The sequence below is a fragment of the Symphalangus syndactylus genome, chromosome 2, assembly GCF_028878055.3.
Source record: "Symphalangus syndactylus isolate Jambi chromosome 2, NHGRI_mSymSyn1-v2.1_pri, whole genome shotgun sequence".
Classification (NCBI taxonomy): Eukaryota; Metazoa; Chordata; class Mammalia; order Primates; family Hylobatidae; genus Symphalangus; species Symphalangus syndactylus.
Window position 1 is genome coordinate 21964810 of NC_072424.2, and position 104628 is coordinate 22069437.

The window sequence follows — 104628 nt, forward strand, 5'->3', positions numbered from 1 at the left end:
CTGCACTCCAGCCCGGGCGACAGAGAAAAAAAAGAGTAGAGATTGCTATCTGATCATCGCATCTGTTTTCTATATAAAGTAGGAGTAGGAGAAGAGTTTGGGGCAGCAGGTGTCAAAAGAAACGCATTTCATGACAGTGCTGATCACAATATACATCATATCATATACATTCTAATTACATCCGTCTTCTCTGTGGTACCACTGTCCCAACAGCACTTCAGGTGCTGGCCCAGAGAAAAGAAATCTGAAAGCATTCAAGGTTAAGGTTTTGCCTAACAGTTAAAACAAACAAACAAACAAAAAAGTCAGCAAGCCAGAAGGGGAGGTGACTGTGGTCAAAGAGGACATTCCACTTGGCGAGTTTGGAGGTGGGCATTTTTGAGTGATATGATGACAAGGCATGAGTGTGGGTCAATAGTCACAGTGAGTGGAGGGAGTAATGCGTAATTGGACTGCATTTTCAGCATTCATCCAGGAAGCAGAACAATTCCCTAATAGTCCTTGCCCAAACAGTAGTAGGGCACAATTGCTTGCTACAATAATGCAGGGCACTCAGAGGGAAAGGGAATCATTTTTTAGTGCTTCCTTAGGGAATAGCACACACAGAAAATAACGGCGTCACCTTGAACTTTTGGAATTCCTTTGCCTAGATAGTTCAAGCACTATTTTTCATCCTCATACATTCTTATAATGCAAAAAAGGGGACAGATATTAAGAACTATAGGACAGTAAGTCTATACTTTATTAAAATAGGGTTCTCGGAAGTTAATTGACTCCCATTAGTCTTTTCAAACCTTGAAGGAGCCAGCCTAGAGAACTCTTGGGCCAGGAGGCAGCTAGTACTCACGTTGCCTAAGGCCACGGCCGGATCCATCACTCTTCCTCCACCTTGGGACCTGCGCAGGCTCGGGACAGCTGCTTTCAGGAAGACTTCTCTCCCCAGGGTCTGTGCTGACTCCACCACCAGCTTGCTAATGAATGCTGGGCTGCGACACAATTACTCAGTACGGCTCAGTCCCTTCTACTGAGCTTACTCATAGCCACTCTGCTCCTGGGTTGGCCTAGGTGTGAATATGTGCAGCCCACCAGTGAGGGCAGTACACACCGCTGGATCATGCCAAATGTCCCTGAACCCGCTTTCCTCCTTCTCCCCAGCAATCTTCCATCCCTTCCTTGCAAAATGGGAGAGTCATCCCACATGCTTCTCTGCTTTCCGCCACAGCACAGATTTATTTATGTACACCCACGAGTCCTTCTGAAGGTTCAGCTGGCAGCGAGGCACCAAGGAGAATCGAGAAACCCTCTGCAGAGTATCTGTCATCATTTCTTTCCAACAGTATTTATAGCACAGACCTATAGGCTAAACACTGAGCCTAGTGATAGAAAACAGAGCAAATGAAAATATGAAATTTCTCCCTTTCGCTGGCTAAGGACAACTGACTTGGAAGAAATTGAAGCAACATAAAGAAAAAAGAAACACAGTGGACACATTTAAATATTACAATATTGTTATTGCAAGAACAAAGGGTTACCCAAGTGCTTTACAAATGAAATGCTGCCTTGAGGCTAAATACAAATTCACCATAGAGCCTTCAAGACCCAGGGAGAGGAGTAATTCTTCTGTGGCAGGGACTTTTGGAGGAAGGGGGCTATACCCTGGGTTGTTGAACTTCAGGTCCCATTGCTAACTGATGAACACATAACAGATAAGCTCCAAAATCTCTCTTATGCACACCCTGAACACCAAGGAACACCTTGGAAATACTAGTGCAATCTCATTAGTTTTTATTATTACTAGATAGACACATCAACCCACAAGGTTATAATCTACTATATATCATGCACTATAGTCATAATTTGTCTCAGCAAGATTTAACAACATAACAAATAGTTTTATATAATTTTAGAACAATGATTATTATACCTGAAAATGTACTTCAAAAACTCAGCAAACCAGAGGCTCACTTTTGTCCAGTGAGTTTATACACACAACATACATTTGCATCACCTCCTCTAGGAAAATTCCAAAACAGCTCTATTTTGTCAATGATATCCAGATTCCTACAGATCATAGGAATTATCTTTTGTCCCAGGGTTCAGTGTGTTTTTAAGGTGCAATTAGATGAACATTCTACACAGAAAAAAAACAAACCTGTACTTGACTCTGAGTAAGACCCTTGTAAATGACTCAGTCATTTACAAGGGTCAAATTTGGTCTGGATGCCAGGTGGAAGGCATTCTTCATTGCTCCTACTAAAGAAATCCATCAAGACTGTATCTGAGATTAGCATGGTTTCAGGTTCTGGAGAATATTAGGTCCCATAATGTCTTGGCTACAGAAGGTAGATCTGAAAGTTTTTAAGGAAAAAAAAGGGATTTTTAACCTGATGCCAGGGAAGAAAAAGACATTGGTAGATCCGCCGATTTAATGAGTAATTCTTATTTTCTAACACTTCTGCACATATAGCTTTGGTTTCTTAAATTTTCCCTTTCTTTAATTGTAAAATTTCAAAGTCTATAATTTTTTTTTTTTTTTTTTTTTTTAATGAGATGGAGTCTTGCTCTGTCACCCAGGCTGGAGTGCAGTGGCGTGATCTTGGCTCACTGCAAGCTCCGCCTCCCGGGTTCACGCCATTCTCCTGCCTCAGCCTCTCCGAGTAGCTGGGACTACAGGCGCCCACCACCACGCCCGGCTAATTTTTTGTATTTTTTTTTAGTAGAGACGGGGTTTCACCGTGGTCTCCATCTCCTGACCTCGTGATCCGCCCGCCTCAGCCTCCCAAAGTGCTGGGATTACAAGTGTGAGCCACCGTGCCCGGCCTATAAATTTTTATACTACTTGCACATTTCAAATTATCTATGGGTTTAAACACCATTTATAAAATGTAAACTATGAAAATGAAAAGGAAAAAGCAATACTAACTTATATCCATATTTCCCAGATGTATTTATCACCATTTCTGCTCCCAACTTATTCTGAGAATCTTCAAACAAATGTTTTTTCCAGATGAACTGAACACTTGTAATGTTTCCAACGTTAACATCTGCATCGATTAATTTTGTGTAAGTCATGCCTGGCTCAAGTTTTCCACTGTAAACAAAAATAAGACTTGTAAGTTTGCACTTGGTATTCACAGCACTGAATGAAAGAAAACACATCTGTGTATGCACTATGGAAGAGAAACGTGAAACGTGTATTTGCTAGCATTTGCTTGTAGGAGATTTATTCTTTCCGTGTGTATTGATCAGCATCTCAGAATAGCATGGTTCTGAAGTTTGAAAGAAGGGTGAAGTAAATGGAGAGCTTGGCTAGGTGATTTTTAGAGAATACCTAGAGAGGCATTATTGTGATTTCTCCATAGTGAAAGATCTGGTCTTGGCTTTGTAGTATCAGAAACCAGATTATACGGACACCAGGAAATCAAGAAACTCTCAATAGTGGACTAAATTTACACAAGACTTATCTATAAACCAGGAGCCTGTTCACCAATTCACAGTGTGGAAATGCCTCCCTCTGATTAACCAGAATGCTCCCATGCCCTTTTTCTGGTACCTTCTTTAACCACATAAAAGGAATTGGGTAACCAAACTAGTGATCAAAAGACATTTTGTTGATCACGGCAATAAAGCAGAGAGAGGTGCCATATCTCGAGGCATAAGGTATGTTCCATCCAAGCCAAAGTGAAACCAGTGACGTGTTTGTTCCCCATCATGCAAAAATTCTCCACTGTGACCTAGATTGGTGGTGGCACCCAAACCAACATCTCTTACCTCCATAAGAGCTTCCTGACTCCCATTTCCTATGGCTATTGCTAATATTCTCCTTCTGATGAAACAGTCCCTTTTTTTTGTTGTGTTGGTAACATAAATTAAACTAGTTAGTAAATGATTAAGCTACAATCCAATCTAAATTTGTCCCCATGTTGCTCCATACTGTATCACCTTTCCTTATTTCTTCATAACTTACAACTATTCTTCTGTTAATGTATCATTTGTCTACTCAAACTGCAAATATAAGGTCTGTAAAAAAAGGACCTGTATCTGCATCCCCAGCAATTAGAACAGTTCCTGGCACAGTGTAGGCACCTACATATTTGCTGAATTAATTAACAAATGAATATTGCTATTCCTAGGGTCTGTCTTATTATATTACTAGTAGGATTAATTGATTTAATTACCAGAGGAAACTGTTCTTCCAAGTTCTTAAGGGTAATCTTTCTGTTATTCCAAGAACTATCTTCACTCAGTGCCCATACATTGCAGCCCTTTATGTCATTAGAAGCCCAATTAGCTAAGATATAACCTATGGTGAAGCTGGACATTTTTTTAAACACTTAAGGTCAGGGGTATATGTGCAGGTACATAGGTAAACATGTTTCATGGGGGTCTGCTGCAGAGATTACTTCATCACCCAGATACTAAGCCTAGTACCCATTAGTTATTTTTCCTGATCCTCTCCCTCCTCCCACCTTCCACCCTCTGATGGGTCCTGGTGTGTGTTGTTTCCTTCTATGTGTCCATGTGTTCTCATCATTTAGCTCCCACTTATAAGTGAGAACATTCAGTATTTGGTTTCCTGTTCCCGCATTAGTTTGCTAAGGATAATGGCCTCCAGCTCCATCCATGTTCCTGCAAAGGACATGATCTCATTCTTTTTTATGGCTGCATAGTATTCCATGGTATATAGGTACCACATTTTCTTTATCCAGTCTGTCATTAATGGGCATATGGGTTGATTCCATGTCTTTGCTATTGTGAATAGTGCTGCATGAACATATGTATGCATGTGTCTTTACAATAGAATAATTTCTATTCCTTTGGGTATATAATCAGTAATGCGATTGCTGGATCAAATGATATTTCTGTCATTAGGTCTTTGAGGCCTTCCACAATGGTTGAACAAATTTACCTTCCAACCAGCAGTGTATAAGTGTTCCTTTTTCTCCAAAACCTCACCAGCATGTTATTTTTTGACTTTTAATTATGGCCATTCTGACTGGTATGAGATGGTATCTTATTGTAGTTTTGATTTGCATTTCTCTAATGATCAGTGATGTTGAGCTTTTTTTCATAGGCTTGATGGCCATGTGTATGTCTTCTTTTGAAAAGTGTCTGTTGATGTCCTTTGCCCACTTGGTAATGTAGTTGTTTGTTTTTGCCTTATAAATTTGTTTAAGTTCCTTATAGATGTGGGATATTAGACATTTATCAGTTGGATAGGTTGCCAAAGTTTTCTCCCATTCTGTAGGTTGTCTGTTCACTCTGTTGATAGTTTCTTTTGCTGTGCAGAAGCTCTTAAGTTTAATTAGATCCCATTTGTTAATTTTTGCTTTCATTGCAATTGCTTTTGGCATCTTCATCATGAAATCTTTGCCTATGCCTATGTCCTGAGTGGTATGACCTAAGTTGTCTTCCAGGGTTTTTATAGTTCTGGGTTTTACATTTAAGTCTTTAATCTATCTTGAGTTAATTCCTGTAATACATGGTGTAAGCAAGAGGTCCAGTTTCAGTCTTCGGCATATGGCTAGCCAGGTATCCCAGCACCATTTATTGAGTAGGAGATTCTTTCCTCATTGCTTGTTTTTGACAGGCTTGTCAAAGATCAGATAGCTATAGGTAGTAAAGCTCTTCTCAGCAAATGTAAAAGAACAGAGATTATAACAAACTGTCTCTCAGACCACAGTGCAATCAAACTAGAACTCAGGATTAAGAAACTCAGTCAAAACCGCTCAACTACATGGAAACTGAACAACCTGCTCCTGAATGACTATTGGGTACATAATGAAATGAAGGCAGAAATAAAGATGTTCTTTGAAACCAACGAGAACAAAGACACAACATACCAGAATCTCTGGGACACGTTCAAAGCAGTGTGTAGAGGGAAATTTATAGCACTAAATGCCCACAAGAGAAAGCAGGAAAGATCCAAAATGGACACCCTAACATCACAATTAAAAGAACTAGAAAAGCAAGAGCAAACACATTCAAAAGCTAGCAGAAGGCTAGAAATAACTAAAATCAGAGCAGAACTGAAGGAAATAGAGACACAAAAAACCCTTCAAAAAATTAATGAATCTAGGAGCTGGTTTTTTGAAAAGATCAACAAAATTGATGGACCGCTAGCAAGACTAATAAAGAAGAAAAGAGAGAAGAATCAAATAGATGCAATAAAAAACGAAAAAGGGGATATCACCACCGATCCCACAGAAATACAATCTACCATCAGAGAATACTACAAACACCTCTATGCAAATAAACTAGAAAATCTGGAAGAAATGGATAAATTCCTCGACAAATACACCCTCCCAAGACTAAACCAGGAAGAAGTTGAATCTCTGAATAGACCAATAACAGGTTCTGAAATTGTGGCAATAATCAATAGCTTACCAACCAAAAAGAGTCCAGGACCTGATGGATTCACAGCTGAATTCTACCAGAGGTACAAGGAGGAACTGGTACCATTCCTTCTGAAACTATTCCAATCGATAGAAAAAGAGGGAATCCTCCCTAACACATTTTACGAAGCCAGCATCGTCCTGATACCAAAACCTGGCAGAGACATAACCAAAAAAGAGAATTTCAGACCAATATCCTTGATGAACATTGATGCAAAAATCCTCAATAAAATACTGGCAAACCGAATCCAGCAGCACATCAAAAAGCTTATCCACCATGATCAAGTGGGCTTCATCCCTGGGATGCAAGGCTGGTTCAACATACGCAAATCAATAAATGTAATCCAGCATATAAACAGAACCAAAGACAAAAACCACATGATTATCTCAATAGATGCAGAAAAGGCCTTTGACAAAATTCAACAACCCTTCATGCTAAAAACTCTCAATAAATTAGGTATTGATGGGACGTATCTCAAAATAATAAGAGCTATCTACAACAAACCCACAGCCAATATCATACTGAATGGGCAAAAACTGGAAGCATTCCCTCTGAAAACTGGCACAAGACAGGGATGCCCTCTCTCACGGCTCCTATTCAACATAGTGCTGGAAGTTCTGGCCAGAGCAATCAGGCAGGAGAAGGAAATAAAGGGTATTCAATTAGGAAAAGAGGAAGTCAAATTGTCCCTGTTTGCAGATGACATGATTGTATATCTAGAAAACCCCATTGTCTCAGCCCAAAATCTCCTTAAGCTGATTAGCAACTTCAGCAAAGTCTCAGGATACAAAATTAATGTACAAAAATCACAAGCATTCTTGTACACCAATAACAGACAAACAGAGAGCCAAATCATGAGTGAACTCCCATTCACAATTGCTTCAAAGAGAATAAAATACCTAGGAATCCAACTTACCAGGGATGTGAAGGACCTCTTCAAGGAGAACTACAAACCACTGCTCAATGAAATAAAAGAGGATACAAACAAATGGAAGAACATTCCATGCTCATGGGTTGGAAGAATCAATATCGTGAAAATGGCCATACTGCCCAAGGTAATTTATAGATTCAATGCCATCCCCATCAAGCTACCAATGACTTTCTTCACAGAATTGGAAAAAACTACTTTAAAGTTCATATGGAACCAAAAAAGAGCCCGCATCGCCAAGTCAATCCTAAGCCAAAAGAACAAAGCTGGAGGCATCATGCTACCTGACTTTAAACTATACTACAAGGCTACAGTAACCAAAACAGCATGGTACTGGTACCACAACAGAGACATAGATCAATGGAACAGAACAGAGCCCTCAGAAATGATGCCGCATAGCTACAACTATCTGATCTTTGACAAACCTGACAAAAACAAGAAATGGGGAAAGGATTCCCTATTTAATAAATGGTGCTGGGAAAACTGGCTAGCCATATGTAGAAAGCTGCAACTGGATCCCTTCCTTACACCTTATACAAAAATTAATTCAAGATGGATTAAAGACTTATATGTTAGACCTAAAACCATTAAAATCCTACAAGAAAACCTAGGCAATACCATTCAGGACATAGGCGTGGGCAAGGACTTCATGTCTAAAACACCAAAAGCAATGGCAACAAAAGCCAAAATCGACAAATGGGATCTCATTAAACTGAAGAGCTTCTGCACAGCAAAAGAAACTATCATCAGAGTGAACAGGCAACCTACACAATGGGAGAAAATTTTTGCAACCTACTCATCTGACAAAGGGCTAATATCCAGAATCTACAATGAACTCAAACAAATTTACAAGAAAAAAACAAACAACCCCATCAAAAAGTGGGCAGAGGACATGAACAGACACTTCTCAAAAGAAGACATTTATGCAGCCAAAAAACACATGAAGAAATGCTCCTCATCACTGGCCATCAGAGAAATGCAAATCAAAACCACAGTGAGATACCATCTCACACCAGTTAGAATGGCCATCATTAAAAAATCAGGAAACAACAGGTGCTGGAGAGGATGTGGAGAAATAGGAACACTTTTACACTGTTGGTGGGACTGTAAACTAGTTCAACCATTGTGGAAGTCAGTGTGGCGATTCCTCAGGGATCTCGAACTAGAAATACCATTTGACCCAGCCATCCCATTACTGGGTATATACCCAAAGGACTATAAATCATGCTGCTATAAAGACACATGCACACGTATGTTTATTGCGGCACTATTCACAATAGCAAAGAGTTGGAACCAACCCAAATGTCCAACAACGATAGACTGGATTAAGAAAATGTGGCACATATACACCATGGAATACTATGCAGCCATAAAAAATGATGAGTTCGTATCCTTTGTAGGGACATGGATGAAACTGGAAAACATCATTCTCAGTAAACTATCGCAAGGACAAAAAACCAAACACCGCATGTTCTCACTCATAGGTGGGAATTGAACAATGAGAACTCATGGACACAGGAAGGGGAACATCACGCTCCGGGGACTGTTGTGGGGTGGGGGGAGGGGGGAGGGACAGCATTAGGAGATACACCTAATGCTAAATGACGAATTAATGGGTGCAGGAAATCAACATGGCACATGGATACATATGTAACAAACCTGCACATTGTGCACATGTACCCTAAAACCCTAAAGTATAATTAAAAAAAAAATAAATAAATAAATAAATAAATAAAAGCATGCCAATTTTGTGGCTGGTATGCTTTGTCCTATCTAAACAAAAAAAAAAAAAAAAAAGATAGCTATAGGTATGCGGCCTTATTTCTGGCTTCTCTATTCTATTCCATTGGTCTATGTGTCTGTTTTTGTAGTAGTACCATGCTGTTTTGGTTACTGTAGCCCTGTAGTGTAGTTTGAAGTTGGGTAGCATGATGCCTCCAGCTTTGTTCTTTTTGCTTAGGATTGCCTTGGCTATTTGGGATCTTTTTTTTTTTTTTTTTGGTTCCATATGAATTTTAAAATAGTTTCATCTAGTTCTGTGAAGAAACTCAATGGTAGTTTAATATAGATAGCACTGAATCTATAAATTGCTTTGGGCAGTAGATAGCCTATTAGAAATTTAGCAATTTGGCCAGGTGCAGTGGCTCAGGTCTGTAATACCAATATTTTGGGAGTCCGAGGTGGGCGGATCACTTGAGGCTAGGAGTTCGAGATCAGCCTGGCAAACATGGTGAACCCTGTCTCTACTAAAAATACAAAACTTAGCCAGGCATGGTGGTGGGCACCTGTAATTCCAGTTACCCAGGAGGCTGAGGCAGGATAATCACTTGAACCCGGGAAGGGGAGGTTGCAGTGAGGTGAGATCACGCCACTACACTCCAGCCTGGGTGACAGAGTGAGACTCCATCTCAAAAAAAAAAAAAAAGAAAGAAAGAAAAAGAAATTTAGCAATTTATATAACGGTCTTATTTATTTGTGAGTTGCACAAATAAAAATATATGCTTATATTTGTATAATATTAAATGGATGGGATTAAAAATATACCCTATATACCATCATTTTTTTCCACTTGCTCAATTATCTAGATCTCTTTTCATGTTATTGATATTGCCATTTTAATGATATTGATTCTTCCTATCCATGAACATGGAGAAGCTGGACTTATAAAACTTGTTTGAAGAATAGAACTAGACCAGCATACAAATTTAGCTAGCTGACTTCGTTTCAAGATGACAAATCTGCTGTGAACCTTCAATGCTTACTTATTCTTAAAAGAGGATTGGGTAACTATGCAACAGCATTACAAACAGCTGCTTCAGCCGTTATCAAAAGAACAGAGATGTGGAAATGCTCTCACAAATCTTAAAAGAGGCAGAAACTGCATATTCATTACCAGCTGCCCCAGGTTAAACGTCTCTGTGCAGGGCACACATCACACAGCTTTACTCAGTGTCCTGTGAGCCTCAAAACCACAGGCACGTGATTATGCTGAACTGCTCTCGGAGGCTTGATGGAGCCATGAAGAACAGGTAGAAACAAAATAGCAGACAGGAAAAAGTATCTGCAACAAAGAAACAGCATGGGTGAAGTCCTGAAGAAAGGTAAGGGTAGGATCTATTTAGTGCTGGGTAGTGCAAACAGTGTAGCCTGTTGAACTGAAGGTGGAACAAAGCCAAATGGTGGGAGACATGGTTAGAAGAAGGGTGGGCTGGAGCCTGTGCACCAACCAGGATCCAGATCATCACTCACTGAGCTTATATTTATAGGCAGTTGGACCAACGCAAGATCACCTGCAGAAACTCTGCCAGTGATAAAACGGATGCATCTCTCAACTGACAAAATAACCACAAAATCTCTGCTTTTCGTGCCTGTGCCCAGTGTTTCAGGATGATGGAAATCACAGAGATAAAACACCTAATCCGTTCATCTGTTTGCAAAAATGTTGCATCTAATTAGTATGTATAATGTTAATTCTGACATACATTACAGAATAAAATAATGGACATGAACATAATACAAAAATGCTAAGACTGAGCAAATAAAAGATTAAGAAAATTTCAAGATAAAAGGAGGCTTTAGCAAAAATACAAAATGAACATCTGAACTGGATTATTTTTAACCTCTGACTATTCTAACACATGTCCTGTGTCTGTGGGTAATGCTTAGATAGCTTATTAGAAATTTAGCAATTTATATAAATGTCTTATTTGTTACTGACACAAATAAAAATATATGCTTATATTTGTATAATATTAAGTGAATGGGATTAAAAATATACCTTGAATACTGTAAGTTTTTTTCCACTTGCTCTATTATCTAGATCTGTATTTTCACGTTATCATTTCCTAACATTTTCTGTTTCTAGTTGGAACTGTAGAGAAAATACATATTATGATTTCTACTTTATATTTGGAAAACATGAAGTAAAAAAAAAAAATCAAAGATAACATGGTAGCCTGTGGAATTATAAGAAAAGAGAAGACGAAACAGCTTACTGAGCCAGTCTCACTGAGTATTACTGAGCCCCCCCAGCACTGTGCAAAGCGTCAGTTTCTCATTCTGCCTACCTGGCAATGGCAAACTCCCCAGTTTTCCCAATTGCCCCGCCTACACGAAGAAAGACAGTCCCTTGGGTGACTTTGCTTCCACTGAGTTTAACAGACAATTTGTGCCTCCAACCTAGACATAAGGAAACAAGAAAGAAAAGGAGAGAAAGGGTTAAAAACACATGGGAAGTATGACTTCCTGGATCCTTTAATGGAAATACAATTTTCAGGGTTGTATTTGAACAGTGCTGCACACATTCATGCAAAAATACAACTTTAGTTTCAGTGAATTTGGTGAAAAACTACATTTAAAAATACACATTATGGGTCACATTTTAATTTTCCAGAATAAATAGTTTAATAATATTTTTAAAAGAAAATTCTTTATTTTTCCAGGCATTTTTATGACTTTTAAAAATGGAAGTCCTGTGTCTTCTTTTGTCTATTGCCTTTGTACTGTGTGGCATATATATATAGTATGTATACTTTCTATAGCCAAGTTTTTATTTGCCATAGTGAGACGATTAATCCAGAAAAATCTAGGAAACCAATTGGGCAAGAAGAGGTATGCTTTTATAATCATTTAGAGGCAAAGTGAGTCATTCTTCTTCTTCTGCAGGGATATGTGCTAAGAATGCCCAGTACACATAGATACAGATCAATATAGTATCTGTCAGTAGATCATTCCCTTGCAAATGGCCAAATGTGACTTTTTACATCTAGAGCTAAACAGATCTTTTATTCTGAATTCTGAAATTACTGTAGCTTAATAACAAACTGAAAAAATGCAATTCTTCATATGATTATTTGAAAATAATCGAAAGGGGAAAGAAACCTACCAGAGAGGAATTTTAATTCATGAGTTAATCATTGCTAAAGAATTTTCTTTCTCTTCTCAGCCCATTCTACTGGAATCTGGCTCCCCCACTATCTCTCCACTGAAACCACCCCAGCCAGGCTCACTAAGGGTTGAATTGTTTCTTCATCCAATGAGCCTCTATGGGGCCCTGTCTCATTTGACCACAATACAAAGGAAATAGACAAAAGAAGACACAGGACTTCCATTTTTAGAAGTCATAAAAATATTTGGTGTGGGCCGGGCACGGGGGCTCACGCCTGTAATCCCAGCACTTTGGGAGGCCGAGGCAGGCAGATTACAAGGTCAGGAGATCGAGACCATCCTGGCTAACACGGTGAAACCCCGTCTCTACTAAAAATACAAAAAATTAGCTGAGCGTGGTGGCGGGCGCCAGTAATCCCAGCTACTCAGGAGGCTGAGGCAGGAGAATGGCGTGAACCTGGGAGGTGGAGCTTGCAGTGAGCCGAGATCGCGCCACTGCACTCCAGCCTGGGCGACAGAGCCAGACTCCGTATCAAATTTGCTGTGGTGTATGCCTCCTCTCTTCCTCCTCAGCTTTCTTTCCTTGGCTCTTTTAACGATAACCTTTGCCAGTCTTCCTTCTCTCTGCCCATTCTTCAGTCTCCTTTGCAGGGGCCTCTTTCTTTGCTCTCTTTCCTTCTTATCTGGCACATTCTTCCTGGTTAATGACATCATCCACTTTCCTCTACACTGACTACAGTCTGAGTGACTCCCAACTCTCCATCTGTAGAACACATCCATTTCCAGAGGCTGAGATCCGTATCTCTACCTGCCTCATGGTGCACACACACTCTCAAACCCTAAAGGCAGCTCCAACGTAACATGTGAGAAACTAGCCCATCATCTTGCTCCAAACTAGCCTTTCTTCCCGTGTCGTCAAGCTCAGAGAATGACAGATCATCCACAACCAGAATTGTCCTTGACTCTTTGCTTTTCTGCATTTTTAAATCCATTCACCTAGGTCCATTTTGCTTCTAACTATCTTTGCAACCTCTCTACTTCTATTTTTTTTTTTTTTTTTTGCCTGAATTGTGGCAATAATTGTCTAACAGGCACCTTGCTTCCATCTTGTGGCCTTCTAATCTATGCAGAAGCAAAAGTGATTTTTCTAAAAATAGAAATAATCTGGTAATTCTTAATACCCTTCAATGGCTTTCCATTCACCCACAGACAAAGCCCAACCTCTCCACTTGGGACACAAGGCTCTTCCCTCATGATCTGACCCAATTTGTCTCCCCCACTTCATCTCCTATCACTGTCCTCCCGGTCTCTACAATCCTCGCAGGGCCTTCTTTCAGTTTCTGCTCTCTCCTACTTCCAGGCATTTACAGATGTGGTCGCTTCTGCCTAGAATACTTCCCTTCTCCCTCTTACTCATCCTTCAGGAGTCAGCTTAGAAATCTCTTTTCCTCGAAAGGCTCCCTGACCTTTATGCTCTGCATATATCTTGAATGTTTCCTGAGAGAAAGTTTATTACTCAGGATTGGAACTGAGATTTTACTTGCTGTCTTTCCCACTAGCCTAAACTCAATTAAAGACCTCACTGTGTTGTTCTTCACCGAATTCCCAGTCTGGCCCAATGCCCAGTTATTTAGTAGACACTCAACAAAAACTGTTGAATTTTTAAAGATAAGTACCTTAAAGCATTACAATAAAACTTAGCTATCATACTTACGGGCAAATGGGGAAAGGGACCCTGTGTTTAAAAAATAACGTGATCCATTAGTCTTCATATTTTTGAGGTGAAATCTGTCAGCAAAATGACCCATTGTTGGGCAACCTCCTTTGGGACAAAAGAAGCAATTTCCCTGATGACAGAAAATGAGAGGTGATTACTTATGTAATTAGAAATGTTGCCCTTCAATAAACTCACTATATATTATTAAATAATAATAAATCTCCAGGATCTAAATAAAGGGTATGCATTTTAAGAGTGCCTAACAGGCCACCATGTCTGTTTTCAAAAATAAAACAAAAGCAACTGAGGGAAAAAGAGAAACTCCCTATTAAAAATGGGTAGATGATATGAATAGACAATGCACGGAAGAGGAAGCTCAAATAGTCAATAACTATGCAAGATGTTCAGTCTTACTAGTTGTCAAGCATATGTTAATTAAAACAAAGTAAAATTTCATATTCAGCAGATTTGCAAACATTAAAGCAATTGGCAACACTGAATACGTGTAATAGGGGAATTCTCATTCGCTTCTGATGGAAAGCTGTATTGTTCTTCACTGCATTCCCAGCCTGGAATATAATTTTTAAAATGTCAAAAATATAATCAGATCAAATTTTTTAATTTTTAAAAATTTGCTGTGCACACAAAAGAACAGTCCTTGAGCTAAGAGACTTCAAACTGAAAATGGTAAGAAGCCCCTGCTTACAGCAATCACAAGATAGTTTATAAAGAAGGGAGTATTTTGACCTTTTTTTTGTGATTGGCTATTATGCATTAACATTCTTCTCTAGGGCAAGTAGAGATATTTATGCTGATTTGTCTACAGCTGATTGGTTTAATTTCCCTGAATCATGCTGACAAGGAGGTAAAGCTCATGTTTTTGTGTTTCATTTATGATTAGAGCTAGTGTTTCTGGGAAATCAGGATGACTTGGTTTTGGCTATGTGGTCGTGGGTGGCCTTGGATTATATCTAAATTGTGGCCTTCATTTTTATTTTTCTTTAGCAATCGATAGACATTTTAAACAGTGATTTGGTAATGTCTAATAAAGAAGGAAATGCATGTATGCTTTGATAATTTCACTTCTGTTGTATGCCATGAAGGAATTCCACTCAAGTACATAAGGAGACATACAAAGGTGGCAGAGTTGGTAGAAATTGCTTTTTTTTTTTTTGAGATGGAGTCTTGCTCTGTTGCCCAGGCTGGAGTGCAGTGGCCTGATCTCAGCTCACTGCAAGCTCCGCCTCCCAGGTTCATGCCATTCTCCTGCCTCAGCCTCCCGAGTAGCTAGGACTACAGGTGCCTGCCACCATGCCCGGCTAATTTTTTGTATTTTTAGTAGAGATGGGGTTTCACTGTGTTAGCCAGGACGGTCTCGATCTCCTGACCTCGTGATCCACCCACCTTGGCCTCCCAAAGTGCTGGGATTACAGGCGTGAGCCACCAGGCCCGGCCGACATTGCTTTTAATAACAAAAACTGGAAAAAATAAAAACTCACATTAGTAGGAGAACGAATCAATAAATTATGGCTGATTCCTATAAAATAAATACATTAGATCTACCTACATCAATGTAAATTTCAAATTTTATATTTATAATATTTAATGAAAACAGCAAATCCAGAAACATAACATGATAGCATTTATTTGATACATATCAAATTCAACTCTGCCTTAGGGGAAGGATTGAAGGGAATATAAGGTCCTTTGCTTCTTTAATTTTATTTGTATGTTTTAAAAATCTAAAGGATTTAGATACAGCATCTAAATATACCCTATTTGGGTACAGTACAATAAAATATGTCAAGGAAATTGATTCATTCTAATAGTTTGTAACCACAAGTAGCATCCATGTGGCATGAGCTAGCTTCTAAGGATTCTCCAATTTGGCAGATTAACCCTTATCTCCAAATATACAATGACTCCAAGAGCCTGCTTCTACTAGAAGTAAATGCCAGGATCCCGTGGGTGCTCAGAGTAGCAGCCGAGGCAGGAAGAAGAGAGAGGTCGGGGAGAAGGAGGATATGTGGGAAATGCTAATGTTTGGCTGTCAAGCTTTCTGAGAATGTCGGGAAACTGAGAGAATGGCCTAAACCCCTCCATCTGTCAATCTCTATAGCAAGAGGGAAATGCTTCTTCATGTCACAACACGGCACTTATTCACAAAGTACTATTACTTACCATAAACTTCAGCTGAATAGCCCACATTTTCTACCGTGATAAAACAGGGGATTAGGTCTCTAAAGCACGAGAATGAAGATCTTTTCCACTTCCCACTACAAAATAGATTTTCTTTCTTTTACTCAAGTAAAATCAGATTTGGTAGTTTGTCACATATTGATCTGGGTAGAACTCCTGTGAGCTATCTATGCCTTAGTTCTGCTCTGTATAAATAATTAAATTTTAATAAAATAGTTTTCATGTTCCAAGTAAATAGTAATATGTTTGGTTGTAGCTATTGATTGGTTCAGCCTTCTTAGGGCATCTTTGAAGATGACATTTAAAATATATATGCAGAAATATTTTTGCCCTAGACTTATGCCTGTTACACAGTAGCATCTAATTACTGCATAACAAATGGCCAAAAAAGCAAAATTGTATATAATTTTCAAAAGAGCTGAAACAACCAGAATATAAATAGTTGGTTGAGTTATTTCAACCCTCCAGCAATCCCAGCTACTGTTCAGTACTCAGCACAGAAACAATCCATTATTTCCCAAAATGGCAGGTGCATTTTTTTTGCTACCTACTCAAAGCCCTAATGTTTAGCTGGATGATTGTGTTTCAAAAAATTACTTTATAATTAAATTCCAAGTAAGATGATTTACTTACTGCTTTAAAAGATGTGTAGGATCTACAAGGATAAGCAATAAATGCATCAGGATTAAGAATGCTTTCAGCATAAAATTGATAACTTCGGGCATGGTTACAGTCAAAGAAGGAAGCCATTTCTGTGAAAACAATTCCCAGTTAACTGATAGCAATTAACTGATAACCGGTAGCATAAACCATTTCTTAGAAACAGTAACTGTAGCCGGGTGCGGTGGCTCACGCTTGTAATCCCAGCACTTTGGGAGGCCGAGGCGGGCGGATCACGAGGTCAGGAGATCGAGACCATGGTGAAACCCCGTCTCTACTAAAAATACAAAAAATTAGCTGGGCGTGGTGGCAGGCGCCTGTAGTCCCAGCTACTCGGAGAGGCTGAGGCAGGAGAATGGCGTGAACCCGGGAGGCAGAGCTTGCAGTGAGCCGAGATCGCGCCACTGCACTCCAGCCTGGGCGACAGAGCAAGACTCCGTCTCAAAAAAAAAAAAAAAAAAAGAAACAGTAACTGTAAGTGGCAGTCTTCTTGAGTTGGGAGGGCCAGACCTTTTGTTTAGGCTTGGATATTGTACAACATTTATCAAAGTTACATATAATTTTATTTGTACCTAAGAATTATGTGACTCAAAAAGGACATTCAAGAAGTGGAAATAAGCAAAAGCAAATGTGGATGACTTTGTGCTTTGACACGAATACACTGAGTCACTTCCTAGTGACAGCGGCAGGAGGCAGACAATTTCCTAGGCAGATAGGGGTGTGTCCTCAGTGAAACCCAACCTTTAAGCCAAAAGCAGTGTGAAGCCTGAAAACGAAGCTGCCAGTTCCAGGTAAAGTCCCTGACCAGAGTGAGAACTTCTATTCCTGTTTGCCTGGTCTTTCCTGAACAACGTTTTTGGTTCTTTCTGAACAAGGTTTTTTGTTTGTTTGGTTGGTTGGTTGGTTGGTTTTTGGTTTTTTTTAGATGGAGTCTGGCTCTGTCACCCAGGCTGGAGTGCAGTGGAACAATCTCAGCTCACTGCAAGCTCCGCCTCTGGGGTTCACGCCATTCTCCCGCGTCAGCCTCCCGAGTAGCTGGGACTACAGGCACCCACCACCACGCTTGGCTAATTTTTTGTATTTTTAGTAGAGATGCGGTTTCACCATGTTAGCCAGGATGGTCCTGATCTTCTGACATTGTGATCCACCCACCTCGGCCTCCCAAAGTGCTGGGATTACAGGCATGAGCCACCACGCCCGGCCTGAACAAGGCTTTTTAACCAATTGAATGTTGCTTTTTCCAAGGCTACCTACAGCCAACACCTCCCTCATTCTGAGCCTATAAAAAGCCCAGACTAAGCCACACTTTGGGGACTACCTGCCTTTGGGCGGGAACTACCTGCCTTCAGGTAGGGGCTACCCACTTTGGGTTCCCCTCTCAGCCAAGAGCTGTTTTGTCACTCGATAAAACTCTTCTCCACCTTGCTCACTCTTCAGTAGTCTGTGTAACCTCATTCTTCCTGGACGTGGAACAAGAACCCACCAAACAGCAGGTGCCAAAGGAGCTGCTGAAACACTGTAGCCATCCCACCCCACGCGTCAGGAAGCTGCGGTGGGGCTGGGACAGCCCAAGAGCTGTTGTCTGGAGTATGGCAATGGGATCAAACAATGTGAGACACACCCCTATTCGCTGAACTGTGCAGAGGGTGGGATCAAATGAGCTGTAATACGAACGAGCCATAATGTTTCCTGGGGGCTTAGGCCTCAAGGCTCCGTAAGTCAGAGCTGTAACATGCTGTATGTACATCACCCCCTTTGGGGCTCCATGGTTCCTGGCATATCCGAGTTTTTTGGGCACCACCACATTTCCCTCATTCAGAAGCTGGTGCCCAAGGTAGAAGCTGCTTGCAGTATGCCTGGTCCAGCCACAGCCTCGTGTGGAACCAGTGCCTGTACTGGCCTGAAGCCACCTGCCCTACCACAGCAGTGGGCGTGCCTGGCTCAGCCTTGGCAGGTGTGAGATCCAGGTCAGCAGAGTGAGCTGAGCACAGGTGCCAGGCCAAGTGGGTGAGATAAGTCCGGTGGTGAGCCCAGCAGGTGCAAGTGAAACTCAGGCAGAGGCACTGCAGGCTGTGGAGGTCTCTGGCTGGTGAAGCAGTATGGAAAAAATCCTGTATCACTAGGACCTCTGACACAATATCCCTGTGCATATAGTATCTCCACTGTAGACCAATTAAGACTCTGCCTCTCTGTTTCTGCAAGAATAACTGTACTTCTTCCTATTCAACCACAAAAGTCAGCACTGTTAACCAGTGCTGGGTTAAAGGTGTAACAGGTGGGGGGTTTTATAAAGAATGCTAAAGATGAATTAGTTTTGTCATTATCAAGCATGACATTATTGCCAAATAGGATTATTGGAATAATAATAATAAGATCTAAATACATCTGCACATTCCAAAATTTCCATAACATTCTAGTCATTTATTATTTCTTTTCCTTCTTCTTCTTTTTTTTTTTTTTTATTTTAGAGATGAGGCCTCACTATCATGTTGTGCCCAGGCTGGTCTTGAACTCCTGGCCTCAAGTCTCAAGTGATCCTCCTGCCTCAGCCTCTCAAAGTGCTGGGATTACAGGTGTGAGCCAGTGTGCCCAGCCATTTATGCTTTATTTTATTTTACATAACAGTATTTTTACTGAATGGCATGGACTATTCATTCAATGACCTACACAGCTTAGCCAATCTTTGAGAAACTAGATTTTGGTTTTAGCATATGCAGTATAATTATTATGTAATAATTGTTTCCAACAAATGACTCCTTCCAGGTCCTCACCCATTTGCAGTATTATGTAACCATTCCTTCTCTCAACATGGAGGCCATGTTAAAAATACCCCTACTCCGTTACAGGCTGATCTTGTAACTTGCTTTGCCCAGTAGCAAAGAACCAAGATCAGTTCTCTGGAGAAACTGACATTGGTTAAGTTCTAAGGCCCTAAAAGACCTTCCAGCATCCACTCTTACTGTCTTGGAACCCAGTTGCAATATTATGCAATCCAGGCTACCTGTCCGGGGAGAGAGGTCCTGAAGGATGTCAGACCACCTGACAGAGGAGAACAAGTCCCAGGGTTCCTGACACGGAGGGTCATCTCAGACCTCCTCATCCAGCTTAGCCCAGCTCAGCCCCCAGCTGGATGCAGTCCCCTGAGTTACTCCAGTCAACACCACAGGAAGCAGAATCTCAGCAGAACTCTGCCTGAATTCTGACCCTCAGAAGGCTGGGCAATAACATAATTTTTCCTCTAATTGTTCACTGTGGTTTGTTACACAATAGAGAACTGAGACAGCATAGTTGCAGAAATAATGTAATATCATCGGCACAGATTAATAATTGGCATCGTCCATTTTTATTAAACAAAGACTTCTCTTATATTAGGTCTCTGTATATCTATAGATTTATATTCACAATTAATTGTGATTTAGGCAAGACGGTTCGTTAGAATATAGCAAACTGTTAATTTTAAAAGTAATGGTTTCTTAGTAATAAATTTAAGTAAAATAGAACATCTTGAAGTCTTAAAACTCATCCAAAGGTTTAACATGAATGATAAATGTTCTTTTAATCCAATAAAGTTATAGGAAATCTTAAAATGTCTCAAAATGATAGCTTATGATAAATGTATATTTTAGTTGAATTAATCTTTTATAAAATTTCATATGATCTGTGTATAACAATTAATTACGTAATGAAGTCTTCTGATCTATATTTTGTCCTAATAGAAAGGATTCATAGTCATAATATAGAAAATAATGAGGAAAATCAATTTTATAATATGCCTTTTTTGTATGAATTTTGCTTATCTGAACTAGGTGAAATTGGCTTTAATTCTTATTTGTTGCACCTGTAGATTAGACAGTTGTGTGGGCTTTTAAAATATAGTCATTACAAATATATACTTCTGATCACATTTGCTCTTTCAGAGCAAATATTAAACCTTTGTAATTTATTTCTAGTGAAGTATATACCTGAGTTACACTCAATACTATGATCTGTGTATCTTTCCTTTACAACAGCCAAATGAAAGAGCAAGTAATTTCAACCCCTTGATATCTTGACTACAGGGGATTGGGCTGTGAGATATTCAGAATCATCCAGGTATCCATTATCGTATCATCATACATATATTATTATTATTATGTATTATGGGTAATATATTTCATTATTTATATGATGAAATGTAGAGATAGGGAAGAACAAATTTCCCAAATAATAACCATTTGGTGCCTTTTAACTTGATGCCATAAAGATATTGTAATTATTATTATTGGAAACTACTATAAAAAGTTAAATACTACTTGTTTAATTTGTAATTACAGCATCCAGAGTGATTCTTGTTACAAGTAATTCAAACCACGTCTCTTCTCTGCTCAAAACCCACTCATGGCTCCTATCTCATTTGAGTGAAAGCTTAAGTCTTTTCTACCATCCACAGAGCCCTGTGCCTGGTTCCCTCTCCAACCTTATGCCCTACTTCTCTCCTTTTACCTAGTTTCAGCCACAACAGACTCCTCACTGTCATGAACCTGCCAGGCTGACTCCTGTTTTCAGCCCTTACACTTGCTTCCCCCTGTTGGCCTGGAATGCCTCTCCCCTTGGTGTCCATAAAGCTAACTCCTTTAGGTCATCTTTTCAGTAAGGACTCCCTTACCATCCTGTCAACAATTTTCTTCTTCTACTTTACCTTCACTGTCACCAACACATCATATTCCCCTTCCACGCTTTATTTTGTCCCCTTAGCTCTTATACTATTTATTGGTTTCCTAACAAGTTAGAAAATTAACTCCATCAGGGAGGGACCTTTGTCTTTTGTATTCATTTCCATATTTGCTCTTCCTAGAATAATGCCTAGCACATGGTAAACACTCAATACATATTTGCTGAGTGAATAACACACCTTCCTTGTTTATATTGAATGACTGCAATATGCTAGACATTGATAAGGCACCAGGGATACAAAGTTAACTAAGACACGGTACCCAATCTTGTGGATCTTAGAACTGGTGGGAGAGCTTCTTATATGCAACTGTGTTTTGAGAGAAAATACATTTTATATGTATATTATACACAAAAGTATATGCATCCCATCTAAGGAGAGAGCTCAGTGAATATGCATCAGCAGCATTCATAGTTTAGAAAGTATTTACCTTTTTTATAAGCATTGAAGTTAAATTTCAGTAAAGGTGTAATTAAGTCTTCACATCCTGGCATGTGCTTCCCTCCATTTGGGTAAAAGTCAAGATGACCACAAGCATCAATGGTTCCAACACCTGAAATAAATAAAAACAGGGTAAATGCCTCTAAAAATCTCCTCTATGCTTCAATGAAGTTTCTGATTCTGTTAAAACTTACCAAGCTCAAAGAGGATGCGAGCTGCATTTGTATGAATAACATCAACAAAATTGGCATCTGAGGGGTCTAGCCTGACTTCCTTTGGAGTGTTGTGGAAAAATGGCCCAGCTGGGTCCAACCCTAGAGAAAGCACAATCAAGACATGTTCTATGGAAGTGCACATTAATATTGTTGTTACTTTGGAAGCATGTATCCTTTCCTACATTATTTCTATCAATCAAAGATCACTCAGGAAAAAGTACAGATACATAACCTAAATCTATAAATGTAGGGTCTCTATATATTGCAATGTCAAGTATCTACATATAAGTAATGCTATGTTGAGACAATGCCAAAACAGCTAACAAACTAAAAAAATCACAGTGGCTATCCTAGGGTCTGTATATGGAATACCATATATACAATATGGTTATGAATTACAAAAGTTCTTGAAAAGCAACATCTGTAGGCAAAGAATTAGAAACACAACCACTCTTCAATGTGTAAAGATGAATCTACAAAGCAACACAATTAAAATAACAGAATCTTTGTCTTGAACTATGGCTCACTTAGTTCTACTTTTCATTAATAGTAATACAAATGAAAAGCCCGAAGCCCAGGGAAGTGAAGTGACTGGACAAGGTTATCATATGTTAGAAGCAAACTGGACTAAGAGGCCAGGTGTCCAGACTGTCATCCCATTTGCGTCATGTTCAAATGTTTCGTAACATTTGAACATTCATAATAAGGGCAAGATAGCTGGAAGTCTTTAAAACGTTATGATCTTTCACATATTCAATAATTTCTGTATTTGACAATTATTTGTCAAGCACCTAGTATGTGCCAGGAACTAGGTTTAGCATTCAGATATGAGGAATAAGACCTTGCTTTGTCCTCAAGGGATTTTCCATTTGGTGGGAAAGGCACCCCAATAGTGTCCTCCGTGCAGAGGCAGTGGTGATTATAAGTGTTATCCAAGCACAGAGAAGCCACATATAACCCAGTCTTGCAGAACTAGGACATGCTTCTGCAAGAGATAAGAAACACCGCCGGGTGCGGTGGCTCACACCTGTAATCCCAGCACCTTCGGAGGCCGAGGCGGGTCGATCACAAGGTCAGGAGTTCGACACCAGCCTGGCCAAGATGGTGAAACCTGGGGTCTCTACTAAAAGTACAAAATTTAGCCAGGCATGGTGGTGGGCACGTGTAACCCCAGCTACTTGGGAGGCTGAGGCAGGAGAATCACTTGAATCCGGGAGGTGGAAGTTGCAGTGAGCCAAGATTGTGCCACTGCACTCTAGCCTGGGTGACAGAGCAAGACTCCGTCTCAAAATATAAAAAGAAAAAGAAAAAGAAAAGAAACACTAGTAGAGATCTGAAGGACCAGAAGAATTGGCCAGGGCAAAGGTAAGGTGGCCAGCAACCCAGGGGAGGACAGAGAAGTACATGGCCTCCAGATGAAAGAGCATCGTGTTTGGGAAACTGTAACTAGTTTGCTAAGGCTGGTGTGTAGAGTTCTAGGATTTGGTGGAAGATAAGGGTAGTATTGCTAGCAGGAGCCAGATGTCAGCTGAGCCATGTCAAGGAGTTTGGACATGACGTGGTCATCAATGGGAAGCTGTTGCAAGCTTGCAAACAAGGGAGATTTATGATCAGATTTATATTTTAGCAAAATCCCTTTGCTGTGATATAGAGGCTGGATCCTGGAGTGGGGAGGATGCAGTGTAGCATTGCCATTGACCCCTGTGGGAATGTGGCATCAGCAAGGAAGGAATGTCTGTGTCACAGCTCTGGGTGTGTGCTCAGCACACTTAGCTTGTCATAGGATTTGTGTTTTTTTTTTTTTTCTGACTAATATAATCACTAAAAGAATGATTATAGAAAAACAAGAGGAGAGAAGAAGGGGCCTAGAATGGAAACTTGAAGAACATGAACATATAGGCAAAGGCAAAAGAAAGGAAACTCATGAGGTAGCCTGGAGAGAGGGAGTCAAAAAAACAAAGACAACCAAGAATATGCGGAATCATAGAAGCTAAGATGAGGGAGCACTTCAGCAAGGCGGGAGGGGTCCACTGGGACAAATTCTGCAGAGGGGTCAAGTAAAACACAGAGTCAAAAGGTCTCGTAGAGTTCCACAAAAAGCCACTAGTGATCTGGTAATAGTGGTTTTGAGGAAAGAAGCTAGGTAGCAGTGGGTCAAGGAGAGAATGAACCCTAAGGAAATGCAATCGCTCCACTTTCAACTTTGTGGAGCTTGGATCTAGAGGAATGCAACAGGCTAGGGCATCATTTAGAAGGAAATGGGAGGCCAGGAAGGAAGGGGTGCGTTTCAGCACAGCACTTCTGTTGACAAGACCTGAGAAAAAGTGAACAAATGACTTAAGTCCACAAAGGGGGTGGAACTCAGAGCACAGGTGGAAAGACAATTAGACAAAGAGATCAATGAAGTAATGCAACATGCATGTGAATGAACCATTCACGCTTAACAAAGAAAGAGGAAAAAGTATTTATCTCACAATTAATCTTCAACTCTTGGAAGAATTTTTATTTTACTGGTGTGATTACACACAACTTTCTAATAAAGTCAGGATTCCTGGAGAGAAACATCCCAAGATAGGTATACCTTGGATCTTATTGATTGGAGGACAAGGCAATCAGATTAAAAAAAAAGACAGTCTTTCCAAGATGTAGGGAAGAGGGAACATTGAATTTGTTGTTCTAGGATATCTCAGGAGAAAAGTCTACAGAAGGGAAGAGAACTATTAGGTTCAACCTATTAATTAACCTTAGGGAGAGAGACATGACCTCTTACTACATGAGTGAGAACTAATTGTTTAGGATCTGAGTGTGTAGTATGTATGTGTATTTTGGTACGTGTGTGTGTCAGCATAATGAGAGTGATTTTTCCTCAAATAAGAAAAGCATTGATACTGTTTATAAATAAAAATAAATAAAAGCAGAATCAGCTGAGTAACCCCCTAACTATAGTTATTATGACAACTGCTTACCACTTATACATAAATACCAAAGACATAAAAACTTATGTATGTCCTTAATATGTTTATCATATTAATTTTGTTTTTAACTGGTTTATTACATAGCTAAAATCTGTTTGTGAGGTCTCAGTTCTTCTATTACTTAAGGAACATGATTGCCCAAAGACTAATTTCTCAGAGGAATATAGATTACAACATCCACATTATATTAATTCTTTGGACATTCAGAAAGCCTTTAAAAACCTGTTTTCTATTTACCCAGAAGGACAATTCACCTGATGGGAAAAACTAGAGTTAAACGGTATCTGATTTTTGAAAAAACTTAATAAAAACAAAATCTCTTTGAATTGATTATAACCCAGTATGAACTGTAAATGCAGTTATGTGTTCTGCTTCACTCAGGCCAGGTCATCTCACAGCCTGCGTGAGGCTGTGAGGCCCCATGTGGTTCCACCTTCAAAAGAGGAACTCATTTCTTCTTTTCTTCTGGGCTTGAAAATTGACCGCAAAGGGTCACATAATGACTTCAGCGAAAAAGTTCAGTTTTTATTATTCTAAATAAGAATGGTGGTGAAAGTTCAGTTTTTATTATTCTAAATAAGAATGGTGGTGGTGGTGGTGGAGGTGATTGAGGAGGAGTTAGGAGCAGAGAGCTAGGAGAAGAAAGATGACTTATAGCAGGAATAAGCCTGTTATATCAACAGATTGCAGAGACAGAATACTTTAATCCCAATTTGGACTTCCTAGATTTTTTTAAAAAACTGTGTTCTAAATTGAGATTTGAATTTAAAGTGTTCATGTATGTGTGTGTATGTGTGTGTGAGAGAGAGAGAGAGAGCATGCACACACACATGCACACAGAGCACAGTAGTTTAACAAAGACAAAATATGCTACTGTGGCCAAGCCTGGAGTCAGTGCAGTAAGGGAGGCTTTCTGTTAAAAATAACAGGCTCATCCATAATTATAAGACCAAGTGATATAATAGTTGTGTTTTCAAATACAAAAGAGGCACATGTCAAAGGGTATGAGAAGCACAGAGAATTAATTCCTGCCCGAGGAGGAAACATCTGAGATGAATCTTGACAAAGGGACAGTGAATGCTCAGCAAGAGGGACAACAGCACGTGCAAAGGCACAGAGCATGAAAAACTGTGATGAAACATGACAAGTTTACGTGACAAGCTAAGAGGCTTTAGGCAAGGAGACACCCTGAGAGATTTGGAGCAGTGGAGTGGCATGGCCTGCGCCTGGAAAGATAAGCCTGGCAGTACTTGTAGAAGACTAGGCTGGGGCACCAGCGGGGACCAAGGCCAAACTGCAGACAAGAGATGAGGGACTGAGCCAGGACAATGACCAGGGGATGGACGGGAAAAGGCAGATAAAGGAGACGTGGGGCCGGCTTACTGGCTGTTGGTGGGGGATGCAGAGGGAGAGGCCAGCCCCGCCTGTCGGTAAAGGAGCTGATGCTTTGACCTTCATCCATCTCACACAGAATGTGGGGAGGAGACATGATTGTTTATTACACCCCCAAACCCAATTCATGCTATATGCTTTACTCTGCAACTTATTTTTAGACTTAGCAGTATATCCAGGGATAATATTAAAAATGGTAACAACTGAGTAGGCTGCAGTCCAGGTGTGTCGGGAACGTCCAGGACAATCAGTGGGACTCAAACTCATTCTTTTTTAAAAATAACTTTTAAAAATTGATATATAATAGTTGTCCATATTTTGGGGTCACATGTGGTATTCTGAGACATGTATATAATGTGTAGTGATCAAATCAGGGTAATTGGGACATCCATCGCCACAATCATTCATCTTTTCTTTGTGTTGGGAACATTACAGTCCTTCTCTTCTAGCTATTTTGAAACACGTAATAAATTATTGTTAACTGTAATTTCTGTATCATATATTAGAACGTACTCCTTCTAGCTATGGATTTTTGTACCCATTAACCAGCTTCTCTTTAGCCTCCCCTCTCTTCTTCCCTTCCCAGCCTCTCATAACCACCATTCTACTCTCTACCTCTACGTAAACTTCATTCTTTGCATTACTGGTATGAAATCCCAAAGGATGGAATGTGTCATAATTCCTTCAACCATTCAATTGCAGGTGAGGGATCACATAGTTTCTCTTACTTTGTCACCACAGACAATGCTGCAAAGAACCCCCTTGAAGCGAATCTGCACATTTCTGCTTTGAAAACACGTTCATGTTTTATTTCATTGGAATCACATTTCGTAGTATCTTACATTTTCTTCTGCAGTATTACTTGGTGTTCAGATACTTGATACTGTGTGTAAACAATATTTAAACACACTCAAGGCCCGACTGCAGGGCATGCTTACCAGTTATTCTTCCAAGGCCTGGTATCCTTGACCCAGCTTCCCCAGCCAGGTGTGCTCCCAAGCTGTGGCCAATCAGGTGCACTTTAGAAGGGGAATATCCAAATTTTTTCTGAAAGGATTGTTTAACAGAATAAGTATTTTTAAAACAGCGGTGGAATAGCTTAAATATGCTTTAAAAATAGAAAAAAAAAGATCAACATGGTTCTCCCTTTTGCACGTAAGATGGGGACTGGTAAAGTCACAAAGTGACACCTCTGCCTACATCCTTATCCAACTGAAGGAGAACAGATGGGCTTGGAAGAATGCCTTCTATAGGAGCTCTTCTGCTTGTGCTAAGGGGCTGGCCTGTGGTCCTTGGAAACAGGAGAACAACCCTAGCAACTATATTTGTGGCTTGTAGCTCCATGCTGATCCTTCCTGAGGCCCAATCCTTTCAGCATGCTCACAACACGCATCAAAGGCAGCTCATTCCTACACTGTTATCCACCTTGCCTGTGTCTGTATCCTTCAGGTTAAGGCAACACTAGAAAATGTATGGAATAACTTTGGTTTTAAAATAGGAGCTTTTAAGAATATTCACAAACTCAAAATAACTCAATATCAAGAAAGCAAATGATCCAACCAAAAATGGGCAAAGGATTTGAATAGTTATCAAAAGAAGACATACAAATGGCCAACAGATTTACGAAAAAATGTTGAACATCCTTAATCATTAGGGAAATACAAATCAACATCACAATGAGATATCACTTCACATCTGTTAGAATGGCTATTATAAATTAAAGATAACAAGAGCTGTCAAAGATTTGGAGAAAAGGGAAAGCTTGTACACTGTTGGAGGGGACATAAATCGGTATAGCCATTATGGAGAATAATATGGAGGTGCCTTGAAAAACTAAAAATAGGATTACTATATGATCTATCAATCTCACTTCTGGGAATATATGCAAAGGTATCAAAATCATTACGCTGAAGAAGAGATATTTGCACTTCCATTTCATTGCAGCATTATTCTCAATAGCCGAAATATGGAATCAACCTGTGTCCGTCAATGAATTAATGGATAAAGAAAATGTGTTGTACCTGCACAATGAAAAAGGAAATTCTGTCATTTGTGACAACATGGAAGACATGCTAAGTGAAAGAAGCCAGGCATAGAAAGACAAACACTGCATGACCTCACTTAATATGTGGAATTTTAAAAAGTCAAACTACGTAAGTAGAGGATAATAGTAGTTATCAGGGGCTGAGATTGGGGTGTGGGGAATAGGGAGATATTGATTAGTGGGTACAAAGCTTCAGTTACACAGGAGGAATAAGTTTCTGAGATTTATTGCTTAGCAATAATAGTAATGCATTGTATATTTCAAAATTGCTAAGAGTAGATTTAAAACATTTTCTTTATTAAAAAATGCTATGTTGGCCGGGCTCAGTGGCTCACGCCTGTACTCCCAGCACTTTGGGACTCCGAGGCAGGCAGATCACAAGGTCAGGAGTTCGAGACCAGCCTGACCAACATAGTGAAACCCCATCTCTACTAAAAAAAAAAAAAATAGAAAAATTAGCCAGGTGTGGTGGTGTGTGCCTGTAATCCCAGTTACTCAGTAAGCTGAGGCAGGAGGATCGCTTGAACCCAGGAGGCAGAGGTTGCAGTGAGCTGAGATCACGCCACTGCACTCCAGCCTGGGCGACAGAGCGAGACTCCATCTCAAATCTCAAAAAAAAAAAAAAAAAAAAAAAAGATCATGTCCTTTGCAGGGACACAGATGAAGCTGGAAGCCATCATTCTCAGCAAACTAACACCAGAACAGAAAACCAAACACTGCATGTTCTCACTCATAAGTGGGAGTTGAACAATGAGAACACGTGGACACAGGGAGGGGAACAACACACCCTGGGGCCTGTTGGGGATGGGGGCCAAGGGGAGGGAGAGCATTAAGACAAATACCTAATGCATGCAGGGCTTAAAACCTAGATGATGGGTTGATAGGTGCAGCAAACCATCACGGCACATCCATACCTATGTAAAAAACCTGCACATTCTGTACATGTATCCTGGAACTTCAAGTAAAATGAAATAAAATAAGAAAGAAGAATGGTCCAGTTGAAAAAAAAATGATATGTGAAGATGTGAAGTGACAGATATGTTAATTAGATTGATGTAATCATTCCACTATGTATACTTGTATACATATATCAAAACATCACAATGTACCCCATGAATATGTACAATTATTATTTGTCAATTAAAAACAAAAACAAATAAAAAAGAATATTCACAAATAGATTATACATCTAGAGTTTAAACAAAAACAAAAGTGTGATAGGAAACAAAGGAGCAAGCATTTAAAAATGTTTTAAAATATCAGACTAAATTTAACACGAAATCTACCATCTTAACAAAATCTTAATTGCATAACCCAGTTTTGCTAATTACAGGCATGATGTTGTCCAGAAGATCTCTAGAATTTACTCAGCTTGCATAATTGAAACTTTATACCCATTGAATAGCAACTGTATTTCTCTTCTCTTTTCCCCACCTCCTGGAAAGAAGCATTCCATTCTTTGCTTCTGTGAGTTCAGCTATTTTAGATGCCTCATGTGAGTGGAATCACACAATATTTGTCCTTCTGTGATGGGCTTATTTCACTTAGCATAATGTCCTACAGGTTCATCTGTTTTGTTGCATATGTCAGGATTTTCTTCTTTCTTAAAGTTGAATAATATTCCATTGTGTATATATACATTTTCTTCATCCATTCATTTGTTCATGGACATTTAGGTTGTTTCCATGTCTTGATTATTGCAAATAATGCTGCAATGGACATGGAAGTGGAGCTGTCTATTCTAGATCCTGATCTCAATCGTTTGGATAAGTACCTAGAAGTGTGATTGCTGGATCATATGGTAGTTTTATTTTTAATTTTTTGAGGAATCTTCATAGTGTTTTACATAATGGCTGCACCATTTTACATTCCCACCAACGGTGTACAAGGGTTTCAATTTCTCCCAATTCTCAATACTTATAATCTTTTTTTTTATTATAGCCATTCTAAAAGATGTGAGGTAGTATCTCACCATGAATTTGATTTGCATTTCCCTGATGATTATTAATGCTCAATATTTTTTGATAAACCAGTTGGTTATTTGTATGTCTTCTTTTAAAAAATGACTAGGCCAGGCATTGTGGCTCACGCCTGTAATCCCAGCACTTTGGGAGGCCGAGGCGGGTGGATCACGAGGTCAGGAGATCGAGACCATCCTGGCTAACATGGTGAAACCCCGTCTCTACTAAAAATACAAAAAAAAAAAAAATTAACCGGGCGTGGTGGTGGGCGCCTGTAGTCCCAGCTACTCGGGAGGCTCAGGCAGGAGAATGGCGTGAACCCAGGAGGCAGAGCTTGCAGTGAGCAGAGATCACACCACTGCACTGCAGCCTGGGCGACTGAGCAAGACTCCATCTCAAAAAAAAAAAATACTATTTAAGTCTTTTGCCCATTTTAAAATCAGGTTATCTGTCTTTTTGTTATTATGTTGTTGGAGATCCTTATATATTTTGGATGTTAAACCCTTATCGGATATATGATAACATATATGGTTTGCAAATATCTTCTCCCATTCCACAGGTTGCCTTTTCACTGTGTTAATTGTTTCCTTTCCTGGGAAGAAGTTTTTTAGATGTAGTCCCCTGTGTTAGTTCATTCTTGCATTAATATAAAGAAATATCTAAGGCTGGGTAATTTATAGAAAGGAGGTTTAATTGTCTCATGGTTCCACAGGCTATATACAGAGCATAGTGCTGGCATCTGCTTCTGGTGAGGCCTCAGGGAGCTTAGAATCATCGGGGAAGGCAAAGGAGGAGCTGGTGTATCACAGACTGAGAGCAGAAGTAAGAGGCAAGTGGGGAGGGGCCGTGCTCTTTACAATCAGATCTTGTGTGAACTAACCGAGCAAGTACTCACTCATCACCAAGGGGGTGGCACTAAACCATTCATGAGAGATTCATCCCCATGATCTAATACCTCCCACTGAGCCCCATTTCCAAATTGGGGATATTTCAATATGAGATTTGGAGGGGACACACATCCAAACCATATCATTCCACTCCTGGCCCCCTACACCTCATGTCCGTTTCACATTGCAAAATACAATCGTCCCTTCTTACTATTCCCCCAACATGTTAATCATTCTAGCATCAACTCAAAGTTCAAAGTCAAAAGTCTCATCTGAGACTCAAGGCCAAGTTGCTTTTACCTATGAGCCTGTAAAATAAAAAACGAGTTATTTACTTCTAAGACATAATGGTGGTACAGGAATTGGGTAAACAATTCAATTCCAAAAAAGAGAAATTGGCCAAAAGAAAGAGGTAATAGGCCCCATGCAAATCTGAAACCCAGCAGGGCAGGCATTAAATCTTAAAGCTCCAACATAATCCTTGACTCTGTGTTCCACATCCTGGTGTGAGGAGTGGGATCCCAAGGCCTCGGGCAGCCCTGCCCCTGTGGCTTCTCTGGGTGCAACCCACATGCTGCTCTCTGGGGTTGGAGATGAGTGCATGCCAGTTTTTATAATCATGGATCTTCCAGTGGATCTAACATTCTGAGGTCTGGAGGGCAGGATCCCCTTCCCACAGATCCACTAGGCAGTTCCCCTGTGGGGACTCTGTGTGGGGGTTCCAACCCCACATTTCTTCTTGGCATTGCCTTAGTAGAGTTTTTCTGTGGGGGCTCTGTCTCTGCAGCAGGCTTCTGCCTGGGCACACAGACTTATCTATACATCCTCTGAAATCTAGGTGGAAGCTGCCAAGCTTCCTTCACACTTGCACTCTGAGCATCTGCAGATTTAACACCACTTGAAAACTGCCAAGGCTCATGGCTTGCACCCTCCAGAGCTGTGTTCTAAGCTGTATCTGGGGCCCTAAGAGCTGAGGGTGGAGCCTGAGCAGCTGGGATGCAGGGAACAGTGTCCTGAAGGCTGAGCAGGGCAGTGGGACCCTAGTCCTGGGTTCTGAAACCATTCTTTCCTTTTAGGCCTCTGGGCCTGTGATGGGAGGGGCTGCCTCAAAGATGTCTGAAATGCGTTTCAGGCCTTTTCCTCATTGTCTTGGATAGTAGCACCCGGCTCCCTTTTAGTCATGCTAATCTCTCTAACAAGTGGTTGCTCCACAGCCCACTTACATTCTGCTCCTGAACAAGCTTTTTCTTTGTCTGCCACATGGCTAGGCTAGGCTGCAAATTTTCCAAACTTCAATGTTTTGCTTCCCTTTGAAATATAAGTTCTAACTTTAAGTCATTTATTTGCTCCCATATCTGATTGTACATTGTTAGAAGCAGACAGGTCATATCTTGAATGCTTTGCTGCTTAGAAACTTCTTCTGCTAGATACCTGAAGTCATTACTCTTAAGTTCAACATACTGCAGATCCCCAGGGTGTGGATCTACAGCTAAGCACTTTGGTAGGGTGTAACATGGGTGACCCTTGTTACCCATGCAGCTAAGCACTTTGGTAGGGTGTAACATGGATGACCCTTACTCCAGTTCCCAATAACTTTGTCATTTCTATCTGAGACCACATCAGCCTGGATTTCACTGTCCATATCTCTATCATCATTTTGGTCACAATCATGTAACAAGTCTCTAAGAAGTTTCAAACTTTCCATCATCTTCCTGTATTCTTCTGAGCTCCACAACTCTCCCAACATTGTTCATTTCCCAGCTCCGAAGTCACTTCCACATTTTGAAGTATCTTTATAGCAATGCCCTGCTCCTTTTTACTAATTTTTTTTTGTGTTAGTTCATTCTTGTGTTGCTATAAAGAAATATCTAAGGCTGGGTAATTCATAAAGAAAATAGGTTTAATTGGCTCCTGGTTCTGTAGGCTATACATAAACCATAGTGCCAGCATCTGCTTATGTCCAGAAGCTTACAATCATGGCGGAAGGCAAAGGTGGGACTGGGGTATCACATGGCAAGAGTAGGAGCAAGAGAGTAAGTGGGGAGGTACCATCCTCTTTTAAACAAACAGATATTGTGTGAACTAACTGAGCAAGAACTCACTCATCATCAAGAGGATGGCACTAAGCCATTCATGGGGGATCCACCCCCATGATTCGATACCTCCCACTATTCCCACCTCCAAATTGATGACCACATTTCAACATAAGATTTGGAGGGGACACGCATCCAAAGCACGTCCTCCTCTTTGTCTATTTTTGCTTTTGCTGCCTGTGATTTTGGTGAAATATCCAGGAAATCATTGTCAGGTCCAATGTCATAAAGCTTTTCTTCTATGTTTTCTTCTAGGAGTTTTATAGTTTTAGGTGTTATGTTTGTCTTTAATCTGTTTCAAATTGATTTGTGTGTGTGTGTGTGTATAGCGTAAGACAAGGGTCCAATTTAATTCCTTTTTATGTGGATATCCATCTTTCCAAATGCCAGTTGTAGGAAGAGCCTATCCTTTCTTCATTGTGTATTCTTGGCATCCTTGTGGAAGATCAGTTGACCATACATGCATGAGTTTCCTTCTGAGATCTCTATTCTGTCTTTATGCCAGTGCCACACTGCTTTAATTGCTGTACTTTTAAAATAAATTTTGAAATCAGGAACTGTGATGATTCCAGCTTAGTTCTTCTTTCTCGAGATTGTTTTGGCTATTCAGGGTCCTTTGTGCTTCCATGTACATTTCACAATTGTTTTTACTATTTCTGTTAAAAAAAGGCCATTGGAATTTTGATAGGTATTACGCTGAATCTGTAGATAGCTTTGGGTAGTATGAACATTTTGATAATATTGACTCTTTTGATTCATGAACACAGGATGTTTTTCCATTTATTTGTATCTTCTTTAATACAGGTCTGTTCAGATTTTCTGTTTCTTCATGATTCAGCCTTGGTATGTTGTGTATTTCTAGGAATTTATCTATTTCTTCTAGGTTATCTTAAATTTTGTTGTGTAATGATTTATACTAGTCTCATGTTCCTTTTATTTCCGTGGTCTCAATTGTCATGTCTCCTTTTTATTTCTTCTTTTTTTAAATGTTGGTCTTCTCAAGTTTTTTTTAGTCTAGCTAAAGGTTTGTAAATGTTGTTCATCTTTTCAACAAACAATTTCTTAATATTGTTTTTGTATTCACTATTTTGTTCATTTCTACTGTAATTTTTATTATTTCCATTCTTCTGCCAACTTTAGAATAAGTTTATTCTCCTTTATCTAGTTCAGGGGTATCCAAGTTTTTGGTTTCCCCATGCCACAGTGGAAGAATTATTGTCTTGGGCCACACATAAAATAAGTTAACACTAATGATATCTGATGAGCTTAAAAATAAGGTCCATGCATAAATCTCATAATGTTTTAAGAAAGTTTACAAATTTGTGTCGGGCCACATTCAAAGCTGTTCTGGGCTGTGGGTTGGGCAAGCTTGATCTAGTTCTTTTAGGTGTAAAGTTAGGTGGTTGAATGGAGAGCTTTTTTCTTTTTAAATTCAGGTGTTTATCACTATAAACTTCCTTCTTAGTCTGCTTTTGCTGAATCCCATAGGTTTTGGCATGTTGCATTTTTGTTTTCATTTGTCTCATGGTATTTTATAATTTCTCTTTTGATTTATTCTTTAACCCATTGGTTGTTTAAAAGTTTTCTGTTTAATTTGCACATATTTGTGTATTTTCCAGTTTTCCTTTTGTTATTGATTTCTAGTTTCATTCTACTGTGGTTAAGAAAGATACTTGGTATGACTGAAATCTTCTTGAGTTGGCTAAGATTTTGTTCTGACCTCACTTGTGATCTATCCTGGAGAAAGTTCTGTGTGTACCTGAGACGAAAGTGTATTCTGCTGTTGTTGGGTGAAATATTCTATGCACATGTGTTAGGTCCATTTGGTCTATAGTGTTGTTGAAGTTGTTGTTCAAATAAGTTTTCTTCTTATTTGTTTTCCATCTAGGTGATTGATCCATTATTGAAAATCAGATAATGAAGGCTCCTACTATTATTTCACTGGTGTGTATTTCTCCCTTCCATTCTGTCAATGTTTGCTTTATATATTTAGGTATTCTGGTGTTGGGTGCATATATATTTATAATTATTATATATTCCTGGTGAATTGATTCCTTTACCATTATATAATGACCTTTGTCACTTGTGATACTTTCTGACATAAAGTCTATTTTGTCAGATACAAGTACAGTCATTTGTTTTCTTATGGTTACCATTCACATTGATTATTCTTTTCCATGTCTTCACTTTAAACCTATGTGTCTCCAAAATATAAAATGAATCTCTTGTAGACAGCATGTAGTTAAATCTTTTCAAAACTATCTATTCAATCACTCTATATCTTTTGATTAGAGAGTTTAATACATTTACATTTAAAGTATTATTGATGGAGAAGAACTTACTATTGTTTTTTGTTTGTTTTGTCTTGTTTTGAGACAGGGTCTTGCTCTGCCAGCCAGGCTGGAGTGCAGTGGCAAGATCATTATCACAGCTCAGTGTACCCTCAAACCTTTAGACTCAAAGAATCCTCCTGCCTCAGCCTCCTGAATATCTAGGACTACAGGTACATGCTACCATGTCCAGCTAATTAGAATTTTTTTTTTTTTTTTAGATGGAATCTTGCTCTATTGCCAAGGCTGGAGTGTAATGGCACAATCTTGGCTCACTGCAACCTCTGCCTCCCAGGTTCAAGCAACTGTCCTGCCTTAGCCTCCTGAGTAGGTGGGATTACAGGCACCCACCACCATGGCCAGCTAATTTTTGTATTTTCAGTAGAGATGGGATTTCACCCTGTTGGCCAGGCTGGTCTTGAACTCCTGACCTCAAGTGATCTGCCTGCCTCAGTCTCACAAATTGCTGGGATTACAGGTGTGGGCCACTGCACCCAGTCCTAAAACAAAACAAAACAAAACAAAACACCTTTTTATAGAGATAGGGTCTCACTACGTTGCCCAGGCTTGTGTTGAACTCCAGGCCTCAAGTGATCCTCCCACATCAGCTTCCCAAAGTGCTGGGATTACAGGCATGAGCCACCACATCTGAGCACTATTACCATTTTAAACAATTGTTTCCTACCTTTCTGTCTTATAGTTCCTTTGTTCCTCTTTTCCTCTCTTGTTGTCTTCCTTTGTGTTTTGTTGATTTTTTATATTAATATACTTTGATAGCTTTTTTAAATCTTTCATGTATTTTCTATAGGTACTTTCTTTGTGACTACCATAGGGTTTACATAAAATATCTTACAGTTATAATAGTATAATAGTGTATTTTAAGGAGATAACAACTTAATTTCAATCACATACCCCAAAGTCTACACTTTTACTCCTTCACATCACATCCTTCATGTTATTGATGTCATAATTACATCTTTTTTATTGTGTATCCATTAACATATTTTTGTAAGTATTAAGTATTCTTAATACTTTTGTCTTTTAACTTTTATACTAGAATTAAAAGTAGTTTACACACACATGTTACAGTATTCTGTATTTGTCTATATGTTTACCTTTACCAGAGAGTTTTATATTTCCACATACTTTCTCTCTTTCTTTCTATTTCTTTTCTTTCTTCTTTCTTTCTATTTCTTTTCTTTCTTCTTTCTTTCTTTTTCTTTCTTTCTCTCATTCCCTCCCTCCCTCCCTCCCTCCTCCCCCCTTCCTCCTTCCTTCCTTCCTTCCTTCTCTCTCTCTCTCTCCTTCCTTCCTCTTTCATTTTATTTGTTTTTTTGATGGAGTCTCATTCTGCTGCCCAGGCTGGAGTGCAGTCTGTTACCCAGGCTGGAGTGCAGTGGCACCATCTCAGCTCACTGCAACCTCCGCCTCCCAGGTTCAAGCGATTCTTATGCCTTAGCCTCCCATGTAGCTGGGATTACAGGTGCACGCCTTCATGACCAGCTAATGTTTTGTATTTTTAGTACAGACAGGGTTTCACCATGTTGGCCAGGTTTATCTCGACTTCCTGACGTCAAGTGATCTGCCTGCCTTGGCCTCCCAAAGTGCTGTGATTACAGGCATGGGCCACCATGCCCAGCCTTCAATTATTATATTCTTTTGCTCCAAGATTTGTTTGGTACTTTTTATATTTTTTTAATCTTCTTGTTGAAATTGTCACTTTGTTCATGCAATGTTCTCCTGACCTCATTTAACATTTTTATAATGGTTAGTTTGAATTCTCTGTCAGTTAAATCATATGTCTCTGTTTCATTAGGGTTAGTTTCTGGAGATGAATCTGTTTCTTTGGTATATATTGTTTCTTCATTTTCCTTGACTCTTTATGTTGGTATTTGCACATTAGAAAAAATAGCCACCTCTGCGAGGGTGTTCATGGATTGTTCTTTGTGGGAGAAGACTCTCACCAATCAGCCTAGCCAACAATTCTGGGCACCTGTCAAAACTTTGTGCTGGTCAAAACCACTATCTTCATTCTTAGCAGCCCTCAAGCATCTAGGGTAAGCTGAGTGCCATCAGCACTTCCAAGAGAGTCAAGACAGAAATCAGTCTCTCAGGCAGCCCCTGGAAAAGTTGGAACTTTTGATTTGCAGTCTAGCGCTTTTCCGCCCAAAGAGAACATGGAATCTAAGGTATTCTACCCAATCACTTTGTCTGCACTGAGCTAGGGGAAGGGGCTATAGTGACTGCTTGAATGCCATCTTTCTTCCCATCTTTGTTCTCATTGGCCCCTAGATACTAAAATATTCTGGGTTCTATCAATGCTCCAAGACGTGTGAGATTGAAGTGATTACCCTAAGCAGCCCGCAGAAAAGCTGAAACATTGGGTATGAAGTCCCACTTTTTCCGTTCACAGGGTGAAGCGGGAAGCTAGGAGTTTCCTTCAGATCATATGGTGCTGGGTCAGGGGTAGAAGTTAAGACAAGAAGGTATGTCAGATTTTCCTCTGGCCTTCATTGTAGCTGGTTTTATATTTACCCAGGGTGTAAGAGCCTCTGAACTAGTTTCTTAATTTCTCAAGAAGAAAATTTGTCTGTTATTGTTGACTCAGTGTGCTTGTTGGAGAAAGAAGGATCTAGGTCTCCCTATTCTATTATCTTAATAATGTCACTCCTGAGCAAGCATTTTTAGTTTCACCTAAGTTTCAGGCTCTCATAATTATCACAAAAATCAAGCAACTGATTTTACTTGCGTACATTTTTCATTTGATCAAATGTTCCATTTTTTCCACCAGTTATGACAGTTTTATAAGTCACGGAACAAAGAATATTTTCTCTCTCATTTACATATGTGAATAACTGCCAATGAATGCTACATGGTCATTAGGACATCCCTTCCTCTACTGTTGCCACTATTTTTTTTTTTTTTTTTTTTGAGACGGAGTCTCGCATTCTCGCCCAGGCTGGAGTGCAGCGGCACCATCTCTGCTCACTGCAAGCTCCGCCTCCTGGGTTCACACCATTCTCCTGCCTCAGCCTCCTGTGTAGCTGGGACTACAGGCACCCGCCACCGTGCCCGGCTAATTTTTTGTATTTTTAGTAGAGACGGGGTTTCACTGTGTTAGCCAGGATGGTCTTGATCTCCTGACCTTGTGATCTGCTCGCCTCGGCCTCCCAAAGTGCTGGGATTACAGGCATGAGCCACCATGCCTGGCCGACTGTTGCCACTATTTTAAATGTCTATTTTCTTTCCTATCTCCTTATATAGGTTGGTATTTGAGATCATTCTCAGCCCTTATCCCCTTCATTCCTCTCCTTCCCCATCTTCCTACCACATTCCCAAGCACCTGCTTGCCCCGGAACCAGTCCAGGTGGTGAATTGTGGTGGCCTAGTAACTTGTGATGAGATGACAGAAAGAGAGGTGGAGAAGAGACTCAGCTGTTCCTTTAGCTGCTCCTTCTTTAAGCTTGAATCCTGAATTATCCCCAGAGGCCCTGGAGCCCACTCACCCTAAACCCTTTTCCCACTTCAAGGTGGCCTATTCAATTCAATGAACATTGAATTCATCAAACATTTTTCCCTTCAGTTCTGCAAACATCTCCTGTCAGCTTCCTATGAACCACTATTATTTATTTACTGGACATAGGAAAGCCCACAGCTCAGGCCCTAAGGTCAATAAAGAAACTCACAAAAGCTTACAGCTGGCTTTTTTTTTTCTGAAGAGAAGATGAAGATGAATCTGATTTCATCCTTTGTACACAAAGACTTTCTCTAAAGATCTTGTAGCTTGGTCTTCCCTGACAGAGTGGAAAGAGAAGATAGAGAAGTGTCGGGGCATAAATGAGTCTTTGGATCCCTAATTCCTTCTTCAGGATGTTTACTGACAGTGGTCAATGTTCAAATATTACCTAACCTGGTTGCTCATACAATTTGTTTCTGCTCCTGCCATTCTCCATTCTACTGCCTTGCATTTTCTTCACCCATTACTTGTCACCAACTGACATTTTCTCGTTCATTTGTTTCTGTGTGTGCCTCCATTGCCTACTAGAGTGTACATTTTGTCACAGCAGAAACACTGTCTTACTTACAAGTCATATCTTCCATGCCCAGCCCACAGTAAGTGCAGAGTGAAATATATATTTGTTGTATGAATGAATGAACCCTCCTTAAATATCTGAAAGGATTATGCATCTTTAGATTTTACTACACTGCATTTTGAGGTGGGAAATTACTTTTTGGAAAGCATTTGGAGATTCGTGAATGTCGCAGAGGATAGGCCTAATAAATGACAAGGTCTATTTTATTCTTTTAGAGAATATGTGGGTTAAATAGTTGTGTCTGGACTGGCCTACAGACCTAACTAATTCACAGGCACAGAACCCTCTTTTTGTGTGAAAATACATGTCATATTCTAAACAAATAATATTTGAAAGATGATAACCATTTATAGTTCTAAGGATAGATTTACAGTATGATGAAACTGATTGAGATGGTCCAACGTGCTGACCAGGGCAGTGACCTTGCGGGGGCAGTTTTTAGTGATGAGCCTGTGTAGACACACTGCCACCTAGTGGTGCTTCAAATAACCACAGACTCTTTACTACGAAGAAACTTCCTTTTTTGTCTGCCATATACAAATGCTTATTATTTCACACATTCAGTACTTGTCTAAGCCAATAAAAAAAGACATTAAATTGTCCCAACTTCTGAGTGTTAATATCCAAAACCAATTCAGTGTAATTTAAAAAAATCAACTGTTCTTACCACGAGAACATCAATAAAATAAGCCACCTCAGCACCAACAACACGGAGATTGTTTACAGCATGGATGTATTCCCGTGAACCGTTGATCCAATCTAAATTAATGCAGTTTATATCTTCCAGCTGTAGCAACACCTGGCACAAAGATTCATATAAATATTAAATAAATAAGTGTTCAAGGAAAGCGACGTGTCTCAACACTTGATTCCATAATAAGAAATTATACTAGTAGGTTGATATGGTTAGACATTGTGTTCCCACCCAAATCTCATCTTAAATTGTAATCCCCATTATCCCCATAATCTGCACGTGTCAAAGGAGAGACCAGGTGGAGGTAATTGAATCATGGGGGCGGTTCCCCCGTGCTGTTTTCGTGATAGTGAGTTCTCCTGAGATCTGATGGTTTTATAAGGGACTCTTCCCCCTTCACTTGGCACTTCTCCTTCCTGCTGCCTAGTGAAGCGGTGCCTTCCGCCATGATTGTAAGTTTCCTGAGGCCTCCCCAACTATGCTGAACTGTGAGTCAATTAAACCTCCTTCCTTTTTAAGTTACCCAGTCTAGGGCAGCTCTTTATAGCAGTATGAAAATGGAGTAATACGTAGGTGTTAATAGAGAACCTACTACAGGCTGAGCTCTGTCCTAACCCATATATATATATATGTCCTAACCCACACACACACACTAGTAATTAGCACCTATGCATTAGTACCTATCTCACTGAGAATTAAATTTATATATATGTATTTTATATATACTGAATATATATATTTATATATATAAATTTAATTCTCACTCAGTGAGCTAGGTACTAATGTTATCTTCATTATATGGCCTTATAAATATTTAATTGCTTATGATGTTAGAAGTCTATTAATCTTAAGTATAGGAGAGAAAGATTAATTTCATGGAGTTAACTTGGAAATTGTTTTTCTTAAATTAAATGAGAAATTGATCATACCATTTAATCTTATGTCAAGAGAAGAATTTGTTCAAGAGTGATTATACAAATTTGCTTCCCTTGTAATCTGTGCAATTTATAATAAAAATAAACGGGAAATGGATAACTCATTTGAGACCCTGGAACACGGATAATTGTGGATAACTGAATGGAAGATTTCCATGAATATACATCAATACCTTGCAAATTACATTCATGTTAAACGTAAAGCTCCCATGCTAGTGTAAAAAGGAGCTTATTCATGTCATACATTGCACATGTCTCTCTGCCATTTGCCATCTGTTTTCCATCCAGCTATGTTGATACGGGTGATCTTGTCTGTTCCAAAATATGAGGCTTGGATAGTCGAAGAATTAACCGCACTGATCTCCTGTTTCAAGCAGAAAGAGATTAAGGAAAAATAATAATTAAAAATTATTTAATAGTTAGTAGACCTATTCTAAATCTGCTCGAAAGTCTTTCACTAAATTTGATTTTTAGCAACCTTCTTTAATATATTTTTACTAAATAGTTACTGCTACATATCATAAAAGTACCAAAAATTATTATTATTATTATTTAGAGACAGGGTCTCACTGTGTTGCCCAGGCTGAAGTGCAATGACTCCATCATAACGCACTGCAGTTGCAAACTCCTGGGCTCAAGCCATCTGGCCGCCTCAGCCTCCTGAGTAGTTGGATTACAGACCCATGACACCACACGTGGCTAATTTTAAACAATTTTTTTACAGACAGGGTCTCACTATGTTGCCTAGGGTGATCTTGAACTCCTGGCCTCAAGTGATCTTCCTACCTCAGCCTCCCAAGTTGCTGGGATGATAGGCATGAGCCACTACATCTAGCTCAAAAAGCTAACGCATTATAAAATGCAGTATACAAATTCAACACAAGGAAAGAAAAAATCTTTGATTTTTAAAGTAATGTTTGCAAGACAATGTTGGGAAGTTTAAATAATAATTTCAGTAAATCTTATTTTTGTATAACATTTCTCAGTGATCAGTGTAATTCATGAGAATTAAAACATGCCTAGAAGCATGCCAAAAACATGGCAAAAATGGAGGTTGTCCACCCCACTTTATAAGTAAGGAATTGAGGTTAGAGTCTCGTCACATGAAATACACCAGCATATTGGAGATAATTTTATATGATTATGTCAAATATTCTTTTGTATTTCTTGTATTTTGTTGGATTGCCTTAATAACAAAACTCTCAAAAACTTTAGGAGACTATAAATTTAAGTGATTTTGTTATTTAAAATAATAAAAGGCATAAGTATAAACGATTCTATTGGAAAAAATGAATACTTAAATCAGCAAATAGCCAAGTCTGACAGTGGTGAATCCTATAACCTGGAAGCAACACATTTAGATATTTATGAAATTCAAACAAACAGCCTATTTCTGGCTACCTGTGTTTAATAGTAATGCAATTAATCATACAATTTGCTGGCTAGGTAAAGTGTCTCCAAGATTGTAAGCTAATGGTTATGAGTCATAAGTTGGCTTGCTCAGTAATTATAATAGCTAACACTCCTATCTGTCTATTTGCCAGACACTGTTCTAAGCACTTTATAGAGTAGCTCATTTAACTCTCACAACACTGTGAGGTAGGTACTAATTTTAAAAATTAGAAAAGGGGACTCTGAGGGGCCAAGTAACTTGCCAAAAAGTACTGCAGCTAATGAATCCTGGAGCCAGGGTTCAAACCCACATGGCCTTTGAAGTTAGGTGCTTAGCCACTGGGCTCTCAAGTGATGTTCTGATTACAGTGTTCTCTGCTGACAGGGCCCAAACCAGATGTGGGATTTGCTGAAATGGGCAATAAAATCAATTGTCTTCAGGCCTTCTAGGAAGCATTTTTCTGCTAAATAATCCAATCCAAGTACAAAAATATGATTCCATCTATGTCTCTAAGATAATCCAGATGCTCACTCATTTCAACTCTCTTAGGCCCAGCCGGAGTGCCTCAAACACCTACTATAGTCCCGTTTCTACATCTGAAAAACCTTTTGGAGGGAATTTAGTCCGAAAAAATTTGTTTATTCTTTTCTGAACCTGAGAATAGTTTGAGAAAACTCCAAGTGGCATTCTGACAGGCATTGTGGGGTCTGAGCATCTGTTGTCATGCTAGTGTAAAAAGGAGTTTATTCACATCATACATTGCACATGTCTCCCTGCCATGCGCCATCTGTTTTCCATCGAGGTATGCTGATATGGGTGATCTTGTCTGAGATCACTGAGGAGTTTAATCAAGTAGAACAGGTAGAGAAAACACCTTCGTTCACTTCACATTCACTCTGGCACAACCCTCTAAAGTAGCTTTTCAACATAAACGTGGGCAACTCCATACAGTATCATGGGATCAAAAGAAGACAGCTTAGATTCTGCTGCCACAAGGATAGAAACCAGGAAATGATGTCAATATTGTACAGAACAGGTTATTGAGAGGAAGGATGAATTAAAGTATCAAGGTTTATCTAGGCCTTTTAGCAGTCTTTGACTGAGTAGACATGAAGCATAACAGGTACGCGATCAATACATTCTGATGACTACATTTTCAGTGATGTCATCTCTGGCAAGTAAAAAATAGTTACCAGTTAGGTGTGTTCTATCCTTGACTAAAGCTGCAGACACAGAAACTACCGGAAGTGTGCAACATGTCCATCACCACCAGTGACTGTATAAGTCACTCTAGGTTAAGGTGTCATGGATTCATGGGGGAAGTAGGTTGGTTTTATTCTTACAGAAAGGTAACTGTAAAGACCTGTGATTTCCAGAAGGCCAAGTTTATTATACCACACCACATTTACCTTTGACAATTCCTCACTTGGAGAAGAGAGTATGTTAACTGTGTAGAGTTAATTTCTGATTTGTTTATAAATGAGTCCAATTCATATAGCATATGAGTCAGGCCTGTGGAAATCCTTATTTTAATTACACACCTTGACTCATCCTATATCACAGTTGTTAGAAAAACACTTTAACAGCAAACAATAGGCTTCCATCCATTACAAAATTCAGATACATATCTGGTTTAATTACACATGATTCTTTCCAGATGGAGGGAAGTGGGGAAGGTGTGAAGAACATTATTTAGGGAAGTACTTCATTTTCCAATTTTCTCTTCATTGGCAATAGGACCCAGCTTCACCTAAACACTGTCTGTATCACCTTCTGTTTTACTGACCGTGCCCCACAGAATTCAAGTGCATGGCCACTTATATAAAAGGATAAAAGGATCAATGAGCCTGATGAGTCCTAAGAGTGAAGATCAGGGAATAGAGTTAGTTCTAAGTGGATAAATATGCCCTGAACATCCTAAAAGGCAGAGAAGGTGCCCCCAAATACTTGTATTCAACATAGATTCTCTTCACTTTAAAAAAAGTTAATCTACTAGCAAACAATACAGTCAGGATGGCTAAAGGTGACCCCCAGAAACCAAAGGGCAAGATGTCTGCTTATGCCTTCTTTGTGCAGACGTGCAGAGAAGAACATAAGAAGAAAAACCCAGAGGTCCCTGTCAATTTTGCAGAATTTTCCAAGAAGTGCTCAGAGAGGTGGAAGATAATGTCCGGAAAAGAGAAATCTAAATTTGATGAAATGGCAAAGGCGATTAAAGTGCGCTATGATCGGGAAATGAAGGATTACGGACCAGCTAAGGGAGGCAGGAAGAAGGATCCTAACGCCCCCAAAAGGCCACCGTCTGGATTCTTCCTGTTGTGTTCAGAATTCTGCACCTAGATCGAATTCACAAACCCTGGCATCTCTGTTGGAGATGTGGCAAAAAAGCTGGGTGAGATGTGGAATAACTTAAATGACAGCGAAAAAGCAGCCTTACATCACTAAGGTGGCAAAGCTGAAGAAGTATGAGAAGGATGTTGCTGACTATAAGTTGAAAGTAAAGTTTGATGGCGCAAAGGGTCCTGCTAAAGTTATCCGGAAAAAGGTGGAAGAGGAAGATGAAGAAGACGGGAAGAATAGGAGGAGGAGGAGGAAGAGGAGGAGGAGGAAGAGGAATAAAGAAACTGTTTATCTGTCTCCTTGTGAATACTTAGAGTAGGGGAGTTCTGTAATTGACACATTTCTTATTTGAGAAGTGTCTGTTGCCCTCATTAGGTTTAATTACAAAATTTGATCATGATCATATTGTAGTCTCTCAAAGTGCTCTAGAAATAGTCAGTGGTTTACATGAAGTGGCCACGGGTGTCTGGAGCACCCTGAAACTGTATGAAAGTTGTACATATTTCCAAACATTTTTAAAATGAAAAAGCAAACAAAGTTAAAATATACAAAACATTAAAATCAACATTTTAACCATTTTAAAGTGCAAACTCAGTGGCATTAAGTCATTCACATTGTCATGCAGCTATCACTACATCTTTCTCCAGAACTGTTTCATCACCCCAAACTAAAATTCTGTCCCCATTAAACAGGAACTCTCCATTACCTGCTCCAGGTATCTCCTATAAATGAAACCATAGATGATTTGTCCTTTTGTGTCTGGCTTATTAGCAAAATGTTTTGAAGGGTCATCCATGTTATATTATGTATTGGCATTTCACTTCTTTTTAAAGCTAAGTAATATTCCTCTCTTTACTTCTTGATAATTATAACACTCAAACTTTTGAGGAATGTTTCTTTATAAGTGTCTCTATACCCATAGTAAGAACTTTTTTTCCTTGTTCTAGAGAGAGCCACATCTACAGAATTGGTCAAACTCATATAGCATATGGGTCAGGCCTGTGGAAATCCTTGTTTTAAGTACATACCTTGATTTATCCTATATCTTAGTTGTTGAAAAACACTTTAACAGCAAACAATCAGGCTTCTATCCATTGCAAAATTCAGGTACAGATCTGGTTTAATTACACATGATTCTTTCCAAATGGTGGGAAGTGGAGGTGTGAAGAACATTATTTAGGGAAATACTTATCTACACATGGCTGGCAGATTTCAGTAAAGAGTAATGTGTACATATGTATGTGTGTCTGGTGAGTAGACAGCTACAAATCGGACCATATTTGTATGGTAGGAAGGCACAGGAGAACGCTGTCTTGGCTGGCAAGGCCCAGCGGTATGTGATGGGCCTGATGGAAAGTAAGCCCCGAGGTTACAGATTCAGGTAAAGACTGGAAATGATCTTCTCTGGCCCCCCTTTTTTCCTGCTCCCTAAATATAGACCCTCCAACCACTCCTAGTCCTGCTCTCGTTTCTCTGCTTCTGAGATTTCATGTACTCTTTGGGTTTCAATTTTCAACTCCAGCCAGAAGACTTTTGAATCTTTTTATCCAGCTCCGGGCTGGAGCAGGCAGCTTCGCTGTTAGACTAACATCTCCAACAGCCTCCTCAAGCCTCACCTGTCCAGAATCTAACTCCTTTTCTTTTATCTTCAATTTTTCTGATAAGGGGGTTATCATTTTCCCAATCATTTACGTGTGAAATCTCAGACTGGTTTATGATGTTTATCATGTTGATTTTCTATTATCATACTCACTTTCATTACTGCAGTTCAGGCTGTTTCCCATGTGTGATCCAAACTGCACTATAGCTTTCTATTTAACATTGTCAAATGGACCTTTCTGTGATGATGGAAATATTCTATATCTGTACTGTCCAGTACGGTAGCCACTAGCCACACGTGGCTATTGAGCACTTGAACTGTGGCTGGTGTGGCTAATGAATTGAGTTTTTGATTTTATTTAATTATAATGTTAATAGTCACATGTGGCTAGTGGCTACTATGTTGGACAGCACAGTTCTAAACGGTCTCATAGTCACCTCTAGTCTCTTCCAGCTTCAGACAAGAGAGCAACAGCAGCCAGAGTAAATGCCCTAAAGCATCACTGAAAAGCTCTCAATGGGGCCTCATGGCTTACAGGATGAAGTACAAACTCCACAGGAAGGAACTATACAATTTGTTCCTCAACTACTTTTCTAACTAACCTTGCTTTTGAAGACTCCTTCTCTGCCCACAGACTAACCCAACACGTCATTCATCAGACGGGCCTGTGGTTTCTCTCCTTTATGTTCATGCCACTTCCTTTGCCATTACCCTGCTTATCTCTGCTTGTGAGCACCTTGCCCATCCTGCAGGATACACCTCAAATACATGTCCTCCTCAAAATGTTACCTGGTTCCATCCCTGACCTCAAGGTGGGCTCTTTTTCACTTTGTTCCCAGTCTTTCAATTGCATCTTACATCACAGATCATAACTTGTGTTGCAAGAAAGGTATTTGTTTGTATATGTCATTTCTCCCACTGTAATAAAGTCAAGACTGTTCTGTTTATTCAATTCAATAGATAATAGGCATTGTTGCTTATTCACAGTCTTACAGATGGAAGGTTCTCAGTTAGTACATTGACTGAACATAATATCAAGTTTACCTGTTATGAAATAATGTAAGAGCAATCTTCATATTTAAATCTGATATATCAGAACAGATAATATAGAACAGATAACATTGAAAAAAATCTGACTCATAATACTGAAAAGAAATGTTTGCCTTTAAGTCAATAGCACATGTCAGAATAGGTTACCATATCTATGTCTTCTGTATCTATAGGCAAATCTTATATTTTAGAATAATCCATGTGTGAAGGCTAAAAGTTAGCTTACCTGATAGGCAGTGGGATTGTGTATAGTGTAGAGCAGGAAACGAGTGTTTATCTTCTCTGGAGACCAGGGTAAACCTACCAACTCTGTTGAGAAAGTCCTGGTCCATGGTAAACCATCTTTGAAACATCCTAACCTTTCATAGCAAACTTCTTTTCCTGCAGCAGAAAGGTGGAGTGTCAGTAATAGAGAAACCAGGCTTAGGGAGAGGCTGTGTTTCTCACTATGAGTTAAAGTAGATTTTAATTTTGGAAATTAACCTCTTATTGGATTTATGGCTTGAAAATATTTTCTCCTATTCTATAGGGTTGCCTTTTCATTTTGTTGACTAGTTCCTTTACTGTGCAGAAGCTTTTTCGTTTAATGCAATCCCACTTGTTTGTTTTGTTGCCTGTGCTTTTGTTGTCATATTCCAAAACAATCATTGCTAAAGCCAGCAACAAGGAGATTTTTCCTATGTTTTCTCACAGGAGTTTTATAATTTCAAGTCTTACATTTAAGTATTTATTCCAGGTTAATTTTGTATATGGCATAAGATAAGGGTTCAATTTCATTCTTTTGTATATGGATATCCAATATTCCCAACACCATTTGTTGAACAAGCCTATCATTTCCTCATTGTATATCCTTGGCACCCTTGTCAAAGACTAGCTGACCATATACACATGGGTTTATAATTTTGTATATGGCATAAGGGTTCAATTTTATTCTTTTGTATGTGGATATCCAATTTTCCCAACACCGTTTGGTGAATAAGCCGATCATTTCCTTATTGTATATTCTTGGCACCCTTGTGAAAGACTAGTTGACCATATACACATGGGTGTATTTCTGCACACTCTACTCTGTTCTATTTGTTTAGGTGTCTGTTTTTATGTCAGTATCACACTGTCTTAATTAATATAATTTTGTAGTAACTATAGTTTTGAATCAGGAAGTGTGCTGCTTCCAGCTTTGTTCTTCTTTCTTAAGATTGCTTTGTTGTTTGGAGTCTTTTGTAGTTCCAGTAGTTCCACATTAACTTTAGGATTGTTTTCTCTATTTCTGTAAAAAAATACCTAAGGAACTCACACAACTTAATAGCAAAAAACCAAATAACTAAGTTTAAAAATAGGCAAAGACCAGAACAGACATTTTCCTTAAGAAGCAAAGCATACAAATGGCCAACAGCCATGTGAAAGATGCTGAATATCATGAATCACTATGGAAATGTAAATCAAATCCTTCATGAGATATCATCCCACACTTGTTAGGATGGTACTGGCCACATTCCAGCCTCAGTGAAGCTCAGCCAGAAGGGCAGGCTTGAAGCTGAGAGATAGCAGCTCAATAACCCAGGACTCCCACTCTTCACTTTGTCTCACCTCTTCCTCCAACGCGTTCAATAACACTGTTTTGTTTTTTGTTTGTTTGGGTTTTTTTTTGGCTCATTTATTGGCTTCTATTATAAATGTAAATAGTAACCTTCTATTTTTTGATCCATACATCATATTAGAACTTGACTCCCAGTTTCCTAAGAGGAAAATTTTAGTGGTACTGCCTCTCCCTCTCTTCCTCCCTTCTAGCTTCCAAGGTCTGTCAGCTTCATAATGTTGCTTTCATACTATAAGATTGATAATATTCAGACTTTGCTCTATAAGCACAATTAATCCTTCCATGTTTTGTCTACAGGCTGACTCCAAAAAGTTGAAAATCAATGAACAGAATTTATATTATTATGACTAGATAAATATTTTTGGCTTCAGTCAACTCGCATGCTATAATTACATTTCCTTTTCTGCACTTCCATTGTTCAGACACTCATTCTCTTCAAAGGAGATGATTCAAATGAATTGTCTTTCCTAACATATGAATTACTCAGGATCAGTGTCATCGTAGTTTACTCCATATTTGGATCATGCCTTTCTTGTACTGTTTGTGTTTTCCTGTATTCTCTGGTTGCCTTTTTTTCTCTTCCTAGAAGAACGAACATGTGCCTTCTTCAATATATTCCTATTATATTGCAGCTTCTTAATATTTCTCCTGCCTGGAATCCATTCTGATCCTTTTCTAATTTGAACCAGTGACATCATAGTTGGATCATGGCTTTCTAAAACAGACTTCTGTTTTCCCATGAATGCCCAGTTGCCCTTATTTTTTGCATTCTGTTGCTTTTTTTCTCCAGGTCCTCAGCTACATTATTCAGTCTATGGATTTTAAAATGAAGATTTTTATAACTAGTCCTTATTTTCTATGTTTATCGCTTACCAGGGTTATCTGCCACTGTGCTCATTTTTCCATAAGGAAATACTCACAGAGAGTGTAAAGTTAAAGGAAAATAGATGTGATAAAGCAGAGTGAGCAACATTATGAGGTATCAAAGCCACTTAAGAAAAAATTGAAAGATTAATAGTTCTGTAAAAATAATGTTTGCTATAAAATTAATATATTGAAATTGGGTCAATAACTTAAGTGGCCAATAACAAAGGATACAGTTTTAAAACTATGGTATTGAGGAATATTATGCAGCCATTAAAAACGTTTATAGAGAATTTGTAATAATATCTGTAATGGAAAAAAATTAAATTCAAAGAAAGTGTACCAAAATATTAATGGTAAATCCCAGTGGTTTTTCTTTTCTTTTTTTTTTTTTAATTATACTTTAAGTTTTAGGGTACATGTGCACAATGTGCAGGTTTGTTACATATGTATACATGTGCCATGTTGGTGTGCTGCACCCATTAACTCATCGTTTACATTAGGTATATCTCCTAATGCTATCCCTCACCCCTCCCCCGACCCCACAACAGGCCCCAGTGTGTGATGTTCCCCTTCCTGTGTCCATGTGTTCTCATTGTTCAATTCCCACCTATGAGTGAGAACATGCGGTGTTTGGTTTTTTGTCCTTGCGATAATTTGCTAAGAATGATGGTTTCCAGCTTCATCCATGTCCCTACAAAGGACATGAACTCATCATTTTTTATGGCTGCATAGTCTTCCATGGTGTATATGTGCCACATTTTCTTAATCCAGTCTACTTTTGTTGGACATTTGGGTTGGTTCCAAGTCTTTGCTATTGTGAATAGTGCCGCAATAAACATACGTGTGCATGTGTCTTTATAGCAGCATGATTTATAATCCTTTGGGTATATACCCAGTAATGGATGGCTGGGTCAAATGGTATTTCTAATTCTAGATCCCTGAGGAATCGCCACACTGACTTCCACAATGGTTGAACTAGTTTACAGTCCCACCAACTGTGTAAAAGTGTTCCTATTTCTCCACATCCATTCCAGCACCTGTTGTTTCCTGACTTTTTATCAAATTTTCTGTAATAAATATGAATTACCTTTATGGTAATAAAAAAGTCACAAAAGGAGAGAAAGAGTACTTCTTTACCAAATGATGCCCAGTCTGGTTCTTTCTTTTTGTCTTACTACTGCTAATAAAAAATACCAAAAATAGATTTAGCCTTATGTGTCATACATATGAAAAAATGAAAAAATGAAGACTTAGAAAAAGTGATGATCTAAGTGAAATGTATTGCTATTTGTGGCAGGAAAATAATTGAACCCTTATGTGGGTCACTCTATCACTAAGTGGAATTGGGAGATATAGCCTAGCTTTTGCTAGGTTATGTTGTGGTAGTAAACAGCCCCCCACATCTCATTGGCCTACAAAAATTAAGGTTTATTTCTTGCTCATGTTATCCTTTGGCTGCAGTGGTTTTAGGTTGGGCCTAGCTCTGATTTACCAGTCTTCTGCGTTGCAGGATCCAAGCTAAATGAGTAGGCTCTGTTTTGAGCACGTGTCTCTTGGGGCAGAGGAAAAGGATGCAACTGTGGAACCATGCAAAGGCTCTTAAAGGTGTCTAGACTTAGAATACTCTCTTCTATGTCATGTGGTCAAAGATGAATGTGTATAATGGTCTTAAAAGGATGGAGAGTCAATATGGGGAACAACAATACAATCTACATACTATGGAAGGGTATGTAGATTTCAGTTTCTATAAGTACTACCAGTATGACAACCTTACGTGTTCTATAAGAATGAAAACCCATTGTTATTTTAATTTGCATTTATTTAATTATCAGAAACTTTGAATATCCTTTTGTGCATTTCTGGCCATTTGTATCTCTTTTGTGGATGAGATCTTTGTGTCCTATGCATATTTTTCTAAAGTTTGTTTTTAGTTATTTATTTGTAAAAATTCTGCAAAAAGTAGAGAAATTTGCTTCCTTTTAGTCAGATATCTGGAAAATATACTCAAATTTGTTGTCTATATTTTTGTTTTACTTTATTTTTTTCATTTAGAAGTTTTGCATTTATGCAATCAAAATTATCAGGCTTTTACTTAGTGGCTTTGGGGTTTTGTTTTGTTTAGAAAAGGCTTCCTCACTCCAAGCCTTTTTTTTTGAGATGGAGTTTTGCTCTTGTTGCCCAAGCTGGAGTGCAATGGCATGATCTCAGCTCACTGCAACCTCCGCTTCCCGGGTTCAAGCAATTCTCCTGCTTCAGCCTCCCGAGTAGCTAGGATTACAGGTGTGCACCTCCACACCTGGCTAATTTTTTGTATTTTTGGTAGAAACAGGGTTTCACCATGTTAGCCAAGCTGGTCTCGAACTCCTGGCCTCAGGGAATATGCCCACCTCGGCCTCCCTAAGTGCTGGGATTACAGGCGTGAGCCACCGTGCCTGGCCACTCCAAGACTATTAACAATTACACACTGTTTTCTTTCATACTTCTTTCTAATGTTTTATCTTTTACTTTTGAATGTTTACACACCTGGGATTTATTCTGGTGTAAGGAGTAAGATTTTCATCTAGAATTTCAATTCTTTTACCATAAATTTATGCAAAGTCTAGTCATTTTAACTTCACCCACATCTGAGGTTATTTCACTTTATTTAAATTTGCCATCATGGCATCATTAGTTTTATTAAGCAACTGCCACATAGGTTTATGAATCCTATTTTTCCTGTTTGTATGATTCACTTCTACTTTTATTTTTATTACTTAAATGCTTTCTTCACCTTTACTTATTTTTTTCTAGTTTCTTCAGTTCTTGAGTCATTATGTTTTAATATATTCTCTAGTTGAAATGCTTTATTTCCCCTTTGGCCTAAGAATTCTTTAAAGAAACATTTGAAAAACAGCACATTACATGAAGCTAGTGTAAATTGGTTAAGAAACCATGTAAATTGGCATATTAGTTCATATCTTCCTAATTTCCACTTTCTAAAGGAGTCACTTCTCTATCTTACTGTGAGTAGCCTTTTCCAAAGACACAGAAAAGCTGGAAAGTAGGTTCGATAATCTATTCAAGAAATATTTGTTTGTTTGAGTGCCTATTATTTGCCAGATGCTATTAGCACTGGAATTCAGCATTGGAAAAAACAATTCTAGCCCTCATGGAGTATATAATCTAGTAGGGGATGTAGAGACAGACAATAGATAAGAATAAGTTTTTTAAAAATGGCTGCGTTAAAACAGTGACAGGTGCTGGGAGGAACCTAAAGCAGGGAAGGGAAGAGGGTGTTTGTGTGTTTAGGTGAGGAGGGGTTTGCAGTTCAAATAGGGTGTCCAGGGTAGCATTTGCATCAAGACCCGAGGGGGAGAGGAGCAAACCACGTGCAGATGTGCGGGACAGCATTCCAGACAGAGGGAAGGAAAGTACAAGCAAGACTCTGCACGGAAGCAGAGAGCCTATTGTGACTGAGGAATTAGGAGGCACCCGGACTAGGGCCCAGGGAATGGAGACAGGGAGAAGACATAGCTCCACAATGTTTTACTCTGCAATTTCAAAATCTAAAAATCTCTGGGGAAAAATAGTTGCTTTTGGGTTTCTTCATTTATTTGTTTTCCAGTTTGCAGTAACTAGTTTGGCAGCAATAACAGACCTAAAGCTATTTATTGTCTTTATCCCATTTAATATGAGATTAAATTATGTGGGATCATAGTCATGTATTTTACTACATAAATATTCACGTGATTAAATATGGGGTGCTGTCCTAGATTTTTCTGGAAATTATGTATTATAGACAATATGTTTACCATAGCATGTTTCTAAAATAATAAAAAAAAACTAACATTTGTAATGCATCTGGCCCCCAGGAGTTTGAATAGGGGTAGGTGGATGAGTAGCAGGGGTTAATGCTAGGAGGTAACAGAGGGCTAAAGCATGTAGTACTTGGTAGGTCACTGGCTTTTACTCTGAAGTGAGATAGGAAGCCACTGGAGGGCTCTGAGCAGAAAAGTGACATGGACTGACTTGGGTTAGCTTCTGGGCAAGGCAGAGGAAGAGGCCAGCTAGGAGACTATTATAACAAACTAGATAAGACTCAATGGTGGCTAAGACTAGGGTGGTAGCAATGGAGGTGGTTACAAATGGTCAGGTTCTGCATGGAGTTTGAAAGAGGATCCAAAGAGTTGTGCTGACTGATTGGCAGTGAGGTTTGACAGAAAGAAAAGTCAAGGATGATGCAAGGTATTTTGGCCAGAGCACCTGAAAGGCCATTAATTGTGAAAACTTTGAGATGAACAGATTTGGGGGTAGATATTGAGAGTTCAGTTTTGGATATGTAGATTCTATATGAATTAGATACCTAAGTGGAGCTGTCTTGTGTATATGAGACTAGGATTCCAAGGAGAAGTTTAGCTGGAGATATTACATTTGGAAGTCATTAGCATAAATGGTAGGTACCAGAAGATTGAAGGCAACGGACTCCGTTACAGATTTAATAGATGAGATATAGGTAATAATACAAATGAATGTAGACTCAGTTGTTAAATTTATGGCAGCTGTATAATAGATATGTGGTGTGTAGGAGAAATATATGTATTATCTAAATTTTATGTAAGTATGTATTTTGTTAAAATAACTTCTTATTAGGCAGTCATTTCTCTCCTCAATTCCCTTCTTATCCAGTGTAAATCCTACAGTTAATTAAAACCACACCCCTGTACTCTCCTTGAACTTCACTCCTGTTCTTGCTTCACTTGGCTTAACCACAACTCAGGTTAAACCCACACTTCACCTATTTCCTGTCTACACCTGTGCAGCTGAATGCACCTGGAGGAAATCACATACTGTACTATCTCACTTTTAATTTGTGGTTATGAAATTAAAGCAGATCCTAAAGCTGCCCAGCCATCGTATCCTATTTTCCTAGGCCTTCATTTTCCCAGGCTCCTGGGTTATTTCATTCTTCTTGCCTCTCAAACCTCCAGCATTTTCATCCCCACCAATCCTCTTGGCTGATGACCCTGTTTCCTATTTCAATAGGAAACCAGAAACAAAGAGAAGAGACCTTTTACAAGCTCCCAGCATGCCTATCCAGCTACCTGCAGATACCTGCCCTTCTATTTTGCCTTCACTCTGTTCACAAGAGATGAACTGTCTTTGTTTCTCACAAAGGCAAACCTTCATCCTATTAAGACTCCATCTGAGGGGTAAGGCACAGCATTACTCCTTTCTCTTTCTCCTGCTTTACCAACTTTCCTCCTCTCTACTGGATCATTCCTAGCCTCACACAAACATGCTGTTATTTCTTTCATCTTAAATTGACTTCTAGGATGCTAACTCTCCTAGGTTTCCTACCACTTCACTGAGTACTTCTCAGCAGTCTTCTTTGCTAGTTTGCCATCATCTTCCTGATTTCTTAATGAGGAAGTGTCCTAGGACTCAGTAGTTCCATCTTCTTTCTCTACCTGCAGTCACTCCCTTGATGATCTTGTCTGTAGTCATGGCTTTAAATATCATCTCAGCAGATCAGGGCAAACTGCCTATTTCTTAATTCTGCCTTTACCAGTCTAAGTGCTTTCAACACTCAATTAGGACTGTCCTGGGGCAGGAGAATCATGCAAAATAGAATATAGTTCTTGAAATATGAAAACTAACGATAGTCCTATCTCCTTCATTTTTTATCCAATAGAGAAGAGCTGGAGGTCAGGGACTAAAAGACACTGAATTCAAAGTCAAGATTGGCCAATTCCACCAGCTAGTGCCAAGATGTTGCACAATGAATCTCTCTCTGTGTCTTGTTTTCTTCATCTGTGTAAATAAGAGCAAACGTTTATTGATTGCTCACTAATAATACGTCCCAAATCCCATGCCAAGCATTTTACATGAATTGCAGGTTGAGTATCCCTTATCCAAAACACTTGGGCCAGAAGTGTTTCAGATTTCGGGTTTTGGAATGTTTGCATATACACAATAAGATATCTTCATTTATGTTTCATATATACCTTATACACATAGGCTAAAGGTAATTTCATACAGTATTTTAACAATTTTGTGCATAAAACAAAGTTTGTGTCAAGTATTTGTATGTGAAATATTCTGCTTGTGGCATCATGTTAGTGCTCAAAATGTTTCAGATTTTGAAGAAGTTTAGATTTCAGATGTTTGGATTAGAGGTGGTCAACTTGCATCTTATTTAATTTGAACAACCCTATAATTTTATTTTGGTTACTGTCCTGTTTCTACAGATGAATCAACTGAGGCTTAGAAAGGTTAAGTACTTGTTGAAAGTTAAGCAACTACCGAGCAGCAGAACGAGGACTAAAACCCAGGAAGATTCAGAATTCAAACCGGTGGTTGAACTGAATGTTAGATGTGATGACTGTCTTCTTACCACAATACTATCTCAACCAACTACATGATACTTTACAACAAAAGGGTTGATCTCTTTCAACATTAAAATTATTTGATTCTAGTTTGGTTAAAATAAATCAACTAATTTTAGTATTTGCTTATAGGCACAATATTAAACATGGATGGTAAAAGTAGCCAAAATCACTAACTCCTTACACTGTAATGTCTAAGGAGTCCATAGTATAAAGAGCAAACATGTCAATGAATACTGAGTTAATGTTTAAGAAATGTCCACAGACTAATATCCCTCCAGAAAACTGTGACTGAAGTAGCAAAACAAAATGGACATTCCAATTGACATTAATAATTAGTTAATTCATTCAATTATTGAGTATCTACTATGAGTCAGCTACAGAATTTGGAAATTTGTATATATTTTCTCATTTATTGCTAAGTACCCATCTTAGAAATGAAGAAACCGAGACTTTAATGTCTAAGCCCATAAGACTAGTAAGTGGCAGAGCTAGGAGCCCAATACAAGACTGTCCGGCAACTCTTTTATATTGTTGGAAATAGATGCTTCTTTATGTTCATAAGACTCATTCAGTATTAAGTGATGCATTTTCCATTGATAATTTTATGATAAGTGAAAAAATAAATACAAAGAAATATAAGCAGCCAATATTTTAAACATATTCATAAAAACAATAAACTACTTAAGAATGAAATTGGTAATAGTAATTTCTAAAGAATAAGTTCATGTCAATTACCTTTTAGATGTAAGTATACTCATTATTTTTAAAGAACTTATTATAAATTATGAATCTTACCTCTTGATGTGCCAAAGCACAAGAATGCAACAATCCAAATTCCAAGCATCTAAGCTGATTTTTTAAATCACATAAAAATCTTCTTGAAGATCTTTACTTGTAAAGTCACCTCACTATAAAATACTAAGTGGTTTTCTTCACAATGATGCAACTCAATGTTTAAACTCTACGTTTAGAAGAACATGTTATTCCACCTTATGCTCTGCAAAGTAAATAAAATTATCGGGGTGTGCCTTACATCTTGTGATTGGCAATGGAAACTTCCAAGGTTTTGCTGTTTCATTATTAGTAATATTTTGGTTAAGCACAGACTGAGTCACTCTTGAAAGTTACTTTAAGGTTACAAGGTGTTAGATAATAAGCATATAAAAGGTAATATTTTTTCCAAACCAGGATTAGGCATTTTCAGAATATTTTTCCCTAACACATTTCTGTGTGTAAGCATCCCAATTAATATAAACAGACCCTGCTATAAGAGTTCAATAACAAACATAGCTAATCTTTTCCTCTTACCTGTGTGGCAGTATAATATGGGACTTATCATTATTGTCTTCAGAGCCTGAATGCTGGGTCAAATTCTGCCTCTGCCACTTATTAGCAGTGTGACCTTGGGCTAGTAAGCCTCACTATTCCTTTTCTTACCTGTAAAATGGGGATGATCATGGTTCCTAGCTCATATGCTAAATAAGAAGATTGAATTATTTATTGTCTGAATAGCACCTGGTACATAGTAAGTACTATATTACGTGTTAATTTTTTGGTACTGTCATTGTTCAACTATGTTAATGGGTGTATGGGCAAATTGGTGTTCACATATAGCTAAATATAACCTTACATGATTGTACATAGGCTTCATGATATACTGTAATGTAATAGTAGAAACTTGCCATTTTGGCTACTATGTTAACTTAAAGTGATGAGCAATTCAATCTACAGATATTCTTAGTTTCTCTTTTTTTTTGAGACGGAGTCTCGCTCTGTCACCCAGGCTGGAGTGCAGTGGCGTGATCTCGGCTCACTGCAAGCTCCGCCTCCCGGGTTCACGCCATTCTCCTGCCTCAGCCTCTCCAAGTAGCTGGGACTACAGGCGCCTGCCACCACGCCTGGCTAATTTTTGTATTTTTAGTAGAGACGGGGTTTCACCGTGGTCTCGATCTCCTGACCTCGTGATCTGCCCGTCTCGGCCTCCCAAAGTGCTGGGATTACAAGCGTGAGCCACCACGCCCAGCCAGTTTCTCATTTTCAAATGTTCATAGCAAATAGCTAACCTTATTTCTTAGTTTTTCCTGACTTTTTGTTTCTCACTATAATAATATTAAAATTTCAAAGATTTATGAGGCACAGCCTTTTCACACAAACTTTGTTACATTATGCAAGAATTAGACAAAGAAGAGATTATGAACAAGAGTACTTCCAAGTCCTGGATACTTTATTTGGTGGAAACCTTTCCTGGTATTCATGGCAGCCAGTCCACACTGGCATGCAGACCTGCAGTAACTGGAGAATTAACTATTCAACAGCACCAAGCAGTGTGCGGAGACGCTGTGAGTGCCCACACCATGGAAAAATCACCCTCTCAAAGCTTCACTAGTTACAACTGGTTGGTTTTTTTTTTTCCAAGAAACACTTCAAGAATCAATGTTTTCAGCCATACCTGTAAGATAAGTATGAATAACATTTAATACATTCATCAGTAGGAGCTCTCAGAAGACTGCATGTTATTTATATCTGCATCCCAAGTGACAAGCACAATGTCTGGGACTTAGTAGGTACTTAAGCATTTTTAAATTAAAAAGTACAAAGACCTACAATGATAATATAGGATATTTTTAAAAACCACGCCCTTTTCTGTGTTTTTACAGCAATTTATAATGAATCCCTTATAACACTTAGGATATTATAGAATCGTTAGGTATTTACATTTTACTCTCCTCCCCCAGATCGAACTATTCTGAGACAAGCTGGGTTTTGTTCATCTCTGGGCCCCAGCACATAGCAATAGGTCTATCATTGCAGGCAGTTGGTCAATATTTGTTGAAAGAAAAAAGTAGCATTAGATTTCATTGATCTCATATCATCTACAGAAATTCTTACCCTAGAGAGATTATCATTCTGAGAGATAAAGACCCACACTTTAACAATTGTATTTAATGAGTATCAGTTACTAGTGAATCCATAAATGCTTGCTGCAATCATTGTAGTTCTGCCTGAAAAATGTCCTATGCAGGAGTTAACAATAGCTTTTAAAAATTCATCACAAAATCCATTCTCTTTCCAAAGCTCCCAGCCCAGCATTGCCAATATCTTCTGGGCCTTTCAGATACTTTATCTGAAGCATGAAGTCATCCTATCCAAATCTTAAGAAACGCTTTTCTCTCCAAAGAGCTCTTCTTCATGCCTTCCCAGTTCCTGTTATTAGAACTGCTATTATTTGAGTCACAAGCTGGAAACATTCACATCATCTTTGACACCCTTAAGGTCCCTGCCTCCCTCATTCCATGAGTCGAGCTAGGCCCTGTTGATCCTCCTTCAATGGTGTCTCCCTCATTCATTCCCTCTGGTCAGACTCACTGTCAACATCCACACTCAGATCTTCCTCTTATGCCTGAAACATCGTTGCTGGCCCAGGCTTCTCTCTTCTCAATGAGGCATCGCAGACATTGTTCCCAGGTAAACCATCTGGAATCACATCTCTGATCACACTCTCCTCGAATGTCCCTATTGAATAAAGCTCAAATTACTTAATTTAGATCAAGGACTTGCTTGTCTTCTCCTTGGTCTACCATCTGAGCCGTAAAGTCCGTGCCCTTCACCCATGTTTCTCCTGTCCACCTTCTGAGTGTTGGGATGCTGTTTCTTCTACATTGATGGTCCTTCCTCACCTTTCTCTATATATCTACACCCCCCTCATAAATTCAAGCCCCAGCTCAAATGTGAACAATCTCTTTCATAAATAAATTTTCTGATCATCCTCAGTCAGATAAGATTTCTCTAGTTTCTGAACACTCACTGCATTTTGTTTATTTTTAATCTTTTATGACTTAAACGTTATATTACTTATTTTTTATCCCCTTTACTAAATTGTAAGCTTGAAAGCCAAGAGTGTACATTTGTATGCTTGTTGGTACAGGTTTTTTCTAAAACACAGATCTGATCATTTTTCTAGGAGATAAAATCTAAACTCCTTAACATTCCTGCATGACCTTTAGCAAACTGCCCCCACGTGCTTCTTTTATCACTTCCTCACTTTAAGCACCCTTCAAGCTGAACCACTTAGAACAGCAGTCTCCAACCATTTTGGCACCAGGGATCAGTTTTATGGAAGACAGTTTTTCCATGGGATGGGGTGGGAGGATGGCTTTGGGATGATTCAAGGACATTACATTTATGGCATACTTTATTTCTATTATTATTACATTGTAATATATAATGAGATAATTCTACAACTCACATTAATTTAGAATCAGTGGGAGCCCTGAGCTTGTTTTCTTGCAATAAGAGTCCCATGTAGGGGTGATGGAAAACAGTGACAGGTCATCTGGCATTAGATTCTCGTAGGACACGCAACCTAGATCCCTCACATGCGCAGTTCACAATAGGGTGTGTGCTCCTATGAGAACCTAATGCAGCCAGTGATCTGACAGTAGACGGAGCTTGGGCAGTAATGCAAGCGATGGGGAGCGGCTGTAAATACAGATGAAGCTTCGCTCGCTCACCTGCTGCCCACCTCCCGCTATGCAGCCCAGTTCCTAACAGTCTACGGACAGGTTATCGGTCCATGGCCTGAGGGTTGGGGACCCCTGACTTAGAGCCCTGCAAACAAACTAGTTGTGCCTATACCTCCATGACTTAACTTGTGCTATTTCTGCAATACCTTTCCCTCCCCATCCCTTACCAGGTAAGCTTGTGTTCATTTATTACCTGCTCTGTAAAATCATCCCCAACCCCTAAATTGGAAATTATCACTTACTCTTGGGTCACCTGCACTTTAGACATATGTCTCACTCTGACGCTATTGCATGATAATCAGTCACATGATGGACTGTTCCAAGGAGGATTGCCTCCTTATCTTTATATTACTTAGTACCAGGTAAGGGGCCTGTCATGTGGACATTTTGTACTTTTTGAACAAATACTGTAACAAATAAATGAGTGAGAGAGAGAAAAAGAAAGAAACTTAAATAAATATTAATAAATAAACTAATATTTATTTAGTGAAACATTTCAAAATATAAAAGTACTTGTCCGTGAGTCCAAATTTCTATAATTACAACCCTCAATGATTCATGGCAAAGGAAGAAGTCATCCTACGAGTTTTATTCATTTCATTCTTTGTGTTTCTAGTATATCTAGGCACCTTTTAAAAAATAAACTTCGGGCCTATTTCACTTTTTCTAAACTCCAAAGATTATATGTATTGTTCTCTCTGATATATTAAAATATTGACATATATAAACATATAACATACTTTGCATTATAATATATATTTAACTATAATGTATTATATATTATAATATATAATATATTAATTATCTATTATGTATTTAGTATATAATATATATATTAAAATTTATTATAGCCCAATATAACAAGTAAATATTCCCCCAACAAATAATGCCAAGTATTCAATGTTGGAACTAACAAATATTTACCTTTAATCAGGCCAAATATTGGATTATCTCATCACCTAGTTCAATATTATTTATTTATGCTTCTGTATTTCCAAAATGGCTACTTCAATTTAAAAGAATTTAAATTTTCTGAAGAAAAGAAGATTTGAGGGTATGATATGCTTTAGCTGTGTGTCCCCATTCAAATCTCATGTTGAATTATGATCCTGAGTGTTGGAGGAGGGACCTGGTGGGAGGTGATTGGATCATGGGGGTCGATTTCCCCCTTGCTCACTTTGATAGTGAGTGAGTTCTCACGAGATCTAGCTGTCTAAAGTGTGTAGCGCTTCCGCCTTTGCTTTCTCTCTCTTGTTGCATGTGAAGATGTATGTGCTTTTTTCCACTTTGTCCTCCTGACATGACTTTAAGTTTCCTGAGGCCTCCCCAGCCATGCTTCCTGTACAGCCTGTGGAACTGTGAGTCAACTAAACCTAGTTTCTTCATTAATTACCCAGTCTCAGGTAGTTCTTTATAGCAGTATGGGAATGGACTAATACAGGATAATTCAAAGACAACTAAGTTTTCTCTTTTCACTAGAGAGGGCTGAAATAGAATGACACGTTATTTCAGGTTTATTTAATACATATCCTTAAGTTCTGTACATGATAAATCACAAAATACCTTTAAAAGCACTTATTTCCCTCTGGTAGATTTTAATATTTAAATTTTACATGACAGGACATGACATAGAAAACACAGTCCAATTTGACATCTGAGGAGAGTGGTGTGAGAAAAGAGCTCTTTGGAGATAGAAATAAAGAGAAATAAGGGGTCTTGGTCTTCACTTCTGATACTTCCAGTACTCCCATGATCTAGGACAATACCCTCTTCTTTTTTTCTTATTTTTTTTGAGACAGAGTCTCACTGTCGCCCAGGCTGGAGTGCAGTGGCGTGATCTCGGCTCACTGCAGGCTCCGCCCCCCGGGGTTCACGCCATTCTCTTGCCTCAGCCTCCTGAGTAGCTGGGACTACAGGCGCCCGCCACCATGCCTGGCTAATTTTTTTTTGTATTTTTAGTACAGATGGGGTTTCACTGTGTTAGCCAGGATGGTCTCGATCTCCTGACCTCGTGATCCGCCCACCTCGGCCTCCCAAAGTGCTGGGATTACAGGCATGAGCCCCCGCGCCCGGCCCAATACCCTATTTTTTAAAGTTTATCTTTAACAGACAGCGTCTCACTATGTTGCCCAGTCTGGACCTGAATTCCTGAACTCCAAAGAGCTCTTCTTCATGCCTTGCCTGTTCCTGTTATTAGAACTGCTATTATTTGAGTCATGAGCTGGAAACATTTGCATCATTTTTGATACCCTTAATGTCCCTGCCACTCTCGTTCTATGAGTCAAGCCAGGCCCTGTTGATCCTCCCTGAGTGGTGTCTCCCTCATTCATTCCCTCCTGTCAGACTCACTGTCAACGTCCACACTCAGAACTTCATCTTTTGCCTGAAACATCATTGCTGGCCCAGGCTTCTCTCTTTCCAGTGAGGCATCACAGACATTGTTCACAGGTCCTTCCGCCTCAGCCTCCTGAGTAGCTGAGACTACAGGCACATGCCACCATGCCTGGCTTAGGACAAACACTCTGAATTTTGACTCCCTTGTCTACAAAGTGAGGAAGTCGAAATTGGTGGTATATAGTCTTTTGTGGTTGTAAAACAGTCTATGCTTTAAATTTTAAGGATATCTTTCATAGACATTCGAGTAAGCATTTCTGAGAAAAAGAAATTGGCCATTTTGGCTTCCTACATCACAAGCTGATGCCATGACCATAAAACTACCCGAAAGTGGGATTATTTCCTGTGACCTGTGCTGTCTCAGTGTTCGTCATAGTCAGGTGGTGACTCTTGGAACCACCCAGAAAGAAGCTCCTTTCTTTATCCTTAGGCAATTTTAGGAATAGAGACTGATTTGAATTGCAACTAAATGAACTAAATAATCAGTGTGTCTTGATGAGTAAAGGGATGAGTTATGTCCTATAAAATCTGAGACCTTGCCGTGTCATGAATACCAGTTATTTTGAAATGACAGAAACAGATCAGCTCTTTTCCACATTGTGAAAGGGATAATGAAGCAATAACAAAGAGCCAAAGATTGTAAGCTTCACCTCAAAGGAGGAAGTCCTACCCTTGGGCTGAGAGACTCCTAAGAATGGAATTGGATCAGTTGACAGAAGATAAAGGGCTCAATTTAAAAAGAAATCTTCTAATAGGAAGAATGTTCCCAAACTAGAACTTATTGTTTATTTCAGTAACATTATCATAGGGACATCACTTGTTATAAACAGGGCTTTAGGGATTTAAATATAGATTCCTCCCTCAGGGAGACTACAGTCTAGTAGAAGTTGTATGGCATATATTAATAAAGAACTCTAAAGCCGGATAGAAGGTAAAATTTATGAACCAAGTAGAAAGGTAATAAATCCAATGTCATAGGCAATGTTCAAGGAGAGGCTGTATGACTATTTGGGATGACATAAGAGAGATTTATTCATCGGGTAGAAAGTTAAACTACATGACCTTCAAGATTCAATTCTTTCCAACAAATGCTTTGTGGTTTTATTAAGACTATCACTACAGTAAGGATTTTTTAAAAGGACTGTATGATTTTCTCGTTCATGGACATCTCAGTTTAATTGTTTGTTTTCTCTTGCAGAAATGTATCTCTATTATATACTATCATTTCCCAACAGTAGTTCTTAGAACAAACACTCTTAATTAATTTGCTTAAAACATGTCTGAGGATTCAATGAGTTAGAAAAAGCCAACAGAGTATATTTAAAATTATTTCTAAAAGGCAGACACAAACTTTTTTTCAATATAATCATGATGGACTTTTTTAAAGGAAATTTTAATTATTGGACTAATATAATAAACTTACATACATCTATAATTTCTATTCACTCTTCATACTATTTTAGCCTTAAGATTAATTGTTCAGAATCTTATTTCACAGTCACTCAACTTTTATTGACTTCAATATTGACGGAGTTGGTACAAGTTATAAAGCCTTATGTGGCATGATATATAATTAAAACACTTTGTCTCATAACTTATATTAATGGGTGCATGTCAGAGAATGCCTATGCGCCTCTGAGAAGAATGTAAACCCACATTAATTAATTTATTGTGAAAAAGCCTATCACGGCCATTAACCACCTTGTCTTTGCCTTACCTAGCAAAGCGCTAGCAGCCACAGGCCGAGGTTGAAAGCATGAGCACTCTAGGCTTGGCCTAATCTACTCTCATGTAGACGTCTGTTAAATATTCAGTTAGCCTACTGGGTAAATTTTTCAAGATGGAATGCCACTAGATTAGATTAAAATAAATAAAAAAAAAGCATCAGTAGAAACTATCTTTTCCTTGAATTACCTACTAGCAACTTTGATGAGCACTTTGAAGAGTCCCAAAATGTCTCCAAATGTATTCACCGTTGCTTAACTTATTTTATTCACATAAAAAATATTTTTTTACTTTCAAAGTAAAAGTGATAGTAATTTTATTTCTAAACTATTGTAGGAAGGGAGCCTCTCACTATTATTCCCAAATACTCATACTTCATTTCAGTTGAACAGTAGTGGGTATGGTCTAACTGTTTTTAGAACACTGAGTTATAAATATAAATATAAATATAAATATAAATATAAACAAGTAGCAAGATCTGGTCCATTGTTTAGAAGTCAAGATACTTTGTCAGGATGCCCAAGAGTGATAAGTCTCTAGTGACTTATTTAGTTACCCAAACTGACAAGAAGCTGCTACATAAGGCAGAAAGAAAATGTAACAATGTATAAGGAAAAAATTCACTTCTGAAGAGACAAGATACTCTGGTGCCTGGTAATTATGGTCTCTCCTAAGGCCAGATCAGGAATGCTCCTGTTGCTTGGTGAGTGTCTCATCTGATCAAGGACAGCTAGTTAAATGATATTTACGGTCACTGTTATCAGTCTAGGAAAAGACAATGCATCTCTCTCCACAGTAACAATATCCTTGAGGCCCTTGGTCTGGGTACATTTTTCCTCTAGACAGTGCTGGAGACACTCTGACAAATTCTTACTCTTTGGACTCTCTATTTATAAAAATCATATAGATTATTCTCTTTAATATAGTCTTTCATCAAAGGATGGCAGAGCACCATATAGAGGCTTAGGTGAAGGCAGAGGTCACTCATTCAAATGCCTACAGAAGCCAGCCAGTCATATAAATGAGTGAGGCAGATTAGATGTCAATTTAGTCAAGTGCCAGAAAACAACCAAAATTACTTCATGATCTGTATGTTCTCATTTATAAGTGGCAGCTAAGCTATGAATATGCAAAGACATACAGAGTGATATAATGGACTTTGGAGACTCAGAAGTGGGAGGGTAGGAATGGAGTGTGGGATAAAAGTACTATATATTGGGTACAACATACACGACTCAGGTGACAGGTGCACTAAAATCTCAGAATACACCACTATATAATTCATACAACTCATAACCACTTGTACCCCAAAAGCTATTGAAATTTTTAAAAATACTGTATGTTTTTTGAATAATGATAAAAGCATGTAACATAGCACATACAAACATATGACAGAGATATTTGAAATTTTAAAGTAAAAACAATATTGAAAAAATAGAAGTATTTCATTATTGAAGTTTCCTTTCACGATTTGTTACTCCTTGTCATTGTAATCTATCATTAGACATCACTGTCAGGCCATGAAACCTAAACCACAAATTATTCAGCTTGGAACAATAATTTGATTGGCCTAGTTTCATGTGCAAAAACAGAGTAGACCAACATTGATGCTATTTAACATATATAGACTCTGTTCGTACAATCATCATTATCTAGAGATATATGTTCAGCTCTGGAATTTCAACATCAATGTATTTAGTTTTTAGTTATTCATTGCCATTGCTTTGCAGTTTAAAAACTTCAATTTGTAGCCCATTTGTTCATAGTATCAATAACAAGCTAGAAAGGTAAACTTAAGCAATGTTAATGTATTTTCATAAAGCTGAAAGTCAGAGAAACCTTTTGGAATTTTGTTTTAATCTCTACAGTTTTGGTAACGTAGTTCAGGCTATGACTCTCATTTCAGGAAAATGAGTGTAGTGTAGGCTAGTGAGCCAAGTTATTTCTTGCCAAATTAGTTTCTCTAAAGGTGTATTAGTCTGTTCTCACCCAAGAGTAGGTAATTTACAAAGAAAAGAGGTTTAATTGACTCACAGTTCCAAATGGCTGGGGAAGCCTCAGGAAACTTATGATCACGGTAAAAGGCACCTCTTCACAGGGCAGCAGGAGAGAGAATGAGTGCCAGCAGGGGAAATGCCAGATGCTTGTAAAACCATCAGATCTCCTGAGAACTCAATCACTATCATGAGAACAGCATGGGGGAAACCACCCTCATGATCCAATTGCCTTGCACTGGGTCCCTCCCATGACACATGGGGATTATGGGGCTTACAATTCAAGATGAGATTTGGATGGGGACACAGCCAAACCATATCAAAAGGCATCATCTATTTGTGAATGACTTTGCAGGGAAATATTCAAAGTCTATAGGTTCTAATATCAGCCAAAATAAATACTTTGATTCACTTTTCATTGTTGGGGATTGCTTAGGGATTTTCTCTTGAATGATATAAAAGTGTCCAGAAATATCTCACAGCATTCAGCCACAGAAGTTCATGTACTACAACAGGCAACCATACATGTAATTCATAAAAAGCAGCCCTGGAGTATCTGGATTTCAGCCATGTGATTTTATTCTGTTCACATTGTCAATTACTACACATTCGTACTATATTACCTTTTAAATTCTTTGGCACAAGGCACTTCCTGGAATATGACATAATTAGGGGACCTAAATTCTATGTCTCTTGGATAATGTAGCCTTCTTGAATTTAAGTTTTCACATTAGCACTATTCATTGCAGGAGTTGAGTCACTGTGACTGGTTTTGAACAATTTATGTTGCATTTTGCAAAACGTTTCTAGCAACAAAGATAAGTCATTTGCTGAGTTCCAGTTAGGGCCTCTCACCTTCTGACACAAAAATTCTGATCAATGTCACCGATTACATATTGCTACCTAGGTGATATTATTTATATATGTGCTTTCATCATCTGCAATAGAAATGCTGCAACCAATTTAATTGTTTTCATACGACTTGTCTGTAAGTATTCAGAAGTAACTTCAATATACTTGTCAACAGTATTTCCAGTAAGACTGAAGTTTACAAATGCTTATCTCAGTGTAAGACACACAATTTCTGCTGTATTCTATGATCCTCTTTCATAAACTTGCTATGTGTAAAAGCTTTTGATATCTGGGGACTTTTTTCACTTAATATAGAACCTAATTTATATTAGCATCAGATATTTCATTCATAGTTAAAAACAATTGCTTGCTGAAATTTCAGTCCTTTTTCAGTCTAAGTTCTTCATTCCCTCATTTTCTGCGTATCCTAGACATATTATTATGGTTTAGTTCATACTGGCCTCTTAAACTGTGGTTCTTTCAATACAGTCATCTTTTATTTGCATATTACACATGGAGGAATATTCTTTATTTCGTCAAAGAAAGATGCTCTTTTCCACTGTGCCTGAATCAAGCTTCTTTTTTCTGCATCCAGATATGAGTATACAGAAGCAATTATCTATTCTAGAAGAAACAAGTGCAAGGGGCAAGTGAAATCAGCCTCAGCATTAGAGACAATAGGGAGTGACTGTGCTTGTGGCTAACGAGAGAGCAAATGAACCATCGAAGGGAACAGCTGCTGCTGCTCCACATAAAAGAGATGGCTGATAGTTTCCATGCAGGAATGTAGTTTCAGTATTGTCAAGACTGATTTGTTTTTAAAAGAAGCTAAAATATAGTTCAATTAAAAAAAGCAACAGGCCGAGCACAGTGGCTCACACCTGTAATTTCAACAGTTTGAAAGGCCAAGGTGGGCAGATCACCTGAGGTCAGAAGTTGGAGACCAACCTTGCCAACATGGTGAAACCCCCTCTCTACTAAAAATACAAAATTAGCCAGGCATGGTGGTGCATGCCTGTAATCCCAGCTGCTTGGGAGGCTGAGGCAGGAGAATCACTTGAACCCGGGAGGCGGAGGTTGCAGTGAGCCGAGATGGCACCATTGCACTCCAGCCTGGAGTTTGCTCCAGAAAGAGCAAAACTTCGTCAAAAAACAAACACAAAAGAAAACAAACAGAAAACACTACAGATCAATAGGACAGATAGAACAGGTCGGCAAGTTAGATTAGCCTTATGAGGCAATCAATACGCACTCTCTGTATTAAAATATTCCATAATTTCATAGAATTTTACTTTCCTAAAATTATGCCAATCACTTTGAATGGAATACTATATATTGCCCAACACTTCAAATATTTGCAAAAATTTTTACAGATGGCATAATATGAATTTCTTATTTTTATTTTCCCAGTAGACTCTTCCTACTGGTAGAGATGTCGGTGGCATAACCCTGCATCCACTATCATAGAGATGATGTTATGTGGATGCCGCCTTGCCACAGATCTGGGACTTCTGGATGCGCACATGATCTAGGTCAGGCCAGTTAGAATCCTCCTCAGGTTTTTGTTTAAACACTTGAGGTCTACTGTCTTCTCTTAAGACTCACTACCTGAAAGTACAATGAAGTCTAGAATTGTTTATAGTCATTTTCACCAACACACAGGAAAAATTTACCTTAAAATGGTGCCAACTTGGAGGAAAAGAGCAAAGCCAAAAACCAGAGAAAAAGGTCATAATAACATTCAAACTGCACAATCCAGACATTTCTAAAGCCAGAATTTTCCTTGATCTTCCTCGTTACATAAACCAATGTATTTTCTTTTTGGTTTAGGCTACCTGCCCATTAGTCATGTAATAGCCATCTAGATGATCAGGTCCACTGTCATGGTATCACAGCACTTGCGTTTAAGTAACATTTAGTATACTTAATAATGACCCCACATCACAAGAGTACTATTCCTAATTTATGGATTAAACTATCATAGGCGTATTTGCATAGGAAAAATCAGAGTATGTATAAAGTTCAGTACTATCCAAGGTTTCAGGCATCCACTGGGGGTCTTAGAATGTATCCTTGCAGATAAGGGGGTGGCTACTGTATTCAGAAGCACAGAGGGTTCTACTCTACCGGTTGGGTGACCAACTCTTCCAGTTCTATTACTGACATCCCCAGTGGGTAGTCTCAGGAAACTCACTGAACTGCTCATTTTTTTTTTCACACATAAAATGGAGAAAATAGTACCTATCAAACCAATTTCACATTTTTTGAAGTATCACATGAAATAGTGAATATGTAGGGTACAAAAGCTTTTAAAATTCCTTAACAAATTTAACACATGATTAATAAAGCTTTTAGTAGTTTGTACAATGATCAATGTGTGGAAGACATTAGTCTACTTAACAAAATAGACCAAATTTGTTTTAGAAGAGTAATCACTGTCATGGAATTTCTCATCTTAAAAATAAACTAGCTTAAAGGATTTCTAGGGAAAAGAAAGCAACGAAAACCAGGATAATCTTTATACTATATATTTTCTTAATTGATAGCCTTATAGTGAACTAATTTTAAACAATTAATGTGTGAAAATGAAAAATGATGACATCTAAATGTTCATTGTGTAAAGACAAAGGGACTTAATCTAAGCCAAAAAATATGAAAATTTACACTTTTAGTACGTTCTGCTCTACAGAAACGGGCATTTCTGATTTCTGAACATCTTTTAAAATGATCTTTTATTCTAATAGGATCTTTTCCCCTTTCATTAACTTCGAAGATAAACTTAGACTCTTAGGTAAGATAAGTACCAAATGAATAAAACAGTGATGTATCATCAATATATAACACACTCATCTTAAATAATAGTATTCTCAAATGTTTAAGTCTTTCATACAACGACGAACAGGTCTTTTTTTCTCAAAATCAATGTGCTCTGTAGTATGTTGCTTAGCTACCATTGCCAAGTCTTTTTCTGTTTTATTTTTCTTGAAAAGGAATATTGTATCATATAATCTTTGGGCTTCTCTTTCTCTACCTTAACTTCTGTTCTGTCTATATAAATCTAAGAATCTACACATATATGTTTTTATTTTAAATGAAGAATTATATATGAAAGTGGTTAGAATTTAAATTGATTCACATGTTTACATTATGTTTCAAATTCTCGCAAACGAAAAGTTTGGGTTTATAGCCCATACTATTCAGTTATTCTCTCCACTTTTGCATTTGTGGCCATTTATAAAATGTTTAAGTAAAACATGAAATACCAAAGGCTAAGCAAAGGTGATTCCATCATTTAAGAAATACATGATGAAAATATATTCCATTATTTTAAAAATACAGAACTGTAATAACTTTCCCCAATTGTCTTCTTCTGACTCTTCAAAATCAAGTGTGGACCTAAAATGGAACAGTCTTTCCTCAACTCTATTACTGTAAAAGAAAATGATTTTCTTCCACTTATTTAAAAAAATAATAATGTGTTCTGGTCACCTCTCAGTTGTTGGCTCCTAAGTAGTAGAAAACAAGGTTGTGCACAAGGCTAATTCCCCTATTACACTATGAATTCTTCAAGGGCAGGGCCTTGTTTTGCTCATCCTGTTACCTCCAGCACCTAGCACAGTGCATGAGAATGAGGAGAAGGAGTTCAGTAACAGTGTCGAAGGAATTGATGAATGATGAAAGGCCAATGGTTAAGATTCTATTTGTAGAAATGGCCAGAAATACCCTAAGAAGGGAAATAAAGACACCACCTCATCAGCTAGGACTGCAGTGTAACCCCTAAGGAAAAAATAGGAGCAAGCATTGTTACTAATTATTTTAAATACATAGTAAAAATCACTCTAAAATTTTCATCCATCTATTGAGATCTCAAATGTTGGGTATGTATGACTGACTACAGGATAGGGTGAAAGAAATACCATGAGATTAGAAACTAAAAAAGATTTTGCATGTCAAGAACCATTTTGATCAATGTTTGGAAATTTTGTTCCTTTTGAATTCCTGTGTTGTATATATGGATAGTCAATATATTGGAACAAGTTAGGATTGTTTTCTCTCCAGTGAAGGGCTACATGGAAGCATAGGCTTATCTTCCATCTGTTTTCCAGAGCCAAAGGTGGGATCGTATTGAAAAGAAAACTGGGCCAGAAAGGGCAGATAAACTCATTTTCAGTACTCCTGACCTTCGTCCTAACCTACTCACACAGATCCTTTGGTTTAAAATGAGCACTTTGAGACACATTGATGAGTTTGATGTTGATCAGTATATGCCCCAGGATTTCCTTGATGACTTTCCTTTGTGCAAAAGAAATGGCAGTCCCTGAGCAGTTTACGGAACCCACTCATGTATTTTAATAAGTAAGACCTTCCATCATCATTATTGCACTGAGAGTAGCACCACTGATTATCCCAGCCATAATATCAGGCATTGCTGAGAGCATATTCTTTCAGAAATGGAACCAAGAGCTGTGTTGCTTATGTTAAAGACTTGTATATCTCTTTCAGCATTTCATTTTTTTCCATTTCTTAGATGACACAGGGCAAAGTCTGATACGAAATTATCAATAAAATCTGACTGAACTCATCCCAAGTAATATCCCCAGCCAGTGAAACCACACAATAACTAACACATCATAACAACAAAGAGAATTCTCATACTAATTTTGTCCATATTACACTGGCAGAAAGCTGTTGCCTACAGTCAGCAGAATGCAGAAAATGTATGCATCAGAATACAAGGAGATGAGCCAAATCTGGCTCTGGCTCTGTGGTATCTAAAGTTTTATCTATAAATAAGTGTACAATGTATACATTTTCTCAGGAACTGCTACTTTAAATGAATCTGCCATTAGGGTGAAGACTCAGCAATATTATAATGTTCCTGACTGGATGTGAATATTCATGTGATCTTGACTATAAAATTATCTTACTCAAGGGGTCTAGACAAGGAATAGGCTTCAGGGTAGGAGGACATTGCAGTAGTCCTCAGAAAAGGTCATGCCTGAGCTAGGAATACTGCAGTTCTTGAGAGTCAGTCAACAGTCAACACTTCCTCACGTGGTCTATTGCAATGATCAACACCATAGCTGATATTGTTAGAAATGGTGTAGAGAACAACAGCAACCTAGGCAGGGGGGGATAGCTTAGAAAAGTGTCTTGGGAAAGAAGTGACTCATACTATTAAGAATCCAGATCCAATAAACTGGTAATAATGCAAGTTCAATAAACAAGTTGTCAACAAATTTTCTAAAATATAATCTGAGAAACTAGGAGTTTATACATAGAAGCCAGTCTAATTTGATCTGGATTCAGACGTTACACAGTTTACTTGAAAGCTGAAAAGTGTATCTCTAATTATAAGGAGAAAAAAACTGAAAACCAACCAAAGTAATAAACAAATGAGGCCTCACACTAGTGGGGCAACCCCAGTGGGCTACACCAACTCCCTTCAAAAAGGTTCCAAACCTAAAACTGCAGGAACACGTTGAGAGGCCACCAGTGACCCATCAGATAAGAACCTAAGCACCCATATTTACTGCTTACAAGCTACTCAGATTTTACCACATTTTTGTTCAATAAATGTGAACTACTGCTGAATTATTTTATAGCTCACTAGAAAAAAATTGTTCCATGATTTTAAATTCACCATCACAGAGACGCCTTCCGGAATATCAAGCAGGTACTGAGTTCTGAATTCGTGCCAGAACATTAAAAACACAAACCACACTTTCTTCTGCTTTACATTAAGAAATCAGTGCTGAGAAAGCAAATACTTATCCTTAAAGGACAATGTCATCTACAAAAAATGTGACCCCCAAAAGAAGCCCTTGAGTCTGTATCAGAGTCAAGAAATTGTAGATTTGTGTCTATAATTATGTCTATATAATTTATATCGATTACAAGCTCCTTTCTGGACTATGAGAGGGATATACACGTTTTGGACTTATGGACAGAGTGAAGCTATGTGAGAGGTTTAGTGTGAATGGTTGAGCCTGGTGGGAAGTAAGAAAAGGGTGACTGGGTAGCTAGGACTTGACCTTTCTGACAGGAATGGCAAGGAGAACCTCAGTCTTATTCACATGGAATCAGATGCCAGTGCCTTACTGGAGAGGAGGGATCCAGAAGAGAACGTCCAAGTTCAGGGATATATCCCTTAGTGGCCTGGATTTCAGGACAGAACCCAGTGTCCTCCCTCCCCCTAACAAGAGAGGAGACAAGGGAGAGGCAAGAGAACCAAACTCTAGAGATGTATGAGGAAAAACATTAAAAAACAGCAAACAGAGATACAACAGTGTAATCCATACCTTCCTACAAGAGTGCAATCCAAAAGTGTGAAAAATAAAATAATTATCTTTGGCTCTGAGCAATCAGCAACAAAATAGATCTTTATGGCACAATCATACTTGCTTGCAACTGACAGATCGCTAGATAAAATAGCTTCTGATGCTGTGTCCTAGTGAAAGAATCAGGTTTTCTCAGTTGATATTCTGCAGTCAGTGAACTAACGGGTTATCTGAATTGCCCTTGCAATTGCCTCCGGTAGATGGTCAAGCTCAAAGGATGATGCAGACAACAAAGATTATCACATGGAAGAAGACTGGCATTGACACCAGCTTTCTCGTAACTCCACGGGCACATGCGTTCCATATTAAGCATCACAATCTGTCCAGTAAAGACAAGTGGGATGATGCCTCATTCCTACTTCAGCTCCAAACAAACTCAGAGAATTCACAAGACATTCTGAAGGCTGCTCTCTGCCTGTACCTACCCTTCACTCATTTTTAACAAGTTGGTCTTTGAAAAGAAGCCTGGATTGGGACAAGGCTTGTTTTCTGCAACAAATATTGAGGAATTCCACTCTGAAATACACAATACCATGTGCAGGTGGGAAACAGCTCTGAAATGGCCAACTCAAAAATCTCTTTCCCAAGGAACTCAATAATACCAGAACCATTAAGAGTATTTCTCAGCTTTAGCTGACTTCTGGAATTACTTGGGGAGCTTCAGTGCTTTGGCAGCAGCTTTTGTTTGCTTTGTTGTTTTGTTTCATTTTAGCTTTTGTTAAAAATGTACATGAAGATGTTTGAAGACAGAATAAAATATATAAGGATACAGATCATTAGAATGCTAACATCACCTAACTAGAAATAGATGGGAGCTTCCTCAGTTTGGTAAAAGGCATTACAAAACAAGCTACAGTTAGCATCATACTTACTGGTGAAACATTAAATCCTTTCCCCGGGAACAGGGAAAAGATGTTTGCTCTCACCACTTGTGTTCAACAGTGAACTAGAAGTTCTTGCCAGCCCGTTTAGGCAAGAAGAAGAAACAAATGGCATCTAAATTGGAAAAGAAGTTTCAAATTTGTCACTATTTACAGATGACGTCAGTGAGTATGTAAAAAAAATCCTATGGAATCTTCATAAAAATCAAGTAGAATTAGATTTCTATTAGAATTTAGCAAGATCACAAGGTACACAAGCAATATTAAAAATTAAATGTATTTGTATACGCTGGCAATGAACAATTATAAAATTAAATTTAAAGTGATACTAAGTATAAAGTCACCAAAATCACAAAATATTTTAGAAAATATCTTACAAAAAAGATGTATAAGACTTCTACAATGAAAAGTACAAAATGTTACTAAAATTATAAAACACCTAAATAAATGCAGATACGTATTATGTTCATAGATTGGAATGTCCAGTATTGAATGTTGATTTTTCTCTAACTTAATCTATACTCAATGAAACTCCTATTAAAATACTATCAGGGCTTTTTGTGAAGAAATACACATGCAGATTCTAAAATTTATATGAAAATGCAAAGGATTCAGAATAGCCAAAACGATTTTGGAAGATAAGCAGAGTTGGTAGAATTGCACTGCCTGATTTCAAGGCTTACTACTTAAAGCTACAGTAATCAAAACACCAAGGTATTGACACAAACATAGACATATAGAGGCCGGGCGCGGTGGCTCACGCCTGTAATCCCAGCACTTTGGAAGGCCGAGGTGGGCAGATCACCTGAGGTCAGAAGTTCGAGACCAGCCATGATGAAACTCTGTCTCTACTAAGAGTACAAAAATTAGCAGGGTGTGATGGTGGGTGCCTGTAATCCCAGCTGCTCAGGAGGCTGAGGCAGGAGAATTGCTTGAACCCGGGAGACGGAGGTTGCAGTGAGCCAAGATCATGCCACTGTACTCCAGCCTGGGCGACAAGAGCGAGACTCCGTCTAAAAAACAAAACAAAACAAACAAAATAAAAAAAAGACAGACATAGAGATCACTGGAACAGAAGAAAGAGGCAGGAAATATATATGACTAATTGATTTGTTTTACTATTACAAAAGTATATTTAACAAAATGTTTAATATGAAAATGTAAATGACCCAATTTTTACATAAAAATAAAACAGGCCCCTTGGAGAGGGGGCATGGATTTCCCTGCTGAACAGCCATTGTTTATACTCGTCACAAAGCTTCTAACATGATGATACTATTTCCATATTACTACCTTTCCAATTTTGTTCTGTTGACCACTAGTTGCCATCTCCACACATTCATCTATCACAAGATTCGTGAAGTGATCAAATCCCTGCAATATTCCTTTGACATGTCTGCCACCATTTAATTTCAATAACTTCTTGTCCATAAGTTGTTTCAACTTGGGAGAGTGAGCTTTGCTGACTAATTTTTGACCAAAGCAATCTAATGGGGAACAGGAAAGTCTTTCTAAAAAAAAAAAAAAAAAAATATTGCTCAAAAAATTGGATATTTACATGAAAAAAATAATAAACCCCTTTCTTACAACATACACGAAAATTAATTTGAGATGGATTATAGACCTTGATATAGTTTGGATGTTTGTCCCTCCAAATCTCAAGTTGAAATATGATTTCCAGTGTTGGAGGTGGGGCCTGGTGGGAGGTGTTGGGGTCATGGAGACAGATCCCTCATGAATGGCTTGGTACAATCCCCATGGTAATGAGTAAGCTCTCGCTCTGAGCTCACATGAGATCTGTTTATTTAAAGAGCCTGGCACTTCCCCCGTATCTCTCTCGCTTCTTCTTTCACCGTGTGACATACCGGCTCTGCCTTCACCGTCCACCATGATTGTAAGCTTCCAATACAGCCTGCAGAAACATGAACTGAAATAAACCACTTTTCTTGATAAATTACCCAGCCTCAGGTATTTCTTTAGAGCAACACAAAAATGGACTAACTGAGACCTAAATGTAAAGCCCAGAACCTGAAACCTTTTAGAAAGAAAACATAAGAGAACATCTTAACAACTTCGGAGTAGATAGTTTTTGAACAGAGCACAAAAGGTACTAACCATTAAAAAACACTGGATAAAATGGCTTTCATTAAAATTAAACACTTCTACTCATCAAAAGATGTTATTTAGAAACTAAAAAGACAAGCTACAGACTGGGAAAATATTCATAGCTCCTATAAATGGCGTAGGTATATTCAGAATATAAAAAGAAGTCCGATAAATTTAAAAATAAGCCTGATTTTTTTAAATGGGCAAAATTCTTAAACAAACCCTTGGTAAAGGAAGCCATATCATTGGCCAGTAAGTACAGGAAAAGGTAGACAAAGCCTCAAGATGACAAAGTCATCAAGAAAATGCAAATCAAGAACACAATAATAATACTATTTCATACTCGATAGAATGGTGGGGAAAAAATTAAAAGATTGACAATGTTGATAAGAATGTGGAGTAACTGGAACTTTCATGCATTATTGGTAGGATTATAAAATAGTACAACTGCTTTGGAGAATTATTTGGCAGTTTCTTATAAAATAAGCATACGCATATCAGCAATAACTCAGCAATTCAATTCCTAGGTATTTACCCAAGGTAAATGAAAACATGGTCACAAAAAGACTTTTATAAGAATGTTCATAGCAGCCTCATGAATAGTAGCTCCAGATTTGAAACAACACGTGTCTATCCTCAGCAGAATGAATAAATCCATCACAGTACATTCTATAATAGCTTACCACTCAATAGTAGAAAAGAGTGAACCACTAGTACCCACACAACATGGATGAATTTCAAAACTATTACATTTAATGAAAGAAGTCAAAGAGTTCATATTTGTATGTATGGTTTCATTTATATGAAGTTCGAGAACAGGAAAATAATCTTTGGTGATAGAAATCAGAGAGCAATTGTTGAGCAAGGGTAGGGGAGTGAATAATTGACTGGGAAAGAACATGGGGAAGCTTTCTTTTTTGTTTTTTGAGACTGAGTCTTGCTCCATCGCCCAGGCTGGAGTGCAGTGGCGCGATCTCAGCTCACTGCAACCTCCGCCTCCTGGGTTCAAACAATTCTCCTGTCTCACCCTCCCAAGTAGCTGGGACTACAGGCACCTACCATCACCCCCAACTAATTTTTGTATTTTTAGTAGAGATGGGGTTTCACCTTTTTCGTCAGGCTGCTCTCGAACTCCTGACTTCAGGTCATCCACCTGCCTCAGCCTCCCAAAGTGCTGGGATTACAGACGTGAGCCATCGTGCCCAGCTGGGGAAGATTTTTGCAGTGATGGAATGCTCTGTATTTTGTTTTGGGTGATGGTAGCTTTCACAAATATAGATATTTGCCAAAACTATTGATCACATCCATTAGGATGGCCATTATTTAAACAACAACAACAACAACAACAACAAACAAACAGAAGATAACAAATGTTGGCAAGGATGTGGAGAAATTGGAACTTTTGTGCATTGTTGGTGGGGATATAAAATGGTATACAGCTGCTTTTGAGGAACTACTATACTGTGGGTAAGAGTATGGTAGTTCCTCAAAAAATTAAACGTAGAATTACTATATGATCCAGTAATTCACTTCTGGGTATATATGCAAAATAATTGGAAGCAGGGAGTCAAACAAATACTGTACACCCCATATTCAGAGCAGCGTTATTCACAGTAGTGAAAAGGGGGAGGCAACTCAAGTGTCCATTGACAGATGAATGTATTAAAAAATGTGGTATATACATTCTGTGGAATATTATTCAGTCTTAAAACGAAAGAAAATTCTGACACATGAAACAACATGGATGAACCTTGAGACAGTTTGCTAAGTTAAATAAGCCAGACACAAAAGATCAAATATTATATAATTCCACTTAGATGTACCTAGAATACTCAAATTTGTAGAGACACAGTAGAATGGTGTCTGATATGGGCTGGAAGTGGGGAATGAGGAGTTACTGTTTAATGGCTATACAGTTTCAGTTTGAGAAAATGAAGTTCTGGAGATGTAGTGGTGATGGTTGTACAACAATGTGAAAGTATTTAATGCCACTGAATAATATAGTTAAAATGGTTTAAAATGCTAAATTTCATGTTGTCTATAGTTCATGACAATAATAAGTTCATTGAAATGGACACTTAAGATTTTTACATTGTATTGGATGTTATATATACCTCAATTTAAAGTATTTTTAAAAGAGAAAGAGAAATAATGCTGGAAAAGAAAACAAAACAAACAAACAAAAACAAAAACAAAAACTGCTGCCAAAGCATTGAAGCACCCCAAGTAATTCCAGTAGAGAGCAAAGGCTGAGAAATACTCTTAATGGTTCTGGTATTGAGTTCCTTGGGGAAAACATTTTTCAGTTGGCCACAACATTTTTCTGTTGCCCATCTGCACACTGCACTGTGTATTTCAAAGTGGAATTCTTCCATATTTGCGGCAGAAAATAATCCTGGTTCAACTCCAGGATTCTTTTCAAAGACCAACTTGTTAAAAATGAGTGAAGTGTAGGTACAGTCAGAGCAGCCTTCGGAATTGTCTCGTGAATTCTCTAAGTTTGTTTGGAGAGGTTTTTGAGAGGTTTTTAGCAAGACGGAGTATTGAACATTGTCAAGTGATTTTTCTGCATCTAATATGAGTTTTCTGCTTTATTCTACTAAGTGGTGAATTTGGTTTGATTTTAAGTGTTAAATCAACCTTGCATTTGTGGGATAAACCCCACTTTGTCATGTTGTATTATCCTTTGTGTATATTGCGGGGTTGTGATGATTTCTGTTATATTTATAAAGGATATTGGTCTATGATTAGCCTTTCTTGTGATATCTTCGTTAGGTATCAAGGCTATTCTAGCCTCATAAAATAAGCTGAGCCCTGCTCCCTCCTATTCTATTTTATGAAGGAGTTTGTGTAGCATTGGTTTTATTTCTTCCTTCAATATTTGGTAGAATTCAGTAATGAAGCTATCTGGAACTGTAGTTTGCTTTGTAGGTAAGTTCCTGATTAAAAATTCAACTTCCTTAATAGATATGTGGTTACTCAGATGTTCTATTACTTATTATATCAGTTTTGGTCATTTATGTTCTTCAAGAAATTTGTTCATTTTATGTTGCCAAATTGATGGGCATAAAAATGTTCATAATATTAACTGACTATCCTTTGAATACCTGTAGAATTTATAGTGGTGTCCATTTTTTTCATTCCAGATATTGGTGAATTGTGTTTCCTTTCTCTTTTTAAAATCAAACTTGCTGTGGATGTATCAATTTAGTTAATCTTTTCAAAAATAAACTTTTGATTTTGTTGATTTTTTCTATTAGTCTATTTTTTATTTCATTGATTTCCACTATTTTTATTATTTCCTTTCTTCTGCTTTTGAGATTTGCTCCTTTCTTGAGCTTCTTAAATTAGTAGCTTAGAATTGATTTTATTCCTTTCTTCTTTTCTTTTTTTGTGAAACAGGGAAGTTTTATTTAAATAATAAATATATGTCAAGAACTACATTGGGTGCTTTGCATATATGATCATTTTTATCATATAATTTTTTAATTTTTAAAATTAAAAAACAATTTGTGGGTACATAATAGGTGTACCCTTCTTCTTTCCTAATATAAGCACTTAAAGCTCTAAGTTTTCCTTTAAGCACTGCTCTTACTGAAGCCCACAAATTTTAATATGCTGCGCTTTCATTGCCAGTAAGTTAAAATTATTTTCTAATTTCCCTTGTGATTTTCTCTTTGACCCATGGGTTATTTAAAAGTGTATTGTTTAAGTATTTGGGGGATTCTCTCGATATTTTGTTGTTACTTGATTCTAATTCAATACCATTGTGGTTAGAGAACATACTCTGTATGATTACAGTTCTTTGATACTTATTGCAATTTGCTTTATGTCCCATCAAATGTTCTATACTGGTGAATAATCTCTCTGCATTGGAAATTAATGTGTACTCTGATGTAGCTGGGTGCATAGTTCTACGCATTTTTAACCAGGTGAATTTGGTTAAAATTGTTGATCAAATAATCTATTTCCTCACTGATTTCTGTCTCCTTGTTCTGTCAATCACTGAGAGAAGATGTTAAAATCTTCAGCTGTGATTGTAGATTTATCTATTTCTTTCTTTAGTGTCATAAGTCAGAACAGACACATTTGTTTTTAATTCCTCTGATATTATTCTTCGGTGGATATACTGCCACTAAGTGACAAGTTTAATTTACAAAGTTACATTACATCCATATTGAATAATTATTAATACTTAACACATATATGGTATTTAATTTTTCAAGGTACATTCAAATACAGCCTCTCAGAGGAAATAACTGTTCAATATATATATACATCCAGACTTTTTTGGATACTTATACGAATATAGATATGTGCATATGTGTGATAGGAAGAGCAATGCTCTCCCCACCGAAAGGTATCTACATCCTAATCCCCAGAACCAGTCAATATGTTGTTACATGGCCAAGGGGAACTCAGGTTGCAGATGGAATTTTAATTTGCTAATCAGTTAATCTTGAGATAACAAGATTATCCTGGGTTTCCACCTAGGCTCAGTGTAATCGCGAGGGTCCTTGAAAATAGAAGAGGGAGGCAAAAGAGGCAGAACCAAAAAGATGGAGCATGAGGACTCAGCCTAACACTGCAGGCTTTGCATATGGAGAAATGGGACACTAGCCAAGACATGCACGCAGCCTCTATAAGCTGGGAAAGGCCAGGAAATGGATTCTCCCTTGGAGCCTTCAGGAGGAGCACAGCCTTGCCGGCACACGGGTTTTAACCCAGTGAGGACTATTTCTTTCTTCTGCCTGTAGAACTGTAAGATAATATATGTGTGTTGCTCTAAGCTATTAAGTTTGTGGTAATTTGTCGTAATAGCAATAGAAAACTAATATGATATATCATTATCTGGCCGTCTATATATAATATATATACACACATATACAACTTTCAAATTGCAAGTTTTTTTTTTTTTTTTTTTTTTTTTTTTTTTTTTTTTTTGGGACAGAGTCTCGCTCTGTTGCCCAGGCTGGAGTGCAGTGGCGTGATCTTGGCTCACTGCAAGTCCTCCACCTCCCAGATTCACGCCATTCTTCTGCCTCAGCCTCCCAAGCAGCTGGGATTCCAGGCACCCACCGCCACACCCTGCTAATTTTCTGTATCAAATTAGAGGTTTTTAAAAATGTTATTTAAAATGTTAATATATTTTCTAAATTGCTTTTTCACATAACAATATATCACAGACATCTCCCAAAATTGGTAATAGATACTTCTCAATGTCTTGTTTTGTTTTGAAGACAGGATCTCACTCTGTCATCCACAATGGAGTGCAGTGGTGTGATCATAGCTCACTGAAGCCTTGAACTCCTGGGCTCAAACAATCCTTCCACTTCAGTCTCTCAAGTAAGTGGGACTATAGGCACGAGCCACTGTGCCCACCCTTAATTTTTAATAGTTGCATTATATGCTCCTGGTTCCATATGTAGGCCATTTCCAATTTTTAAAAAACTACAAATTATGGTACATTCTTGTTCACAAACATTCATACAACCTATGCTGGCACCTAGTAGTACCTATTAGGTTATAAGTTAAGGATTTAAAATGTTGAAAGAGTCTCTCAAAATATTGTAACATAAGAGCATGCCCTCTTGCCCTAATGTCACCAATGCTGGCAAAATCCTTCTGTTTAATTTTTGCCAATTTATAGGAAAGACTGTATCTTGTTTTTATTTGCATTTTAAATTATAAATGAGTTTAAACATCTCTTCATATGAATATTAGCCTTTGTACCTTTTTCTATTAATTATTGATATCCCTTGTCCATTTTTTTCTATTATTTCCTGTTTTTATTAAGTTTTTAAAGTTCTCTTTATATTATTAGTGTTAACCTTTCATTTATCACTTGTTGCAAATACATTTTCTCAGTTTTCCTTGTGTGGTGTTGGACGTCTTTTGTCGTATTAGAATTAGATGAATGTTTGTAAAATATCTGACAGTGTACAGCCCCTAGTGGGCATCCAATGCCTGAAGTCATTGTTATTAATTCTGTCCTGTGGATGAAGGAGATGGTTGATACTCTGGGCATGCTCATCTGCCTGTACCTATGAGGTTGTTTAGGGAAAAGAAAAGAAAATGCTTTCTTTTTTTTTGAGTCAGGGTCTTGTTCCGTCACCCAGGCTGGAGTGCAGTGGTGCAATCATGGCTCAATGAATCCTCAACCTCCTAGGTTCAAGCCATCCTGCCACCTCAGTCTCCTCAGTAGCTGGGACTACAGGTGCATGCCACCACACTCAGCTAATTTTTAAATTGCTTTGTAGAGATGGGGTTTGCCATATTGCCTAGGCTGGTCTTGAACTCCTGGGCTCAAGCAATCCTCCCACCTTGATATCCCAATGTACTGGGATTACAGGCCTGAGCCATGGTGTCCACCTCATTTTTTGATAGATTTCTGATTTATATGATACCCTCACTCCCACTATACTCCCTAGTCCTGGAGAGCTATTTCTTTCTTAGTCCTATATTCTGTGAACAAAACAGTTAAATGTAAGCCTTCTAAATGAAGTTGTTTTATTTAAAGTAATTCACAATAAAACATTATACCTTTTTTCATGAAAAGCAGCATAAAACAATATAATGACCCATCCTTGAGAACAAAACCTCCTCAGCCAATGGAACTCAGGTATAACAGGTGCCAGTCAGCCTTGTAGTCATTGTCTCGTGCTCCCGGGATGAGAAATAATGTACCATAGACAAGAAATAAAGATGTTTAATAAAGATTCATTTGACAAATTGATATATGAATGCAGTCAGGTTCTGTGCTGGGGAGTATGGACATGTGTTAGTCTTCACGTTTCTTGACGGCATTTTAAGAAGTTTGTCCAGTCCTTCCTTCTTAAAAGCTGTGTTCCCAGAATTCCTCAGTGTCATGCTCACCTGTTTTTTCTTATCTCTTTGGGCAATCTTCACAGTTCTTTGCTGGCTGTTTCTCCTCTACTTGACCCTTCGTTTTTGGTTGTTCCTCTGGAGCCCATTATAGGCCTTCTTCATTCTCTCCAGGCCATTTCATATCCAAGTCTTTAACTAATGTCTACAAGTGGATAAAAAAATCCTTATTTCCCACTCAGGGCTTCATCTTGAATGACAGATCATATATCCAATTACCTCTAGGTTTCTCCATTTGTCTATCTTGCAGATACCTCATATTCATCATAATGAAATTAGAGCTCACTGCTTCTCCACCTTCACTTCCCTTTGACCTGCCATTGCTTCACAGTACCCGATCTCAAGAAATGGTTCTGCTGTGCAATCCAGTGCTATGCAATCTAGTGTTCAAGCTAGAAACCCAGGAGTCATGTTTTATTCCTCTGTCTCTTGCATTTCTCCCTTCTACTTTCTTCCTTGCAATCCATCATGAATTTCTCTTAATTCTAGGGCTTACATTTTCCCAAATCTGTCTTTTTCTCCCTATCCTCTCCACATAACCTTGGTCCAAGCCACTATCGATTTTCACTTGTTACTACTACAGTATCCTCTGGTGTCCCTGCCTTTAGTCTTGCTCCTCTTCCATTTCCTTCGCATACTGTACCCAGGATAATCCAAATATAAATATGATCGTGTTATTCCCTTATTCAAAACCCTTTGTTCATTGTCCTTAAGGTAAAATCCAAACAGCCTACACAGTTTATAATGCATTCCAAGGTCTGGCCTATATTTACTGTTTCCACACTATATGAGATTCAGTTCCTTGAAAACTCTTGGTATCATCTCTTGCCTCAAGGGTTTCACAAAGGCCCCTTGTTCTTCCGGAAACAGCCACCACTTACCTCCAGTCCTCCTTCATCATGCTAACTCACTCATTCCTCAGGTGTCAGCTTAAACACCACTCCTTTCAGGAATCATTGCATCCCACAGTACCCTTTTAAAACATGTAAAACATTCAACACACGCTTTGTAATTCCTTCTTTATTAAATTATCTTCCCCACTAAAAATAAACCTTGTTAGTACAGGGACAATGTGTATGTATATTGGACTCTACCTTCTTTCTAGCCTTAGCACAATGACTGGTACATAATAAGCACTCAATAAAGACCGTCATCCACTACATAAAGACATTTTGGTCAATGATGAACCACATAGAAATGGTGGTCTCATATAATCATAACGGAGCTGAAAAATTTCTATGGCCTAGTGAGGTCCTGGCCATCATAACATTTTGGCGCAAAGCGTTATTCACATGTTTGTGATAATGCTGGTGTAAACAAACCTACTGCTCTGCCAGTCCTAAAAAAGTATAGCACATACAATTAGGTACAGTACATAGTAGTTGATACTGATAACAAACATCTCTGTTACTGGTTTATATATTTACTATACTATACTTTTATTTTTATTTTAGAGTATACTCCTTCTACTTATACATACATGAAAGTTAACTGTAAAACAGCCCCAGCCAGGTCCTTCCGAGGATATTCCAGAAGATGTCATTGTTATCATAGCCGATGACAACTCCGTGAATGTTTTTGCCCCTGAAGACCTTACAGTGGGACAAGATGTAAAGGTGGAAGTAAGTGATATTGGTGATTCTGACCCTATGTAAGCCTAGTCTAATGTGTGTGTTTGTGTCTTAGTTTTTAACAGAAAAAGTTAAAAAAAATTTAATAGGAAACTCTTACGGAATAAGGATATAAAGAAATATTTTTATACAGCTGTGCAATGTATTTGTAAGTTAAGCTAAGTGTTATTTAAAAGAGTCAGGAAGTTTTAAAAAATTTAAAAAGTTTATAAAGTAAAAATGTTACAGTATGCTAAGATTAATTTATTATGTGAAGAAAGAAAACTATTTTTAAATGAATTGAGTGTAGTCTAAGTGTATAATGTTTCTAAAGTCTATAGCAGTGTTCAGTCATATCCTAGGCCTTCACGTTCACTCACACTCACTCACCAACTCACCCAGAGCAACTTCCAGTCCTGCAAGCTCCATTCATGGTAAGTGCCCTATACAGATACACTTTTTAAAATCTTTTATACCAGGCCAGGCGTGGTGGCTCATGCCTGTAATCCTAGCACTTTGGGAGGCCGAGGTGGGTGGATCACAAGATCAGGAGTTCAACACCAGCCTGGCCAAGATGGTGAAACTCTGGCTCTATTAAAAATACAAAAAAATGAGCTGGGCGTGGTGGCGAGCACCAGTAATCCTAGCTACTTGGGAGGCTGGGACAGACAATTGCTTGAACCCGGGAGGCAGAGTTTGCAGTGAGCTGAGATTGCACCACTGCACTCCAGCCTGGGAGACAGAGCGAGACTCCATCTCAAAAAATATATATTTTTTATTCCATATATTATGTACTTTTTCTATGTTTAGACAAATACTTATCATTGTGTTACCGTTGCCTATAGTTTCAGTACAGTAATAAACACATTGCTCCTAGGTTTGTAGCCTAGAAGCAATGGGCTATACCACATAACCTAGGTATGTAGGATGCTGTACCATCAAGGTTTGCATAAATACACTCTATAATGTTTGCACAAAAATGAAATTACCTAATGGTGAGTTTCTCAGAATGTATCCCTGTCATTAAGTGAACCAAGACAGTATTTGTTAACTAAATGAATGAATAAATGAATTCAAATGTAAACAAAATACTCTTTGTCCTCAAGGAGCCTGAAGGAAGCAAAAAGGTGAAATACTGATTATAATAAAAGATGAGTGATTTGTTTTAAGATAGATATATGTAAAAGTTAAAACTGAATTAAAAGATTGACTAATGATGTCTGTAGTTGAATAGGACACAAAAAGGCTTTATAGAGAAGATGACCCTTGAACTAAACCTTGAGAGTGCTTGGAATATGGTAAGTACTTTTGCTGGTAATGCCCAACATTCCTTCTTCCTTCTTGTGGTAATAGCACTCCCATTTTCTTTTGGAAACTATGCCTCCCCTTAGTGCACGAGGTTGGCATTAAGCTGGTCTCATTCCTTGCCCCCTCCCCCTGAGCCTGGCCTGGCCAATCAGAATCCCAGAGATCGTTCAGGCATAGGCACCTAGTCCAAGGCAGGCCAATGAAAGCTAGTTCAGATATTTGCTAGAACTATTGAAGAAAGGTGCTCTCTTTCCCTGGGGGATGGTTAAACTGACACAAGAAAAGCTGCAGCTGCCAGTAGCCATCTTTGCCACTATGTGGGCAGAGTGTGCCTAGAGGTTAAGCCAGAAGAACCAGCCTAGGAGTGGAGAAAGAGACCGGTCTGATGCCTTTGTTTGGATCCAGCTGTGCTTAAGGTCAAGTTACAGGTTAAAGAGTCAAATCATCCTACATTATTCTACAATTCATTCTTCCTGTCATGACAGAGTAATTGGCACTGGACTTCCTCTCACATTGAAAATGACAAGGAAATGGACACGTGTGAGGCAACTGTTTTCAAGCACTGAGGGCAGGAAGTGCAGAACTGTGATCCCTAAGACACAGAAGCCATGTGGGGTGATCCTGGGTCAGTTTTCTTCCCATTGCACAGAGCAGTGAGACCCAGGCTGCCATAGGTGAGACAGGTGTGCTTCCTAAGCAGAGAAGGCAGAAACCCACATTTCACGCAGCTGAAGCAGCTGGAATTTGTGGGGCAGGGTACGGAAAAGAGTGATAAAGACTCTCTGGTTTGACTAAGACTTTAGTCAGGCTCCTGAACCCTTTCTGACTAAGCCCATCCTTGGGCTCCCCTCTCTGTCCTTGATGAATCCAGTCTGAGCAAAAATGCTGCTAAATTAAATTAGCGAAAATCTCCACTCTTTGACATCTGACCACCTTCAATCTTTAAGCCCCCTGGCCGGTCTTCAGCAATAATCCTATCAAGTCTGTTCAGCCAGAAACCCCTGTCACTGATAGTTCCTTTCAGTGATTTTCCATCGACTGACTCCCCCCCGTTCACCACCACCACTCACACACACTCTGCTTCCTCATTATAAATCTCCACCTGTCCTTGTTGGAGTAAGAGTTGATTCTAGTATCTCCCTAAGTACAAGAGTTTGTTGCAGTGGTCCCTATACCTATGGCCATGGTAGTCCGTGAATAAAGTCTTCCTTATCATCTTTAACAAGTATCATTAATTACTTTTTCTTTTTTGTTGTTGTTTTTGCTTAAAATGTTTTATTATTTAAAAACTTATAGTATCAGCAACCCTTAATTATGTGAGTCAATGAGAAACTGACATCTGTAGTATCCCAGTCATTTTTTGAACAGTTTTATAATCTTCTATAAGTTTATAATGAGTAAGACGACTTACTCATGCCATCATTTCTTTTTTTTTTTAAACTTTAAGTTCTAGGGCACATGTGCACAATGTGCAAGTTTGTTACATATGTATACATGTGCCACGTTGGTGTGCTGCACCCATTAACTGGTTCATTTAGCATTAGGTATATCTCCTAATGCTGTCCCTCCCCCCTCCCCCCACCCCACAACAGGCCCTGGTGTGTGATGTTCCCCTTCCTGTGTCCATGTGTTCTCATTGTTCAATTCCCACCTATGAGTGAGAACATGCGGTGTTTGGTTTTTTGTTCTTGCGATAGTTTGCTGAGAATGATGGTTTCCAGCTTCATCCATGTCCCTACAAAGGACATGAACTCATCATTTTTTATGGCTGCATAGTATTCCATGGTGTGTATGTGCCACATTTTCTCAATCCAGTCTATCATTGTTGGACATTTGGGTTGGTTCCAAGTCTTTGCTATTGTGAATAGTGCCACAATAAACATACGTGTGCATGTGTCTTTATAGCAGCATGTTTTATAATCCTCTGGGTACATACCCAGTAATGGGATGGCTGGGTCAAATGGTATTTCTAGTTCTAGATCCCTGAGGAATCACCACACTGACTTCCACAATGGTTGAACTAGTTTACAGTCCCACCAACAGTGTAAAAGTGTTCCTATTTCTCCACATCCTCTCCAGCACCTGTTGTTTCCTGACTTTTTAATGATCACCATTCTAACTGGTGTGAGATGGTATCTCATTGTGGTTTTGATTTGCCTTTCTCTGATGGCCAGTGATGATGAGCATTTTTTCATGTGTCTTTTGGCTACATGAATGTCTTCTTTTGAGAAGTGTCTGTTCATATCCTTCACCCACTTTTTGATGGGGTTGTTTTTTTCTCGTAAATTTGTTTGAGTTCATTGTAGATTCTGGATATTAGCCCTTTGTCAGATGAGTAGATTGCAAAAATTTTCTCCCATTCTGTAGGTTGCCTGTTCACTCTGATGGTAGTTTCTTTTGCTGTGCAGAAGCTCTTTAGTTTAATTAGATCCCATTGGTCAATTTTGGCTTCTGTTGCCATTGCTTTTGGTGCTTTAGACATGAACAGCCATGTAGATTACACTTGACAGAACCCCGACTACCTCGCCTTTCCTACCTGCTAACCACCTTTCCCAATTACTTTAGACCACTCCTTTATCCCATAAGTCCCCCCAAGCCCTATTGTCAGGGAGGCAGATTTGAAATTTGTTCTTCCATCTCCTCACTCGGCAGGCTTGTGATTAAAATCTTTTCTCTTTTGCAAACCTGTCATCACAGTGATTGACTTACTGCACACAGGAAGGATGAACATGGTTCGGTATCAAAAATATTAGCAGCTGAGCCATCCTAATATTAGGATTACTTTTCTTTCCTTGCACAACTTTTTGTTTCCTCTGGAATTGATATTCTTACTGACTTTTTTTCATTTCCTTAGTTTGCTTTGTACTTAGACTCATACCAAAACACTATCCCAATTGTTTAAAATTCCTCTCAATAGTTCAAATGTATCATGTATTCTAGCTATTTTACCTTCTCAAAAACATCTCCCTTGAGGCTGCTCTTGTTTGGACTGGTTGCTCTCTAGGCCTGGTGCCAAGCTATGATCCTGGGACTTATCTGCCCCATATCTAGGAGAGACTCATCACCTCCCTTGTGAATTGGTAAACCAATTGTTGGACTGCTCATCCAGGTACTGCTGTTGGGAAGACCAAAGCTATTCTGATTCCTGATCCTTTAGAGGTGACCTACTTTCACAAGTTTATAGGGTCTTATTGATACAGAGGGAAGTGCTGGGAAGGGCATGGTCCCTTTAAATGATACGGAAGGGGGAAGGGAAGGGCGTGGTCCCTGGCTAGGGCTCTACTTCTGGGCCTGTGCCCAGGGACCTAAGTGAGGACAGGCATTTTTGTTTTTCTGCCCAAATGTTGCACTTCCCAAGACCTCCACTGGCCTGCCACGCCCCCATCCTGTGCCTATAAAAGCCCCCGAGACCCTAGCAGTCACACACTCAAGCGGCTGGACGTGAAAAGGAACACATCCTCTGAAGAAGACACAAGTGGCTGGACGTGGAGAGGACATCCAAGAGAGTGCACCCACGGAAGAGCACACAGACAGACGCCGGCAGGCCACTGACCAGCAGAACAATGCAGAGTTTGGCTGGGGCAGTCAGAGAGAGTCCAAACCCTGAGCAACCCGACTCTAGGGGAAAACCATCTTCCTCTGGCTCCCCCATCTGCTGAGAGCTACTCCCACTCAATAAAACCTTGCACTCATTCTCCAAGCCCCGGTGTGATCCGATTCTTCTAGTACACCGAGGCAAGAACCCGGGATACAGAAAGTCCTCTGTCCTTGTGGCAAGGTAGAGGGTCTGATTGAGCTAGTTAACACAAGTCACCTACGGACAGTTAAACTAAAAGAGCAACCCGTAACACACGCCCACTGAGGCTTCAGCTGTAAACAATCACCCCTAGACAATGCCATGGGGTCAGAGCCCCACAGCCTGCCCATCTATCTGTATGCTCCCCTAGAGGTTTGAGCAGTGGGGCACTGAAGAAGCGAGTCACATCCCTATCACACGCCCAGCAAGGCGGACAAGGGAACTTTTCCCATTTCATTATCTTCCACATTCTAAAATTGTGTGATGACGTTGTGTCCGGAATTGGTGGGTTCTTGGTCTCGCTGACTTTAAGAATGAAGCCGCGGACCCTCGCGATGAGTGTTACAGTTCTTAAAGGCAGCGTGTCCGGAGTTTGTTCGTTCTGATGTTAGGATGTGTTCGGAGTTTCTTCCTTCTGGTGGGTTCTTCGTCTCGCTGGCTCAGGAGAGAAGCTGCAGACCTTCGCGGTGAGTGTTACAGTTCTTAAAGGCAGCGTGCCCGGAGTTTGTTCGTTCCGATGTTCGGATGTGTTCGGAGTTTCTTCCTTCTGGTGGGTTCGTGGTCTCGCTGGCTCAGGAGTGAAGCTGCAGACCTTTGCCGTGAGTGTTACAGTTCTTAAAGGCGGCGTGTCCGGAGTTTGTTCGTTCCGATGTTCGGATGTGTTCGGAGTTTCTTCCTTCTGGTGGGTTCTTCGTCTCGCTGGCTCAGGAGGGAAGCTGCAGACCTTCGCCGTGAGTGTTACAGTTCTTAAAGGTGGCGTGTCCGGAGTTTGTTCGTTCCGATGTTCGGATGTGTTCGGAGTTTCTTCCTTCTGGTGGGTTCGTGGTCTCGCTGGCTCAGGAGTGAAGCTGCAGACCTTCGCCGTGAGTGTTACAGTTCTTAAAGGTGGCGTGTCCGGAGTTTGTTCGTTCCGATGTTCGGATGTGTTTGGAGTTTCTTCCTTCTGGTGGGTTCGTGGTCTCGCTGGCTCAGGAGGGAAGCTGCAGACCTTCGCGGTGAGTGTTACAGTTCTTAAAGGTGGCGTGTCCGGAGTTTGTTCGTTCCGATGTTCGGATGTGTTCGGAGTTTCTTCCTTCTGGTGGGTTCGTGGTCTTGCTGGCTCAGGAGTGAAGCTGCAGACCTCCGCGGTGAGTGTTACAGCACTTAAGGCGGCGCCTCTGGAGTTGTTCGTCCTCCCGGTGGGTTAGTGGTCTCGCTGGCTTCAGGAGTGAAGCTGCAGACCTCCGCGGTGAATGTTACAACTCATAAAAGCAGTGTGGACCCAAAGAGTGAGCAGCAGCAAGATTTAGTGCAAAGAGCAAAAAAACAAAGCTTCCACAGTGTGGAAGGGGACCCCAGCGGTTTGCCACTGCTGGCTCCGGCAGCCTGCTTTGATTCTTATCTGGCCCCACCCACATCCTGCTGATTGGTCCATTTTACAGCGAGCCCGGGGGTCTGTTTTGACATGGCGCTGATTGGTGCATTTCTAATCCCTGAGCTAGACACAGAAGTTCACCACATCCCCACTAGATTAGCTAGATACAGAGTGTCGACACTAAAGGTTCTCCAAGTCCCCACCAGAGTAGCCAGATACAGTGTCAATTGGTGCATTCACAAACCCTGAGCTAGACACAGGGTGCTGATTGGTGTGTTTACAAACCTTGAGCTAGATACAGAGTGCTGATTGGTCCTGCTTAGCTAGACATAAAGGTTCTCCAAGTCCCCACCAGACTCAGGAGCCCAGCTGGCTTCACCCAGTGGATCCCGCACCCGGGCCGCAGGTGGAGCTGCCTGCCAGTCCCGAGCGGTGCACCACACTCCTCAGCCCTTGGGTGGTTGATGGGACTGGGCGCTGTGGAGCAGGGGGCGGCACTCGTCGGGGAGTCTCCGGCTGCACAGGAGCCCGCGGTGGCGGGGATGGGGGGAGCGGGGAGGCTCAGGCATGGCAGGCTGCAGGTCCCCAGCCCTGCCCCGTGGGAAGGCAGCTAAGGCCCAGTGAGAAATTGAGCACAGCAGCTGCTGGCCCAGGTGCTAAGCCCCTCACTGCCCGGGATGGCGGGCCGGCCTACCGGCTGCTCTGAGTGCAGCGCCCGCCGAGCCCACGCCCACCTGGAACTTGCGCTGGCCTGCAAGCATGCGTGGAGCCTGGGTTCCTGCCTCCACCTCTCCCTCCACACCTCCCCACAAGCTGAGGGAGCAGGCTCCAGCCTTGGCCAGCCCACAAAGGGGCTCCCACAGTGCAGTGCTCCCACACTTGAGGGCTGAAGGGCTCCTCAAGTGCCGCCAAAGTGGGAGCCCAGGCAGAGGAGGTGCCCAGAGCCAGCGAGGGTTGCGAGGACTGCCAGCACGCTGTCACCTCTCAATGTCACCTGGACAGAGGGCCAATGCATTAGTGCCACTGGGTTCTTAATGGTTTCTCTGAATCTAAAAACCTCTGTCCTTTAATTCTTGGAAATGTCTTCTCTGCTTTTTCTGCTCTTTCTAAACTAGTATTATTCAAACATTGGGCAGAAGGAGCTAATTCTTTTATCTTTTTCTCCCATTTTTACTCTTGTCTTTTTGCTGTACATTGTGGGAGATTCCCTCAACTTTCTCTTTTTAAGTCTTTTATGGATTTTTTAAAAAACTTCTACTAACATATTTTATTAACAGCCTATAATGGCAAGTACCTTCTCTTATCTTTCTGAAGACATCAATGATTTTTTTCTAAAGTTTTAATCTCCCTGCAAAATGTCTTTCTTCTAAGTTGCTTCCCTCCTCCGCCACTTTTTTTTGGATAGATCTTCTTCATGTTAAAGGCATGCCTTGTCAATGTTGACTGCTTCTATTTAAGAATGAGGCTAAATTAAGTGAAAAGTTCCACATGGATGGTACTTGTCAGTTCTGGGCTTCACTCTGGCTAGACTGTTTCATTGAAAACTCCCTTTTCTTAAGTCTTTTCTTTTGAACTTGTGAGCCTCTTCAGAGAAGGGTATGTCTGAAGGGCTCGTTAAAACACAGATTGCTGGGCCCTACCCACAGAGTTTCTGATTCCATAGGTCTTGGGTAAGGACCTAAAATTTGCATTTCTAACTATTCCTAGATGATATTAATTTGAGAGGCCTGGAGGATATAAATTTGATTGCCCAAAATGAGACCTGAGTAGAGTTGGGATTACAACATTCAGAATATAAATTTTTCTTGTCTGTTTTCTTCCCATCCTCAGCAGTACCTGCTGTTCTCTGTCCGGAGACCTTCTGTTTTATATTCAATGGAAAATAAACATAAAATCTTCTGCCAAGATTAGGAAGAGGCTGTTCCCCAGCTGGAGTGGGAAATAGGGCCTGAGGATCTGAATGTTTCGTTTATTTTTATTTTTTTGAGACAGAGTCTTGCTCTGTCACCCAGGCTGGAGTGCAGTGGCGCGATCTCGGCATCTCAGATCACCGCAACCTCAGCTCCTCCAGGTTTAAGCAATTCTCTGCCTCAGCCTCTGGAGTAGCTGGGATTACAGGTGCATGCCACCACGCCCAACTAATTTTTTGTATTTTTAGTACAGATGGGGTTTCACCATCTTGGCCAGGCTGGTCTTGAACTCCTGACCTCGTGATCCACCTGCCTCAGCCTCCCAAAGTGCTGGGATTACAGGCATGAGCCACTGTGCCCAGCCTGAATGTTTCTTAAATGTACATCCAACCAGTCCCTTGGTCTTCAATCCCATCTTCATCTTTACTTCTAGAGGTTTTAGTACTGCCACTTCCTGTGATTTTCAGGGTTCTATAGGGGCAAATCAAAATGTTTTCTCTTTTTCCCTCTGCCAGTTTGGGATCCACTTTTTCAAGTTTGCTAAGTCATTCCCCACTCATCCCTCTACTACCCAGCTTTCAAAATTGTATTGCTACCAACTCCTCTATGTCATTTTCTCTTTGCCCTCTAGGTCTTTAAAATGAAATAATTTTACTATCATAGTAGTGGGCTTTGAGGAAAGGAGTTGAGGTAAAGATTTCTGCCACCTTCAGCTAGAATTTAGAAGAGCATCTAGCTTCAAAAAAACCATGTTCCCAGATTCTGATTGTATCTCAGAGTATAAAACAAATAGGATTGTCTTGAAAGAAAATTGAACCATTCCCAAAAGTTCCTCTGGGCTGGTCAGTTCAGTTGTTTTATGCTTGGCAAAATATGACAATTATGTTTGCATAGAAAACTCTGTTTCACAGCTGGAGATTGCACCTCCACCACAGCCAGGTATATCATGGGTCTAGGAAACAAGCCACGTATATGAAATTCTGGTGATTCAAAGCAAGAGATCAAAGTAAATGAACTAGTAAGTTCATTTTGTATATAAAGAGCAACACTAAAAAGCTAATACTATGCTCAGGTACTTTATCTATTCCTTACTGTCTTTGCCCAACAATAATTAAAATGATCAGGATTCACTGAGCATATAGATACCTTCAGAATTATACTACAGCTGTTACAGCCCAACAAAATGGGTGTCATTTTATTTATTTTGTTAGCAATTAGAAAACTGAAATCCAAAAGAGTTAAGTAACCAGCTCAAGGCCACACAGGAAAGGCAGGGCCAGAATAGAACTGTACCTCTGCGTCATTCGAAAGCCACCATATGACCATTTTGAATAAGGTGAAGTAACGGCAAATAAATGTATTAACTTTGAATGCAAAACTCAAGAGGATTTCATAATACAATTTAAGCTTTTTACAGATTTGGACAACTTCTTTCCTCCTCCTTTTCTCCTTCCTTCTCCTTCTTCTTCTCCTTCTCCTCCTCCTCCTTCTTTTCTCCTCCTCTCCCTTCTTCTTCTCCTCCTCCTTCTCTTCTCCTTCCTCCTCCTTTTCCTCTTCCTCCTTTTCTCCTTCCTTCTCCTTCTTCTTCTCCTTCTCCTCCTCCTCCTTCTTCCTCCTTTTTCCTCCTCCTCCTTCTTCTTTCCCCTTCTTCCTTCTTCCTCATTCTCCTCCACTTCTTCCTCCTCTTCCTCCACTTCTTCCTCCTCCTTCTTCTTCCTCTTCTTCTTATTTGTGACTCATACAGCATCTGTCAGAAGAAAACTTCAACAAATACTCATTAAGCAGAAGACTATTATATTTAATAGTTTGTGAATACTGCATAAGAGCAAATTCATTCAAGTTTACTATAGAGAGGTAGGGTAAGTCACTAGATGGATTTCTGTGGAGGGAATCAACACTACAGAAAACCCATCAGAGACACAGAGAAGTAGTATTATTTCACAGTATCCTATCTTTTAAAATAAAAACAGATTCTCAACATTTGAGCCCACAAGATGATTTTCCCAAATGATACTTTGAGGGTGCATATTCTTTAGTTTATACAGACCGCTCTGAGGTTTTGGGTTCTCTAGGGAGACTTCCGAATAAAGATTTTTAACCAGAAAGGGGATACTCAGCTAGGGAGTAATCATCATGTTTTAACATTTAAAAAGAAGGGAAACAGCTTTACTTGCTGTCCAAGAGTGGAAGAAATTCTGTAAAACAGATAAACAAGATGAGTGGAAGGAAAAAACAAGAAAATAAATCATAAAAATGTGGGAGAAGCTCAGAAAGAAAAAGAGAGATTTTAACAATTAGAAGGTGGAGGAGGAGAAGATGGGGGCAGAGAACATCACTAACTTAAAATACCCCATAAAGTGTCTTGTCTTTGTGATAGATCTCTGTAGTCCCCTTGTCTCATGATAATGGAGAAATCACTCAACTACATCATGTTTTAACTTTATTGCAGGCTCAGAGATGGGCCAGAGAATCATAAAAAGTAAAATATCATGAATTACTAATGATTTTTTTCAGTCAGTGTAAAAGGACTTGCTAAGAAAACTAACAATATGTACTGCCCAATTTAGGAAGACGCTTAACCTATTTTGAAGAACACAAATATTTCATTGATGTAGTAGGCAAAATAATGCCTCTTCCAAAGATGTCTACATCCTAATCTCCAAAACTACAAATATGTTATATTGCATGGCAATGAAATTAAAGTTGCAGGTGGAATTACTGTTGCTCATCAGCTGACTTAGAGATGAAGAGAGTGTCCTGGATTAGCCTGGTGGGCTCAATAATCACAAGGGTCCTTAGAAGTGGAAGAGGGAGGCAGAAGATAAAGAATCAGAAAGATGAAACATGAGCAGAGTCAGCTCTGGAAATTCATGAAGGAGCATTAAAGAGTGCTCGTAGCCTGCAGAAGCTGGGAAAGGCAAGATACAGATTCTCCCCTAGAGCTTCCAGAAGGAATCCAGCCCTGAGAACACCTTGCTTTTAGCCCAGTGAGACTCACCTCAGACTTCTAGCCTTCAAAAGTGTAAGATAATGTGTGCTGTTTTAAGCCACTAGGTTTGTGATAACTTGTCACAACAGCAATAGGAAACTAATACCCTTAGCAAAATGTATGTATTCATAAATTCATTGTTGGTCTTATCTTACTCTTTAAAGTAAGCTATTCACTTGACTAAGTGAATAGTTAAGCCTATTCACTTAACTAAGAGTTCAAATAAAAATAAAGTCATCACACTTTTTTCTTACAAGAAAAACTGATTCAGTTTTCTGCTATTTCATATAAGTATAGTCTCATATTCTCAGTTGAATCTAATGAGGTTTTAGAAAACATAAATTAAAACTGAATTAAACAAGCATATAACCCATTTAGCACACATCACCATAGTGTTATTTTAGTCAAGTCTGCTTCTTTCTACACTTGCAGGATGGAGTCAACCAAAGCATACTTTCCTAAGAAGAACTTCTTCCACTGACCTTAGTGGGTGTATTAATTATTTAATTCTGGCAATCTGTCATCAGCTATTCTTTCTAGACTCTTCTTCCATTCCTTTTGAAATGTTCTCACACTAGCATTTCCATTTCCCCTTTTAACACTATCAAGATGCTACTGTGAATCTCAAATAGCAAATGGCTGTACTGAGTGCAAATTTGAATTTAAGAAGGGAGTGGAAGTCACCAGAACAAGCATTTGAGGAATAAATAAAGGCAGGCCCTTGGTCTTCAAAAGTTAATCGGAGTTAGGTTATTTAAATCTTAGAATATACCTCCTCTCACCAAGGGTATTGAAAATAATTAGGTTCCAGGCCGGTCTACAAAACCTATTCAACTCATTAAATATATGATGTGTAAGTGAATCATATTCATGAAGTCTTCTACATTTATTGGGTACCTGCTATGTACAAGGCATTTTGGTATAGATTAGAAATGCAAAGATAAATGAAAATTCTTGCCCCCTAGAGTTCACAATCCAGAGGAGATTAATAATTGTACCGCCGCTGGATAATACTATAATGCACATTTTGAAACAGTTCTGCGGGGCACAGAAGCATGATGAATTTGCCTGGTGGTAGCAGGAGACACTTGGCACTATGTGTGTAAAATAGGAAAGAAATGGATATTCCCATTCCAATTATTTACACCTTCCTGACAGGAAAGAGTAAGTAGTGGCCTTCACTTGGGAAGAATGGAGGTTAAACATCCTTGGTACCTAGCAAACTTTTCTTTACATCTGTAAAAGAAACGAACTTTCACTGCATTTCTAAACCCAGAGAAATCAGTCCCTAGGTATTCTGAATTGGGAAATATAGCCTGTGTTAGAGAGTATTGAGTTCAGACAATCCTAGTTTCAAATCTGCTTTGAAACTGACAGTGTATTATCTTGGTAATTTACTTAGCCTTGCAACCTCTATTTCCTTGGCTATAAAGTAGTCATCAATATTCCCATCTTTTAGGTTAATGATGAACATACAAGATGATTTATATACAGTACCTCGCATGAGAGATCAAGGATGGAATTCTGAATTTGGACTCTCTAGTAACAAACACATATGTACTAATACATACATAGTGTTCACATGTCAGAAAACACACAGAACTTCTCCAGAATCACTGCCAAGTTTAACTGATGCCCTTTGGAAAAATGAAGCCAAATGCAACAAAATTAATCCCACCTCTGACTTCACTGAAGAATAAATCTAGTACCTGTGTCTGAATTGTTCTGTCATTTTGCAATTCCTTAACAGTCTTCAGGAAGAATAACGGAAAGTTCCGTCAGCACAAGAACTAAGTCTTAGTCACCTTTGGTCCCATATCACAATTATCATGATATCCTGTTTAGTAGGTGCTCATTTTTCACCTTAAAATATAGCGAGCCATAATGAAACAGTGTAAATATAAAAAGATTTTACTGATTTGGACATTATAGAGTTCATAGAAGCACCAAGAGTATGTTCTTACTAATATAGTTGAAAATATTTTATTTGAGAAAGAGGAAAATCACTCAAAGATAATCTATTCATTTAAGAAATGAACTTTTTGAGTACATACTATGTGTAAGGCACTGTTCTAGGCACTAGGGATAAAGCAATGAACAAGATACTAAAATCCCTGCCCTCGGGAAGCTTACATGCTAGTCTGAAAGATAGACAGCAAATATGACAAAACTGATAAATAAGATGAAAGTAATAAGTATTAAGAAGAAAATAAGAAGAAAATTAAAGCAGAAAAGGAAGACAGGAAGTATCAGAGGGCCTACCCCAGGGTGGTGGTTCATGACATGATGAGAATAAGTCCCAGATTCTGCACCTATTTTGAAAGTAGAAACAACAGGATTTGCCAATATGTTGAACATATGAAGTACTGTCAATTATTCAATGACTAGGAATTCTTACAGTAAACAGAGAGTCCCAGTTTCCCTTCATCAACATAATTGCCCTAGGAAATAATTCAGCCGCTTAACTCATGAAACAATATGAATTCCGCAGATGTTAAATGATAAAGAGATGGAAAATTTTAAACACAGTTTTAAAGGGAACAAATATCTTGTGATAAAGCTAATTGGCAAGTCACTTATCAAAGATCCTAAGTAGAGTGACTTCACTTCATTTGATGGACCAATAACTTACGAATGAATCTTTGAAAACTGAAGACTAACACATAAAAACAAACTGAAAGTCTATTACTTATAGTTTTTATTCAAAAATAAAGGAAAGGATTAAACCAATTAAGCTCCTTTAAGATTATCAAATCCCAGCACTTTGGGAGGCCGAGGCGGGCGGATCACGAGGTCAGGAGATCGAGACCACGGTGAAACCCCGTCTCTACTAAAAATACAAAAAATTAGCCGGGCGCGGTGGCGGGCGCCTGTAGTCCCAGCTACTCGGAGAGGCTGAGGCAGGAGAATGGCGTGAACCCGGGAGGCGGAGCTTGCAGTGAGCCGAGATCGCGCCACTGCACTCTAGCCTGGGCGACAGAGCGAGACTCCGTCTCAAAAAAAAAAAAAAAAAAAAAAAAGAGGAAACTCATTTTTGGATCCTTTAGACTATATTTCTCTAGGATGCATGTGATATTAATTTGAAAATTAGCATTAAATACATATTTTTAAATTATATATGTACATATATTTGAACAATTGAAAACTATATATAAATATTTAAATTTTATATTTACACAAATGAAGAAGGAAGAAAGGGAGGGAGGGAGGAAGGAAGTAGGAAGGGAGGGAAGGAGGGAGAGAGGGAGAAAGGAAGGAAGGAAGGAAGGGAAGGAAGGAAGGAAGGAAGGGTCACATTTTTATAAGGATTTGTCATTCTCTTCAATGTCATACCAGAGAAATCCAGCAGATGGCACTCATATATTTTTCTAAATATGATGCTGAATTAAAAACAGGATTGCTTACACTTTGTATTTCAGACCAGAAAGACTGAATAAATCACAGAAGCAAACACATTTCAAAATTTTCTATTACCATGGAGAGATAATGCTTTTAAGGTACTCTAATGCACATTCATAGCTTGCAAGTAACTTACAATTTTCACTTCCTATTCTAGCAGGCGGTGGAAAGTTGGCATGCATAACCATTATCTGCCAATCAACAGTTTGATAACAGAAAGCTGTAAGTGACCATTGAGAGACCTACAAACTTTTCTCTGATGGGACGTGGGATCATTACTTTCTTCTGGTTTATTTCCAGTGTTTTCATTGGTTGTTCAACATAGATAGGCTCTGAAATTAGCAAACATAACTACCATTTTTCAGCTAAGTAAACATGCTCAGAAAGAGTAAGAAATAAGAGGGTAATTCACCCAAGAAAGATAAACAACAATAAATGAATCCAGTTTCATTAACTAGAGAATCAATAATTTATACTTAAATCCTTAAGCAATAAATATAGGTTAAATGAATAAGTTAATTCAAACCATATTTCAACACATATTTATTGGACACTTCCTATATACCACACACTGTTCCAGGCTCTAAGGGATAAGCGATGTGCAAGATAAAGAATACCCTGCGTTCATGGAACTTCTGTTTTAGTGGTGATAAGTAGAAAAGAAAAACAAGAAAGATGTCAGAAATTATAAGAAGTATGAAGAGAATTTATAACTAGGATATGTGATAGTGTGACTGCGTGACTACTTTACATTGATAGTTTAAAGGCAGGCCTCTCTGAGGAGATGACATTTCACTTGACATCTGAATGACAGAAGCTGACAGCCATACAGAGATCAGGGGGTGGAGCAATCCAGGCAGAGGGAACAGAGCTCATGAAATGATCCTAAGACCAGAACAAGTTGGGCCTATTTGAGGGGCAGAAAGATCTGTATGGCTGGAGAGGAGTCTACAAGGAGGACAGCTGCTATGGCATGAGTTCCGAGATGTAGGCATGAGCCAGGATGGATGGAGAGATGGATGAAAGAATGGATAGAAAGAAGAATACAAGGAGAAAGGAAATAAGCAAGAGCGCTAAGTTCAGGTTAATCAGATTCTTTTACATGTTATCTTTCTGGATGTTTTCTATTAGTCACATTCCTGCCTTAGCAAGTACTGAAGAATGAATATAACCTTTATTATTTGATATTGTAAAAAGGTGCCATTCCTCAGTTTATCACTTTAAATATCAATGACCACAGGGTAGTGCTGGAAAACACACACACACACACACACACACACATCTGTAGAAAGTGTAATAAAGCAGGATGAATAGGTGTTACTTTCAAGAGATAGCCAGAAGGTGAATTTTCAATAACACTTGATTTGAGTCTGTTTTATTCTAATTTGCCCCTTTCTTCTCAAGGAGTATAGAAAGATATTCTTAGTTAATTAAAGATTCTTATTTGCTGATTCTGATTAATCAATGCTTTCTGGTACCAAAGGGTGATTTAAATAATTCTTAAATTTCTCTAATCTTCTAATATTTACCTGTTATGTAAGATTTTATTGTAAGCACGTTTTCAAAAGCAATGTATATTTAAGCTGTGTTAGAAATGAAACCCAAGCAATTAAACTGTAAATAAAGAGGCCCTCTGCTCTGTGTGACCTCACGCAAATCAGATCATCAATCAAAACCTCAGTTCCCCCCTCTAAAAATGGCATATCTTATTGGTCTGCAACTAGAATCTTGATAAAGAGCTTTGATTTTATTGAATAAAAAGACTTCTATAAATATAATCTTGATATTTTACTAACGTTAATTGGCTCCAGATTGTAGAGCTGACATTATGCTGACCCTATGACTACTCTCAGGTCACCCACTCCCAATCAGGAGCTTCTTTGTCTAAAGTCTACAAAAACTGTTTCAACAACCACATCACTTAATGATGGCTTAAATTTGTAAATACTTTCTCTCAGTAATCACAAAGCCATATCCAGAAATATCATTAGTAATTGTATTTGCATCAATTAAATGGAGATTAAGAGGATTTTATTTTAACAAGGTTTTATTTACCAACTAATTAGAATGACAATTTATTACAAGTGTGAAAATAATTAACTTAGAATTATTCAGGTAGTGTAGTTCTTCTGGTTGTAAGAAAAAAATAAAATCATTTTCTCCCACTCAATCAATGGGCCTTGTTTGGAATAGCTACTTATATCAGACAATGTTATTAACTTCACATATTCACCTATTCTTTATTTTCCAAGACATCTGAATTCTGGTGCTGTTTATTTTATAGAGGCCTTTTAAAGACAAATTCACTCTGTATCAAAAGCAGTTTAAATCAGCATTCAATTCTGACAGCTTTGCTCTTGATACTTTTCATAGCAGCAGCTGGGAGACCACTTTACCATCAGTCATGGCTTTTTTTTTTTTCCTCCAATCAAAGTATATGTTCTACAATAAGCATTGCCCTGCAAAAGTTTTTCCTCATGTTTAATAAATGTGACCTTATGTATAATTAGCAACAAATAGATAAAATCCTGTTTCTCCCTTTTAAAGCAGGGGAAAGTTATTACTTGATTTCCCTCATGTAGTAGTCAATGCTGTCTTGATATTAGTCTTTTGCCAAGTGTCAGTAAAATCACAAATAAAGCTTCTTTACTGCTATGATGATTTGACCATTAGCAAACCAAGAAAAAACTTACTTAACTTGAAAATGTAATGTTTAGAAAGCACAAATGCAACTGATTATACATTCCGACCTCAAATATTTTCAAAGATAACTTCATCCTTTCCATTCTTACGTTTTAAAAAAATCTACTGTCTTAAGATAAAAGAGCCACAAAACCCCAAGACGTAATCCCTGCTTCGGGCTAATGACAAAAAATATTTTTTATTTTTAGTTCACATCCTGAAAAAAATTCCCTTGACAGAAAATGTTCTGAACTAGATTCTGAGAGGCAAACATTTTCTTTACTAAAGTTTTTCCAGATGACAAAAGGAGAGAAGAGGGGTCAAAAAAGAAACATCAAAGTTCACCTAAAATAGATCCGCTTCAAATGTTAAAATATTTTTTAGTACATTAAGCAGCTTTTAAATTTCAAATTTTATACTATAAATACTTGAATCACAGAACACCTTACCCTGATACACCCGGCATTAAAATAGTCTCATATTTATTTCTAATCATGTCACTGAACTGCTACTGTTTCCTGGGCTGCAAATAAATGATTTATTCATTATAGTGTGACACAGTTATGTATGATTGATTGGTATAAAATATAATGGGACTTTGTCCTCCACAGGAGCTTTGAACAGGGCCTGTCCAGTGCATGCTGTCTGTCCATCTGCAGCTACCCAGCTAAATTACTGCTTGCCCTTCTGGTAATGGATTCAGTGGATTTTTTCACAGCATAATTTTCATTCTACAAAAAAATTACTAATCCCAATTGACTCTGTTTTAAGGCATTTCTAGATTCCAATTCATTAAATACAATGACCTCTACCTTACCTTAGCCTTTTTGGAATCTCATCATGGTTTTTCAAGTTCCAAGAAAAAAAAGGCAGGCAGGCAATTTTTTGTTTGTTTCTTTTAAAAAAGAAACCACTACTATTGGCAAAACAACGATAGAATAGAAATCATTCTGTTTGTAGATACCTTAAAGCTTTTCTTTACTTTTCCTCCCATTTCAATAATTAGGCCAGGGAAGGAAGAAAGGAATTTCTAGGCCAGTGGTCATGCTCCACATCCTATGATTTTGTTGCTGTTTTTCCCCTAGCGTAATAGCTCCATTAATCA

At 38.8% G+C, this 104628-nt stretch overlaps 1 protein-coding gene and 2 pseudogenes across 1 annotated transcript; 1 reads left to right on the plus strand and 2 right to left on the minus strand.

The window, feature by feature from the left end:
- Positions 1-1490: 1490 nt before the first annotated feature.
- PNLIPRP3 (pancreatic lipase related protein 3) lies at positions 1491-57784 on the minus strand. Its single transcript, XM_055242708.2, has 12 exons — positions 57570-57784; positions 48169-48323; positions 41804-41923; positions 40598-40729; positions 27460-27568; positions 22134-22253; positions 21929-22051; positions 16761-16879; positions 13926-14058; positions 11392-11503; positions 2924-3091; positions 1491-2348 (listed from the first exon to the last, which is right to left on the minus strand). The coding sequence occupies exons 1-12, from the start codon at positions 57616-57618 to the stop codon at positions 2285-2287; spliced, it is 1404 nt and encodes a 467-aa protein (XP_055098683.2). The 5' UTR covers positions 57619-57784; the 3' UTR covers positions 1491-2284.
- Positions 44951-45571, plus strand: LOC129462606 (high mobility group protein B3-like; annotated as a pseudogene).
- An 18941-nt stretch (positions 57785-76725) lies between the features above and the next one.
- LOC129462614 (small nuclear ribonucleoprotein G-like) lies at positions 76726-76945 on the minus strand (annotated as a pseudogene).
- Positions 76946-104628: the final 27683 nt, after the last annotated feature.

Excerpts from the sequence above, each read along its gene's own strand:
- PNLIPRP3 (XM_055242708.2), bottom strand. The coding sequence starts at position 57,618 with ATGCTTGGAATTTGGATTGTTGCATTCTTGTGCTTTGGCACATCAAGA. Across the intron at positions 27,569-40,597 it reads ATTTTATTGATGTTCTCGTG|AAAAAATTTGGATATTCCCC; the intron begins GTAAGAACAGTT and ends CAATCCTTTCAG. Across the intron at positions 16,880-21,928 it reads CTTCAATGCTTATAAAAAAG|AAATGGCTTCCTTCTTTGAC; the intron begins GTAAATACTTTC and ends TTGTTTTCACAG.